This window comes from Setaria viridis, chromosome 4 (assembly GCF_005286985.2).
Source record: "Setaria viridis chromosome 4, Setaria_viridis_v4.0, whole genome shotgun sequence".
Classification (NCBI taxonomy): domain Eukaryota; kingdom Viridiplantae; phylum Streptophyta; class Magnoliopsida; order Poales; family Poaceae; genus Setaria; species Setaria viridis.
The window spans coordinates 36220560-36349957 of record NC_048266.2 but is presented as its reverse complement, the minus strand read 5'-3'; the positions used below and the strand labels follow the sequence as shown (position 1 = coordinate 36349957).

Sequence of the window (129398 nt, the reverse complement as noted above, 5' to 3'; positions counted from 1 at the left end):
CGTATGTAGCTGCTCTCCAGGCAGGATTTTTTTTTTCACTTTTGGATGGAGGAACTGCTGCACCATTCCAAATTCCAGCTGACAAATTACATGTGCACGCTATACCTTCTTTTGTTTGATCTTATCGCCGAGCCTACATATTTGATCGCCTTCCAGTTGGACTTACTAACCGAATACTCCCTAAAATGGGCAACGCGTTTGTGCACATATTTGTGCGCGGCCACATGCATGCACTGCTCCTGTGCGTGTGACCGACCGCACCAAGCAACACGGTAGCCGCCTGATTAAAATGACAAGACGATTACTACACATGCGACGTGTTAACAAGTTTCAATCTTTTCCCTCCACCACATATATTCACAAGTACTGTGTAGTTTAAATTTGAGACATGGATCATTTAGTTCAAACAAAAAAGAAAGAAAGAAAGAAAAAAGAGGATCGATAGTCACGGAAGCACGAGTCACGAAGAATTGAGCATCTCCAGATGGAAGAAGAGCCCCCTGATGCTGGCCCTGCTCCGGCACGTCGCAGCGGCCGGTCCTCCTGGCGCTCCCCCGGCCCTGTACGTGATTAACGCGCGCGGGCGGCGCGGTCACGCCCAGCCCCAGAAGGGCGGAGCCATGGGTGCCGCCGCCGCCGCCGCGCGGCGCCGGCGGGGACAGGATGGCGGGCAGGCATGTCGTCGACATGGTCTTGCGCGTGCAGTGGGTCAGACAGTGTGGTGGATTTTTTTTAAAGAGGGTACAACAAGCACGCACACAACCAACGCACTCCACACTCACACCACACGCACACATACGCGGGCGTGTCCTTACACATATTTATGAAAGATATTAGAAGGTTTAGACCTTCAGTGCACGAGTACATACAGTATCACTTACACACGCGTGTATTACCTAGCAAACTCAGAACGTACTTGGAAAATATCCTAGTGAAACCACTTAGATCCGATCGAACCCGGACGGACTGGGCGAACACTCTCGCCAGCAGCCACAGCTCGGTCTTTGTGGTGGGTTAGCGAGCAGAGAGTGGGGACGCAGCGTGCTTTTTATATATACACACCGAGCCGGAAGCGAGGAAATAAGATGGGCCACTGATGGCCGCTGACGGGCCTTCACCGCCCGCAAGATGAACTTTGTGGCCTGCAGTAGCATGACATATTGACATATCTGGTTATTATAAACAGTCTTCGGACGACGAAAAGAAGATAGTAGGACGACAAGGACGACGCCAAGATCAATAGAAAGGCACAAATTTTACAAAAATACCCCCTTAGTAAATTTAGTATAAAGACTAAAAAACTAGAAAAAAACACAAAATTACTTCCCTGCCCAGATCTCGAGGCAGTAATTTTATAACTATTTTTTAGTTATCGTAATTTTACAACTAACTGAAAATAAAATAAAAATTCCTTTCACCAGCCCACACGGCATTGGGCCTCCGCATCTCTCTCTTACACACACACAAACGGCCATTCGATTCTATCGGTCCACTGAAGCCCAAGTAGCGAATTGTGCCGGCGTGCCGTTGTGAACTTTTATGCCTATACATTCATTCGAAAGTTGTCATTTCTGTATAAATTAAATCAGAACGAGATTGAACCTATAATTTTGCGACAAAATATATCAATTCATGAACTATGGATGTGCCAAGTTTCAAGTTTTTACCAAAAAAATAATGTATATATTCATGATGAATTTTCACCATTTTAAAAATCTTTGCACCAGATGTAGAACCATACAACCGCAAGTTCGCAACTAATATCAAAATCAGCATATCAAGTGCCTTTACCCCCATCTACTTTAGTTCCAATATGCTAAGATAGAATGCAACATGAAAACGTTCACTTTCAAAAATGTTTCATTCATCATTTTTATAATAAATTTTTTAGAGTTCCAGCGATGATTTTTCATAATTACATAGTTTTAAATTAAAACGTAATAAGTGATGTGTCAATTTCAATGCTTTTTAGCTAGTGCAAAAGTTTTATAAGATACCGATAATTTTTAAACGTAACAACCACTTTGGGAGGAAAAAAGGGTGGAGGTTTGGTCTGGTAAACCTCCCACCAGAAAAGTTCAGAAGTGCTATAAAGGAGAGACAACAACATTTCTGAACTATGTAATTATGAGAATTACATGATTACGAGGCTATATGCATCCACATCCCGTGTCATCTTCTGGTTGGAAGCAGGAAAGAATGTACAAATTACTATCTTTGTTTTTGTACAAGTCACAGTTGCTGTGTCGTAGGTCAGATTTATCAACTTTGACCAATTTATAGGAAAAAATATTTAACATCTACAATACCAAATTTGTTTCATTGAATCCACCATGGTATATATCTCGATTGTGCATATATTTGGTAGTATAGATATTGTTATATTTTTCCATAAACTTGGTCAAAATTGAATAATTTTGACTTAGGACAAAACAAATGTGAAATGTTAAAAAAAAGGAGAGAGGAATATGTCGATGTTTAGTAGCGTCAACTAGTGAAGACTTGCCGCGTGAATCCTTGGATGGGTTAGCTCGCAAGACACAGGAGATTTATACTGGTTTGGGCGATCCGCCCTACGTCCAGTTCGTGGCACAAGTTCTTTATTCCTGTGCTCGAGGGCTCAACTTTGTAGTAGGAGGTTACAAACGGTGCGTGTATGCGTATGTGTTCTACTGAGGATCGACTCCCCTTCTTGTTCCCCCTAGGCACATAATACGGTGCGCCCGACTGGCCAGTCCGCATTTCCTTGCCTCGGCTCACGTGAGCACCGGTGTGGTTGTCATATCAGACAGACCTAGCCATACCCTAAGGATGTGGTAGGCCTGGCCTATCGTTGCGCCTCGGCCTTTGCTTGGTAACTTGAGCCAGGCTAGCAGCCTGTTTATCTCGGTTCCCGAGCCTCCTTCTGGGGCACCGCCGGCCAGCCGGGCAATGATGACAATGATTTTTCTTTCGGCCCAATCGGTATCTTCTTCCTAATCTCACCCTCTTCTGGATTTGTCGATAGATTAAGGTATCCCTAATCTAGATACCCGTCAGTAGCTCCCGAGTCCTTCTTGGAGTAGAAGTCGGGGAAGGATTGTGTCCCGTTAGTGGTCCCTCTTTCGTCACTCTTGCCAGTCCGGCGTGTGTCCTTTATTTTTACTGTAATTGAGTTGCGACAGGACGGTTTTCTACTCCACGTCCCATCAGGATGACTTGTCTCATCGCGTCCAATTACTCCTCTCACCTAGCCAGTCAAGAGGGGGTGCCTTTTCCATATGCGGGCGCCCCGAGGACCGCGCCTTTGGGAAGGGCCTTCTATCATCTGCGCATAGCTGTGGTTGGCTATAAATAGGGGGAGCGACGTCCTCCTCCTCTCATCCATCTTAGCACTTCAGAGGAGATGGTTTTCTTCCTTTCCTTCGATGAATGGAGGCCTCCCGATGGGACCTCTGGCCTCGAACCATGCGTGTGGTTTTGCCTCAGGTGCTAGGAGAATGTCGGTAAGCAGAGGGCTGTGATGAAGGCATGTGGAGGCAGCGGGGCAGCCGGTATCAGGACAGCTTCCATGTTGCCCCTGATACTGTTGGCCATCTCGTCAGTACTATTGGCCATTTCATCGGTGAGATGGTTCGTTGTGTTGATGTCCATGGTTGATCTAGGGACGCTTGGTCAACCGTGGGCATCATCCTGGTGGACGCTAGCGTTCGTCTGGGTACCATTGCAGATGGCTCCCCATCTTCATCCGGCGCTTCCCACCGGGGGCCCGGTTGAGCGATGGGCCCTTATCCCAGCTCTCCTCCTAGCCTTCGATCAGCCCCCTTTGCAGTGGCTAGGGTAAAGGCTTCCTTTCGAGCCTGTTCGAAACGAGCTTCCCCGGCCCTTTTTGGCAGGCTACTGATGCTAGCAAAAGGTCGGCGAGGAGCTTTGCTACCTCATTCCGCCGCAGTTGTAGCACCAGCACCTGTTTTCCTGCCTTGTCATCCTAACGGGCGGCGGCAACCATGTTTGGTAAATGGCATCGGTCTTTGATGAAGTGGATGTATTTTTTAGGTGTCTTTATTTTTCATTATGTGGATGATTCGGGTTTTACCCCTCATTTTGTTTCTTGATCGACCCGTGCTCCCCTCGGTGGGGGTAGGTTTTTTTGAGCTCAAACGACAAATTCCTCGATGGTTGCAAGCTGTGCTCATTTCGAGCCTCAACAGGTTTGTCCAGGCGAGATCTAGTTTTCGCTCGATAGGAACCCTAGATTGGCTCTTCTTGGAGCATCTCACGCCGCCTCGGTCCCCTTCCTATTTTGGCTCCCAAGTCATTCAACCGACTCAAGGGACATCGCTGTCCTCCCCTCATGGGGTCAGCCCGTGGGTGGAGTCGTAACCGTGGCTTTCGAACGCAGTCAAGGATTTCCTTCAGTCGGGGGCTGTCCCGACTCATTTAGGCCATCCTGAGGCCTATCCCTTACTACCCTTCGCTCTCCTGGCATGTGGTGGCCTCGGAGCCCCTTGTGGGGCCGGCCTTTGATCCATGCGCCTGTTTCGTGGGCTGGCGGTTTCTTTCGTTCCTTTGGCCCAATGGGCTAACAACCCTTTGGCAGGGTGGCGTCCTGCCATGTGATGCGCTAGCACCGCTCGCATCAACTTCTGTCAGAAGTTGAAGGGTCACCCCGCGACTTCACACTGTTGGGGCCTACCCCATCCTTACGCTGGCGGTTCCGCTTTCCTCACTCCGGCGCCGGTAGTAGCGGGCCCTGTTGCACCTATGCGTGTCCCGTCGGTTCCTCTCTCCCTTCTTTATAAGCCGTCTTGGGGGCGATAGGGCTCGGTTCCTTCTCCCCTTCTTCCTCGTCTCGCATCCGCACGCCGCTCGCTCCTTGCCACCGTGCGCGTCGTTGACTCCGCAGCTGTTGCGCCATGGGTTCCTAGCACCTCTTGGAGATCACCGCTGCCCGGATCCGTGGCCTCATCAACAAGGGATTCCCTAGAGGGAATCTTTCCCTGAGCCTCAACTGGGCGAGACTGTGGTCTTCGCTCTGTTCTACTAGCGGGAGCTCAGCTTGCCAGAGCATCCATTTCTCTAGACGCTCCTCCACCATTACAAGCTAGACCTGCAACACCTTAACCCTAACGGGTTGCTCCACATCACCACCTTCATTACCTTCTTCGAGTGCTTCCTCGGCGTGCAGGCGAACTTCCTATTGTGGTTGTATTTCTTCAATGTGCGCGTCGAGTCTTTCCCCAACCTTGGTGGCGAGGGCGGCGCTCCCATCGGTGGTGCTGGCATCTGGCTGTGACTCGGGAAGGGGAGGGACTACTTTGACCTTCCCTCCATCACCTGCAACAAAGGGTGGACAGGGAGTGTTTTTACGTCCGCAACCCCTCCCTGGGTCTCCCCCCGTTCACCGGTGGCATCCCCGTTATTCAGGACTCCTGGACATGGGGCGAGACGACTCCTAACAAGAAGAGATTGGATCGCATTCTTCCGGTCTTCCGTCAATGCGTCTCACAAGGTATCACTGGATCTGGGCTACTTTGGGAATTATTCAGTCGGCGTATCCAACCCGCGAAGCAACAGGCCCACAGCATGTTTGAGTAATCAGGTCCTCAAGGCCCGACAAGGGAGAGGTCCGAGGAGCTCGCCGACTCGGAGGTCCGTGCTCGCATCTGATCTTGCTTGTCGGGGAACGCTGACATCGCACCAGTGGGCCACCCGGCAGCTTTTCACGCCGATAATCGGCCCGACCTGGTGAGTCTCCCGACTGGATTTCCTGGTTTCATTGTGGCCTTTTGCCCCTTCCATGTTTTCTTCCGATGCTCTCACGTGGTTGACGTTGCCTCTTCTTCACCCCAGGGTCTGCTAAACCTCGCCCCTGAGTGGTGGCTCCCAGAGGACTAGGAGAAACGGGCTGCCAAGGCTGCGGTCGTGGAGGAAGACAAAAGGAAGAAGGACGCGAGGAAGAGGAAGAAGAGCGACTTTGAGGCGTTGCGTCAGAGATTGTCGTCCATAAATCTATGGACCCACCAGAAGGTTTGGACAGTGCTAGATACGGGGCAGTACACCAAGATGTGTCATACATGGAGACTATGTTGCAGGATAACGTGGTCTATGTGGAGGACAAGAATTAGTTGAGGATTAGTAAACTACTCATAGCAAATAGAGTAGGACACACTAGTCAAATCCGACTAGTATTCTTGTAAACAACCGACCTGTAACCTTGCCCCCAGCAATATAAGGCAAGGCAGGGACCCCCTCCAAACAGGTTCAATCCAATACAATATAACCAACACACAAGACGTAGGGTATTACGCTATTCAGCCGCATGAACCTGTCTAAATCGTGTGTTTGAGTTCACCTTCGAGTTCCTGATCTTAGTGAGCCCCACGCATAAAATACTACCTCAAGCACCCCCTTGATAGGTTGCCGGTTCTAAACACCGACACAGATGCCTCGCCGTAGGTGAGGAGGAGCCCGAGGAGCCTGATTTCTCCTCTAACGATGAGTCATCGTTGCCTCCGGGAGGCATGGCTGATGGTGCTCACTTTCCTTCCGAGTCCTCCACCCGGAAGTATGGGTCGGGGATCGTGATCGACGATAATGCCTCGAAGCGGGCGCACGTGGAGGACCTGCCGGTGGATGCCATCCTCAATGCCGCAACTCCTCCCGAGGGCTCTATCCCTACATCGGCTGGATTTCTTGGGATGTCGCGTATGTTTTTTCCCAGGTTAGCATCCGATCCTGTGTTTCTAGTTGATGTTGGGGAGTCAGGTTTGGTGGGGTCATAATAGTTTCCCTTTTCTTGTGTGACAAGGGTCCCGCCTAGCCGTTATCCAAGAGGGGCAAGACCGCCATCTCAACCGCGCTCGTCGCCTCCTCGCAAGCTCCACCTGTGTCTGACACTCCTTCGGGTGAGGCGACTCTCCGCCAAGGCATTGGCTCTGTTCCTCGAGGTGAGGCTGTTGTGGTTCAGTCAGCGCAGGTGGTCGTGCAGTCGGGTCCTCAGCCCGACATCATGGTGAGTGAGGATTCCCTAAATGCGGTTGCCGTTGGTGACATTTCCTCGAGCCGCCGGATCCCACTGCTTGAGGGCGGTCCAGCTACTCCTCCCATGGAGCGTTCGGTGTCCATGAAGACGCCATCGTCTCCTCCTCCATTGGTGATTGAGGCGGTTGACTTCCCACTTTTCCCATTGCTTCATGACGCAGATGGCACATCCTCCTCCTCGACTGCGATTGTCCTGCCAGCGGTCACTTCTTCTCCCTTCGTCATTCATCAAGAAGAGGAGCCGGCGGATCGGACCGTGACTAGAGGTGGCGTGGTGGCTGCTTAGCCATCCTTGGCGGCATTGTGGTTGGGCCCTGTTGTAGATGCAGGCTCTGAGGGCTCATCCTCAACTCGCCTGATTGCAACACTGGTTGTGTGGTCCAACTGCCAGTTCCTGAATAGGGAGGTGTTCCAGCTGGATGATGAGGCGGAGCAGCGGGAGTGGGAGCAGTCGAGGTGCGTCGCGTCCCAGGTAGAGTTGGGACTGGAGAACATTCTCCGTCTTCTGCAGAGTGACCTGCTTCCATGTGGTGAGGTAACTTCTTCCTTGACTCTTTCTACTATTTCTCAGGTACCAATCGCTTACTCTCTACTGCCTTCAGCGGATATTTGCTCGTTCCCAAGACAAGTATGTCTTCCTTCGTCGCGTGGTCCTTCCATCGGGGGCCGCAGGGGAAGAACGCTACAGTCATGAGGAAGTTGAGTCTCGGCTTGTTGCAGTGTGGGAGGAGCTCGAACACCTGTCCATCAAGAACCGACAGCTCCGGGAGGATGTGTTCAACTCGGAGTCGCAGATGTTCGACTTGGTGGAGAACACGAAGAAGTATGTCGTGTCTTGGCAGACATCTCTCCTCCAGGTGCAGTCGGCCCGCGATGAGGCATTGTCGGAGGTTCAGGTCCTTCGGTCGGAGAGGGACGCTGCTCGGGTTGAGGCTTAGCGTGTCCAAGGTTGGCTGCTTCTTTTGGCCGACTGTTTTTATCACTTTGGTTCTCCTTTTGTTATCTTCACTCTTCTCTCTACTGGGCAAGGCTGGTTGCTGCGGTGGAGGAGAAGACTCGTGCGGTGGAGGATCAGTGCGATCGCTTGGAGCAGCGCGTGAAGGTGTTGGAAGAGGTGCGCGACCATGAGCAGGCCAATCGTGCATCGGTGGAGCGAGCCAAGGAGCTCTTGGAGCAGGACCTCCAGTAGAGGGTCACCGTAGATCATTGTGAGTACCCTGCATGCGCTGATCTCGTGATAGGTTTCTTCTTGATCCTCATTTTGAGGGTCTCTCTTTTCTTGCAGACGCTCAGATGGTGGCGGCGACATTGCTAGCAGATAGGGATCGGGTGCGCGAAGACCTTGCAACGGAGGTCGGAGAGCTCGAGTAGTTTCGTAACATTGCCATGGCGGTGTGCGAGGTGCTTCAGCCCTCGAGTGGAAGTAGTGACATCCTCGGTCATCTTGCCGATCTTCCTGATTGCGTTCGGTTGGCGATCTATTCCGCGTACATCTTCGGGGTGCATACGGCACTCTTCAAGGCTGCTTCCCATTACGTGCATCTGGCTGCCTTGGCGGGTGGTTTTGCCCCTCTCCCCGAGGTAGAGCTGCAGCAGATCGAGTCGGAGGTGACCCCCTTCACCCAGGCTTTGACTGAGAAGATCCCGCTGGAGCACGCACTAGGAAGGAAGTGAAGAAGAATTACTTGTGCCTTTGTTGTCATCCAGTTGTTGCCCGTACGAGGGTGTTTATGAACAATTTGTGCGTGTTTTATTTCTTGTTTTGTGAACTTGATGTGGTGAACCCCTTCAGTTGTTTTCTGTTTATCCGTCGTACTCTAGTTTTCGCCTTTTCTGAGTTGATAAAATCTTTTTGCCGTGGCCCTTGAACACCGGGGTCGTCCCATCATGGTTTTTGAGCGCCTGGCCATGTTATCTTGAGTGCAAATCGGGGCTTAACAAAAAGTTTCAAATGATATGAAGGGGTAAACCCAATGCTTTTCGAAGGGTTGAGTTATCACAGATCCGGTAGCCCCCAAGTGACCTGTGGTTACCGACTGGTAGGTTGGCACGGGTCGCTCAGTCGGGAGTAGTGGGTGTTTTTACATCGGGTGATTCATTTCGAGCTGGGTACATCTCAGGGGTAAAAGCGACATAGCTGCTCAATGTTCCAAGCGTTGGTGATGGTATTGCCTACGGCATATTTAAGGCGATACGCGCCCAGGCGCAGCACTTCGGCGACGATGAATGGCCCTTCCCATGGTGGCGATAGTTTGTGCTTGTCCTTGGAGGATTGCACCCTTCGGAGGATGAGATTGCTGACATTGAAGGAACACGCTTTGATGCGTCTGCTGTGGTACTGTTGAAGGTTTGGTTAGTACTTTGCCGACCGGATCAGGGTGACATCTCGATCTTTGTCTACCATGTTGAGGTTGTCTTGGCGCGCCTGCTTGGATTGTTCCTCCTGGTATGCGCGGACCCTTAGCGAGCCATCGTCTAGCTCAGTCAGCAGCACCGCCTTGACACCATAGGTCATGAAGAATGGAGTGAAGCCCGTCAACCTATTGGGTGTGGTTCGCATGCTCCAGAGCACGGAGGGGAGTTCAGCCACCCATCGTCCTGCGAATTTCATAAGCTTGTCGTAGATGCGGGACTTGAGGCCTTGCAAGATCATACCGTTGGACTGCTCTACCTGGCCATTGGTTCGTGGGTGGGCTACGGACACCTAATCGACCTGAATGGCATAGCTGTCGCAGAACTCCAGGAATTTTTCTTGGTGAAGTTGCTGCCGTTGTGGGTGATGATGCAGATGGAGACCCCGAATCGATGGACTATGTCCAGCATGAACTTCACTGCTTGTTCTGACTTGAGCGATGTTATTGGCTTGGCTTCTATCCACTTGGTAAACTTGTCGACTGTGACTAGGAGGTGATCATAGCCCTCGGGTTCTATCTTAAGAGGTCGTATCATGTCGAGCCCCCAGACCACGAAAGGCCACATCATGGGGATCGTTTGTAATTCTTGCGTTGGGAGGTGCGTTTGCCTTGCGTAGAATTGACACCCTTAGCAGGTGCGCACCAAGTGTTCGGCATCAGCCACGATAGTCGGCCAGTAAAAGCCCTGGTGGAAAGCTTTGCCAACGAGTGCTCTTGGGGCCGTGTGGTGTTCGCAGACCCCTTCATGGGTGTCGCAGAGAATCCGCCTGCCCTGCCAGCGAGGGATGCAGCGCATGCGGATTCCACTTGAGCTTCGCTTGTAAAGCTTGTCTCCAATTATTACAAAGGTTTTTGATCATCGGGAGAAGCGTCTTGCCTCCGCTTTGTCGGCAAGGAGCGTGTCCCGTAGTAGGTAGTCGAGGAAGGGGATCCTCCAGTCGGGTTCCCCAGGCTCAGCCTCGCCCACCGTGAACACTGCTTCGGTCGCGGCGGTTCGAATGTTGTCATCCGCTAGGGGCATGGTGGGCTCCCGCGTCTTTTCTCCCGGGGTGTCGTCAGGCGCTGCCCTGTCAGTCAGCTCGTGTCGGACGGGTGGCTCGTGGAGACCGTTGACGAAAACACCATCGGGGGTGAGCCTTCTAGTTGATGCGAGTTTGGCCAGGCCGTCGGCCGCCTAATTGTCCTCTCGGAGGATGTGGTGGAGCTTGAGCCCCTCAAATTTATCTTCCAGCTTCCTAACCTCTTGATAGTATGCCTCCATCTTCGGATTTTGGTAGGCGGCGTCCATCATGACTTGGTCGACGACCAGTTTGGAGTCACCCAATATGTAGAGTCGTTGCACTCTCAGTCCAGAAGCTATCCGGAGTCCATTGACCAACCCTTCGTACTCCACAACATTGTTCGACACTTTGAAGTGCAATCTGACCGCATATCGAAGCCTGTTTCCGCGCGGCGAGATCGGCACCGCGCCTTCCTTCAGGACTGACCCATCGAAGTACATGGTCCAGCACTCATGTACTCGAGGATCAGTTGGGATCTGGACCTCGGTCCATTCGGCGACGAAGTTGGCTAGCACCTGTGAATTGATCGCGGTTTGTGGGATGTACGAGATTTCGCATCCCATGAGCTCGATTGCCCATTCACGATCTGCCCGGTCACGTCTTGGTCAATCTGCCCGGTCACATCTTGGTTGCGTACCATTTTCCCTTCACTTCAATAGATGCAAGTGTGTACCATCTTCGCGTTTCACCTTCAAGAGAGTATGGAAAAATATTCCACTTAAACCAAGCAGTCGGAACTCCTTCTTATTGCACCATGTTGCATCGCTCCATGTGTCTATATGGGTTGTCATCCTCCAATCCTCTGAAAGGGTTTGTCGCCACCAACATGATGATTCCATGATTCAGTTCATAGTGGGTCGTAGCAAGCTCCAAATCTGCTTTTTGCATCTCAAAGTCCTCTGAGGATGCCATTGCTAATTCCCTTAGTGGCATTTCTTCATTTTCTAATGGCAAGATGAGCAGATCCATCTAGGCACTAAAAAGAAAAATAAAAACAAAAAGATTCTACCCAAGAGTTAGGTATTAGCGGGTTAGCAAAATCAATGCAAAGATCAAATACAACAAACTGACTTGTTCCCCGGGAATGGCTCCAGAATAGCTTGTTGACGGTAGTTAGCACGCCAATTCGTGAATCGCAAGCGCATGGATCAATTGTAGCTTTTCTCTTAGAGTATTCCTCCAAGGTTTTCTCAATCCATGGAACAAGTGGATTGTTGGCTCTCACTTTATACCAATCTTGTTAACGAAACTGAGTGTATGTATTGTGTAGAAAGGCAAACTAAACTAATAACAGAGAATGAGGCAATATCGCAAAGGTTGACACAAGATAGGAGATTGAAATAGATATAAGCGTTCCCTTCCTAGGATCTAGGTTCACAAGAATATGTATCTACTACACAGATGGATGCTGCCCTCACTAGTTATCACAGCGGTTACATGCTCGCTTGACCTTTTCCCCACTGCATATTGTCACTACGCAAGGATAATCAATCACCTCGCTCTCACACACTAAATTGAAACATCCGCAGAGTTAAACTAATCACCACGATTACCAAAAACTCTACTAAGAACATATGTTGTACAGGATAGAGATCTCACATATGTAAATGAAGCATTGCAACGACATAGACCATGATACATTAATAGGTATAAAGAACCTGTAGCAGTTACATATCAAGGACCATATCAACCCTAGGGATGAATAGAGGCTTTACCCGATGATCTTACACATGTTGACGAATAAAGGGGATAGGAGCACCTGGAGAATACTCTCACCGAAGACGAAGATGAGGGGAGGCGCGAGGAACTTAGGCCGATCGGCTTGAGCCACCCTAGGCCGATCGGGCTAGGGGTTTCCTCCCTCCTCTGGAGGTCCCCTTCGACGACGAAGCTCCTGATCAGATCTAAATCGATTTTTCTTCTCTTGTGGCGGCGGCAGCTAGGTCTAAACTCATCGGGATTATCCTCCTTGTTGGATGTCTTGGGTATTTATAGTTGGCGGCGTCGGTTGAGGTGCCTTCGAAGCCAAGTTTCTGGAAAATAACCCTAGGAACGTCGTGGGATTCCTCCTGGTGAAAGGGTGTGACGATCGGGGCTAGAAACGGGCTAGGCCGATCGGCCTGAACCCCTCTGGGCCAATCGACACACCCTCTATTGGCCTTCAATGTCCGAGCGCTTCATAAGAAAGTTGTAGATCTCATTGAGCCATGTAATTTTCCTAGTAAATTCGCCCCAATCAGAGTTTGGATGAGGAAGGTATGGCTCGTGCAAGTTTCAGTTCCTCCTGCGGGCCTGTAGTTCAATGTTCGTGTTTGGACCTTCCAATATCCAAAGTTCGGGCCCAAGTTCAACTTGTAGAAAAATCCTTCATTTATGTCGTATTTCCTGTGATTTTACAATATGGTCCAAAACACAACACATATGCGAATATGGGGTTATTTCAGATGCCAAGTGGTGGGTCAGTATAAGAATATGCCTAAAAATACTAGTTAAATGGCACTAAAAGTGTGTTAATAACGAGCGTCCATAGTCGTCGAGAAGGTCGTGGATGGATGCCAGGGCGCAGTCCATCACACCGACGAAGATGGGCGCACGGGGGCCCTGGAGTGTGACCTCTCCTAGCATCCGTGAGTAGGCTTTGCTGGTGTTCTCCAGCCCGAAGGGGAAGCTTGTATTGACTTCCCAACTGGGTTCCTTTGCACGCTCTGGGCCTTCTGTCGTCAACTAAGAGAAGATGTTGATCAGCGCGTAGAGGGTGGACTCGACCTCCTCCCGGGGTGGGTTCAGCCCAAGGTAGTTGTTGATGCGGCGGGCGATCATGTCCGCTTCTGCGTCGAGGGGGGCGTGGCCGGCCGTGACGTCCGTGTTAACAATGCATGGGGCCGTCGGACCGCTGAGCTCGAGGTTGCCGTTCGCGTTGGTTATGAAGGTGAGGCTGCCAAAGGGCAGCCTCTGTCCCGGTGCAGGCGACGTGATGACCTGAAGGTCCCCCGTAGCGGTGGCCACAAAGTCAAGGCTCCCGAAGCGGATGCTGCTCCCGGGGACGAAGGTGCGGCCGTTGTGGGCAAGGGGGAAAGACATCTGAGGGAGGATGATGATCACGCAACAGGCCCTACCTGATGCACCAATTGTCGACGTTTAATAGCGTCAACTAATGAAGATTTGCCGCGTGAGTCGTCGGATGGGTCAGCTCGCAAGACACAGGAGGTTTATACTGGTTCGGGCGATCCGCCCTACGTCCAGTTCGTGGCACGAGTTCTTTATTCCTGTGCTCGAGGGCTCAAGTTTGTAGTAGGAGGTTACAAACGGTGTGTGTATGCGTATGTGTTCTACTGAGGATTGACTCCCCTTCTCGTTCCCCTATACCCTTATATACACGGCTCATGGAAGGGGTTACATTGTCAGTCACGTCCTCTTATTCAGTCGGGCATCTCCCTCCGACCGGTGGTCGTGGGCCCCATCCCTCTGTCGTGGCTTCTCCTCGCTTGACTTCCGTTGAAACCTTCGTCCGGTCGTCTTGGTCACCGAACCCGGCCCTTACAGGTATTCGAGGGCGGCACCTGTCATCAGTCTTATCACCTGGTGTCATCATGACGAAGGACGCAAACCGGGCGGGCACGACCAGGTACAGCGTTGCGACGCCGTCCCCGATTGGGGATCTTTGTCTTGAAGCGGTTGTCGTGCCCTTCGAGGTACAAAATCCGGTGCGGCCGACTGGCCAACCCGCATTTCCTCGCCTCGGCCCATGTAAGCGCCGGTGAGGTTCTCATATTAGGCAGACCTAGCCACGCCCTAGGGACATTGTGGGACGTTGTAGGCCTGGCCTATCATTGTGCCTCGGCCTTTGCTTGGTAACTTGGGCCAGGCTAGCGGCCTGTTTATCTCGGTTCCCGAGCCTCCTTCTAGGACACCGCTGGTCAGCCGGGCAATGATGACATCCCAATCGATGTCTTCTTCCTAATCTCACCCTCTTCCGAATTTGTCGATAGATTAAGGTATCCCTAATCTAGATACCCGTCAAAATAATACGCTAAACTCACAAATGTTTCTACTGCATTGTCCCCTGTATTTCACCCATGCTATCATACACAATGGTTCACGCCACTAACTTCGCTCAATCCTTAACTTGCTAAGAGCAACCCCAAGAGCTCCCTTTTATTGACCCTTATTGTCCCAAATACCTGTATTAGGGAGATAAAGCAAAAAAAGCCTCCAACAACTCCCTCAAACAGTTTGCAAAAATACAACGACGCGAAACCAGCCTCCGTCACCCCGCATATACTGGCGAGTTCGCTCTTCCCCAATCCCGCATTCCCACGAGGAAATTGCGAGGGGAAGGTGGATCGTGAGGTGGAGGTGAGGGCGGCGCTATTGGAAGGGCCCGCTTGTGCTTAACATGGCATGATCTCAAATATTGGGGAGGCTAGTTATTGGGGATTTGATGTGGATGATATGATTTTAGGGAAAGAAAATTTAGAATAGACCCCAATATATAGTTTTGGGAAGAATTTTTTGAGAGATTTTTGGAGTTGCCCTGAAGCCAAATTTTCCATATCTATTTGATTGGGAATTTTCCGATTTAATATCCTTGCTCCTTGGCTTTATTACAGTAAAATAAGGATCTGCCCTTAACAACGGAGAAGTTAATTTTTTTTGCTTCGGGATCTTTGAAGTTTTCACTGCCATGATCCTCGCCGTATGTGTGCACACTGCTCCTTTATCACATACTCCATCCAAAAAAAACATGTCATGCTAGGAATTTTAGGACAGATTAACAAAAGGTAAAATGACCTCGATTGTCCCTATTTATTAGCCATATTTGGTGCTAATTAACTGCTGTTTGTGCACGTGCACATGCACACATATCAAATTGAGTACAAGGACTTATTTTTGGACAAATTTTGAATCGCAGAATGACATATTTTTTTGGGATGGAGGGAGTACCGCGTATCCATGCCACTTTAACGTTGGGGAAAAGGAAATCGAAGGGAATATCTGTAATAATAAATAGAAAACTATAGCCGTATGGGAACAAATATTGCTCAAGATCTCTCAAGTTGGACTATATGTATGGTCTTGGACTCTTGGTAGCACATGCCCCACCACAATCACCATTCACCAGTTCACCACGAGTGAGATGGATCGGAGGATCCTTACGGTTGCCGTGGCTCTGCCCCTGCTACTCGTAGCCTCCGTAACCGATGCATCCCGATCCTCTGCGTGGAGCCAGGTTTTTTATCAAAGGCTAGCTGCGCCCGCCAACGAGACCAACCTGATTCGAGCACTGATCGGTCACGTTTCACCAAACGGGGTTTCTGGTGCCGACCCGACCTACGTGAGTTCATGATCATTCCCTCTGTGCTTGTCCTGTTTTCGTGTCGATTTCGATCCCCTTAATTTTTCTTCAGTTTCACCGCATTGTTATTTCTGGGACGATCATGTGTGTTCTTTCTTTCCCCCAATCCTAGCTTTAACATTGATGTCCGACTTTACTCTCTATAACTTTCTAGTTCGCACACCATGGCACCGAGACTTCACCGGATGGTTACTACGGGTTCATTGCAACATTGGATGTCTATGGCTTCACGTTGAAACTTGGACAAGGCACCGCGGGCGCGGTTTGGGTCGTAGGTTCAGGAGATGGCACGCAATCAAGTGCCAAAACCATCATCATTGGTTGGAACGTAAGTAATATTACTATATATATCAGCATATACTCCCTCCATCCCAAAAAGAATACAACTTTTGCTTCCCAAGAAGTCAACCAATTTTATATTTGAACAAATTTATACGAAATAGTACTGACATTTATGGTACAAAATAAATATCAATAAATTAATCATATAACATATTTCATACTAAATCTATTTTGAGACGTGTGCTAGTACTTTTTTTTATATAAATTTGGTCAAACTTGAAACTGTTTGACTCTTCGAGAAGCGAGAGTTGCATTTTTTTAGGACGGAGGGAATACTATCTATGATGCATCCATAAATATAAGATATTTAGGAAAAGCAAATTAGTCCAAACATAATATAATGGGTAACAAATTAGATTGTCCGAAACATCATATATTTAAGAATGGAGGAGTATATACCTAATATAATGCATGAATTGGCGTATTATACAAAAATAAATAACATTTTTTATGCTCCCTTTATGTTCCTTTGACAGGTTCTGCCAGCCGAGTATGGTGATTCGCGCGCACATTTCTTCACTGCCTGGACAGTAAGTGCTTTGTAATTTCAGTGTCTGCTAGTGGCAGCAGCACCTCCCATTTTGCAGTTGCAGGGCGATATCAGGAGCATGTGTATTGGTCTTGCCGAATCATCTTGCTTGCTTGCAGGATGACGGGTTCATAAAAACGGGCTGCCTCAACACCAAGTGTCCTGGGTTCCAGCCGGAGAAGGGAGCACCCATAGCTCCTGGAGACGCCATTGAGCATGTCTCCTCCCCCAAGGGCGACAAGCAGAACCTCAACCTTAGAATTGTCAAGGTCTGAATTTGTCTTTCCTCACGCGTACAAGAACTCATCAAGGCAGCTCGTCTGATGGGCACACACGCATCGCATGCATGCAGGACGGTGCATCGGGAGACTGGCTGGTGCACCTGGGCCTCAACATGGACCCCGAGCTGATCGGCCGCTTCCCCAGGTCGCTCTTCACCGGAAGCTTCGCGGAGAAAGCGGCCGCGATACGGTTCGGCGGCATGGTGACGGCGCCCGCCGCGGATCCGGCGCCGATGGGGAGCGGCTACCTTCCGGCGGCGGGGGACGCGGCGGCGTCCGTCAGCAACATCCAGCTCGTCGGCCGGGACGGGCGTGCCTCACCGGTGACGCGGGACCTGCCCAAGCTGGAGAGCAAGCCGGACGCCTACGCCGTGAGCCCCATCGAGAACGGCAAGTTCTTCTACGGAGGTCCTCAACGAGCCTAATGACCTTGGATTGTGATTTTAAGATGCGATGAACCCAATAATCATGTCGAAATACTGGATGTTCTATGTTGCATTTCGCATATGGGCATGTTTGATTGGTTGCTGTCCTCGTGCTTGTCAGGTAGCCTACGTGTTTCTGAATGGGTAACCCCTCATCCATGGTGGTCGATCACCTATTCATTCGGTGCTTGGCGGGGGCTAGTGATTGCATCTGGCGAGGGAGCACAAGGCACGAGAGACGAACGAGAATGCGACTGCGAGATAATTCTTTTTCGGAGGAAAAAACTGCAAGACGAGACGAGAAGAGAGGGAGAGAGAGGTCTTTTTTTTCTTTTCCTTATGAGGACTGGCCTGAATTACGCGGCACTCTATGCTGTACCCAAAGTTTTTTTTTGAAAATTAGTACTCTCAAAGTTTTGAGTACTCTTCTATTTTATTTAGCCTAGTCATGCACCCTCCATCTTAAATAACTTTTGCTTTATATCTAGACATAGACATAGTATATATATATAAGTGCGTATTAAAAGTTACATACTTAAAAAAAACCAAAGTGAATTGAAATTTGGGATGGAGGGAATATTATGCATAACCTATCCACTTTGTCACATTTCCTATGATAAATTGTTGATTTCATCATCCTATATATTATGGCCTATTTATTAGTCAATCATGAATTCTTTTAGTACAAGTCTTATTCATTAATTGTTGCCATTATTTAATATTTTAGGTTGTGTACCTTCTAACTTAGGAATAGGTGTATTAACCCCTCTTAAAGTACTACCCACATGTCTATGCAACCCTATGGAGTGTTAAGAATTGTTTAGAACCTCCACAAGTATAAATGAGCCATTGAACTCTCTAAACACTTTAATATGATCTAAATAGCGCTTAGGGTGTATTTGGAATTGATTTTTCCATAGGGGAAACTGATGGCAAATGTGTGACTTAGCGAAGAAATGATATAGAATGAATAAACATTTATTATTTTACTAAAAGTTCAAAATAAAATTTGAATATTTCAATATGAAAGTAAACTCATGTTATTAAATTCAAAAATGGAAGCTCAAATTTTAGCATTCTAACTATTGATCTTTGCGTTTTTGATATTACAATTTTATAACGCTGAAATAAAAATATACAAAATTCAAAACCACATAATTTGAATACTCTCTTGAGAAGCAAATTTGGTGTTTTATGCCTTCACGGGAGTGAGTGAGCGTGTGCACGTGTATGTAGTGTCTGCGTCATGTGATATTAATCAAACCTAAGTCGTGAGTTGCAGAATTAATCACATTTTAACACACATCACAAATTGCAGGCGTATAAATTTAGAAGGGCTTCAAGCAATGACATTCAGCTGCTATAAGAGAAGAAGTAGGTGGCTGTGAAAATAGGGGAGAGGTGGGGAAGTTGGGTTCTAGGAGGGTTCACCGTTGCCAGGCTTAGGCGGAGGCCAAGGTGGTGGCCGCACCGGCAGCGGGTAGGGGATGGATGGTGCGGTGAGATTAAAACAGCGCTTGCAACGCCTTGGCTACCAGAAAGGTAGTGCAGCCACTCAAAAAAAAGAAAGGTAGTGCAGGAGTCCGAAAATGAATTGGTTAGCGTCTTAGCGACAGCGCATAGGGCTGGAAAGGCATATATGGGAGCTGGATATACAGAGCCGCTGTTAAGCAGTTGCGCGGAGCAGTTGTGAGCACGAAGAAGTTGAACTAGAGGTAGAAGAAGACAACAGATGTGTTAGACTAAAACCGAATAGCATGCAGCCATATAATTCAGCTAGATGCACTCAAATTTCGGAGCGACAGAACTCACACAACAGGCATGGCAAAGGAAAAGAGCACAGCAGAACATTTGATTCTAAACAACATAGCCAAATCCTCACATGAACCGGGAACACAGGGGGGTCGCTTGTAACAATTTAAGAACACAGTTTTTCAGGTTCACAAGCCACTGGCTCGTGCCAGACAGGACAGCAAAATTAACTACCACAATAGGACCAAACCACCACTTATAAGAGCTGGATAGCATTCTAGTCGAACAGGGAGAAACCCATGTCATCATCGCTCTCTTCCTTCTCCTCTTCCTTCTTCTCCTCCTTGGGGGCATCGGCCGCACCACCACCAGAGGAAGCGGCACCACCAGCAACAGCACCTCCACTGATCATTGCACCACCACCAACAGCACCCACGATAACCTGCATTAGATTCAAACAAACATAAGGATTGAGGATCCACCAACATGGCATTAGTTATTGCACTAAGCAACTCGCAGCAGCGAGCAAACAACATCTCCAGGCTAGAAGATCCAGAATTATCACTAATTTAACAGGTAATCAACAAGCAGTAGAACTACAAATACACAAGCAATGCTGCTAGCAACCAAAAGCTTTAAGGTCATGGAGCTTTAAAATCATAGCAATGTCGCATCAATATGAACCAAGGCATAACAATGTACACGGTTTAGTAAATAACAAAACATATTATCAACTAAAACATAGCTACAAGCTAGGACCCCATCTGCTGGTGAACACTTTACTATCCTAAATCCGGTGTATACAAATCAGGAATAACTTGTCACGGCACAACTTCAACGACAAACAGCAGACAATAAACACTTCCCAGGCAACGCAATAACTAAACAGAGTAGAAAATCTAGCTATAGGAAGCAGCTACGCAACAATCAGTTTCGACCGAAAGCAATCGACAACCTATTATTCATCAGATGCGACGAGAAACAGCGACACACCCGGACCCTAGCAAGTTCAGATCCTTAACTACCAAACAGTTCGCATCTATATTCCACATAGCTGGATCCGGGGGTCTGGGAGGGCGGCGTCGTATGACCAGACCTGGAAGACGGCGGAGCTGGGGGTGACCATGGAGAAGGAGGACTGGACGCCGGACGCGGAATCGGCGGCGGAGGCGGCGGCGACGAGCTGGCGCTGGAGCTCGTAGGGGGTGGCGGCGGAGGCCTCGATCTCGCCGGACTGCTGCTTGGCCGTCCACGCGCCGCCGGAGTTGCGGCACACGAAGGTGTACACGCCCATGCCTGCGGGTCGCTGGTCGTCTGCGCGCGCGGCGGCGGAGGGTGGGAGGAGAGGCAGGCTTTGCGAATCGGGAGGCTGGTGGGGGGAAACCCTAGCCGCGGGGCGGGTTTATGTAGTTGTTTCATGGGCCCGTGCTGGAGCGGGAAGAGCCCATGAGCTGCGTTTTTTTGGGTCGGTTGCCGCATGGGTGGGCCGGAACAAGTCTAATGGGCCTTCGCCGTTTAACACTTTGTCCCGATATTTGGGAGCGATTCAGCTGCACAGACGAGGCCGAAGGAAACAATACAAGGACACAACACAAGCATGCACAACTTTGTAGTATCACCATTTTTCTTTTAAAAAACAATATCATCTATTTATACACTCTACAAAAACTTCAAAAAACCTACGGAAACTTACTCTGTTATTTTTTTGTATTTATCCTTCTTCCGATCGCTTTTCGTTCTGAAATGTTTTGCATTTTCATGCACTTGGAGTTTCAAGTTTGACCCCCCGGACCACTCGCACAGTCATACTCAGGGCATTGCCTTTGATCAGCTCCTGCGTTGCTTCCTGTGGAACCCTTTGAGCCTTCCGTAGAGCATGAGGAGAACAAGGACGAGCTTCCCCTGGTCGCTCCACCACCCGGAGAAGCTGTACGGCTTGTCATGGCAGGCGCTCGACTCCTCCGGCCGGAGCAGCCTCGAGCAGCTGTAGCCAGTGGACAGACCCACGTTCCCATAAGCACTGCATGCCGAAAAGAAAACCACGTCTCAGTAGTGCCCCATCGATCGCCACATTAATCATGGAAATGATGGATGCGAAGAGCATTTTCCAGAAAATTCTCATGCAATTTGTGATCTGTGTGTTCGGTGAAATGCATCGCGCAACTCACCTGACCACCTCGAAGATCATGTTGAACGTGGAGAAGTTGAGAGGGTCGCCGGAGATCGACCGCCTCTCGGTGACGCAGACGAGCATCACCACGGCAGCGTTACCGGCTAGTGGTGACAGGAGCATCCTGTTCAGCGTCAATCTCCTCCTCTTTGCCGCCCCATCCTTGCGTTCTGGTTCTCCGCCGCTTGGTTCCCCCACTGAGCCGCCGTCGTGTACAGAGAAGAATGTCGCCGTGGCCGGAATGCACCTGAAAAGTGTTTGCCAGATTTGTCACGACCAGTTCTCGTCTCGGTTGACATCTGCCCGAACACAAGGACACGAGGGGACGTGACTGACATCATGGCGAGGAACAGCACAAGCACCGCCGGCGCGAGGAGCGAGCAGTCGATGGAGTTCTCCCCGGCCTGCCGCACGTTCACCGCCATGAACAGCGCGTTGGTGACCTTCTCGCCGGCGGTGATCCCGGCGAACACGGCGGAGTCCCAGTTCAGGCAGCAGAGGAGCGTCGCCGTCGCGGCGGCCACAGCGACGACCGTGACGGCGAGGAACACCGTCTGCAACCCAGGCAGCAGGAGGTGGCCGAAGCCTGCCGCCACGGCGTCCTTCGTCATGGACTCGAGCCCTTCTTCTTCTGACCCATGCCGACCGGCGAACACCCTCTCAAGTCTTCTCGTGGCCCATATCGCTGGCCTGAGGATCACCGGGAGCAGCGTGTTGCCGGCGAGGATCTGGCCGGCGAGCAACAGGAGGAGGCCCCGGTTCGCGGCGAACACCGCCATGCTCTCGTTGGTCGGGAGCAGCCCGCCGTTGGTGAAGGACGACACGGTTACCACCGCCGAGAAGAGCGCCGCGCTGATGCCCTTCCTCGCCAGCACATCTCGCGCGCTCGGAACGCCGGCGACGTACACGAACACCAGCACAGAGCCGAGCACGAGGACCATGGCCATGTAGACCAGCATCACAAGCGCCAAGCTCCCGAGGCAGCTCTCCTTGTGATCGCCTGAACTCGCAGACGGATTCGCCGCTTCGAGGTTCGACTCGTCGGAGACGGTGACGACCGATCTCACCCTGCCGCCATGATCAGGATCACGCCCACGCCGCCTTCGCTTGCGCGACTCGAGGACAAGACCGAGCAAGGAGACGAACATCTCGCTGCCCAGGAGCATGAGGATGGTCAGGACCACGACCTGGGAGCTGGAGAGGTCCTCCATCTTGACGGTGGCTAATCCGGTGACCGTCGCCGCAGACGTCGACATGAAGAACACGTCGACGTAACGAGGACGGTAACCGGGGCTGCTCGGCTTGAGGAGCACCAGCGCAAGGAAGCCGAGCAGATCAATGGCGAGGAAGTAGGAGAGGTGGAGCAGGAGCGGGCTGAGGTGGAAGACGACGAGCCGGCAGAGGAACACCGATGAACTGACGACGTGTCTGGCTGAGCTGACGAAGACATGCAGTCTGACTATTGGTATTGGATGCAGAGACTTAGAGAAGACAGTTAACAGTGCCATTAAATCTAGTACAAGTGACAAGAGATCCCTCAATGTGTGTATTTATACAACTTGTTGATAGAGCAGTGATCATATGGAACTGTTTCAGTCAGCCCATTGGCTAAAGAGATTAGTGGTGTGGAGGATGACATGTGTGTGTGCAATTGTGTAACATGGCTGATCGAGGCAGCTTTCAGAACTTAATGACATGACTGCAGATGAGCATGCTGTAAGCGAGATGCTAGTCGAAAACTCGAAACTACGTGCAGAGAATGCTGGAGGAAATCGTCAAGAGCCTTCTCCATGCGTGGAAGGTCTTTGCCCAACGGCCTGCCATGCTGCCGAGGGCAGCTACGGCCGGAACAGGCAAGTGTAAAGGGCAGGAGGCCTCACCTGCCTGACCTGACTGTTGATGCAGGATTGCAGACGAACCCCAACCACTAGTAACCGAAAGCCATCCAGCGCTGGTGATAGCGAGGGCGCGAGGCTGCTGGAAAGATGCTGCGGAATCATCATCTCCATGGACGGGAAGAACAAGCTGGGGTTTTGGGGTGATTGATCTCGGTGCCTCCAATTGGTACCGTATCGAGGCATGCGAGGTAGATCCTCTGCATTTGGCAACAGATCTGTCGACATGCCTTTGAAGACGTCTTGCGTCGATCGCGACCCCGAAAGCGATCGCGGCTGCTGCAGTGGGGGAGGATAGCTCAGGCAGCAGCTCCGGAGCACGCTCAGATCAGATTCATGTCCAGGAATGAACTGAGGGAAGGTTTCTGCAATTCTGCTTATGGTCGATGCCATGCCCCGAGGGACATGCGCGCACACACAAAAAAAAAAGGAAAAGAAAAAAAAAACCCGAAGAAAAGAGTAGTGGCACTGTGGCAGGGAGCTCGAAATGCCGGCCGATTCCTCCGTGGGCTCAATCACAGGGACAGGACCGGCCCGACAAGGCTTTCCTGACAAGCCGAAACTGCGTCTATATTGGGCTTGGTATCCGCACAAATTTTAGCCAATTAAGAATTTGAGGCCAGTCCAGTCGACCTTATTCTTCGTGCTCTCCCTCTCTCTCTCTCTCCGACTGCGACTACTATTCTGATCTTCTACTGATCCGGCGCCTCCCGACTCCGGCGAGCCTCCGCCTTGTCCGTGCCCGGCTTCACGGTGCCCCGGTGCACGGAGACCGCGCCTTCCTCGACCACCGCGTGGAGGAGAACCGTGGGCGATGATGTGACAGGGGCGCGGCCGGTGGCCGCGGCAGCGGCCCCGAGGGTAAGCAGGCGGACCGCCCCCTACGGCAGAGTGGGGCGCTCCCAGCTATCCGGAGGCTGATTCAGTGGCGGGTGGTTGCGGCTCAACGGCGGCCGCCGGCGCCAACAAGGCCGTGGTAAATTCTGCCGCATTTAAAAGTTTTCGCCACAATTAAGCTGATCTCTGATGCTAATTGGTGTGCTGATTTCAGAAGTAAAACGGTCTGCGCGCCTGAATCACCATGCATCATATGCACGTTATATAACTTAGCAGGTAATGCACGAGCAAACCGTCTGAACTCACGTTTCCCTAAACCGATTTTACTGTCGGTCACAGTGTCTTTGCATATTTGTTTATGACCGACCTTCTGACCTTAATCTGATACGCAATCCGAATACTTTCAGTTCCAAGTCTATGCGCAATGTAAACTGTGCTGGCTGTCAGATTCGGATGGATGATTCTCTAAAGCATCATGTGATGGCCACCAATGCATAGGATGATTGGTACTGTCAGTTAATTGTCTGCGCGCATCATATCTTCTGAAAATACTTGTCATGTTATCATGTTCTGGATGGCGAATAGAAATCCATTTTGCTCATGCTGCCAATGTGCTCCCTGCTGGTTTTTTCTGCCTGGATTTGAACTGGCCACTGGAGAATCTCGGGCCTTTTACTGATTTTCAGTTTGAGTTTTGGACCAATTAGTCGGCGACAATTCAGTGTTTCGGTGGTAACCAGTATTCCTTGATTCCTGAAAAACAGAGTGCGTTCGAATGTTAAGGTGATGTCTTCTGGCTTTATGGTTGGGTAAACACTCATATGGTGGGAGCTAGACGGTGGCGACTATTTTGTCATGACTCATTAACAGAAGGAGTTGCTCCAACTAAAGCTCAAGCAACCTTTGGCCACTGCTGATTGGAGGATGGCCATGAATCTAGCGTATGTTGGAAGTAGTAAATAGACGAGTAAGTACTCATTAAGTAGGCGTAGTAAGTTCAGTCACTAACAATTCTTGATTTAGTGCCTAGTCACGAGGACCGTCTCGTCTTCTTGTTTAGTGCATTATTGGTACCCTTGATGGTAACTGATAATATAATGCAAAAGAGACTTGGTAAAAAGAAAATAATTCTGCATTGCACTTGTGGAACATTCCGGAGCACATACTTTTCTTTTGTGAAACATGTTCCAATTTGAAACCTAAACTATCAGGAAGCACAGTACTGACAGATACACTAAATCTGATATGCTTGCCTTTGCAAACATTCTTGTTCAGCATTGTGCGTTTAATCTAACTTCCAGGCTTTGCCTGTCCCCGTACTGAAGGCCTTGAGCCTTCCATAGAGCATGATCAAGACAATCAGCAACTTCCCTTCATCGCTCCACCATCCAGAGAAGCTGTATGGCTTGTCCTGGCATATGCTTTCTGGGTGCAGCTGTTGCAGCCTCGAACAACTGTAACCAGTGGACATTCCTACGTTGCCATATGCACTGCATAGATATAATATTTCCCTTACTCAGAACATCATAAGTATTTTATCTTCGAAACCTTCACTAAGTTACTTTATTTGATGTGCAGGTCTTATAACATGAGCTGTTTGTAGTACAGTCTTTTATGCAAGGATACTAGCAGGGTAATGGAAGAACATTATATTGATCACATGAGAAGGGAGAACGTACCTGATGACCTCAAATATCATATTCAACGTGGAGAAGTTGAGTGGATCATTTCTGAGCCTTCTCCTCTCAGTGATGCAGGCAACTATGACAAAGATGACATTACACCCGAGCTGCGAAAATGCTAAGGTCAGCACCACAGATCATGTTTGGGCACCATCTTCTCATCCTTGGTTTTATCATCTCCATTTGGCAGGTGATATGAGCGAGCAGTCAATGGAATTCTCCCCTGAGTGCCTCGCGTTCACTGCTGTGAACAATGCACTGACAATCTTCTGGTAGGAGCTGAGCACATCGAACACTGGAGAATTCCAGTCGATGGCACCGAACAGAGTGACAGCCACTGCTAAAAGGCCAACAACCGCGAGGAGAGAAAGGCTGTTGGCAACTTGGGAAGCAGATAAGAATACTGCAGTTCCTTGGAGTCCCTGATCATGAGCTTCAGCCTTTCCAGCTTGGTCACTCTCCCCAGGAACCATACAAATAGCCTCAGGAAGAGAGGAAACAGCAAGTTGCCTGCAAGAATCTGGCCAGTGAGGAGAAGCAGGAGGCCTGCGTTCTTGGAGAAGATGGCCATGTTCTCGTTAGTTGGAATAAGCCCTCCGTTGGCAAAGGATGAGACGGTGATCGATGCCGAGAAGAGAGCAACGTTGATCCCTTTCTTGGTCAGTATTGCTCTTGCAGATGGCACATGGGTTATGTATAACTAGCAGAAAGCCAAGGACATGGATAGCAGCAAGGTAGCCAAACACTACAAATCCTAATTATCTTACGCTACTATTGTTCTTCAGATCACTACTACTTGATGATCTGCTACTTAAAGTTGGAGCTCCATGTGTGGCTTCTTCAAGCTGCAACTCTTCGCCGATGTTGGCGACGACGCTTGCAGGCTCTACCATGTCGAGCTCGATAGCAACGACCTTGTTGCCTGTGGGATCAGTTGGATTGGCTTGGTGGTTGGGCGGCCTAAGCATGAGACCTAAGAAAGAGACAAAGACTTCACCCCCTGCAAACATGAGCAGCGTCAGGACCACGATCTGAGAACTCGAGAGGTCCTCCATTGTCACGGTACTGAGGCCAGAAACGGTCAATGCAGAGGTTGACAGGAACAGCATGTCAAGGTATTGAGGGCTGAACTCAGGGTTGCTCGGTTTCAGCGATATCAAGAGTACCGAACCGAGCATGGCAATGGTAAGGAAGTAGCCTAGTTGGATGAAGACTGGGTGAACATGTGATGCAACGAATCGGTAAACAAACACGAAGGAATCAAGAACGTATCTTCCTAGGCGGATGAAGCTACGCATCTTGCTGTGGATGAACTCATGATGAAATAAGCTCTCCATCTGACCTATGGCGCTATACTGCTAAATGTGGGACAAGAACTAATGCACGCGTCCTTGACAAGATCGTGCTGCCGGGCATGCTATTTATATGGGCGTTGGCTGTACTAATATGACTGAAGAATGATTTTCAGTTTAAAAAACTCAATCATTGGACATGAAGCAGATGAACGGAACCAAGTGGTTTGTATTCATACAAAAAGGGCAATCATGCAGTTGACCGATCGAAGCACGTTAGCCTGTGAGGTCTGGTGAACATTGTTTATTCTCTCATCACCGGCTTCCTGCCTTATGCTTGCAGGCTCTCGTGAAGGACACAATCCAGGATAATCCTCCCCTCACTCACAAGCAGACAGGTATCACAAGTTCGCATTTCTGTTTCAGAATTATGTTGCCAAAGCAATTAAGTCATGAACTAGTAACCAACTAGGGCAAACTCCTTATGTGCCACTGTGATAAACATAAACTCTATTTCTAATCCACCACTTCTAAAACCAATATAATTTGTAAACCCTTAAAATTTAAAATGAACTTAATGGTATTGAATGGATTTATCGGTTTTAGCAGTGGCAGACTAGAGTTATCCCGGTGGCATATAAGGAAGCAATCCGACCATGTAATGTTCACAAATTAAGGGGGTAAATAAACATGAGCATAAGCTTGGGCCACTTTGAAACTATAGACAAGACAACGGATGGACAATAATCATAAAATATTAGAAAGAGTCTTCGTCTTATGTATGAATATTGACCATTTAACAAGCCTGATCATTGCACAAGCATTAATCTTAAGTGTGATCATTTGCATTAACATGTGGATTAGGCTGAGAGTACTAGGGCCTGTTTAGTTCCCCAAAATCCCAACTTTGGCACTATGAAAAAAAAGATTCTCCATCACATCAAACTTGCGGTATATACATGGAGTATTAAATGTAGACGAAATCAAAAACTAATTGCCCAGTTTTGTTTGCACAGTTTTGTTGTACTTTGCGAGATGAATCTTTTGAGCCTAATTAGTCAATATTTGGACAATAATTCCCAAATACAAACGAAATGCTACAGTTACGCATTTATGGCAAAATGCCAATTTTGCTACTCCCAAATTGGGAACTAAATAAGACCCTACCTTTTTATACGAGTTGTCCTGATCTTTTGGTTGCACAGGTGGTAGTTGGTGCATGTGCAAGTGCAACGGTAGGGAGTTCGCACTGGCCGTATCAGTATGGGTGACTAGCCGACTGGTGGGCCCTCAATCATCGTAAAGGGTTGTGGCAGCGAGAGACACTGCACGTCGAGATGACACGAAGGCATGTTCAGTGCAGTGATGGAGCCCATGTTATCTAAACAAAATGTTTTTCTTCCTTCCTTTTTTTCTATTAAACGGGCATGTATGAACGAAGCATATTCTATTGTTCAGGTCAAGATACGAAGTACGAACTGGATCAGGGCCCAGCATTTGGTTTGGTATTCACTGTTCAGTTGAGCTCAGCTCTGATCTGGTCAGGTCGGGTCAGCCACATGTTGCATTTCCTTTTCGCTGGCGTGAATCGCAGCATGCAAGGTAATCACGTAAGTTACCGTGGTCCAAATCTGTGGTCCAACTTTTAAGATCGTACTCTATATGGGAGATTTTTTCTTTTTCAAATATTAGGATTGCAGTGAAAGCTAAGGATGGATGGAGGGAGTACGCGAGGAAGGTAATGCTCGGCCGGGTGGTGGGTCGATCATAAGAGAGCTAGAGAGATCTATCGCATGCAGCAGCTGGATATCGGAGCTGCTGCATGCTGGCTAGCCATGCTTGGCTCGATCAGGGGAGGAGCACTTGCACTTGCATGTGGGTGCAGGGCACGCAGTGGTGCTTAATTACTTTGCCGGTCGAAGGTGAAAACATACGCCTCACCGGGGAGCGAGAGGACGCATGGGCATGGCCGAGGACCGAGCTTGGAAACGCCTCCGATATCATCCTCCAGGGAGAAGGTAAAAACGCCTTGCCAATTGCCATCGCGGGGGTATCAAAATCAAACGCATCAAAATACTCTCACCGTACTGACTCTCTACTCACCATATCTAGCAGCAGCAGGTTGATTATATTGCGCGGAATACAAATCGCGCATTATTGGAGACCGACATGAGAGGGAGGTAAGTGCCCGGGGAGGTGTCGTCTGCCTTCTGCACCGGCCGTCCGCCGCCAAGAAAGAAAAATGGCACATGCATTGTTTTCATTTGTTGCGCGCGGTCAGGCCTCCGCCGCGGGCCACACATCTCGCTCTCACATTTTCCGACCAGATGGCCCAAAACGATCCCTTAAAATTATCCTAAAACTTTATTTAGGGGGAAACAAAATCCATCGTCCCGTATCCGACCTCCCTCGCCCCACATTTTTGCATGTCGCTCCTTTTCCCCAATCACCCCCTCCACCGGCTCCTTTCCGCGCAATGAGTTGTTCCCGTGAATAAATTCGTCCACGCGCGCCTGTTTGTGGGAGGAAGCAAGCCGTGCGAGGTGTTGCCGGCGGCTGCGGTGTTGGCGGCAGGCCAGCGGCGGCGGCGGCAGCGTGAGGAGCTTTCCGATGCAGCCAGGACGGGCGACTGCTCCCATCCGGCAGGGGCAAGGCTGGCGTGGCGACCCTAGGATGCGCCAGGGGCTTGCCGCCGGCAGCCACAACCCCCAACGAGATTTGCAGAGTGCCAGGGGTAAAGACCATGGCCTGGCCGGCAGTGGTGACTAGCGAGGTGGATTTCAAGGTATAGTACCACCCGTCCTCCGATTGCTGCACCTGCCGTCGACGATTCGAATCCCCTTGCATCAATGGTGGACCCTTGCAGCGACAATCCATCTGCACTTGTGAATGGTACGATTCAGCACTTCATTCATCTATGTAAAGTTCAGATGTTGGTTGAAATTTATGTCTTGATTTCGATAATCTGTTGTCACTGAGATGAGATGGATCGTTGGTTTTATTCTGTCCTGATCAATTGTTGGCCGTGTTACCATACACCCTGAACATGTGCACATAGTTGAATTGGACCTGTTTTGTGCTTCTAGTGTTTTTCTGTAGTAGTACCACTTCAAAAATTGATGTGCAGCTTGTTTGCAATGGTGTCGCCAACAGTTATCATGCCTCACATTTTCTGGAAAAGGTTATATGCCCTCAAGATTATTTTTGGCATGGGTACAGGCCTAATTTGCAATATTTGGTCTACTGATTCAGAGTAGCTAATGCACAAGCATCATAGACTGTCCTGTGATGGAGCTACTGCTCTTACTGTTATCGTACTGCCATATTTCAGTAGAGGATGAGCTCTGATTGCCCTACATGATGTTCTGCAGAAGATTACACCAATTTCCTAATTCCTGCTGTCATTGTGGTTCTCTAATCTGATAGCCCCAACAAACTGTTGACCTCTAACGAAAAAACCAGCACCGGTTGTTGTTATCTACTGCCACTATAGTAAAGCTTGGTGTTATATTTCCTTTGTTCTTCAAAATAATTGAACCTTTGCCTATTGATTAAGTTAAAATAATATATCCAGCTATGTTCATCAGCTTGGTAGAATTACTACTGCTCTATGTGTTCTGTCGCAGGGCCATATCTGTTTATGGAGCTTTGACAGAAAACTTGGTTGTTGTTATCTACTGCCACTACAGTAAAGCTTGGTGTTATATTTTCTTTGTTCTCCAAAATAATTGAACCTTTGCCTATTGATCAAGTTAAAATAATATATCTAGCTGTGTTTGTAAGCTTGGTAGAATTACTACTGCTCTATGTGTTCCGTCACAGGGTCATATCTGTTCATGGAGCTTTGACAGAAAACTTACCAGTGATTAATGCTTGCAAGAAATGGATATTTTTCCAACACGATGATGGATGAAACCAATCAAGGGGATTTTGATAATTATAGCAACGCATATACTGACCAACAGTCACATGCAATTGAAGTCGGTCCAACAGCCCCCTCTGTGAGGTCAAACCATAATAGATTCAAGAATTTCAGTAACCACAAATATGAGGTTTTGGTTTTAGGGTGGCTGAATGTAAGTTTGGATCTGGTCGTAGGCAAAGATCAAAAAGGTGGCAAGTATTGGTCTCATATATGTGAGTACTTCCATGAATACAAGACGTGCCCCTCAACGCGTACCATGAATTCTCTCATGCATCGGTGGGAGACCATACCAAAATGTGTGAATAAGTTTTGTGGATGTCTAGCACGGATTGAGTTAAGACGTCAGAGTGGTACTACAATGCAAGATAAGCTGCTTACTATGCAATATCATGATTTGTTTCAACTATTTTATTTTTATATATCCTCCGTGCGCACAGGGGCTGATGGCGTGAGCTCCTAGCGGCGACGTGACTCCTGGCGACGTGAGCTCTACCGGCGTGAAAATCCCTTCGGCGAGGAAAATTCCTCCGTGTATGGGCTGGCACGCGTGAGGGCAAGTGAGCAGCCTAATTAGGTCCAATTATGATGATGTGGTCTGTTTTAAAATATTGGAGGCTAGTTATTAGCGATCTGCTGTGGGTTGATATATTTTTAGCAAAATTTTTTTTGAAAGAACCCTCATAATTTTAGGGAAGAATTTTTTAGGAAACTCTTGAACTTCTCTAATCCCACCTCACTCTCGCTCGCTGCGCGCAATCCGAATAACTAGGTTGGGTTCGATACCTTTGTCATTTGTATATTGCATCCATCCATACTGTGCCATAGACCATTTGTTTCGAGATACATGTAACTAATTGGTTTGACTAGGTGTTCTCTAATTTGTTACACTTTTTTATTATGGTTGACTTATCCTATGTTATCAACAGTGCAATCATGGCAGTAATAATAATGGCTAATAATAAGAAAGAGAGAATGACGATAACCCAACCCATACATAGACAATGCAATGAGCTCGAAAGAATTGGAGATGGTTCCTTTTCCTATACTAAAAATAAAAGAAAAGCTCGAAAAGTTGAGAATTACCACCACTTTCTTGTGCTTGTGCGTGCATAATCGAGGAAGGTAATATTCTACCGGGTGGGTGGTGGCCGGGTCGATTCATCGTCAGGGTAGATACATGGGCCGAGGAAGCGACTGACGTATGGATCGAGAGGTGGAAGAGGAGAGTCATCTCCATCAAAAAGGAAGAAATAGAGTAGCAAATTGGCAATAGAAATGGCGTATTATTGTGGGCCGGGGGAGGGACTTGGTACGAACTTGTGATTCGAAAAAAAGTTTAATTTGGCGCATTATTATCGAGGCGACGATGATGCTGAGAGAAGAGCTTTCAGATTCGATTAAAGTAGATGGCGCCTATATAGAGGGATGATGGCATGCATGAGCGAGCGAGGTGGTGGACCGTGCAGTGGACGTCGTCGTAACAGGGCCCAGACTGGTTCATTCATGCATGCGGATGGTGGGCTGCATGTACACTACTGCATACAGGCACAGTGTCATTGGACAACTGTGGAACCATCTTCACACGACACTGACAGTGACAGTGCTAGCTAGGTAAACTAGGTTGATTTTCTTTTTAGTAAAGTATAACCAGGTTGATAGCCCAAGTGCCAATACAAAACGAGCATTATTGGAGAGGGCACGGGGAGGTACGTGCCGGGGAGGTGTCGCCTGCTGCGTCCGCCGCGTAGAAAGAGTGGCGCGTCACTATCTAATCTGCAGTATGTTAATTTCCGTGTGAAGCGTCATCACGGGGATCTATTCAATATATAGGCACCTAATAATAATGTAAACATTTAGCAAATACAATTATCACTGAAAGTTAAAATTTTCATATATTTTGGTACTTAAAAGGGAGTCAACCTCACCAAAGGCAGCTCAACTAAAAGGAATTGGAACGGGAGAAAACAGTATATCTTATAGCTTTCGTAGTTCCAAGGAAACCATTATTACTCGATCACCTTCTTCTTCGAATATGAATAATATGTTAGCTACCTTGTAATCTCGCCCTGGTATGCCAGGAGATTTCTGCACTTGAGCTTCTGCTCTCTCAATCAATATATAAAGTAGGTGGGGATCTTCGCCCGATGTTGTTCGGAAAAAAATACGAATAATATTTTTACTCAACATGTAAAATAAGGATACAAGCTAAACATTAGGTTGCTGACGGTGCAACAACGTCTTCGTGGCTGGTGTTGTTCTTTTATATAGAAGTTAATTAATAAAAAAAACATTTTGCAAATCTCTTCCATCTGTTGTGCGATTTCGAGAGCGAGCTTAGAGAGAGAGAGAGGAGGCCGGCCGTGTTGGGTGGGCTGGCTTGACGTAGTGCTACGGCCCGTATGGCCCACGCACGAGCAAGCTCTCGGCCCGTGACTAACTAGGACAGAGGATCGGCGATACCGTCTAAAACTGCGCGCGCGCGCGTAACGGCCGGGCATGCACGTACGACGTCGGCCATGCATCTATCTATCTATCGATCGCTCACGAACGATGGATCGATCGAGACGCATGGGCGCGATTCCATCACAATTCAATGATACTACTCATCATCCACAAATTAAATCACAACCGCCCTAGTACGTGTGCCACTAGTAGCTAGCGTGGTACCTGCAGTATAAGTAGTAGCACGTACCTTGCCGTCCTTACTCGAGACGCGTGCAGCTATATACGCACCCTAGTAGCTAGAATTTCCCCATCTCTTCACGAGTCCATCGATTGATTAGGCCGTTCTCAGCGGATTATTTTTAAGACTGCCATATCATCTTTAAAGATTTAAGTTGGCGAACGAAATGACCACTTACGACACACACATGGTCTCATTCCGTGATTCCTAGATAGAATGATCGATATACTACTATGTATATCTATCGGTAGGAATCTAGCTACTGCCGATTCCTTAGATATATATCCCGTAGACACGTGTCCGCCGCCGTCATCCTACCTCTTGGTCATCTATCGGAGCTCCGATCCTTGGCCGCACGTGACACTAGTGTGAACGGCCAGACGGTTTTGCGGGCGGGGGTAATCTAGCTAGCCCGGCCTCTCTCTCAGACAGCAGTCGGTCGGTTAATTAGCTACTCCCTCCGTTTCGTAAATTGTTTTAGCGTTCATATATAGACAGTATTTATTTTATATGTAGATATCCATTATATACACCTTATATTCATGGTATGTATCTAGAAAAATCAAAACGATCTACAATTTGGAATAACGGAGGGAGTACTCCGTAGTTCATTCTCGTTCCGAATCAGTTACTTTTGTTGAAATAATGGGTCTAGCCCATAATAATTTCAGAATTCCAAATAAATCTCAAAGGCCCATGTGGACAAGAGGTGGAATGGTGCAAGTCTTTAGTCCCACATTGCTAGTGGAGGAGAGGGATGACCAACTTAAATATGAAAGTTATCTCCACTCCTCCAAGCTATGTGTGTGGGGAGAGAAGGAGAGCTCCACACGCGCATGCTCGCTCGCCACGCCCCCCCTCGCCTCGCGAAGGGCGCGGGCACGCGGCACCTGCGTGAATGGTCCGTCAAAATCCGGCCCCTCGTCTTGCGGGGGTGCGGTTTCCTTTTGCCATTTTATTTTTTGGTTACTTGGTCCTTAAGTCAACGAGATATATGGAATCCTAATCGGTTTAGATCACGATCGCGACGTGAGAATCGTGGGCTCTCCTATATATGCGCCCGATTGTCGGCGTGCACCGGTGATTGGGAGAGCAGGTCTCCGGAACCGTCGTCTTCAGCGATCCTGCACCGGGAGAGGGCGAATAAGGTTTTTGGGAAGCGCTTTGCGCGACTGCTCGATCGCTTCCTCCGCTTCGTCAACTTCTTCGTCGACTCCTTCACCACGGCTCGTCTACCTCTTCGTCACTCGGGCGTCACTCGCCATCGCGAACAACGTCAGGCTGCTGATCGTCGTCGCCGGCTGTACCCGGTAGTCGTCCAGGAGCCGATCTTCATCAAGAAAGAAACGTACGATCTCTTATCTCAAATTATATCTTCCATACTAGCTATTATGATCTGTTGCAGTCTGATAGCATCGGATAGTATGGTAGAATGTGTGATTCTATTTGCAATGATAGACTTGTCTAGATCTTGCGTAGACATGTCTAGTTTAATCTGCTATCTGTTCATCGTATTCATGATTTATTTCTGGATTAAATTAAAACTAAAAGTGCTTATATATCCAACAACTTTTCGTGTGGAACTCACAACTTATTTCTACATACTCCCTCCATCTATTTTTATAAGGTATGATATAACTTGGCACGGTCTTCCAAGTAACACTTTGACCATTCATTTATCTTATCTTATATTGTTTATGGTTATAAATTTATAATCATTGTAGAGCATATTTGATTACGAATCCAACCATATAAAGTTGACATTATAAAAATAAAAAATATTAATTAAATTATTGATCAAAGATTGCATAGTTTGAATCTTGACATGCGTGTGGACCTTATGAATAAAAACGAGAGGGCGTACGTACTTGCATGTGAAATAATTAATCTCCCAAGAGGAAGAGTTTGAAGCACTCTGTACGTGTGGCGCGCTTAGCCCAGTGTCTCTGACGTGTACACCGGCTTCGTTCGGATGATTGGGAGTCGTCAACCAGCTGCAAGCATGATTGGCTTCCAGCGTCTGACCAGAATTATGTTGCTACACTCCCCGGTTTCCCGGATCTCGTCGTTGAAGAACTAAACCGGTAAATGATCTTCGTGTTGAATCACTAAGGTGATTGGAGCTAGCTAGTTGTGGTCGATCGTCAATGGCAAAGCTGTTGTCATGGTGGTGGTGATGTGGGTCATGAAGAGTGGTTCCGCCGGTTTCTCCCTCTAAAAACCGTGCGTGGAGGTTCTTCAACACGGTTGCAAGTCGTCGGAGGTGCTTGGTCGTGAGTGCGACAAGCTCGGCCACGATGATCAATTATATTTAGCCACGTAGAGAGTAGTTGTAGCCTTGTTGTAGGTAGTGTAGTTGCATGGAGTGTAGTTGCATGGAGTGTTCTAGCTACTAGTATATAGCTTAGGCATACAAGTTGCACGCATCGGGAATCCGGGAAGAAACAGATGTACAGCAGGCGATAAAAAATAGCAGCAAGTAGTACTTGCGCCGCGCTCTGCATGCATGCATGCATGCCGCTGCACGTGCAGTCGTCGTGCGTGGTGATCGACCAGCAGGCGAGCTGCTCTGCTAGCTCTCAGTACTACGCAGCTGACAGCGTCGCCAGATCTGGGGCAAGGGCTTGCATTGCATGTGGCTCCATGCATTATCGTGCAGCTCAGCAGCAGGGGCCAGTTAGTCAGACGGCGCACGCACTGTGCCATATTGCCATATTGCCATGCATGCATCTCCACCACTACTACAACATAATGCCCGGCCTCTTGTATACATACAAATACTGTATTGTTTATTTTTTTTCACAGCTCAAACTAAGAGGAGAGGGTCAGTATATACATATACATATCCTGATGCTACATACAAATGATTTGGATATTTGTTTATAGCAGCTTAATTGGGCTCTCTCTAGGCTCTAGACCTCTGGTGTCCATGTGCAACGGCATTGGCCCACTTGCATCGGCACACAATGCAAGGCATGCATCCATGCATGAACGTAACAGCAACGAAACGAGAGCGGTTATGGCAGTTATGCAGTGAACACCATTGGCTGGCCTGCCGATATATAACAAACCCTAACCGATCGGAGACAGTTGATTCAGAACGCACGCAGTGCAGGCACCCCCTGGCCATATCTCTGCACCAAAACTGTGGGTGCCTCAGGAATGGTCGCCGTTCAACTAATCACCACACTGTACACGGCTACCTACGCACAGTGGCATGCAGGTACGCGTACGTGTCTCGAGTCCAGAGGGGAGCTACATGCTGCAGTACACACTCACTACACGTGTCACGACCTCATAAGCGCTAGCTGCTGCAGGGGATGAACAGTGGCCTGCACAAGCATCGACACTAGCTTACGCCTCGGTTCCTGCGATCTCTGAATAACGCGCGTCCAAAATCTCGAGTTGCATGGTCCCCTGTCGGCTTCCTCCCTGCTCTGCTCTCGACCGATCGCCGAATCATGGTGCAGAGAGAGCTCTACAGCAGGCCGTTATAGGCCGGCAGCATACTTGCTCGTACCTAGTAGACGACGACGTAGAGGTAGAGACGACGTAGCAGCTTATCTGCAATCCCGTGAAGGCACGCCGCAGGGCTAGACGACGACGATCGATATATGCCTCTCGCTAACATCTCTGAAGAAAACGCGGCTGCAGGGATTAGCATATATGGTGGTCCTGACACTGCAAGTACACTTATTGACTCTTGTTTAAGAGATTAGCTTCAAGATCGGACAGAGGAGATGTCCTGTGCCGTACCTGATCATCATACCCCCAGACATACAGAAAAGCCATCGATCACAAGAACAAAAAGGATTGTACGTACAGCGTAGTAGTATATACGAGAGAGCAGGGTAAGCAGATCGATGAGCTCCATCGCTAAACTCCATGATCACTTCACATGCGTGCAACCGTTAATCAGGGGTTGCCCAGCTTGAAAAATCTAAGCTAAACAAATTAAGGCGCCAGATCGATCAGAGATTAAAAAAAAAATCAGGGCTCGTGATCTGCCTCGGTATCCGCGCGGCGAGAGGAGGAATCTATCCCGTTGATCGTACGACAGCAATCCCCCGTACGCCGATCTAGTGTAAATTCGTCAAGCATGCATTTGACTTATTGGCGAGTAGATCGAGCTTGCTTTGGGCGAATCTCTCCAGTTTGCTTGCTGATCTTTCCGGACTTCTAGGCCTAGAACCAAAAAATATTTGTCATGCATTCTTCTGGAAAATTTAGTTCGTGTTTAGCTCTCTGTTGACCGGTCGAGATTCGACGACTATTCGACTAGCTAATGTTCAGTTAGATTAGATATAACCGCTTCTACCTAGCACAAAGAAAAGGAAGGAAGATACAACTGCTTTTGTGCACTAGGATATTTGCAAATTATTTTGTGTTCCATGGTCTGATCATATACAGTTTGTTAGTATATATAACTCTTGTTCAGGAGCCAAACTGAACATTATATTTATCAAGACTGAAGGATTATACTCTGATGATGATCCAACCTACTAACTGCCATCAAATGTGAACAGAGAGCAGAAGGGTGAAGTGCAGAAACATGAAAATTAGGTAGAATGTCAACACGGCTAATATAATTGTGCTAGCTAATAAAGCCAGTACTGGATGCAACCTTGCATCTATCTCACATTCATGGGCAGTTGATCCAATCCATGCATGATCTGCCCATCTGCTTGCAATTGCATTGCATTTGCAATGATTAGAGACCGATGGGAATCATCATGCAAATGGTGGTTCAGGATAAACTAATTGGGCCTTGGGTGCTGGCAATTGCCTATTTGGGTCCTCTGGCTCATGATTAGCATATGCGTGGTGGAGGAAAGGAATCTAGATCGTCTACTTGGACTGTACTTGCAATCTTCAGGAAATGGTCAAGTGCTGCATTCACATGATCTGGAATAATATCAGGGGAAATGCAAGTCTAATACTATTAAGGAATCTTGCATTAATGGTTTTCGCGCTTCATCAACCCATTTTGTTCAATTATTCAACGCACTTTGCCTTTTCCTTTTCTTTTAAATATAAAAAGGGGGAATGAATTCTACCAGGATCAGAACTAATATATGCTAATCATATGCATTAGAGGCATCTTACTGGTGACACGTATTTATTTTTTCATTGCTTAGGAGTAAAGCTTGATGATGATCCCGTATGCATGTGAATAAACCTCCTCACATGCAGATGCAGGCATGCACTCCCCTAGCTAGTCAGTCCCCTCTCTTCATCAGACCCTGCAGCCATGTTCTCCCATGCACACAGTTTGAAAAAGGAGAGAGAAAGAGTCTTGAAGTAGATGAGGAAGATAAAAGAAATGCAGTCAGAGCAAAAGTACAACAACTTTTTATACGTATCCATCTGTGGATGCATCCATATGGCAAGTTGGGGGTCCTCAAAATTTTGTTTGCGTTTGTTCAGTGGAGGCCACCTGATTAAGAATAATCCTTGATCCAGCGGTTTGTTTGTTTTGGCTCCCGTTGTTTTCATCTTGCCTCGGCAGTTTGTTTTGGCGATGCTGCACTACACTTAGTTGGATACACGTAAGGCAAATGATTCTCTGAATCCAAGTCATAATTTTTCCACTCCGTACCTCAAACTTCTGTCAGAGAGCGGGGTGTTTCAGAAGTGAGAATCATGTAGTATATGACCTCTCATTAGCCAGTAGGGGCAAATGTGTTCTGCTCTTTTTCTTTCTGAAAAATGAAGCACATTTAATGGCTCAAATCCAAACGAGATCGACCTAGTTTGTGACATTTTGCATTACAATGATTGCATCATTTGCAGATGCAGTTTGAGTGTCTTCTTTGCACACTGAATGAAGCAGCCAAGGGTTCAAGATCCTTTCACCGAACTGCAGGCATGGATGCAGCATGAGCTGGAAGATGCTGGTGTAGAATTCAGTGTGACAAGAACAGCAGCGGAGTTCTCTACACTTTTAGCATGCTTGACCGGTGACCCATAACATCCCTGAAATCAAGGGGGAAACCCAGCATGTATTCACATTTTCCACATCAGTGACATCACAACCAGCAGATCTAGGAGAGCTGGAGAGGAGACCAAGTTGGTAGTTCAGGGGACCATCAATCTCCATACTCACAACATGGACTGATTGACCATGCAAGTTCAGTACCATTGCAGTGAAGTCACTCAATCCTTGCCTACTAAACTGTGGGGTGTGGCTTTGCATTGTTAGAACCGTATCTTCTAGATAGGTTATTCAACAATTTTTACCACACAATTTCTAAAAATGAATGGCACATAATGAGTGCAAAAAATGGAAAGACATATTTACGCATAATCAAATAATTTATGAATAAAAAAAGCAGGGCTCCCTTACCGAAAACTAATCATTAAAACAACCTCCATCGATTTGAACACATAAACTAACGTGAAGAGGCTCAGAAGTCACGAGCAGCCTACTCTGCGGCTCACACCCAGAGGCAATCGCCAATCCCTCCTCCTCCTCCTATATATTCTCGCCCTCCGTCCTTCTCCGTCCTCCATCACCTCTACCAGAGCCAGAACGCATCGAGCAATCACCAGCCACTGCATCTCGTCGGCAATGGAGGATTACCAGCAGGTGCAGCAGCAGCAGGGTGGCCGGGCGAGCAACAAGATCCGGGACATCGTGCGGCTTCAGCAGCTGCTCAAGAAGTGGAAGAAGCTGGCCACGGTGACGCCGTCGGCGTCCGGCAGCGGCGGCAAGGGCGGCGGCCGGAGCAGCGTGCCGAGGGGCTCCTTCGCGGTGTACGTCGGCGAGGAGATGCGGCGGTTCGTGATCCCCACCGAGTACCTCGGCCACTGGGCGTTCGCGGAGCTGCTCCGGGAGGCCGAGGAGGAGTTCGGGTTCCAGCACGAGGGCGCGCTCCGGATCCCCTGCGACGTCGAGGTCTTCGAGGGCATCCTCCGCCTCGTGCAGGGGAGGAAGAAGGACGCCGCCGCCGCCATGTGCGACTGCTCCTGCTCCTCCGAGACGGAGATCCTCTGCAGATGACGAGGCCGCTCGCCTGCTCTGATTCTCTGCACTTTCTTCTTTTTTTTCCTCTCTCCTTTCTCGGGTTGGTTCTTTCTTTCTTCTTGGTTTTTTGCTGAAGAAAGGAGAAGAGGTTGCGTTGCACCGATGATGAGATCTGTAATCTGTACAACGATGGGAGGAGATGAAGGATTTTTTTTCTAGATCTGAACAAAGATCTTTTCATATGTAAGACAAACTAAAAGAAAAGCTTTGATCTTGCAGTTCCTGATGATTTCTGTCACAGCTCGTTCTATTCTTAGCTGCATTGTATTTTTCTTGACAAACTGAAGCGAAGCAGATGAAAAATGCAGAAACTGAATCTAAGATAATGTCCTGTGCTCAGGTTCCTTTGCTTAGTATGCAAGTCTGTGCAGGTGGTAGATCAGCCGCTTAAAAGATTAACCGTACTTCCTCCGATAAAAAAAATTAAGTTTTCACAGTCTTTGAGGTGAGTTATCATGGTGTTCAAGTGAGAACTTTGCCATTCAAATCTGCATATATGGTTTTTATGTCCGCAAACTACATGTTTTAAAATATATCGATAGCCAAGTTTTAAAAAGTTTGACGGGATATTAGTCAAAACATCATTTATTTGTGATCGGAGGGTGGTAAAAATATACTGCTTTAAACTTTTGGGAATGTAGGGCATCTACTGTTTCAGTCCGGAAGTAGGAATCAGAAGAAAAAAAAAGAAACCTCTATTGTTTACTTGGTTCATGAGATACGCATGTACTCTGCATATTGCACTGCATTCTTAATTTCTGATTCTGTTGGCATATTCTTAACCACCATACTTCATATACTGTCGAGATTTGCAGGAAAAATAAAGATATTTCGTACTTATTCACATGGCAATTTGCCAAGCGCACCTGGCTTCACATCGGCGACACATGAGAGGGGATACTCTGCATCTGCACCTGAATCTTCAGAAACCAAACCAGCATAATCTCTGCGTTTATCGCTTCATTTTGTTTTAAGTGCCTGAATTTACATCTGAAAACAACCTATCTTAACGATAAGCGACAGAGTGAATGTGCACTTGCTATGTGCTACTGATCGTATCGTAGGGTTCAGTGTATCTGTTCTGCCAGGACAATCAGGTAGGGCCTGAAACTGAAGCATGTTTCTGCAGAAGACACCGTGGAACAAAGAACCAGGCGAAACTCTCTCCGAGTGTGAGGAAGCACAATGATTGGTCTACTCTGAGATGGGTGATTGGTCTGTTCTGACATGGACGTGTGTTTGTTCTATCTTGCAGCAGGGTACCTGGAATCCTGAACCAAACATTCCCCAACAAGCAATCTACAGGGAGCGAGATGCAGAGACAGTACCAGTTGCTGTCCTTGTAAGTTCATGACATACCAACTACAGTTTGAAATGTTAGCGCAGTTCTGAGAGGGACGTGCTTTACCTGAATTTGGTGTTTCCCAATGCTGAGAGCTGAAGTCAATCTGCAGAAAAGAGACTTAACATGGTGACCTTCCGTACATTGCTCAATGCTACATTCCAGGATGAAGTAATGAACATTTCAGATCCAGATCCAGAGCCTCTACCAGTAGTTGTTCAATTTATAGATCAAAGTCTTATTTTCTTGCAGTTTTTGAGTGAGCAATTTTCATTAACTAGTGATGCCTCAAGCCTTCAAGTGCAGAGTCCATATTCTGTTTTAGTGGAGGTATGGAACTAAGGTCATGAGTTCGTGCATCACTTAGAAATGATGAATGTGAATATGGAGACGCACTGCCCCATCATCACAGATCTCCAACCAACCAAATAAAATCAAGTTCGGGTGATGGGAAACATGTATAATCCACAAAATCTTTCCTTTTATTTTTTTTAGTATAAGAACAACATGACCAGAATTCATCCCCTGACAGAGGAATCAGAAGTGATCCAAAATGCTTAGGAATCCACTGTCAGTAATCAGAGAAAGAAAAACAAGAACTGCAGAAACCCCATCGTCTTACTAAATGTTTCTCCTTGATCAACAAAACAAAAAGTCTCCTACGGCCTGTTTGGACGTAGAAATTTGTCTCAAATCTTACAAGTTTTAAACATTAAATAGCTTAATTCCCAGGAATTTTCTATATAATCCACGTTTCACGGAACAATCAACACACCATGCATTCACCTATGCTACGCTTGCATGCATGTGGCTGCTTGCTTGCACTCTGTAGTCTGTACACGAACTTCACCCTCACCTGAACTGAGCTGAGCTCATCTCATCATCTACACGTCAAGCAAATTGTACAAGAAGAAACCTAGCTACTAGGCCTTCGATCTCCTCACGTCTACCGGATGGCGGCCTTCTTGCCCTTGCCGCCGGCGGCGCCGTTCTTGCGCTGGAGGCGGCGGAGGAGGTCCTCGAAGTCCTCCTCGGCGCACGGCACGCGGAGGCCGCCGGCCTGCGCGAAGCCGAACTCGTCGGCGGCGCGCTCCATGAGGTCCCGGAACGCCGGCTCCTGGAGGTACCCCGTGGGCACGACGAACCGCCGGGACTCCTCCCCGGCGTACACCGCGAAGTAGCCCTTGGGCACGCCGCCCTCCGCCGCGGCCGCCGCCGGCTGCTCCAGCAGCGACTCCCGGAGGCCCGCGTCGTCCCTCTTCGCCTTCTTCTTGGCCGTCGGCGACGTCGCGGCGGCCTTGCTTGACCGGAAGTAGCCCATCACCATCATCGTCGATCGCCGGCGACGGTGAGTACGTACGTGTGTGTTTCTTGATCGCCGGTGAGGGCGGCGCGCGGCTGGAGGAGGGTTTAGTAGGAAGTGGCCGTGGCACCTGGTCGTGGGTTGGTGGCCGCCATGGCTGCTGGATGCTGCCTCCCGCGAGCTCTTCTTGGAGTTGGTGGCGGCCAACCACTGCAAAGGCACAGGACGTGGTCTCCTCTCCTCTCCTCTTGTTCGTGAATGATTAGGGGGTTGGGGAATGAGGGGAGAGGCGGTCTTTTATACTGGTGGTGAATGGTGATGGTGATAATCTCTCGCTATAAAAAGAAAAGGAAGGGTGACGGTGATAAGTTTAATTAAATTTAATAAGGGTCTGATTGAGGTTTGATAATGTCCTGGATGAACTTTCCTGTTGTTTTTTTCTCCAACAAATAAAGAAGGAACTTCCCTCAGTTTGTTTTGTGAACAAAATCTGCTGGGAAACTAAAATACAAGCCACTCAGTTGCTGGTGCTCATGACCAGCGGTTGTACTTGTACGCCGTGGAATTGTATTTTTTTTGATGAAATGCAATATCTGTAGAGGTCAAACTAGTTGATGTGCATATTTGTTTTCTAAATCTTTTCCGCGAGTAATATATTTGTGTTTTCTGACCACGGATTACATAAGAGGATGAGTAAATTTCATAATTCTATAAACAATTTTAGTATATCACAAAATCAGAGCAAATATAATTTTTTTGTGTGAAGTTACTTATATCAACTATCAAAGTTGCGTAACAACAACGACGACGACAACAATGCTTTGTTAGAGACGGGCTCCCTAATTCCCATCCTAATGGGATAATTAAACTTACACCCAACACTATACCGCACGCAGCCGTCGCCAAGGAATAGCTAAACTTAATAGAAACTGTGAACGCAAGCAAAATCCAAACGAATGCACATTCATTCGTTGATATATTCATCCGAGAGGTGAAAAACAGGATTGAGAAGTATGAAACCGGCAAGCCGAGCTTCAGGCGAAAGCGTCTAAGTTGACTCGAGACCAAGATGATGATGATGATGATGATAAGCGGCCAAATGGAACGAGGAGGAGGAAGAGGAGAGGTCTCATTTCACCACGACCGTTTCTTTTATATAAGTACGGTTCAGATGCACTAGTCATTGCTGCTACCTTGGAGCAGTCGCAATCTGCTCTAAACAAATGGGTGTTCGGATTAATTTGCCAATTTGCGTCGATGATTGCCCCCTAATTAACTCTTGCACGCAATTGCCTTGCGGCCACCGATAGATGCGGATATTCCAGAGCTAGCCATGCATGATCCCAATGAATTGAATTCGCCTTTTCTTTGCGTGTGAATTGCTGTGAGCAAAGTCTTTTGACGCGTAGCACCCTACAGTTTGGAGGCCGTATCCAGCAAGTACACAGGGCTGGTACTTCCCAGTACGAATGCATGGCACGTGGCGCCCTCGTATTGGCGGTAGATAGCCGCCTAAACGACCGTGCCGGGCCATAAGTTTGCCGTCCTTGTGTGCGGAAGCGTGCCGACCGTGCCGGGCAATAAATAAATAGAGTGCTAGGTCCTTTATGTAGGTTCCTCGAAAAATAAATAAAATTATAATGAAGTTTGTGCCGAAAGTGGCGAAAGCTAGAGTAAATTGAAGGGGAGGATGCGCTTGACTCCGCGAGTGCATAGAGTTAAGATATACGGTGAAAATTTGATCTTTAATTACTGTTTTTGCATTTTTGTAGTTGGTGCATCCGTACCCCCTAATCATAGTATTTGTTTCGCCCTTCGCCAAATAAGCCACTTATTTGGTTTGTATGTCCTTAACTTTCAAAGTTATGCCAAACATTCTTGCCTAACAATTGCATAATTTTGCCCCTAGCAATGGCCTTAAAAAAAAGAGGAGTACAATTAATAAATCAGCTAGCTAGAGGGGACTTGGACGCAAGAAGCACACCAATACCCCAATTACAAAAAGTTTCAAGGCGAGGACGCGCAGGACAACAAGGTACGAAACCGGGGAGGAGAAGAGTACGGCCGGATATTTGGTGGCCTGCCGCTTTCAACCCTTCATTAGTCAGTCGTCTACAGATTTCCTTGGTGTCTCCGTCGTCAGCACGTCCCGGCCGGCGTGGAATGCACGTTAATTCGCCGGTCAACCGGCCCTGCCAAATGTTAAGCGCAACCCACGTCATCATATCTAAACGCGTCTTTCCGGGGGAGATCGATTCTTCAGAACACATGCGAATGAATTTTCGACCTGATGTCATGCGGACTTTTGTATATGCAAAACTGTTGAGATCATATTTGACTTGAATTTGATTTCCAAACGAGGGGTTTGAATTTTGATGTACGGTGGTAGAGTGATGTGGTTTTTGGAATTCTAGTGTGTGGAAAGAATTCAAAGCGTCAAAGCTAGCTAGCTAGCTGCTTGGCTGGCCAGCTTTGCAATCGCAAAAAGAGGAGTGCTGTATCGGGACTTCGAGTTGAGAGGTGGACACGACGCCTTCCATTGGATTGTATCGCGCCGACTGCCGAAGAATCTAGCTAGTTGATGAGGGCGATATGTCAAGCGCAGTATTGGAATTGTGTGGAAATGTGGCGATCTTGGGCTTGAAACGTCGACGGTGCGAATTGGAATCGAGGTGTCGAATTCGAAGAGAAACTTTGTGCCATTGACTTGGACCTTGATCCCGGCAGGCGTGTGATGGATGAGCTGTGCCCGTGCAATTCAGCATCGGTTTCGTACTTATGGTGTCGTCCAATCCACTCATCTGAATATGACGCTCATGGATGCAATTTCTAGTTTTTTTTTTAAGAACACGATAGATCTTTGTTTATATTGATGAATTCGTTCATAAATATGCAGCTTTCGGCGCGTCGTCCACTGACGTTCTACGCAATAGAATTAGAATATGAAGCACTAGTACGATTATCTTGCAGGTCTCAAATTAAATGGAGCTGGAATTGATCATGCGTGTGCAGTATATCCTGCATTGCTCACTCGAAACGAAGAAGACAAGAGACCCGTGACCCTGAATTTGGGCAGGGAGAAGAACTGGAGATGAGAGACGACGACAAGCTGAGATCCGATCCCTGTTTTTCCTCGTCAGCAAGTAGGTGAACTGGCACACACTGACACCCCAATGATTGATCTCTTCTTTTCTGCTCCTCTCTTTGGCTCTTCCTAGCTTGTGTACGATAAGATAACAGCCATGTCAGTTAACTGCCTGCTTATCCTATGCATGATTCTACCTCCAACAGCACACCACTATGCTAATGCTTCATCAGCTCGTCACCATTTAGTTGGGTTCTCGTCTCACATGACAAGATACAAATAGTGCTTCCGGAAGGAATATGCTGTGGACCCATGAGTACGGAATATTTCTACCTTATCACCTTTTTTTCTTCTTCTTCTAGAAGCCGGCCACGAACTGTATACATCAGGATCAGGCAAAGAGGAGGCCGGCACGTTTTTTTTCTCTCTCAATTTTAATGGAGTGGCACACTCCAGTCCAGCAGCTAGCTCCATCGTATCAGTCCACCTTTTTAGCAAACCGGAGTGTGAAAGATGACCATCGACGACACCGTCATTTCAAAAAGAGAATCGAGGGCACAAAAACGTGCCCAGCAATTAATCCCCTCTTTTCCGAATCGGCTAAATTTATGATCAAAAGTTGCGAAATTTTATAAATCAAGTTGTAATTTTTTTGGTTTAGAGAGATGGAAGTCGTGGGGCACGTGAGTTTTGCAAGAGTTTCGGAGGTCAACGTGTATTGAGCTGGTGAGTAGTCCAGCACATCCTCCACTTCCCGTTGAGCCTCTCTTTCCTAATCACAAGCCTAAAAATTCCACTTTCCATGCCTTTTTTTTTCCCCACCTGATCTCTTGCAAAATGGAGTAGTAAACCCCTTTGCAAGAAAAAAACAGAAGTAATTGTTGTAGTGGTCTGGCGTCAAAAAGTTTAGCGTGGGAGCTCGATTTTTATACACGTCTCTCCACATGTGAGTGCTGGCGAGTCATCTTCACACCACAAAAATCAAAGTGTAGTCGAGGAAAAGTAAAAACCAGTCAAAACAAAAAAAAAAGGTGGCAAGTTGCCTTCTGATTATTCGGTGTCCGTACGCAGTACGATTAGTGCGTGGAGACCGGCCTGAACTGGTCAGAAAAATCGGTGCCTGCAGATTATTCCACAAGACTGAAACGACCCATGGCAGATAGCCACGGATTACGCTTAACTGGCGCCATGACCCCCCCCCCCCCCCCCCTCTCCATCTCAGAGAGAAAAAAAGAAAGAAAAAAAACTGGCCCCATGAAGTCAACAAGGGACACGAGACAGAGACAGGCAGGCAGGCAGGCGTATACATGAAGTCAAACCATGGTGCATGATGCAGAGAAATGCTAGAAACTTAGAATACCAAATCCATGGATTGTCAGTTGATAAGTGATAACAAGCTAAGTTTTTAAAGCGAGAGGAAACAAATTAAACTGACCTGCAAGCTTGCAATCACGTCTTCTTCTTGGTGCCTCATCGCAGCTCTTCGTGCATACCAAAACTGGGGGCAGCCGATGCCAAGAACAATTCGTCCTCGAGCTACAGGACATTCAATGGATTGGGTGCCAGGTCATCACGTTCGGATCTCCGTGATTACCGATGCGATCGATCACAATATAATGGAGAACTCCGCGACGACGTCGATCAAGTTGGTGATCGACAGCGAGATAAACAAAGGATGCTGCCGTCCGTGCGTGCATGATTTCGTGAACACGACGGCGCTACCTCCTGCTCACAGTCACAAGAAGCGACTGCAAGTTCGTCGTGACGTGGGGAACTTACCGTGCATGCCGTACAGGGTACAGCGATGCCTTTCGTTTTTCGAACACGTCATTTTCTTTTTTTTTTATAATGTTTAATTTTTTCTGCAACATGTTAACATGTACAGCAGTCTGCGACAGAAGGCACTGCTCCCCCACACAGCCCCTCTACACACGTCGCATTGGCAAAAAAAAAGGGACACAAGGAACCAACCTATACGCGTGTACGTATATACAGCTGTACGTACGTAAAGAATGGGTGTCGAATCCGGTCGAGCCTCTAAGGCCTCAGACGCGGACATACCTTTTTTTTTTCCTTTTCTTCTGCAAAAATGGAAGAAACTGATCGACACACCTTCCTCTGGGACTATCTTGAGATCATCATCACCGTCATCCATGGATGTAAATGATGGTCTTCATCACCGTCATCCATGGATGTAAATGATGGTCTTCTGGCTGCTGCAGGATGGACCTCTAACAGCCAGCAGCACGGAGGAAGTTGTCGTACGGGCTCGCCGCCGGCAGCTTGAGGAAATCTTGCTGGAAGTCCTGGGCCGGCGGCGGGTGCGGGTTCTCGCCGTTGGGCGCGTTCGTGAGCTGCGGGAAGCCCTGCAGGTTGTCGTCGGCGAACGGGTTCGTGCTCCGCGCCGCGGTCTGCTCAGAGTTGGAATCATTGATGTCAAGACCTTGTTTTGGGTTATGTTCTGTTCCAAATGAATTGTTGAGGAGGGTAAAGGAATGGTTTTGAGAGAATGGGAGGTGCACTCTACCTGAGGCAACTGTGGGCCTTGGAAAAGAGCCAGCTCCATCTCGTTGGGCTGGCTGCTTGGCAGGCCAGCCGCCTGCACGCTCTGCTGGAAGCTCATGAAGGCGGACATCTTCTGCTGTTTCCCGATCGTCAGGGCTTCGCAATGGCTGGTCATATCCTTGAACGCCATGTCTGTTGACAACGGAGCTGCTCCTGCCTGAGGTGCTGCGTCCGCGCCAACCTGAAACACATCACAATCTTCACAAAGTTACCATGCCAAGCGACCACAACCTGTAACTTCGTGCAAAGGCTATATATATCAACATGACAGTACCACCCCAATGTCAGATAAAAATATGAAGGGGATGAAGACCATACCGTTTCAAGAAGCTGATCGATACTCAGAAGATCTGATGCAGGTACAGAAGATGCGCAAGCTTCTGTGCTTTCTGAAGCTTCCCCAAAAGCATCATGGTCATTCCCCAGGTCAATCAGCATAGCCTGTTGAGAAAACATACATGTTTAGCATGGAAGGTAAGAGACCGATACACGAGCCAGATGTATGTACCTCTTGGTGGTGGCCAGTCTCATGAGACCCTGATGAAGGATTATCAGTATGTGCTTCAAAGAACTGAGTGCTCATAGGACACATGTCATCAGGAGTGAAGTCACTTAGCAATTGGCTTCTCACATTATGCAACTCGGCCTGCAGAACTAGTGAAGTCATTAGCAGCTGCATGGAAATCGGTCAAACTGTGGAAACAGGATACAATTGTGAAGCTCAACATTACATCCATCATATTTGCAATGTTGTTCATGATTGTCGAGACTATGCATTCTCGAGATTGACTTTCTGATACTTCTATTTCTGAAAGGGACCTCAGTGCATTCGCATTGTCCTCTGGTGATCCATATATTTTTGACGGGTCATCTGAGGAATCTTTAACGGCCATAAGTTTGCTCTCATCCACCAAATGAAGGAACGGATCGGCCTAAACAAAATAGCAAACAAACGTTGAATATAAGGGCCACACCATACGTGACGAGTGAATATAAGGGCCTAAACAAACGTTTGCTCTCAAGACGCAGCAGAAGTGCTTCAAAAACTTAGTATATTAACAAAATAAATTGGATGGTTGTCAAACCAATGCATCATTATTGAGATCAAAAGATTTAAACCACATTCATCAATTAAACTCTAAACCATAATGAACTGAAGGATATCAAGGGGCCATAAGATGGAAGGATGAAGAATCGATTCATGGGTACACAGTTGCTAGACTGTCACTACGAAACTCAGTACTCACTATGAGGTAAACAAAATTTCCAGGAACGATTAATATAGAAAGCTCATGATTTACAAACAAATATTAGGGTACATACAAGAGAAACAATGCAGCATAGCAAGTTTTGTTGCTTATAGGTTAATTTTAATTCAGACTCTCAGCTTGGATGTGTTCTTACCACTTTCCAACTAATATTCTATGCCATCATTCTGAATACAGTCTTGTTTAAGGAGTTAAACTACCATAGTCAAAAGAAATGCAGAAGAATAAAACTGTTCAAAATTTGTTCTTACATACCGCACGGTCATTGATCATTTGTTTACAGATTGGAATTAGTGGCAACACATTGTAAGCTCTTGACGAGAAAATAATCATGGTTGTGGACAGAGTAAACAAGGAGCGGCGCCGAGATGGTGCTAACGAATCTACAAGATAAAAAACAGGCAGTTAGAAAGGAACCAAAACCCCATTTAAGTATACATAACTACTGTGCCATCGTGTATAACATGAAGATAAACCTTACGTGGAACATTGAATTTCTATCTTGTAATGCTGCAAAGGGAATTTGACTATATTACCTGCTTCGGTGAGTGAATGGCTCCTCAAAGCAAATGCAACCTGAAAACTCTGAGTAAGAGCCTCAAAAGTTGATGCCTGGAAGAGGAAAGGGGAGAAACCATCAGCACATAGGACTTACGAAGGATCAGGTTGGACTTAGCGACAATTGAATGATTATCAGGTTCCTCTTACAAGCAGGGATTCATGTCGGAAAAGAACAACGCATAGAAAGTAGGCTTACCTTGGATCCAGAGAACAACAGAAGCAAACTGTAAGTATGAGCAATGGCTTCATAGTTTGCAGGAGTGTTTTCAGGAGATATTGCTTGAGCCCAAATGGACGACAGCAAAAGTGTGATCTGACGAGTGCTCAGCTTTACCAACACTGATTCCTGAATGCATTCAGCACAGTGCACAAACAGTTATTCATGATAAGAAATATTTTGCTCAAATATAGCTCATTGTTACTTCATACATCCAGGTTAGAATCAGTTATACCGTTTCCTCATCTGACTTGCTTGAGGAACTTTGGTCTTCCTTTACAGACATAGAAGGTGCTCTTAAAGACATTGAAGGACCTCTTAAAGATATTGATGGAGCTCTGATTGATACGGAAGGAGCTCTAATGGCCATTGAAGGGCCTCTTTTCATGGAAAAATTAGGAACTTTCATGCTACGCTTACGGCTTTGAGACACGGGCAGGATTTGACTCTTGTGTTGTCCTGTCCCTTCACCAATGTTATGCAAACTACTGTCCTTGCTTTCTCCTTGTGAATTGTCTGAGAACTTGTCCTTTTTCAACTTTTCAAAGATAGCAGCCGAAGAAGAAAATACGGACACAGCCCTAGAGAGTGTCCTCTGCATGTCATGCTTCTTTGCCTGCCCAGAGGGACTGGCTTGAATTGAAGGTGAAACAGAAGATGGAACTAAGACTATAGCAAATATGCGGTGTGCAGCAATACGAGCTTCATGATCAGGGTGGATCATTGTTAACAACAACTGATGAAACAGAGCTTCAGGAAACACCTGGCATCAAGTATAGAAGATAAATTTCAACCAGAAGAAAGTAGTGTTGCCTGAGATTAATTTTAACACTTAAGTTCATTAGTATAACAGTATACCTTATTCTGATACTGCAAATTTGGCACGGAAGCAATTATTTGAGCTGTGCGATAAACAGCAGCTGCAGTTGATCTAGCTACAACAGCAGTGCTCGCAATATTTTCCAGCATCACAGCCATCATGTCAAGAACTGGCCCAGCATCAGATACCTGATCAACACAACAGTCTTGATAAGCCTTATATGCATTGTGCATGGATGTTCATATGAGACTAATCAACATATTACACAAACCAGACTGCCAGTGGGGGATTAGTTAAAAAATCACACTTACGGAAGTAGCACCCTTATATTGTAACAAGAAGGAAGCATAAAACTTTAGATGGAGAGAAAGGAAAAGGCACCTTCTTTGACAGCTGAACTAGGCATTCATCTATGGCCTTCCGGAATTTTTCGTTCCATTTGACTAATTCCAAATCTTTACTGCCAAGAGTAATATGGAATGTCCTTTTCAAATGCCTCACAAGATCACTTATGGCACCTATTGTTGCTGCTGAAGCCATAGCACTGGATTGCTCTGCAAGGGTAGTTGCCACCTCCACGAGGCTAAGCTGCATGTCTGGCTGCTTCACCATCGCCTTGTGCTCAATATGCTTTATCAGTAGTGACAGCATTAAGTGCATATTCTGGCCTGCAGAAATCGTTTAAACAACATAAGTAACCATATTGCCCATATGCAGTATACTTAGTCTCAGAGACCACCATGGAAAGGGAGCACCTGAGCTTTCCACTAGAAGTTGCATGTCCAACAAGACACATAGAGCAAGTCCATTTTCTGACAACCATGAACTATTGTTACCAAAGTACCGAAACAAACATTCCAAGATGCGACGGAATGTGGTCGCCTCCCTAGAAAGCTTGGCCATATTGTGCACACAGATTCTGGACCAAAACTTAGGATCCCTAGCGTCTTCCCTGCAGCACGGGGATATGTTTAGGAACTACTTACTGTATAAGCAGCGAAGTAAATAAAAAGGAGCAAAAATAAGATTAATTACTCTGGCAGTTTTACTCCTCCCTTAACATTAACTATGTTCTCCCAAGAGGGGACCGTAGAGATGACAAAAGGGGAAGGAGGTTGCTCATCCTTTTGGTCTTCTTGCACCGATTGGTTATCGGCATCATTGGTACTTTGACCATCATTTTGCATCTTGTGAGGTGTGTAGTTTTCCAGTACAACTTGAACAACCTAGAAAATAAAATAGAAAACAAGAGCTGTGATGAAACATGTGTGTCTGCAATCTGCTTGCAAAAGTGATGGTATGGTAGTAACCAAATGAACATAAGCAAGGAACCTTCCTTGCAGTACCAAATAATGTTTCTTCTTTAGATGTAATCACAAGATTGGCATGTACATAGTAAACAGGAAAGTCAGGCAAGAAAAAGAACTCGCTTTAATACTTACATTGTCAAACTCTGATGAGATGTGAGAAAGCTCTCCCATAAACCAGATCTGCTCAACGAAAGAAACTACATGATATTATGACTGTCGAAGATATTTTCATTTGAAAATTTTAGATGCTAAGAGTGGTTTTGTGTTTATGGAATGTTAGAAGAATGAGAAGCAGTAATCTTTAAGAGGATGCCATTTGCATAATTCATTTGAGTTTTATGATGGAGCATACATTGAAATCTTTTTGAACAGAGATTGAAGTCCTAAAGAGCTACTCCTTCCAGTCACAAAAAAAATGCCGTGACCCTGCTGATATCCAAAGTGACATGTCTGCATGACTGGAGGGACTATATATTTGCAGAAATATCTGGATCTGTCTATAGATAGTGACGGGAAGTTACAATAATACATCAGAGGAACTACATGTTTAGTTATAAAGAAGAAGCAGGAGCCCAAATTTGCATGAAATGGGATTTGAACTTGGGTGATCCAGGCATACATCCACACCCTCAAAAAATTGAGCTAGGTTTAGTTCGAAAGTTCAAGTAATATGAAGTTAGTCGCAGGTACTTATCGCATATGAGCTTTCTTTGATCACATGATAAGAAATGTATTAAACTGTAAATTAGACTTGTTATTGCTGGAAGTGTGCCAACATTCTTTTGGAATATGATATCTGTTTGATATGGTCTGATCACAGAACTTACCATAGCTGAAAGGGATTGCAGGGCTGCCGCTCTCAGGGACTTTGCCCTCTCATCTTCTCCTACTTCTTGGGCTATTTCACATAATCTTGGGACCAGCCCTTCCAAATTGAACTGATATGTACCATCCACCTGGAATATAAAGACAAGAAATCACTGATAATGAGATATGCCTATATATATACTGAATATTGCTAATGGACAATGGCATCCACCCTGATAGGAATACCTGATTGACAGCAAAATCAAACAAGGTTTCACACCCAATGATGCGCATATCGTCCTGTCTCTTTTGGTCTAAAAGAGTGTGTACAATGCTTAATAGGCTACTTGCAAACAGTGGCCTGCATTAAGAAAATAACAATTATAATTTTAACCACCAAGGCACCAAAAGCAATAATAAAGTGTAAGAAGTATATCAATTGCAAACCAAATGAAAATATAACATATGATTATTGGCATTAGGGTGCTGCTAGATTAACACACATAACTTCACAGAATCCAGTGCGATGAGAGCAAGAGAAACTTCAAAGGAAGACTCACATCTGTTCTTTACAAGAAACCAACAGCCTGCGATATATCAACATCACCACTTTTGCAAAGCCATATTGCTCACTTCTTAAGTCCCGGTAAATACGTTGCTCCAAGTAAACTGTGATCTGCTCAAATATCAATGTGCAAAAAGACCACAAGCTTACTGAGAATCTGAATTTGTTAGAACAGACTGAGAGTCAGTCATGTCTGGTAATATATCTAATAAGAATTACTCTGAAACAAGAGCACCACAGAGAAATGGCACTATTGCTACAGTGTCCCATTGCATTTATAATTTGTACTACAGTAGCTATAATACTGGCAAATTGTATTCTGAAGGTTCGTTTGGCAGCAAGAATAACTCGCTCAAAAAGTCGGCTAATCCTGGCATCAAACAACTAGTTCCAATGAGGAAGCAACGGACGGTTTGCTTGCTCACACTCTTAATAGAATGGGAAATTGAATCTAATGCGAGGGTTTTCGACAGCCGGCACTCACGACGACTAAGACACTACTTGTCTGCTTGCAAGAATCAAGGAGGAGGCTGCACTCTGGTGCAAAACGCCTCAGAGAGATCATCCTAACTGCTTAGAGCTCTCTTGGGGTGTCTCCTTTTTTCTTTGTTGCCTCATTTTTGACCTGCTGTAGTTTTCCTTCTGTTTCTTGCTTCTTCTATGTCAATACAAGCCTGAGAGAATCTTGCTGGGCCTTTTCCAGAAAGAAAAAAGAAGATCAAGGGACGAACCTTTGGCATCCGAAGAGGGTTTTTCGAAGCATACTCGCACAACTTCCCAATCCTTCTTTCATTAGGTTCTTCATCCTGCAGCAGAAAAATAACATGGTCACATTTGACAAAAATAAAAGCGATGCAGCAAGTCCAAACCTGTGTTCTGGGAAAGATCTCTGCAAGGATCTTCTTGTACCGCTTCACGGGCATCCTGGACCGTGTGGTCAGCCCAGGGCAGAAATAGCACAGGCTCCCGCACGCCATCCTAGACTTCTATGTTAACAGCTGATAATTGTGCATGTTAGTGCCAACGCCAACCATAACAAACACCGTTTCGCAAAAAAAAAAAAAAAACCATAACAAACACCTCATGATCCAGATTCCAACAATGAAATGATATAAGTTGACCCAAAGGGGGAAATTTTTTTTGAAAGCATCTCAGTTGAATTTATAAAATGTGAACCAAAAACAGATGATCAATCAGACGGATAATTCAACTTTGATGATAAGCACGCAAAGTGACACCAAAATTGAAATAGTGTAGAAATTTGTTTAAAAAAAGAAATGAAAATGAACCAGCAGGAACAGATGATCAATCCGCAACACACCATTAAAAAAAGAAGCGATTTTCGACAAATTGTGGACCAAAAATGAAGTGCAACACAGGCCGATCAGTCGATCACCCTCGAACCCCAGCGATCCTGATCATTAGCACAACCAGAATGGACACGGCGGATGAAAAAGCATGGGATGAGAACGAGGCCATTACATAACTACGTGGCGCCCGCCGGCCGGCAAGTTGGTCGGTCGGATCGAGCTGCCGCGGCAACGGGGTGGGGCGGAACCGGATCGGGGGAATGCGGGACGCCGGTGCGTCGGCGCCGGTGATGGTCGTCCTCCGCTCCTCCGCCTCCGACCGGGAGAGACGCGACGCGCGCCGGGGATGAGGGTGGGGGCGGTGGTGGCGGTGCGGGCGGGCGGGCGGGCGGGGAGGGAGGGAGAGAGGCACGCACGCGCGCACGCCCCCACGGTTATTCGCGACGCGGCTTTGCCCTCGGTGGCGCGGTGACAGGGGGGCGGGCGGGTGGTGGTTGGTGGGGGCGAGGGAGGAGGGGTGGTGGCGTCCCGCCGTTCGTGCGCCGGAGCTCCAGGACCTCCGCCATCCTCGGCGGCACGCGGCGCCAGGCTCTCCAGATTTAGGTAGCATCCCCCCTCCCGTGCGTCTGCTACTGCAACTCTGCAACTGTGCGAGCGCGCGCCCCAGCTGCCTTTGCTAACACTTTGAACGTCGACAGATAGAAGACCAAGATACGGTGAAGGACTTGCAACTTTGCAAGCAACCATGGAGGATTTTGGGAAGAAAATAAGTGTGGAGGACAAGGGCATTTATGTCAATATGGAAATACCATAGCGGGAAGGTGGATCCAAAAGTATCAAAGACCTATACAATGGCATATTTTTTAATCAAGGGAAACTGTAATAACAAGTTTATGAATAGATGAATTGTAATGAAAAAAAAAATTCAAAGTTCGAACTGTACTTGCACCAATCCAATTAACCCTAAACAAAATGGAAGATCCATGCCACACCGCGGTACCAAACACATTGCTTGTAACGTCAAGGATCAAATGCACTGGGAGTCGGGCATCGTAATCGTACTTGTGGAAACCATGCATATTTTGATGAATATGAACTTCCACTGACTCTGAATTGAGAACTAAAATTCAGGTGCGGTAGTAATTTCTAAACTTTCCAACATTAATCAACGGGTAGGCTATACACGATACTAGATGTAAAATCTAGAAAAGAGGGAAGAGGATGGAGCAGCCACAATGGTTGCACGAAGGTATAGCGTGCATGATAGCGATGTTCATAGCACTCAAACACCAAGCCACGGAGAGCTTCAACACAAGGTTAGCTGCTTCAACAGCTCAAGCATTGTCTCACGAAGTACGTCTTCACTATTCCCCATTTTGAGAAATAGGTGTTGAAATTTGGTCAATAGATCACATCTTTTATTATGCATGAAAAACAGAAAATATATGTTGCTTCCTATTCCCATGAATGTTTCCTCAATTGGAAGAAAAACAATAAATATCGACTCAATTTCAGTACATAGATTGACCTCAACTAGCACTCGAGTCAAAACACAGTCCAAGATGGGGTAGTTCATTTCTCAATTCCACTACATGTTGGATTGCATCTCAACCCGGCCAAATTCAGGCCAACCTGCAATGTCAAGTCTAAACAACAAGAAAGGGACATCTTCCTCGATGCCAAAGTTCACCACACATACTGCATGGCTAATCCTAACCTTCGCATCGCTTATCTCCTTGTCTCGCAATGGACGTATATGGATGAATCTATAAACAACACCGTTCTTCATACAGTCATCATAGTTTGCACTGATCCAGAATACAGCCACCATAGGGCCATGCTTCAAGTGTCTCTCCAGCGCAGCTCGGATATGCATAGGCTTGGACACATCATATTTTTTGTATCCAGAGATCTTATGCATAGGACAAACAGGGCACTGCCTCTGCAATTGACAAATAAATAGTAATTGTCTGATTCACAAAGTAAGCCATGTGGCGTTGGCCATATCAAAAGCAACCGTAGAAAAACCAACTACAAAACTACTTGGGTGCTTTATATTGTTAAAGAGTTGTTTAGATTGTTTATACTTTAACTAACGTAAAACATATGCAAACTCCTAATTCATGCATTTATTTATATTCTAAGATTTTAACAAAAATCGGGTGCATATAAACAAGGCTTGGTAGTAGTATTAAATTAAAAGTTGCTTTCTCATGTGCTAAAAATGCTTGACCTTGTATGATTTTATTTTAACTTTAGTTGAGCACACAAAACTTAGATCGGAATTTGAATTGCACAATATATTAGTGTGTATGAATCACTTGTAACAAGAAATAAGAAAATATGTTACCTGAAGAATCAGGTTATAGATATGCTCCGATGGTACTCCTATCTCTTTCAACATCTTCAACAATTGCTCTACTTTCGCGAACTTCGTCATCTCGACATCAGCACACAAAACCTTTTTGTGCTTTTGCTTCAAGTACTTTATAGATAGATTGTCTACAAAGCCTCGCTGGAGTATAAAAGCTGCATTCATCTGCATATGAATTTGTAGAAGTTAAACGAACAAATGATATATCATGTGATAGTAATGGACCTTTTTCTAATAGAAAGCAAAACTAAATGTAGAAAAATTACCTTTGGGAGTATTCCGCCTCCTGGTCAGAACAGGTGCACCATTAGCGGTCCTGTTCGTCCAAGTGAAACGCCGGTAGTTCCTCTTGTACTTCTGTACTGGTCGCATATCTATGAAAAAAATCAAAATTAAAACTTGCACACCTTGCAATTAGACAAACTTACACAAACTACATTATTTACATCAATTCAAATAAAAACTGCTTAAAAACAAATGCTGGTGAGTTAGAAAAGTTAGAGGACAACCGTGGAAAAGGAGCATATATGATGAGCAGCAGGATATGTTCAATCCAGTTCAGAAGAATTTAACTATTATGGGCTAAAAGACGCCAAGGATTCAATTTATGAAACAACATGCTTACTTTCTGAAACTGAAATGGATCTGTTACCATCTTCAGATTGTTTGCCTAAAACAATAACTCACAATCATGATCAGGCACAGCTGCTCTCAGTTGGGGATGTTAAATTAAAGTTCAATGTTAGACTAATACAAACATCAAAAGGTGATGGTGAGTTAAGTGAAGGGACACAGGATAAAAATGAAAAGGGATAGGTCCTGAAGGGAGGACATGTTCCTCCCTTTAACCTCATATACAAACCAGCAGCAAGGAGCTAAAAGATGGCGAAGATTCAGCGTATAGAACAGCAGGTCTACTGCTAGAGGTTGAAATGGATAAGTTGCCAACGTGTAACAGATCCACAGATTATAGAAGAGTATGTAGATAAGCAAGAATTCATTATTGTGAAGAATACAAATAGAAATGAAATGGAAATGGGAGTCAGTTTAATGAGGATTAGCAAGCAATGGAGATGGATGGGCAGGTGGAGAAGCCTACTGATACTATAGCAAAGGAGCTGATGCAACAGCAACAACAAAGCCATTTAGTCCCAAGCAAGTTGGGGTATGGTAATCAACACTGAATGTGTGATGTGTAGGTAGCTTCACATTGTGGGGTGTGATGTAGCATCTCAACCACAACTTTTGTGCATCATTTTATTCAAAAGGTGATAGGGGTGTTTCCCTTGGTTGAAAATAGAAAATCAATCTGAAAAGGTAAGTACATAAATTGATCTATTACATATGTTGCAAGATTATCACTTATCACTGTCCTGAACTTCTAAGAGCAGATGCGAATGATGTTCCTCAAACAATCGTTGCTTGCCGGAGGAAACAAATGAAGTAAATTGGGATCATAGCAGGATGTAGCTGAGAAGCATACCTCTTTAACGGTAGTAGCAGATAACTCAAAGATGGGTGATTGATCTACAGCGCCTACTGCCAAGGAAAACAACATATTAATTTAAAGACTTCCAGATGATTTAATTCAGATTCTAAGAGACGAAATCCCCAAACTACACGCAAATCAGTGATAAAACATGATTGGAAAGAAAATGAAAACTAGTTCAATCACAAGCCCCACAACTGTGAGCAGTATTACGGGTTTCCATTGAAATTTGAATTTGAATGGAGATAACTCCATATGAAACAACAAAAACTAGGCTAAGGTTGATATGTTGATGAGACAGCTCCGATATGCAAAAAATTCACTGCAGTTCCATAGCAACCTAGGTTGCTTTTCCGGTTTTCCCAATCACCCACTGCTTGTATTCTTCCCGGTATCACCGAATTCATGTTGTCATGGTTCAGTGCCCTCGAAATAACTAAATAATCTAGCATAAAACTGAAGGTACGAGGAAATGGATATTACAGATTCAGATAACACTGGTGTTCAAAAGTGCTTGGGCACAAATGTTCCCAAATTAACTCCAGGAAATTGCATCAGGTGAAGAGAAAGCGTCACCTCAGGGGTTTGACTCCACGAAATGGCTGCCCAACCTGCGGTCGACCGCGATGAGATATACCGAGCTCTGTAAGCGACAGCAACAGACCACTGAATCGTCATCACGCAACGTCTCCGGCCATCAGTGGGTTTTGGGAGGACGGACATTCCAGAATCCAGAGAGTGTTTTACCTTGGAGTTCGGACTCGGTGGCTGCGGCGGCGGGAGTCCGACGGTAGGCTGCCGTGAGCCGCTCAGCCTGTGTGGGCGGGAACCGGGAGGACCGGAGGAGGCGAGGGCCGAGGAGCCCGCAGATCAGCAGCGAAACACGCGTCGCGGCCGCCTCCGCTCCGAGCCGGAGCAAGAGGCCGGATGAGCAGATGCGACGGCAAATGTGGGGTACGGCCGTACTGGGGTCCGAATGGCGGCGGCGGGGAGGACAAGGCTGCGATGATTCGGGAGCTCGGCCTGGGAGAGGAGGGTTTTGCGGTGCCAGCTGCCACCCACGCCTGCTGCGACGGCGTTGTGATGAAAGTGCCACTGTTCTGCGGGCCCGGCCACGGTGAAAATGCAGTATGCCTATCGGAAGCTAATTCCAAAAACAGAGAGTATTACTGGCCGGGTACTATGCGTGGTAAGTTAGGGGATGTTTGGATACAGGATACAAAACTTTAAACTTTAGGAGAGGTCATATCGGATGTTCGGACGCTAATTAGGAGGATTAAACATGAGCTAATTATAAAACTAACTGCAGAACCCCTATACTAATTCGCAATCTATTAAGCCTAATTAATCCATCATTAGCAAATGGTTACTAAAGCACCACTGATAGTTTAGCAATCCTTGTCATATGACTCCGTTTCAGCTGCAGTCACGGATCCATGGCTTTTGGGTCGCCATCTCAGATATTCACGAACGCCAGAGTCACCATCTCACTGATCATGGTGGAAGGGCCGTACCACATGTATCTCCTTAAGAAAGTTTGTAGTCAATGTGATCAAAGTTTATGGTATACACGTCTTATACATGGCCAATAATGTAATTCTTGCTAATCTTTCATTTTAAATGCATTGTGTTTTGAATATAGCATGTGACAAACAACAGATGCACATCATCGAATAAAAGGAAGGCATCACGCGAACCAAATAGTTTATTGCATTGTATATCATACATACATCCCCAGCTCTAAAATTCACATTTATGTGCACATCTTGATGTACCAGACTACCAGAGTCCGGAAGACAAGACGTCACATCTCATCACAAAGGGGCGCATGGCCACCTAGAAAATCGTACATATACACAAACATTGACCAGCCAGGAGAACATTTGAGAAACTGTATGTTTAATAATTAAATAATTCGGTGCATTTACGTTCAAATAGCTGCCTAGTTGTTATGATAATAACAAATGCTAGCAAAATGACCAGCCTTGTAGCACGACCCATCTGGATGCTTAATTCTGTCGCTACACGCATAACAGTGACCCTTATCCTGATCTTGAATCATATGACAGCTCCGAATTTGATCGCGGCGTCCACCTGCAAAGTTAATGACGAGTTATCTAAGCAATTCTACAATGAAAAAAAAGAACTAAACATGAATTGAGATCCAAATATACGTACACAATTGGTTGTTCTCATCCAACAAGCGAAAGCAGGTAAGAGCCATAGCATTGGGGCGATAGCCAATCTGATGCAACTCTGCGAACACAAGTACTTTCCCGTCATTCTTCTTTGGGCCATTCTTGGCCTTGGCATAGAAATTCACATGGCGATAGAGTCCAGAGTCCTCAAACATCACGGCATCAGCAATTGCCTCAATAAGAGCATACTTAACCTAAACAAACAAATTTACAATAAAGAATTTAGTCCAAGTAACCTGAACAGTATGGTAAATGAAAAATGAGATCAGAGACTACTATAGCGCATTACAAGTCTTAGTATCTACAGCAGTACAATAATGAAGAATTATTGATCATTTGGTTCCGGTTCCTTATGTTCCGCCAAAAGGCCTACTTTTGTCCTTGAGGTTTTAAAAGCTGCCTGACTTGGTCTCACCATGTAAGCATGCTGACTGAGCAAACCTTTCCTGTGACCTCCTTTGCCCTGGCACTCTACACAGAATATATCTAGCCCTATTCCTCTATGACAGTTTGTTACAAGTGAGGAGAAAATGACCTAAAGCTATGATGACAAAGATAACATATTAAGCAATCAGGAATTCCTAATACCAATATTAGCATTCCCAATCAAATGCCAATGTCTAGCTTGTTAGTCCAACTTTAACAACAAAGATAATACATTGAGCAGTCAGGGATCAAAGTGCTCATTATCACAATAGAGATAACAAAAAACAACGATTTGTGTGTTACATAACTAGCACAACACGAAGCTTTGCTTGTATGCATGGTGCTTTACAAGTTGTTTGGTTATTAGCAATTGACAAAGAAAATGGTGGATTGAGAATGCAACGGTGCCTAGTGCAACAATAGCCTGTTAACTAGGGATAGAGATATTCAGTGCAATTTGCAAACTTCACAGAAATAAGACGACAAGCTAACCATTCAAACTAAGTTGTGCTAACAAATCACCAGGCACCAGCCTCCATGCTGTTTGAAATTTGTAAACTTTCTTTCTAAGGAAGCACTAAGGAAGACATCATCTTCATTTAGCTGGTTTTAACTTGCTCAAGTCAGCCTCTCTTGCAGGAAAGAACATGGAAAAATTAATTACCTTGTTGTTTTTGTTTTTGTTGTAACGCTTCAGAGCCAGTTCAGCAAACCTGCTATCTGCTAGATTTTGGTCAGCTTCTTTATCCACTCTTATATTAGGATTAGGATCACGCCAACTTTTCATCACAGCATCCATAAAATCATCAACCGATTCAGTATATGCAGAATCTTCTTTTGTCTTGAGAACAGGATCTTCAATTTTGAAGTTGGAATCCCTGTTTGAATAATTCTTTCAGAATAACATGACTAGGATGGATGAAAAAACAACATGAGACTATTCATCAGAAGTATAACAATGACAAAACAAACGAAGCTTTTTGTGTGTGTGTGTTCGAGAGGGGGTAAAACAACTAGCTGGTCACACAACGATGGTAAGAATGGACCTCATATTGATTCCAATGTATCCAACAACCCAACACAAGTTCCCAAAGGTAGATACCTTGCAGAAATCCCTGAAGCATCATAGTCTGAATCAAGCCAACCTGGAAACCATATTACAACAGTTAAAAAGATGCACACCTGTTTATATCACAATTGGAACAAATCTGCACCTAAATCTAGAACTGCGAAGTGATACCTGGAGTCTCATTCTTATCTTCATCACGTGAACCTTGTTCTACATCCTCGCAGCGGTATCTGCATGTATGCAAAAGCATATGAACTTAGAACATGGACGCAAACAAGAGATAAGACCCAAAAGAGAAGTAGGGCTCTACGTTGGACTTGTCGGGCTCTTATAGCCATCATCCCATGGAGACATTTCCATTGGCATTGGCGATGGTGGATTCACTCTTAGCGACAAGTGGTGCTGGACACTTTCGCCATGGTCGTGCGGGCTGAGATTCCTCTTGCTATCACCAAGATTGTGGAGCCCTTGGTCACAGCTTGATGGGTAGGCCATCTCTGGAGACCACAGTAACAATTGATAGTCAAAACGCGCTCGTGCCAATTGTGAGGGAGGGGGGAGGGAATTGATAAATGAAGATCACCTTGGGTGTGCCGGCCATCAGCATATCTGCCTCTGCTTCCACATCGCTCCTCATCATCATACCAGTGCCTGCCTCCCAAAACACAGGAACCATTAGAACACTGAGACCAAGCTGATCAAGGTACAATGAGTCACACACATCATATCAGCACAGCCTTACCTGCCGCTTGGAGAGCCCTTGCGTCCATCTTCGAACCGGTACCGCTTGGCAGACGGCAGTGACTTGGATCCCTTGCGTCCGTCTTCCGACCGATGCCGCTCGGGCAACAGCACTGACTTGGATCCCCTGAGCGGCGAGTGGAAGCGGGGGCTGTGGCCGCTCTCATCACGGGCGCGGTGGCGCTGGTGCTCGCGGTACCCCTCCCCTTGCGTGGATCGGGTAAGCGCTGACGGCACGGGCGAAATGTCAGACTCTCGCCGTGGCCGGAGGTGGCGCCCAGAGGAGGCTCCGCTGCTTATCATGTGACGATCGGGCGCCGGCACGACGCTGGGAGAGTCCACGTCGTATCCCGCAGGGCGATGGGCCGGAGGAGGAGGCATGGACGCCGAGAAGCCGCCGGCGCCACGGGCGCGGTCCCGGTGATCTGGTGGGTGCCCGTCGAATGGGGGTGGCCGGTGATCGAGCGGGTCGTAGGCGCCGTGGCACTCGCGTTGATTGAGCGAGTACGCGTGATACGGAGGCCAGTGACGGCCGCCGCTGGAGCCAGCGGCGCGACCGACCGGGTGAACGGCCGCGGATAAGGACGTCGGGTAGCCGCCGGGGCCGCGAGTGCCGATCGAGAGGTGGTCGAGCGCCACCGGGTGGGAGCACAGGTGGCCTTGCCCGTGCGGATCGAGGCCACCGGCCGCGTGCGGGGGATCGGCGGTGCGCACCATGGTGATGAGGTCTAGCCGTCTAGGTTTTCAATTGCGGTGGGAGACGGAGGGGAGGGGAAACTTTTTCCGGGCGTGTTCGGCGGTGCTGGTGGCTGGCTTGAGGAGAGGACCGTAACTACAGCCTGGCGCATCGACTTGATTTCGTGTGGCGATGATCCCGTAAATAAAGTACCAAAATATTACGCGGAACCGGATCGGACAGGGAGTTCTACTGCTTGATCCAAATAGGCTACTCCCTCCACCTGTATTCGTTTTGATATTTTTAAATATATAATTTTTAATATGCTACTCGTATCAAAAGGTAGAGATGCAGCAGTTTCATCCTCCTATATCTAATAGGTCTCCTGAGCGTGTCGCCCCTGCGGCAGCTCGGGCGAACCCCCGCCGCCCCGCACCTCCAGCCCCAACCCGCGCCCCACTCGCCTCGCCGCCACCCGAACGGGCTCCTGGAAGCCCGTGCAGCCGCAATGACGGTGGCGGTGGGCTTCTTTCCGCCTGCTCGCAAGCCCCTCAAACCCTAGCCCGCTGGCCGCCACCACCACCTCCACGCGGTGGCGCTGGCAGCTCGTAGTGGCCGGATCTGCACGTCACCAGCATGGATCCATCACCCTTCGGTGCCCTGCATGGTCGCCTCCTCCCGTTGCTCGTCTCAACAATCATACGGTCGCTTGCTCGTCGGCGTCGACTGGGAGGGGCCGTCGGTGGTCGTCGCATCGGGGCCAGGAGGCGCATCGTCGTCGTCGTCCCACGCCTCGCCGCACGGCTCTGGGCCGCTAGTCCCTGCGGAGCTGCTCCTGGCGCTGCTGCGGCCTGCAGCTCCTTGGCGCTAGGGCGGTGGGTCTGCCGCGGCCACGAGCACGGCGCAAGGTGGCCTGCGGCGGCGGCAGCATGGTCCGTAGCGGCCGCGTGTGCCTTGGTGTCTGGGCGAGCGAGGCGGGGGCCGCGGGATGGTGGTGAGGAGCGAAACGACGTTGTATGGTGGCTACGCGCCGGCGGCCGCCGAGCGCGACGCGTCGGATCTGAGCAGGCCGGCTAGGGCCGACGATGGCATGGAGGCAGTGACACGCAACCGTAGCAGCTCTGTGCGCGGGAGAGGAGGAGGTCACGGAAGCAGGTGGCGATGGCGGAAGAAGGCTTGCGCGCTAGAACTAGGGCACGGTGGCTCGTAGCGAGCAGTGGAGGCTGCACGCGGAGGCACTGCACGTGTGCAGCGGTGGTTGGATGGCGGGCTTGCGGAGTAGAGGAGGCTTGGTGGCGCGGTGGTGCGACACCCCGAGGAGATGCCGGCGACCTTGGGGTGGTGGTCGCGTGCGAGTGGCGGAGGTCGAGGGTGGTGCCTCTGGGTGGCAACCGCAGCGGAGGTGGAGGTATGGTGGCATGGCGCATGGAGGCGCAGCGGCAGCACTGCCCCGGCTGGGCTGCTGTGGCTGTGGTCCAGGAGTGCCGAGCCGTGAGTGTGCAGTGAGGGATTAGGATGCTCCGGGTGAAAGCCCTCGCCGGCCTTCGTTCTAGTAGGAGATGACGGCGGCGCCCTAGGGTGTTGTTTTCCCCATTGGGGGCGTCATGTTGGAGCTAAAACCCTACTGCATGGGGTTTCTCTAAGTGAAAATCCTGCCCAAATCCTGGACGAGCGATGGCGGTGCCATTGGCGTCGTGCCCTCCTTGGAGGCGTCGGCTCTAGAGACCCAACTCGGCTTGGCATTGCTGGTCCATTGTTCATGGGTGGCAAAAGTCGGTGGCGGCAATCCCGCCACGTTGCAAGCTAGTGCTGCCAACGGTTAGTGCTGCATGGGACTATGTCAGAGGACGGCACTTGCTGCAACGGCATCGTGGGACGACTAGGCTTGCAGCGGACCATGACGGGTTCCTCAGCTTGGCTGAGCCATCCGGTGCGATGCATCATCAGAAGACGGTGCAAGCGACTTCTCTAGCACGCTGACACGGCGGTGGAGGCTATGTGTGTGGGTGAAGCAATGAGGAGAGGCTAACTTGGTGGTGGCCCGGCTGATTGATGGAGATCTGGTGAAGCAGGGCAACATTGCTCACCACCCTAACGGCGACAAAAGAAACAGATCCGTGACGTGGAGTACCGTGGTGGGCGTGGCGAGGCCTGCGCGTGCGGTATTTTCTTCGAGGCGACGAGATCGAGGTGGAGTCCAACAGCGGATGTGGCGAGACCCCCGCGCGTTGTGTTATCGTGGTGGCGACCGCGAGGCAGCCTGCGAGAGGTCCGAATTCAGTGGTATCACTCTGTCAGGTGGAGTGTGGTGTTTGCAGCGGCACGTCGGCGGAGGGTCCCGTCAGGTTCCATGTCGATGTAGGGTCACGACGGAGGTTTCGGCGACTACATGAGGGTGAATGTTGGTGGGTGCCGCAGTAAGCTTTGTTGATGCTGCCGTTGGAAGGCGGAGTCAAATCCTAACTGCAGGCGGAGTCAAATCCTAACTGCAGGCGGAGTCAAATCCGCTTGAGATGTGTTTGAGTTCGGCGCGTGTTGATGTCCCAATTCAACCGACCGATGTGTTGTTTAGTTGAGTTGAGTACTATTACGTGGTACGATACATGTTGATGACCCATTGATGACCCAAACCAACCTGTCAGTATTTATCGTTGTTTTTTTTCATTTTGTTGTATTTGCTCAGTCTGCGATTTATTTTTTTTTAATATAATCGACAACTATCCTATCTGGTTCGTTTTAAAAAATATCAAAAGTTATGTAAATTTTAAAATCAAAAAGATTTCGTAGCTTTTCACGTAGGGAGTAGATTGTACGTGAGGAGCTAGGTTATGCCTCAAATGTTTATAATTGTGGGTAAATTTTTAGCGTAGAAAATGCTTCCATATGTGGAGACTGCCGTACCCGTACGTCTAGTCCTCCCTGATCTGACATTTTCGACCAAATTTGCCATTAGATTAGGAGGTGTTTAGATCTTTAGTCCAGACTAAAATTCATGTCACATCGAATATTCAGAGATTGATTAGGAGAACTAAACATGAGCTAATTATAAAACTAATTACACAGACGGAGGCTAATTCGCGACATTAATCCATCATTAGCACATGTTTACTGTAGCATCACATTGTCAAATCATGAACTAATTAGGCTTAATAGATTCATCTCGCAAATTAGCATACATCTGTGCAATTAATTTTGTAATTAGTCTATGTTTAATAGTCCTAATTAGTATCTAAACATTCGATGTGAGTGATAGGAATTTTAGGAGGTTCCGAAGAATCAAACACCCCCTTAGCATGACGCTGAAACACCCCCTTAGGCTCCGTTTGGATAGTTCCTGGTAAAGTTTAGCACCTATCACATCAGATATTTGGATACTAATTAGAAGTATTAAATATAAGCTAATTACAAAACTAATTGCACTGGAGTCTAATTCGCGAGACGAATCTTTTAAGCCTAATTAGTCCATGATTTGATAATGTGGTGCTGCAGTAACTATTTACTAATGATGGATTAATTAGACTTAATAGATTCGTCTCGCGAATTAGCATAGGGTTCTGCAATTAATTTTATAATTAGTCCATGTTTATAATTAGCAGTCGACGTGAACGAGACGTGTGGGTCTCCCCTCTTCGTTTTTAACACAAATGTAATTCTTTCCATGCTATCCTCTGCTTAATCTCCAAGGCAAACGAGGCACAGAATCATGTAACTCATCTAGAAGATGTGTTCTGCTTTCTTGTCTCCGAGAGACATCAGCTGGCTGCTGGCATGACTCCAGGAACGCAACAAAATAACATAGGCCGGAGTTTGGTGCAAAAATGGATAAGGTCTAGCATCGGATTCAAGCATCAAGCGTCAGAAATTGTCTATTTCTGAAGCATCAATCTATGAAGGCATAATACCTAGATAATGCAGGACAGACACAATAAACTTATATTTAACACAATCTTACATATCATGCGACATATGAGTGGATATTCTTTTTTCATTACTTTTCAATGTGGATGTAACATCAGATGTGCCTCCTGCATATCCAAACAGCAGATGCCACTCCTGTGAGCAAAGAACCAGTCAAGCAAAAAAATCCTCAGGGGATTGCAGTGAAAAGTTAAATGCAAATTTGATTGAGTAGAATATATTTTTATCAGTAAAAATGCCAACATGATAGTGTGCAGTCATCATGTATGAGATTATGCAGAATCAGGCATTGCTTGTGCCAACCAAAAGATGCTCTGATGGCTAATAAACAACATTTGCCAAGACCTTGTATCTAAAGTAAATGACTAAAAGACAACGAGATCAGACCATATTTAGAGGCAATTGTAGTAGTCCCATGACACATTCACCTAACAAATCAATAAAATACTTGCAGAGATGTGGATATAACTTTGAAATTGCAACTGCAGAGGTTAAGAAGTCAGGGAGTCCACAAACAAATGGAAATGTAACACAAAATAAATGAAAATATGATTTTGCCAAAAAGAAAAGACACTGCAGAATGTAATTCTGACTATTGATTCAAGCTGCATAACTGAAGATAGTAGTGTGGTACCAAACTGTAACAAACTTCATGTGTTTTTAGTTGCATCATACAAGTACGAAAGCACACCATTTTTCTTCAAAAATCTGTGTCCAGGATAAACATGATACGGCATCTTAATATGATGGAATAAGATTGATTTTTACGGTAAGGTTACAGAGCTTTATCCTAACTTGAACAATTCTGATGGATCTCTGCATATCAATTATCACAGAAACATTGTTGTCAAGCTGTTTAAGGCGAGGTGAGCACATAAAACTAAACATAGGGTGGATCAAATAATTAACTTTCTTAATCATTGTTAGATGTATATGTACTGTTGATATTTTACCTTTTCTATTAGGGGGTTTTGTGTATATTTACCCCTCCATGTACCTGTATATATATGGGCCTGCTAGTGCCCCTATTATGAATACAAGTGCTATTCCTAACAATCATCACCGCAATATGGTAGGATAAAAACTAAACTGAGAGCTCTAAGTTCTATTGTACTCAACATATTTTAAGGTGCCAGCAATAGAACCTTACCAAACTCATTACAAAACAAAAGATGGGTTTCATCAAACTTAAAACGTATGATCCACTTGTGCACAAAGTCTAGGCCAATCTGTAAATGGGTCAAAAGCAAAAGTAAAAAAAAATACCTTAAATACACTGTTGTAGGACTGAGATATCATTTATTCCGTTTGCGGGGATGCATACAACCAATAAAATTGTTGGCTGGATGAGTTATACCCGTACAGAAGTCACAGTTTTTAAGATCCCCTGCATATGAATTCCAAAGAAACAATGTGATATCAGATGAACACCATTATAAAATGGGAAAAGAAAAAGGAAAGTGCAACAAAAAAAACTGCAAGAGTAGCAACTGAGTATGAATATACACAAATACTCCTTTTTTTAAGAAAACATAAGGAGCACGCCCCTGCTGGTTACAAATTAAATTAGAGAAAAACTGAACAGGAAGAACAATAAAAGAACATGAAAATGAAAGTACTCAGAACATTAGTTTGAATCTAAACAAATAGGTTGTTGTGTGGGGACACACTTATCGGAGGCAAGCGTTCCAAGTTGGAGTCATCGGCTATAGAGGAAGTTGCAAGCAGCGGGGGTATTTATTCTTTCTTGAAGTGAGATGTTCTACACACATGGGAGAAAATATTCACTCTAAAACATCCCATAATTCCAATTTTTTATATATTCATAAATAGTAATACCTTGCATGGAAGCGATTAACATGTGAAAGGCCAGGTGCCCAGATTAGTAGGATGCCCCAATCGATCTGCAAGTTCAACCTCAATGAGGACGAATCAAGTGATAAACTCAAGAATCAAGAGGTAGGGATTAACTCATGAATAATGAATCGAGATGGGCCAAACGGTACGCCACCCTGCCGCCGCCACTGCCGGTCTAGGGAGGACGGAAGGGAAGGGGTGGGTAGAGCGTGATGCTGCGATCATCCCAACCAAGCATCACCACACGTAGTACGCGATGCGTAGCGTCGCGGATCGCGATGAGTTTCGAAGGTGGTTGCGTGGTGGTGTAGTAGGACTTTTTTTGCGTTTGCCTGGCAGCCTAGCGCACTGGCCGAACTGGGCCGTAGACACAGCACTGCTGGGTGGGCTGAGCTCGGAGATTTCTTTTTTGTTTACCTTATATTACCCTAGCCCGTCACACCTACTAGCTTGTACTGTGTTTGTGTAACATTTTGGGACTTTCTAGCGCCCGGACGTCTGATGGGAGACGTTCCCTTCGAACGGTGGGCCCAACAAAAGCACGAACCATCTGCCACTAATAGATTCCCATCTGATGCTCTAATGGTCTGTCGCAATAGGAATCGATAATGTCTGCAACATCATAGATGGAAATGTGCAACATCAAAAATATTCTAAAAATATTCTAAAGTAGTTCATTGCATTGAACCAATTTTAAAGAAAAATCCCACCAAAACATTGAAATATGCTTGATGTAATAGTGATCAAAATAATCTACAACACTCAAAATATCTCATCGCAACATTCATAAATCAAAGATGCAACACCTTCAAACAACAAGTGCAACATCACCGTCAATTCTCCCATTGCAACATCACAGATTGTCCTTACAACATCTCAAAACATCTTTTGTAGCATGAGAAATCATCAGTTGAAACATTCGAAATCAGCTAATCAATCATCTCAAAATCTCGTATTGCAACACGAAGAAACAATAAATGCAACATCTTAAATCTGTTGGTGCAACATCCAAATAATTCACCATCCATAAATCACATGTTGCAAACAAAGCACTTGAAAATCCCTCATCCTCCTTGCTACCCATCGACGGCACCGAGGACCGTAGTGAGGCGATCATCATCGCTTCCATTACTTCCTGCCCCACCGCATCGCTGCTGCTCCCCACCACAATACTGCCTCGCTTGCAACAGTAGAGAAGGATGCCTCACAGATGTGGTAGACACATGGTCCTCAATGACCAAGACCACCTCGCGCGTCGATTGAGATGTACATGGAGCATGGGGCCTAGAGACAATGCTCCACCGTATGTGCCCATCAACGGTGACTAGCTGGAGATGAGGAATAGGGCAACATCATCAGTGGGTGGGAGAGGAGGAGGACGTGGGTTGGGTGGAACAGCAGGAAGTGGAGCAGGCTGGGAAGGAGCTGAGTGGTGATGAGGAGCACAAGTGGAGCAGGCTAGGGAGGAGCCGAGCGATGGCGAGGAGCCGTGCGTCGGCGAGGCACCATGTCCTTCGTCTCCAGGTGGAAGAAGAGCAGAGATAAGATGGGATGAGAGAATGAGTGGTCAAACGCTGGGGAAAATATCTACTGGGCAGATGTGGATGGGATACGGCCACATAGACGTCCGATTTTACTGATCGGATCGGACGCACGATGCTGAGCATTACTATAACATTTTTTATACCTGCTCTAAAGATGGTTTCTATAGTACAGTAGTGACCATTGACCAATTCCTAGGGCCCCGTTTGAATCCAATTGTGGATTCTAAAAATCTATATTTTGGATGGATTCTTAGAATCTATATTCTAAGCAAAATCTGGATGGTGTTGTTTGGATCCCTGAATTCTAGAAGCTGATTTTGTGGTTGTTGTTGGCTAGATACCTTTAATGCCCTCACTGTCATTTGTTCCTCAACATGGGAGGGTCAAGTAATTACCTGGAAGGACAAGGGCAAAATGGTAAATTGTACAAATAGAATCTGGCAAAATCAACTCATGGCCAGCTTCTGGGATTCTCAAAATCCAGAATTTTAGCTTCTAGAATCTGAGCAATCTGCTCTGTTTGGAGCCATCCTAGATTTTAGCTTCTGGATTCCGAGAATCTATCACAATCCAAACGAGGCCTAGATTGTATTTTGTAACATTCTCCCATCTTTCACGAAGCTTCTCAAGATCTCATCCATCTATACGATACACTCTCCGGCTCCAAATAAACCTCTTGCTACCGTATACATGCATGCATTCGTCATTGCTTGTGTCAGAGATAGTCCAAGTGGTGGGAAAAGAAAAGATGACATCGGCGGAACCCAAAATGCTACTTGGTGGGCAGCCTTTGCTGACGGCTTGGCGCTGGCTGCATCCTTGCAGAGATGCGGAAGAAGCGGAGGCGCTAGCATGCCTGGAAGGAGTTAGGGGGTGTTTGGATACGAGGTGTTAAACTTTAACACTGTCACATCAAATGTTCGGATGCTAATTAGGAGAACTAAATATGAGCTAATTATAAAACTAATTGCAGAACCCTATGCTAATTCGCGAGACGAATCTATTAAGCCTAATTAATCCATCATTAGCAAATGGTTACTGTAGCACCACATTGTCAAATCATGTACTAATTAGGCTTAATAGATTCGTCTCGCGAATTACACTCCATCTGTGCAATTAGTTTTGTAATTAACCTATGTTTAATACTCCTAATTAGCATTCAAACATCCGATGTGACGGGTGTTAAACTTTAACACCGGTGAGCCAAACAGGCCCTTAGACTAGCAGCAAGATGGCTGTATAGGATATGATCATGAAAGCTGATTGTTCGACAGTTATTGATAAATTAGGAGCACCTGGTGTTGACAGGTCGCTGATTGCACCAATCATCCTTGATATTAGGCGGGATAGTATACAGCTGCATAGTCTACGTTTTGCTAGGATTTAGGAGAGAGCAAAATAAAATTGCGCATGAGCTAGCTCATCTAGCCATTCGCTTGGGAGAGTATCGTGTTTCTTTTATTTCAGTTCCTGAGTGTATTAACACTCTAGTATGTAATGAATCGCCGTAAGCAATAAAGCTCTTCCTTTTCGGAAAAAAAAATGTTGCTGTCGTCGGCCCAGCAAATGAAACAAATTAAACAGGGCATCATATGTTGACGTCATTGCTTAGGCCAGTTGTAGATATATGCAATATATATACTACGGAGTATTAAATAACCTGATCATCATCTATCGATTTGATATCCTACGAGTCTCACTTGAGTTGTACCATTCGATTCTAACTGTGTAACATTCTCCCATCTCTCACGAAGCTTCTCAAGATCTGATCCGTCCAACAACAATCCTATCTCTCCGGCTCCAAGCCTCTTGCATTTCACATATGCTCGCAATTGCATTCGTCGTTGCTTATGTCAGAGGTCAGTCTAACTAGTGTGAAAAAGAGAAGACAACGACAGATCCTTTCCTTTCCTTGGAGAAGACGCAGCACACCAACTCTGACCATGCACAGAGACCCACTCTAGCTTGCTCAACCAAACGTCCCCTATAAATCCACCAGCAGCAGCTAGCTAGCAGCTAACTCACTCATCTGTTTCGCTCTCGCCAAGCTTAAGACACAAAACCCCACGACGAGCTATCGAGGCAGCAAATAAGACATCTGATCAGGAGATGTCGTCGTCGTCGCAGAAGCCAGCACAGGAGGCGGCGCCGGTGAAGCTCATCACGGCGTTCGGAAGCCCGTTCGCGCACCGCGTGGAGGTGGCGCTCGCGCTCAAGGGCGTGCCGTACGAGCTGGTCGTTGAGGACCTGGCCAACAAGAGCGCGCTGCTGCTCGCGCACAACCCCGTCCACCGCTCGGTCCCCGTCCTCATCCACGGCGGCCGCGCGGTCTGCGAGTCCCTCGTCATCGTCGAGTACGTCGACGAGGCGTTCCACGGCGGGGCGGCTCCGCGGATCCTCCCCACCGACCCCTACGACCGCGCCACCGCCCGCTTCTGGGCCCAGTTCATCGCCGACAAGGTGCCTAATCTTCTTTATTTCAGTAATCATCCCACATCAAGCACGCATGCGAATCCAGAATCCTAATAAAGACCTGAACATTTTTTTCTGCGCAGTGCTTGAAGCCGCTGTGGCTGTCGATGTGGGCGGACGGCGAGGCGCAGGCGCGGTTCACGAGGGAGACGAAGGAGAGCCTGGCGATCCTTGACGCGCGGCTCGATGGCAAGAGGTTCTTCGGCGGCGACGCCCTCGGCTTCGTCGACCTCGCCGCCTGCACACTGGCGCACTGGCTCGACGTGCTGGAGGAGGTGGCCGGGGTGCGCCTCGTCGGGGATGGCGAGTACCCGGCTCTCCGCCGGTGGGCCAAGGAGTACACCTCCGACGAGACAGTGAAGAGGTTCCTGCCGGACAGGGAGGAGCTCGTCGCCTTCTTCGCCGCCAACAAGGAGAGGTACACGTCCATGGTCAGGGCAGCGCTGCAGCAGCAGTAGCTCTACCTCCACTCCATCCTGCTCGTTGGATACTTGTATTCACGGATCGTATTGCATACGTGTGATGTATCAATTTCCAGTACTCCACTTTGTTTCTTTTTTCGAACAATTACTCCACTTTGTTATGCTGAATTTTGTTTTTGTTGTATGGAGAGTCAGGTTTGAGCCTTTTGTATTGTGTGTGGAGAATGGTTGGGACACTAAACGCTTACGAATAGTGCACTGATTAGTGATTGGGCAGAAATAAACGCATTTTACCATCTCCCCCAATTATCAATGGCAGATTTCATTTTTGTTTAAGTAGTTCGCGCAGAACCAATGTTTTAAATAGCGGGCGAAGGAATTTAGCGGTAAAACTCTAAAACAGCTGATAGCGTGATATAGCGGAGTTAAATGGGACTATAGCGGAATATAGCGGCTAAAGGGTAAATAGCGGTACCATACCTTAAATAACCATAGCGGGCTACTATAGCTCTGCAGCTATAGCTGTAGCGGGAGATTTAAAACGTTGCGCAGAACTAGTATCACTGCCGCAAGCACGATGCAAACCCGACTGCCCGAGCCGGCATTAACGCTGCTTGGGCAGTGGGCACGTCCGCCCACGTCTCCAACGCGCCTCCATCGCCTCCGCCACGCACTCGTCGGAAACCCAGCCGCGCGCGACGCCCAGCGCCGGACGGCCGCGCCGCCGCGAACGTCACTCCGATCCGGCGGCGTCGTCGGCGGACGCCTCCCGGCCGTAGTTCCAAGTTCCGTTGCCATCCTCGCAGAGCTCGAGCGTCCCTCACCGGGCGTCGGCGGCGCGCCACGCCGGGCGGCATGACCCCGGCAGTTAAGCGGGCAGGGATTCCCCGGCGACGTCACCGGCACGCCGTACCGGCGGGGCGAGTGCGGGAACGTGTAGGTCCGGCCGCCGGTGATGCGTAACGGAACCGGCGCTCCCGGACGACGCCATGAGCTGCGCGGCGACGAGGAACGCCGGACTCGGAGGTTGACGCCTTGACGGTATTCCATTTACCGTCCGGGGGTGGACGGTAAATGAAATACCGTCCACCCCTTGGCTTGTTCCGGTCGTTGGATCAGCCTCGTGGGGCCAGGATCGGTCGTTCTGAATAGTTGCGGGCACCAGTCAACGAGAAGTTCCCGCGGTCCTCGCGCGCTGACCGCCGGGCTGCCGCTCCCCTGAGCGATGCGCCGCGCCGAGCTTCATCCTGTGAGCTCCGGCGCCGCCGAGGAAGCAGACGGCGGCGAGGTGCGGGAGCACGGAGAACTCGGCGTCCGAGGCCGCCGAAGCGGAAGCCATCAGGGACGGATGACATGGGGTCGATCGGCGGCGTGTAAGACTTGGCGGCACAAGCGGGGCGGTTCAGAAGCAGTTGGCACGCAGCCTCGTGCACGCCTGGGGCACGAGCTGCTTGTTGCTTCGTCCGGCAGCGGATGTCCTCCTCCGCCGATACGGCGCCGCCCTCCCATGAACAGCACGCCGACGTGCGCGCGTGTGTAGCTGGCCATTCGAGCCTTGGAGGTGCCGAGTGCGCGCACTTTGTAGCATGCAGCTGCGGCGGAGGTCAGGTTTAGCCGTTTGGGTGGTTCTCTTCCACGATGCCGGCGACTCGTGGGGACTCCTGGCGCGGTTCGTCGCCATGTGCACGCTGCACGCGGATGGAGACCTCTGCAGCCAAAGGACAAAAGCAGGGAAGGGAAGGATTGCTCCTCTTCAAGCCAGCAACGGGCAACGGCCAGCCCTGTTAATTGTTCGACCCTAGGACGCGGGCTAGCTGCAAGTCCATTCCAAGAGAACACAACAATGCTTTTTCTTGAAATAAGTTTTCCTTGAAATAAACAACCCAACAATCCTTGTTCAGTTTATTAATAATGCTTTTTTTTGTTGTACTGATTAGCCATGGCTTTGGCTTGGAACTGAGGGTGCGTTTAGCAGAGCTCCCAGAGCTGATTCTCTACTGATTCCAGCAGGAGCTCTGCCAAATAATTTTTCAATTTTTCAGAAAAAAGTGATTCTCTGCTGATTCTGTGGAGTGATTCTCTGAAATGAACTAAGAGGCTGGGAGCTGAAAAAAAAATAGCTTCTCCTGATTCCGTGAAGTGATTCTTCATCATGATTTTAAGAGTTTATGCTAAAGAATCAAAGAGAATTACTTTCAGCCACAGAATCAGAGAATCAGCTCCCATAAAGAATCAGAATGAGATGGAGCTTTACCAAACAGACCCTGAATAAAGCCAACGACGTCAACACTTACTACTAACTGAACTAACCACACAATTGAAAAAAAAAGAAAAAAAACACGCTTTCTACAATGGCAGCATACAGCAAGTGCTAACCAGTGGCGAAGCTAGGAATTATACATAGGGGTACCAAACATGTTCGGCAAAATATTACATGCGTAGGCACTAAATTTAGAGCAAGGAACTTCTTTTTTATAGTGCTTCTCATGTATTTATTGCTTACAAGTCATTAATAAGTATATTTGTTTATCTATGCAGCTGCTAATTCATGCTTTAACCTAGCATCCACCAAAGCTAATGAGGGGTTTAAAAAATTACTAACATTAGGGGGTGGAGGGGGGGGGGGCAATGGCCCCTACCAGCCCCCGACTCCGCCACTTGTGCTAACATGGAAGTGCCTGGCAGACAATCGTTTTGTTCAACGTAACTCCCTTTTCATGTTCATTCATCCATCATGGAGATGCACAGTTATTCATCTTCAATATGATCATCAGTCTTCTCTTTGAAAACAAACTATCCACTCCTCAGCCCTGCCAGTCATCGTCGCCGCCTCTCCTCACTATGACCATTGAGCTGTGAGGGGCACGCCGGAGGGGGAGGAGAGGAGAGGTGAGATTTTCTGTAGAGGGAAAGTGAAGGAGAGAAAAGAGAGAGGGCTGGGAACGCACACCACATAGGATAAAGAGAGGAGCGAGAGGAGAGATTGAGGAGGCCATCTGCGTCTCTGCGCCTTTGCGGATAATGTATGGACGACGCACTTCAAGCTCAGCTCAACTCCAGCTCCGGATGCCAACCCCCCCACCCACCCGCGCCTTGAACGCCTCCACCATCTACGCCAGACCGCCACGCCCTCCTCGCTCATCGGCACCCACCCACCCGCGGGTGACACCCTGCACCGGACGGACAAACAAAATAAATTGCATATGTATAGATTGCTCTAACACCAATAAAAGATCTGTGGATCATGATGATGCTCAATTACTGCGGTAAAGTTGGCATCCTTATTACATGGGTGCTAATACCTGATGGTATATCTAACAATGTGCATGAAAACACATATTTACAGAACAATCCATGGTTAAAACATAAACATGCAGAACAAAATATTCTAAACATGTAAATAAAGGTAAGCTCGAGGGCTATCTTGTAAAAAGGAAGAGGTAAGGTGGCCTGGTTCGGCCTAGGCTCGGCCCATGGCAGCCCACCAGCCTGCGGGCTATGCAGGCCACACCACCGGTCTGGCCTGCGGACCGGCTCCAGCCTTGTGGTAGCCCAGGCGGCCCAAGTGGCCCATTCGGGTGCAACCCGTATAAAAAGGGTGGAGGAACCGGTTAGGGTTCCCAATCCCTAACCGCACTTCCCCTGAGCCGTCGCCGGCTAGTCGTTCATCTCTCGGAGGAGAGCCCCAGCGTGACGGGGCTCCAGGTGCCGCGTCGGATGCCCAGGCGGCGGTCAATGGCCGCGATGCGGCCGAGGGGGCTTGGTGCGGTGGGCGCCACTGCCTAGCTCGTCGTAGAGGACGCGGGCGAGGGGCCACTGTCGTCTTTGAAGAACAGCGGCACACCCCGGCGAGCCGCCATGGTCCTGACGTTGAAGCTCGGGTGGGCGGCCATGGTACTCCTGGCAAGGCTGGAGGTTATGGTGGCAGCGGTGAAGGAGGTAATGGTGGCGTGACGGCCACCGTTGGTGGAGGGACCGGCGTGAGGACCGAAGCCGGCGATTCCAGCCGCCACCATTGTCGCCTCTGCTTGTGAGTTGAGGTCAGGGATGACCCCGATGCCTTCCAAGGTGCTTCCTGGGCGACGGATGCGCAACACCAGGGGACGACGAGGTGGCTCCTCTGGTGGTGTGGGTGTTGGCAGATGAGGTGTCGCCGATGGTGAGCCTCGTCTAGTGGATGCAATGCCGGCGGTGTATGGTGGTGTAGCCGTACGTGTGCGCTCGGAGGAGGCACTGGTGGAACTGCTTATGGCCGTCGGTGCCTGACGTGTTGTAGGCTGTGAAGGGCTAGGCCGCTGGCCTGGACTTAGTGGTGGAGTGCGGCGAGGACTGCGTCGCTGAGGTGACCAGCGTCCCCGTCCAATGAAGTCACGGCGGCCTTGGCTACCACGAAACGACGACCACGGCATCTCGGCCTTGGCCACCACAAAACGATGACCACGGCATCTTGCAGGACGACGGCCATGGTGTGCAAAGAAGTTGCTGCCTCTATTGCAAAAGCAAAACCTTGGACATCTACCTCGTTCCAGCACCGGCCATCGATAGGAAGAACAAGGAAGACATTTTCTATGGCAATGAAGCGTAAGTGTCCAAAATCCATCTTACCCTCTGGTGGTAAGGCCCTCTGGCTTCTGTTCTTCTTCTTGCGCTCAAACCAAGTGTATGATAACGTGTTGAAGAGTGAAAATGTTGAATAGATTGAATTGATTGAACAAGGGTACTGTTATACATATATACAAGCCCAAAGGTAAGGATGGCAACGGATCGAGTTCGGGGTGGATTTCGGGTCCACGGGTTTCGGTTTCGATTCCTAGTTTTCATCCACGGTTTTTGGGTTCGGATACCCGAAATACTTCGAGTTTGGGGCGGATTCTTAAATCCACCCGTGGAGCTCCATCAGGCCCCGAAACATTGAGCCCCATAAAGCCCACCTAGCGAACCCCAGCTATATAACGCCTCCGTCCCGCACCCGGCACCCACGCACCCCCGGTCCCCCGCACCTCGCGTCCCCGCCGCCCCGCGACCGCGGGGCCGCGACTCCTGGTCTCCCGCACCCGCCGTCACCCCCGCGCCTATCGCCGCCTCATCCTCGTCTATCGTCCCCACGCCCATCACCTCCCTCATGCTCAACCTAGCGCCACCGTCCCATCGAGGGCTTCCGTTGCCCTCATCCTCCTCTTGCCCCGCCGCCGCCCCCTTCCCTCGACGGTAGCCACCCCCTTTCCTAGATGGTCGCCGCTACCCTCGACGACCACCACCCCCTTCCCTCGATGGGCACTGCTCCGCCCCTTCCCTCAATGGCTGCCGCTCCAACCCTTCCCTCGATGGCCGCCGCCTTCACTTGATGACCGCCGCCCCCTTCCCCTGATGGCCGCCCCCCCTTCCCTCAACGGCCGCCGCTCCACTCCTTCCCCCGATGACCGCCGCCCCTTCCCTTGATGTCCACCACCCCCTTCCCTCAACGGACGCCGTGTCGCCCCTTCCCTTGACGCCGCCCACTCCTCCGCCTCCTGCTCCTCCGCCGTCCGGCAGTTTGATTCAATGGGGGAGGAGGTTTCTAAGTTGTGGAATCGTGATGAGCAACTTAAGTTCAACGCACTTGAGCAGTTGAGCATGTGTGTTTTATTCAGACCCTCGTTGACGTACCATTGCTCCAAGTGATCTGATTTTTGCCGATTTTGCATTAGGGGACTATATTCACTTAGGTTCAAGCTTGCCGATTTTGCAATATTCTCGGGTTTCGGTTAATCCGTCGGGTTCGGGTATCCATGGATTTCGGTTTTGGGGATGGATTTTCACCCGAATTAGTGTTTGGGGCGGATTTGGGTTTTAGGTTTGGGTTTTAATTTTGGGTGCCCAGACACTCCACCCAATCCGAACCCGCCCTATTGCCATCCTTACCCAAAGGGCATGCAGGTGTCCGTTCGGGAAGGACATGCCCCTTCCCAAATGGCCCCTTCGATAACTTGTCATTAGCAGTTGCTAATGATGTTATTAACTAATAATTTAGTAATTAGAGTAATTCATCACTAATTCTAGTGTTTCACAACAAGCCCTTCGCACTTCACGTCACACACTTGTTTTCTTTCAAAACTACATCACAAGTGTGAAGCCCATTTCGTTCCACACAGTTACGACACAAGTGTACATGGATTTCCATATTGTTCCTCACATATGGATTACTTCAATCTGACAGCTCAACTAAAACCCACACGACGACCATGACTTACAGCACAAGAGCGCACAAACGTTTAGTTAAACTAAAGATGCAAACCCCCTAATGATGTTTACTCCTTGGAGTTCTTTGATCAACGACTTGTGAAGTGTAGAATGACACCTCTGCTTGGTGCCCTTAATGAGAGTGTCAAGCTCATCATCTCCTAGGGTGGCTGTGGCGAGGGGTGATTCGGTTCAACTTCGTATCCGTGGTAACGTTCTCAGCACGCTCCGGAACCTCAATAGTCCAGCACCAGAGTAGACGCGGCTGCAGTGGCACCAACATGGCCAATTCCCTGAGTCATTTGCTTTGGCCACGTTGGATATATCCAAAAGGGGAATTGGAAATGTGACGTAGGAGTAATAAACACCATCCAATCCCTTTTAAGTCCCCATTAACATTGGACAAGTGACTAAAATAGCTTTAGTCCGGAGTCAAAAATGTACCCCCGAAGACCACCGGGGAGAGGAGCTTTAGTCCCGGTTGTAAATACTAACCGGGACTAAAGACCCCTTTAGTCCCGGTTGTAGCGGCTAGAAAATATCGCACCGACGTCCCCCTTTTATCCTGGTTGGGAATTCCAACTTCTGTCCCAGTTGGAATTTCCAACTAGGACAAAAGGAAGGCACACACACGCTCCTCCTCTCTCTTTCTTATCTTTTCCACCTTATCTCCTCCTCCCTTTCTCTTTCTTTTATCTCTCATGCACAGGCAGCTCTCCTCCTCTCCCTTTCTTCCTCCTCCTCCTCATCTCCCTTTCTTTTCCAGGTGGGCGAGCGGTGACTCCAGCGTGCGCGGGCGAGTGCCGGCCGGGTGGGCGGCCTGGGCGGCGCGGGCGGGTGGCGCGGATGGCGTAGGCGGGTGGCTGGCGGGCGGGCGGTCGGCGGGCATAGGGCACGGTGGGATTTTTTTAATTTTTTTTTCAAAACTTTCCAACCAGGACTAAGGGAGTCATTCACCCGGGACTAAAGAACCCCCTTTCATCTTGAAATTTTATTCTGGTTGGACATTGGAGAGATATGACCCTTACCAACCGAGACTAATGCTCACTTTTACGCTAGTGAAAGTTTAGAAAACCCATATAATAACTAATGAATCTGCATATAAGACAAAAAAGTATCAACATCCATCGTTGAACCTTATTTTCTTGCACAAGTTATTCCACTATTCCCTAGACATGTAAGTGATCCAATGCCATAACTATGATTTGTAAAACTTTCTTAATTAGCCCATGGCGCTACATGTCACACACTTATTTTCTTGTAAAACTATATCACAAGTGTGAAGTTCATTTTTATTTCACATAGTTCTTATGGCAGATACACTTACAACGCAAGTGTTTGTTACATTTTGTTCTACAAGGATGGATCACTTCAACCTGATACATGACGACGAGGACTTACAGCACAGTAGTGCACAAAGGTTCAATTTGAACTAAACATGCAACTCCTAATCTTTACTCCTTGAGGACTTGCCGCTAAAAGTTTTTTTTTGAAAAAAAGAAGATATGTAAAGGTTCAATTTGTCGATAAATGATCTGCAAACGGTGCAGGATGACATTTCAACTTGTGAGGGTGCTCTTGAGGAGGGTGTTTCCTCATCTCCCAGCATGACTAGCTGTAGGTTGCGGTGGTTAGACGACGGCTCAATTTGCTTCTCCCTCTTCATTAATCACAGTTCACGTCAGCTCAATTTGCTTACGTGGCAGTATAAAGATCGCACCATCCTTATTGTACATGCCTTTTGCCGGTTGAAAGTATGAAATTTAGTAAACACATACCACCCTATAAACCGGCAACAAAACGTTCGAGAGTTTAGAATTTGAGGTTAATTCAAGGAAAACATTTATTATTGTTAGTAATTTTGGGAAATTGTTTTTAAGTGGGAAAGCAATAGATAGATATGTTTATTATGATTTATGAGTGGTGTGGTGTCAGTATCTTCCAACCAAAAACACTATTACAGGACACGCCTTTAATTTTTTTGGGGCTCAAGTCATGTCGTGACTCGCCTTCACCGAATCCGACGGCGCACACACACACTGACCGCCTGACGCAGAGCCCAAGCGGGGCACAGCGCAGCGCGCGCACCGCCTCGCCCTCGCCCTCGCCGCCTCCGCCTCCCCACCCCACCGGCCACCGCTCCTCCCCTCCGTTGGAGCCCGCTGGAATCCCAGGAGGCGGCGCATCCTCGGCGAAATCGCCGTCGCGCCGGTCGCCCCTTTCTCCCCCACCATCCCTCCCTCCTCTGCTTCAATCCACTGATTTTTACTTTAGTTTCGTTTCCTTCGTCCACGATCGCGGCGGGTTACTGCGGGAGGGGACGGGTGTCTTCCTAGGACGAAGCGGCGGGCGGGCGACCCTAGCTCCCCTCGCCGGTTTCTGTTGCGCGTGCGCGCCGCTTGTTCCTGCAGATTCGCTTGGCGTTGGCGGTTGCTATTTTTGGCGATTCTGTGTTAGTTCGCCTCCTTTTGTGTTGCGGAGCTGGGGTAATCTTCTTGCAATGTGGGTTTTGGGGGTTCGTTGCTGCTGCTCCTTTTGCGGCAAGATGGATTTGCGGTGTGAGCTTTTGGTTGTGGTGCGCTCACTTGTTACCGATCTTCCGGCAGCCTGGTCCCAGCTACAGCAGCAACTTTTGGGGGTGGGGGAAGCTCGCTAGAGATCTAGTTGGAGTGTTATCTACTCCCTCCGTCCCAAATTACTATTTGTTTTGACTTTTCTAGATACATTGCTTTTGCTACGGATCTAGATATACGTGCGTCTAGATATGTTTCTAGCAAAAGCTATGTATCTAAAAAAGATAAAGCGAATAGTAATTTAAGATGGAGGGAGTAGTGTTTATCGCAATTACAAGCTTGTGTATACTTTGGCCCTCTAGTGTTTATTCGGGTTCAGCTGTGATCTGATTGTCAGCCAACACCGATGGTCTTTATATATGCAACAAGGACAATGAGGGGGACCAGCATGGATGGGCCGGTCTTCATGTGGGGAACGTTCTTGTTGTCTGGTGGTGGTGGGTTACATGTGGGGCTATCTGGATGTGGGGTGCACCAATCACTAATTTGTTCAATGCTTGGGAATCAAGGGACATAATTGGTCCTAATGTGGTGCTTAATTTTTGTTCAGTTGCTGCACACATGAGGGGTTTGGTGCGAATCGCCACTCTATGAGCTTAAATTTGGTGCTGGCCTTTCAGTTTTACGATGTAAACATTACCCAGTTCAGGATTACACTGGTACTGAACCACACGTTTTCGAAGTTGCTATGACACGTTGTTAGTAGAAATGCAATGTCTTGTGTGTTTGTGTGCTTATGTTTATGACACATTGTTAGTAGTAGTGCAATGTATTATGTGTTTGCAGTGTCAATACTTGCCAATTTTAATGTTTGCATTCTCAAACTGTACTGATTTCAAGCCATTTGTTGAATTGCTAGTATTCTTGCAATTTCTTAGTGGGGCAGAATCCTACTGAAGAAATGCTAATGTTTACTGAACCTTGTGTAATCTATGATGCAGGTAAAACACTATTCTGTCATGAGGACTTTTCAGGGTCAAAACCCTGAGAATAGGGGAGACCATACTTGCAAGTCTTTGCCTTCCAAAAAGAAGCTTTGCAAGGTACCTGAATCGGTTGAAGGGCATATTATTGATGACGATGATGATGACAGCAGCAAGGATTACTCTGTGCGAGACGCATCAAAGCAGGTTGTCCTTTACAATCCTGAGATCACACATGATAAGCAAAGTGACACGGATTACTATACTTCACCGCGCCAAAGTTCCAAGAAGCCAAGATATGGATATGGCACGGTTCTACCTTCTATTGGTGCTTATACTGTGCAGTGTGCCACCTGCTACAAATGGAGGATCGTTCCAACAAAAGAAAAATATGAAGAGCTGCGGGAGAGTATTTCTCAGGAGCTTTTTGTATGCACAAGGGCTAGTGAGTGGAACCGTGCATTATCATGTGACGAACCGGAAGATATGTCACAAGATGGAAGTAGGGTGTGGGCGCTTGATAAGCCAAACATTGCCCAACCCCCACCTGGCTGGGACAGGGAGGTCAGAATCAGAGGGGCTTCCACCAAGTTTGCAGATGTGTATGTCACATTTTCCTCCTTTCTTTAACTTGAGTTGCAGCAAGACTTGTGGTTTGCCATAATCAGCTGCTTAGCTTAGGAAAACTTGCTAAAGGACTGACATGATATTTATTATTACTGCAGTTAGCTAGTAACTGTTTCTACTTAGCGCTCAAGCCATAAGTAATACTAGTCTCTTATAGCATGTCAGTGTGAACAGCACAAGCAGCCATTATTATATTATCAATCGGCAATGATGCTCATTGAAATCTATTATTTTTAAAACTTATTCTCTGAAGTTTTCATTTTGATAGTCCAAACATCAACTATTGATACATGCTTGTAGGACATGCGGGGTACCTTTCAGAGCATATCACACGCAGTATACTTGATATTAACATATATATGTATTATGCTTAATTTCAGGTATTACACTTCTCCATCTGGGAAAAAGTTGAGGTCATTGGTTGAAATCGGAAGGTGTGTTTATCCATTGATACTTTGTTCTAACTACTGTGTATGCTTATGTAACCGACTCACCTAGTTTGTCTAGTAGTACAAAGGACTATGGCATGTTTTGAAATTTTGCCATGATGTGATACATCATTATTTTGATATCCAGGTACTTGAAAGAGAACCCACACTACATCAGGGAAGGGGTTAACTTATCTCAGTTCTCATTTGCTACTCCTAAACCCCTGCAAGAAGACTATGTTCGAAAGCATACACTAAGAGATGCTCATGAGCTGCTAGAGTTTCCTGAGATAGCTCAAGGTGTGTTAACTCAGCCCAGCATTTGTTGAATGGTTGGCTATGTGCAATTTATTGTTTATTTCTTGTCATCCCCCACATTTGTTTGATAGAGAATGCTGCAAATCAGGATGCAACGGTAAGGAGTTTCAAAACTTGATCAAATACTGCTTTCAAAAAAAAAAAAAAAACTTGATCAAATACAGCAATCACCATACAACCAATAGTGTTTGCTAAAACCTGGGTATGAGAAAAATGTAGTATTCCATATGTAATTCATGTAGGAATTAGGATATTGGTATTCAATACCACAGGGGGAGCCAGAAATCAGCCATGCCCCTCTATGTCTCTTCGATTGTGTTTTCTTAATAGGACATTAGTGGTATTTTCGTTCTAGGCTGAGGTCTGAATCTCTGTCAGCACTGGGCCTTTGTCCATACCTGTTATGTGCTATGGTGCATAAATGCTGAATTCAGCACTGGTAACATTCCTAGGGGCATACCCTTCATTGTAAATATTTACTCTCTCTACATATTATGAGGAGCCCTTTGCACTTAAACCTGTCAATAGCCCCCAATGAAACTTGATAAGTTCTTCATGCTACAGTTTAGCTGCAGATAATTGACCTTACTAGCTCCCTTGTTCAATGGATTATAATCATCAAGGAATGCATTCAAATGAGTGATCAAAACTCAAAAGTCATGACACTATCTGGATTAGGATATATATTGTGGTTTCTATTTGCTATTTTGGATTCTTAACATCTAAATTTTTGTTTGGTATTGTTTATTTGCTGTATATATTTTCTTTTCCTAGTTAACAGCATTTCCTGTTGAACGTAGCTGTTCTTGGGGCATGCTGAATGATGTTTTCTAACTGTTTTATATCGCTGTTACTTGTGCAGTTGATCCACTGTGTTGGGCAGCACCTCCTACTCGCAGAGAACTGCTCACTGGACCTAGCTCTTCAACTTCAGATCCTGCTAGCATCAACCAACCTGAGATGTCGGACCGCGTCGACCTTCACCAGCCTGAGGCATCTGAACCACCATCTCGGTACCGCAATATGAGAGCCCTGAAGCAATTGTCCTCGAGGAAGTGACAAAGGACTTTGCCAGCAGCGAGCAGTCCACTCGGAGAGCAATCTGGTGGGCACTTCATTGACATTGACTATGTGCCGCTGTGAACTCCAGACACAGTAGCCTCCTTGCTGCGGGCCTGCTCTTGTTTTGGTATCATTTGCTGCACCTGTTCCGAGAGGGGGCATTAACCTATAAGCAGCCTAGGGTCTTTGCAGTCTAAGGGCGCGGTTGAGCAGATGAATCGAATTTTGGTAATGTATATATGCCGGACATGGTCGTACTGACCACCAAACTAGGCAGCTGGTATCAGATACCTTGCAGAATGTTTGGTGTATGTATGCATTTTCGTGCTAAACCGGTATTGTAGGGCTACTGATACCAGTGTAACATGAAGGCTTAGAGCAAAATGAACATGTTGGATCTCCCAAAGCTTCTGGACGATCTGATTCCTGTTCTGAATGTATGAGCTGCCAAAGCTTCTAGATGTTCTGGTTACAATGCCCCTATCACAGTTAGGGGTGCCAGCAGAAACTCCGTCCGTTTGTGTGAATTGACTCCGAGTTCCAGGCTCAGAAATGCTAAACTGTGATGATACTTCCGTTTAGTGTTTATTAAAAGAAAACAGAAGATAATCTCCACAAAGATATTCCTAAATCTCACAATTATTTTCAGTACACTACAGGATCACGTGGCTGGTGTAGCAAATACACTGGGTTGAACCCAATGGGGCGCTTCTGTGACGATTGACGCTGGCATGACCATCTCAACGGACCCATCATCCAAGTCATAGGCATACACATTCGTGATGGCCTTCGGCGGCGTTCCCTGCCCCAACGAGCCAGCAGCAACAGAGGCCTCCTCCGCCGTCGAGCCACCGCCGCCGCCGCCGCCGCATTGCTCCGGGCCACTGAACGACTGGCCCCTCGGAGGAACCAGCTGGTGTCCTCCAGCTCCCGGCGCTCCAGCGGCGTCCGTCGTCCGGGAACACGGAGCTGCTCACTCCGCGGATCTTCCTGCTCGACAGCTTCTTGGAACTTCGCTCCACGGCGAACATGGCCATGGGCAGCTTCGCCTCTTCGGAACCGTCGCTCTCGTCACGTCATTGGGTTCCACAGCAAAATTTACCATGAGTCCTCTCTGATATTGGTTTTAAGTCAAAGTTAGTGTCTTTAAGTCAAATTAAGCTTTACCCTGAATAACGATGTTTATTTTTCTCTCACTATTGTTTACATGAACAACAGTTTTGCAATATAATAATGTTTCTATTTAAAACAATATACTTTGAAGAAATTCACGGTCAAAGTTGACTCTTGTAGTCTGTGTTGATATCAAATTTCTTATATTTATGATGGTAGGGAGTATACGCCTTTCTCTTGGAAATTATACGAATTATCTTGGTGAATATGTCTCAACCCTTGTTTACTTCCCTCCAAAATCCCAACTTTGGCACTATTCAAAAAGAAGATTCCCCATCACATCAAATTTGCGGTACATGCATGGAGTACTAAATGTAGATGAAATCAAAAACTAATTGCACAGTTTTGTTGTACTTTGCGAGACGAATCTTTTGAGCCTAATTAGTCAATGTTTGGACAATAATTCATAAATATAAACGAAATCCTACAGTTGCGCATTTATGGCAAAATGCTAATTTTGCCACTTCCAAATTAGGAACTAAACAAGGCCTCAGTTGGAGTCAATAGGAGAGGAGGGGAATACCTGAAGTCAAAGCTGTCATGCCGAAGCTTCTTCCATGGCCGCTGGTAGTTCTTCACGTGGTATGTCTCTTCAACGAACTAAAGTGTTCATTCACACGCCACGTACAACCAGATAGTTACTCGTTGTTTAAACTTTAAATGCAGCCCAGCCAACTGAGCTACACCCACTATAATCTGGATTTTTTTTTCAATAGCATAGATAGCTTCTTAACACGGGTGACATTTCCTAGAGAAAACAACGATAGATGTGATATTTCCTAAAAGACCATTACCCTCATATGTAGGTTCCCTTTATGGACTGACACAAGATGAACACAAAGAACTGTTGGAATCAGTAAAATCGTTTTCTGAAAGTGCTGTGAGGATCATCAGACTAGAGGAGGGGGAACTTGATTCAACCGGCAGCACTTTTCTTCTGTACAGCAGTGACAGCAAGAGTTTGTATCTGACATGTGACCATAATTTTGGGGAAGTTGCAGGCGAGGCTTTTATTAGGTTGTATAATGGAGAAGAAGATAAAAATTACCTGGTTGCAGAGATCCTTCGGTGAAGTGACAAACATGATCTTTTGTTATTTTCGGTAAATTCGGTGCCTAAACGTAAATGTTTGGAGTTCTCTACTGATAAAGTAAAGGAAAAGGACAGGGTTGTGATACTTGGGTATGTCAGTCCAAGAGTACCTATCGAAGGTGAATCCGTGCAACCAGTACTTCTGACAGAACCAACACCTGCGTAAGTAGAAATAGTTAGAGGACCGTTTAATTGTTAATTTTATATTACTTTCCTCACTTAGTTTTTCTATGAAAAAAATGACCGTTGCTTCTTTTGTTCTTTTCATGAATAGTGTTGAACCATACCAAGATAAAGCCAACGAGGACCATGAGAAGGTCTTCGTTACCTGCGAGGCCACAAGTGGTGTATCGGGATCCCCTTTGTTCAAGAATGGTAAAGTTATTGGAGTGCATCTAGCAACTGATAAGGAATGGAGAGAATCTGTTTCAGCTAACACAGTGTTGCAAGTGCTGCGAGGATGGCATGGAGTGGGAAATGTAAGTTTGAATATTTTCCTTTTCTAGTTTGTCAATGTGAACCTTGTGCCCTTAGTAACTTTTGTGCTTTATTCTAATTCTGGCATTGAAAAAAATGATCACTTGTGAGCTCCAGGAAAATATGTGCATGTATATGAGCAGTCAAATTCGTTCTCTTGTGTATTTTGCCTACTAGGTTCCAATATCTACTAGTGTTTCGTTCAAGCTGTTGCATATGTGCATATGTTTTTTTTCCCAAACATCTGGCAACAACAATTTTTTTGTTTTAGTTCACCTTTTCTTTTTTTTCAATTTTTGTAGGATAACATGGATACCTTTGAGACGTTGTTTGAAATGGCCTATAAAGATTTCAAGCCATGTGCCTAATGGTATGTCAATATTTTATCATAATAATGTTTCTCCATTTTTTTTGCCTTTTACACATCAATCATCTCATTATCTAATATTGTGCAGCTGAGTTGTCAACGTTCCAAGAAGAAGAGTAACCAAGACTGGTTTCCGAATGCTCACTTCTTATTCTATCATAAGAAATGATAAAAAAGATTGGTTTCAGAATGTTCACTTTTTATTCTATCGTAAGGAACGGTCGAAGTAGTCAGAAGATAACTAAGATTTGCAATGATGTCAAATTAACCATTACAATGTTCGATTTTAGGATACAATTATGTGTGGTGTTGTATATTTTTTAGAGGACTCAAATTCCATTGAGCTGAAGATGTGGAAATATTACTGCAGTCGCAACAAACAATCACTAGTAGAGAATTCACCTTCCATGCATCCCATTTTGTCCCGGTTTAAAGTTGGTCCGGGATAAAAAGTTCACCAACCGGGACTAAAGCTCGGTCAGTGGTGGGGGGCTCACCAACCGGGACCTTTTATCCCGGTTGCAAAGGCTAGTGGAAAAAAAGACCCTGAGAGGCCTTTTATTCCGGTTTGAAACACCAACCGGGATAAAAGACCCCGCCCCCTTTTTTCCCGGTTTGTAACACCAACCGGGATAAAAGGATCGAGAGCCTTTTATCCCGGTTTGTAATACCAACCGGGATAAAAGGGGGTCTTTTATCCCGGTTGGTGTTTCAAACCGGGATAAAAGAGTCCCTAACAGGGTGGCTGAAAGAGGAGTAAATTCCCCGAACCCTTCTATCCCGGTTTGTAATACCAACCGGGATAAAAGGGGGTCTTTTATCCCGGTTGGTGTTTCCAACCGGGATAAAAGGGTCCCCCACGAGTTAATACAAAAGGATTGCATCCCCGATATAGTCAGAAGTGTTGTGTAGGTGGGATGGCAAGGAAGCTACGCGCGAGGCTGGAGGTTGTGGGTTCAAATCCCACGCAGCACGCACGCGCATATTTCGCATGAAAAATCGCGTGACTTGTGACTTTCTCTTTGAAATTATATGAATTATCTTGGTGAATATGTCTCAGTTGGAGTCAATAGGAGGGGAGGGGAATACCTGAAGTCAAAGCTGTCGTGCCGAAGCTTCTTCCATGGCCGCTGGTAGTTCTTCACGTGGTATGTCTCTTCAACGAACTAAAGTGTTCATTCACATGCCACGTCCAACCAGATAGTTACTCATTGTTTAAACTTTAAATGCAGCCCAGCCAACTGAGCTACACCCACTATAATCTGGATTTTTTTTCAATAGAATAGATAGCTTCTGAACACCGGTGATATTTCCTAGAGAAAACAACGATAGATGTGATATTTTCTAAAAGACCATTACCCTCATATGTAGGTTCCCTTTATGGACTGACAAAAGATGAACACAAAGAACTGTTGGAATCAGTAAAACCGTTTTCTGAAAGTGTTGTGAGGATCATCAGACTAGAGGAGGGGGAACTTGATTCAACCAGCAGCGCTTTTCTTCTGTACAGCGGTGACAGCAAGAGTTTGTATCTAACATGTGACCATAATTTTGGGGAAGTTACAGGCGAGGCTTTTATTAGGTTGTATAATGGAGAAGAACATAAAAATTACCCGGTTGCAGAGATCCTTCGGTGAAGTGACAAACACGATCTTTTGTTATTTTCGGAAAATTCGGTGCCTAAACGTAAATGTTTGGAGTTCTCTACTGATAAAGTAAAGGAAAAGGATAGGGTTGTGATACTTGGGTATGTCAGTCCAAGAGTACCTATCGAAGGTGAATCCGTGCAACCAGTACTTCTGACAGAACCAACACCTGCGTAAGTAGAAATAGTTAGAGGACCGTTTAATTGTTAATTTTATATTACTTTCCTCACTTAGTTTTTCTATGAAAAAAATGACCGTTGCTTCTTTTGTTCTTTTCATGAATAGTGTTGAACCATACCAAGATAAAGCCAACGAGGACCATGAGAAGGTCTTCGTTACCCGCGAGGCTACAAGTGGTGTATCGGGATCCCCTTTGTTCAAGAATGGTAAAGTTATTGGAGTGCATCTAGCAACTGATAAGGAATGGAGAGAATCTGTTTCATCTAACACAATGTTGCAAGTGCTGCGAGGATGGCATGGAGTGGGAAATGTAAGTTTGAATATTTTTTTCTAGTTTGTCAATGTGAATCTTGTGCCATTAGTAACTTTTGTGCTTTATTCTAATTCTGGCATTGAAAAAAATGATCACTTGTGAGCTCCAGGAAAATATGTGCATGTATATGAGCAGTCAAATTCGTTCTCTTGTGTATTTTGCCTACTAGGTTCCAATATCTACTAGTGTTTCGTTCAAGGTGTTGCATATGTGCATATGTTTTTTTTCCCAAACATTTAGCAACAACATTTTTGTTGTTTTAGTTCACCTTTTCTTTTTTTTTCAATTTTTGTAGGATAACATGGATACCTTTGAGACATTGTTTGAAATGGCCTATAAAAATTTTCAAGCCATGTCCCTATTGGTAGGTCAATATTTTATCATAATATTGTTTCTCCATTTTTTTTGCCTTTATACATCAATCATCATATTATCTAATATTGTGCAGCTGAGTTGTCAAAGTTCCAAGAAGAAGAGTAACCAAGACTAGTTTCCGAATGCTCACTTCTTATTCTGTCATAAGAAATGATAAAAAAGATTGGTTTCAGAATGTTCACTTTTTATTCTATCGTAAGGAACAGTCGAAGTAGTCAGAAGATAACTATGATTTGCAATGATGTCAAATTAACCATTACAATGTTCGATTTTAGGATACAATTATGTGCGGTGTTGTATATTTTTTAGAGGACTCAAATTCCATTGAGCTGAAGATGTGGAAATATTACTGCACTGGCAACCATCACTAGTAGAGAATTCACCTTCCATGCGCCCCATTTTATCCCGGTTTAAAGTTGACCTGGGACAAAAGGTTCACCAACCGGGACTAAAGCTCGGTCACTGGTGGGGGGCTCACCAACCAGGACCTTTTATCCCGGTTGCAAAGGCTAGTGGAAAAAAAGACCCTGAGAGGCCTTTTATCCCGGTTTGAAACACCAACCGGCATAAAAGACCCCCCCCCCCCTTTTATCCCGGTTGGTAACACCAACCGGTTACCAACCGGGATAAAAGGGTCGAGAGCCTTTTATCCCAGTTTGTAATACCAACCGGGATAAAAGGGGGTCTTTTATCCCGGTTGGTGTTTCAAACTGGGATAAAAGAGTCCCCAACGGGGTGGCTAAAAGAGGAGTAAATCCTCCGAACCCTTTTATCCTGGTTTGTAATACCAAACGGGATAAAAGGGGGTCTTTTATCCTGGTTGGTGTTTCGAACCGGGATAAAAGGGTCCCCCACGAGTTAATACAAAAAGATTGCATCCTCTATATAGTCAGATGTGCTGTCTTGGTGGAATGGCAAGGAAGCTATGTGTGAGGCTGGAGGTTGTGGGTTCGAATCCCACGCAGCGCGCACGTGCATATTTCACGTGAAAAATCGCGTGACTTGTGACTTTATCTTGGAAATTATACTGAATTATCTTGGTGAATATGTCTCAGTTGGAGTCAATAGGAGGGGAGGGGAATACCTGAAGTCAAAGCTGTCGTGCCGAAGCTTCTTCCATGGCCGCTGGTAGTTCTTCACGTGGTATGTCTCTTCAATGAACTAAAGTGTTCATTCACACGCCACGTACAACCAGATAGTTACTCGTTGTTTAAACTTTAAATGCAGCCCAGCCAACTGAGCTACACCCACTATAATCTGGATTTTTTTTTCAATAGAATAGATAGCTTCTTAACACTGGTGATATTTCCTAGAGAAAACAACGATAGATGTGATATTTCCTAAAAGACCGTTACCCTCATATGTAGGATGAACACAAAGAACTGTTGGAATCAGTAAAACCGTTTTCTGAAAGTGTTGTGAGGATCATCAAACTAGAGGAGGGGGAACTTGATTCAACCAGCAGCGCTTTTCTTCTGTACAGCGGTGACAGCAAGAGTTTGTATCTGACATGTGACCATAATTTTGGGGAAGTTACAGGCGAGGCTTTTATTAGGTTGTATAATGGAGAAGAAGATAAAAATTACCCAGTTGCAGAGATCCTTCGGCGAAGTGACAAACATGATCTTTTGTTATTTTCGGTAAATTCGGTGCCTAAACGTAAATGTTTGGAGTTCTCTACTGATAAAGTAAAGGAAAAGGATAGGGTTGTGATACTTGGGTATGTTAGTCCAAGAGTACCTATCGAAGGTGAATCCGTGCAACCAGTACTTCTGACATAACCAACACCTGCGTAAGTAGACATAGTTAGAGGACCGTCTAATTGTTAATTTTATATTACTTTCCTCACTTAGTTTTTCTATGAAAAAAATGACCGTTGCTTCTTTTGTTCTTTTCATGAATAGTGTTGAACCATACCAAGATAAAGCCAACGAGGACCATGAGAAGGTCTTCGTTACCTGCGAGGCTACAAGTGGTGTATCAGGATCCCCTTTGTTCAAGAATGGTAAAGTTATTGGAGTGCATCTAGCAACTGATAAGGAATGGAGAGAATCTGTTTCAGCTAACACAATGTTGCAAGTGCTGCGAGGATGGCATGGAGTGGGAAATGTAAGTTTGAATATATTTTTTCTAGTTTGTCAATGTGAATCTTGTGCCATTAGGAACTTTTGTGCTTTATTCTAATTCTGGCATTGAAAAAAATAATCACTTGTGAGCTCCAGGAAAATATGTGCATGTATATGAGCAGTCAAATTCATTCTCTTGTGTATTTTGCCTACTAGGTTCCAATATCTACTAGTGTTTCGTTCATGGTGTTGCATATGTGCATATGTTTTTTTTCCCAAACATCTGGCAACAGCGTTTTTTTTTTGTTTTAGTTCACCTTTTCTTTTTTTAAATTTTTGTAGGATAACACGGATACCTTTGAGACGTTGTTTGAAATGGCCTATAAAAATTTTCAAGCCATGTGCCTACTGGTATGTCAATATTTTATCATAATATTGTTTCTCCATTTTTTTTTGCCTTTTACACATCAATAATCTCATTATCTAATATTGTGCAGTTGAGTTATCAACGTTCCAAGAAGAAGAGTAACCAAGATTGGTTTCCGAATGCTCACTTCTTATTCTATCATAAGAAATGATAAAAAAGATTGGTTTGAGAATGTTCACTTTTCATTCTATCGTAAGGAATGGTCGAAGTAGTCAGAAGATAACTATAATTTGGAATGATGTCAAATTAACCATTACAATGTTCGATTTTAGGATACAATTATGTGCGGTGTTGTATATTTTTTAGAGGACTCAAATTCCATTGAGCTAAAGATGTGGAAATATTACTGCAGAATTCACCTTCCATGCGCCCCATTTTGTCCCGGTTTAAATTTTGCCCAGGACAAAAGGTTCACCAACCGGGACTAAAGCTCGGTCACTGGTAGGGGGGCTCACCAACCAGGACCTTTTATCCCGGTTGCAAAGGCTAGTGGAAAAAAAAAAGACCCTGAGAGGCCTTTTATCCCGGTTGGTAACGGTCGAGAGCCTTTTATCCCGGTTTGTAATACCAACCGGGATAAAAGGGGGTCTTTTATCCCGGTTGGTATTTCTAACCGGGATAAAAGGGTCCCCCACAAGTTAATACAAAAGGATTGCATCCCCTATATAATTAGATGTGCTGTGTAGGTGGGATGGCAAGGAAGCTACGCGTGAGGCTGAAAGTTGTGGGTTCGAATCCCACATAGCGCGCAAGCGCATACTCTGCGTGAAAAATCGCTTGAGGGGGCCTCGTGAGAGGCTGGAATTTCTTTTTTTTTTTTAACAGCGCCCGCCGTGGTGACCGGTGCATGCATAGCCTCAACACCCAAGAGTATGCTACCGTAAATAAGGTCAGCAAGTTGAGGACAATCGCATCCGAGCGTTGCTATGTTACAACCACATGGGCAATGATTAATTATTATTTGTTAGTATTTGTGGATTAATGCTGGTCTTTAGGTATGTGTAGTTTTCGTGGATTGAAATGCCAATGAGGGATTTAGGGCGTGCTTGATCATATCCACAACTCATCGCGCTAACTTTTGGCATCCCGCAACGATGTAGTTAGAGCTGAATCAAAAGCTTGTGGCTCATTAGCTCGCTCGGCTCGTTATGCTAACGAGCTCAAAGTATAACGAGCGAGTTCGAGTTGGCTCGCCAGCTTAACAAACCGAGCAGGCAAGCAGGCCGAGCAATGCAGTAGCAAGCCAGCGACCGGCCCATGAGCACTTTAAGCCCAACACAAGAAAACCCGGGCGCGGCGTTGCCGCCCGCGCCACCCTTAGCTGACCAGTGCAAGAATGTAATGCGCCTGCCAACGAGTACAACCCGCAGTCCCGTTCGCCCCCGCCGCCACCCTTCCACGAGATATGCCCGCCGGCGGCGGGAATAGCCCCCGCGCACGAGGAGTCCTCCCCCTGCCTCCACCCTTCCTGGTATAGCCCCCCCCCCACCCCCCACCCCCACCCCCACCAAAGCAACGGAGGGGATTGAGCGTGGGCGGCGGCCAGAGCAGGGCGCCCCGCCACGGCCGCGCCGCCGGCCCGCCCGGTCGCGGTCGAGGCGGCTCGGTCGGCCATGCCGCCCGCCCGCTTGGAGCTTCCCATCCGCAGCCGCCCGGATCTTCCCGCTGCGGCCGCCGCTCGGAGCTTGCTGACTGGAGCTCCCCATCCACAGCCGCTCGGATCTCCCCCGCCGCGGGAGCTTCAGATTTCAGAACACGATCGTTAGGAACAAAAATCCCACCATGCTCTTCCTCACGCCAGCGCAGCTGCCGTCGGCGGCGGCGTACCCTCTGGTGCTGTATCCACTGCTCGAGCGTGCACGATCTAGAGAGGTCCCCTGCCCCTCGCCCAGGATCGTCGCTCCCGCCGCTGCGGGCGGCGAAGCGGGTGGTGCTAGTGCGGCATGGGCAGAGCACGTGAAACGCAGAGGACCGCATCCAGGGGAGCTCCGACATATCCATGCTCACGCCGAAGGGCGAGTACCAGGCCGAGACCTCCCGCCAGATGCTTCTCTCCAACTCCTTCGACGCCTGCTTCACCAGCCTATGTGTACCTAGAGAGTAAATCGAGGGGTTAGCCAGTGTAAGGATCGGACATCACAGAAGTTTGGGCCTTATTGGACTATAAGCCCAGCAGGTAGACAAGGCCCGAAAAGAGTCCATATATCTCCCCCACCCCTCCAACCCAGAAGCACGGAGCAGTAGCTCAATTTCCCATCGTCGTCGGGTCACACAAGCACAAGCCCTAAACCTTCTCGGCATCTCGCGGGCGGTGTTGTTACGGTTGGCGGCGAATTCGGCCTGTGCAACCACCAGCAGTGGCGACGCATCTCGCAGATCTCGGAGTGTTCGGAGACGCATCTCACTGCTGGCAATTCCCCTCGACCCTAGATCCAATCTATCTCCGATTCCTCTGCTTCATCGGGGACAAGTTGCGCGATGTAAGTATCTGTTTACTTGCTGCTTACTGTTCAATAGTTTTGTTTAGGTTTGCATACTTTCTGGCAGTCTTCACCAGCTGCTAGGAACTGGCTGCTAATATTTTCACCACTTGCTGATTTGCCATACAGAACTAGGGTTTGAATTGGAGCCTTTTTTACATATTATGTAAAAAAATGAGTTTTTGTATACTAGTTTTGAGCACTTCTTATATAATTTTGGCCAAATTGCTCTCATAGCACTCAAATGGAACGGTTTTTGCACCTCCATTGTTTTTTTAACTCAGCATCATATTTGACTCAAAATCTTCTTCATGTAGCACTGCGCTGTCAGATTATATAACAATGGCCCATATTAGCCATGGACTGTATCCCGCCATTAACTCCGCTAACTCCCATCTCGTCAAAACCCAGATTGTACGCTAACAGCCCAGATTAGCCATCGATCCTTTTCACCATTAACTTTGTTAATGAACTACCATCACGTAAGATCCTTTCACCTTCATGACTGCCCCAATCATGCGGCCCTTCTCCTTCCATGCTCTCTCACTCCACTAAGGTGCCCACACCGAGTCGCTGTTGCTGCCGCTCCTCCACAGGCGGTGCGGCTTGGGAGGGAAGGGGACAGGAGCCGTGCAGTGATACATGTAGGGAAACCAGATGCTGTGGTGGTGATGTCCATCTGGCTTGGAGAAGAGGAAGAAGCTTGGTGGTTGGCATCTAGAGCGGTCTGTAGGAAGAAGGTGCTAATAACTTGACAGAGTGTTAGGTTGGGAGACAGTCAGACAGTGGGTTGGATTCTAGTGGTAACTTTGCATGGGGCAAAAAAATAATTGTTTGTAAGAAAATCTTCTCCATTCTAGTGTTATGAGATTCCCTATATTTTCCCTGTCAAAGTACACACTGTTTAAGTGAGCCTGTGAAGATAAAAATTAGCAAAGGTTTCCAATTTATGTTGGGGCATTATGATTAATCATGCAATGAGGCCTAAGTAGCTTTACTAAACTTTTGCATTTACTCTCTGCTTCAGGACTACAAAGAATCTTAAAAACAAGAGGGGGGCTGAGAGAGGCGTGACTCGGGAACGGAGAACCAGAACTAGAAGGGACAAACTCCAGCTTTCAAGTGGCAGTGATGGCCCAAAACACTCACCCCCAAAAAGATTGTGCCGGGCCATTAGAAGAATGTTGAGATGTGAGTATTGCTTTTGAATTTGCTGCTGCTTCCTTTTCTGTGCACATATTGCTCTAATAGAACACTAACAGTTTTAGAGTATCATATCTGTTAACTAGTACAAGCGAGTCGGGCAGCGTTGGCTGAATTTGATGATAAACTATGTGCTATTGAGGAGGAACGATTTGGCACCACGTTTCCTGATCGGGAAGTCTCAAACATCTGCTTTAAAGAGAAACCATTTGGTGATGAAGTTAAAAGTGACGAAGAACTTTGTGAATCCGATGTTGTTTCGCTTGCTTTGTTTGATGGCGATTGTGCTGGTATGCTTACTAATATTCCTAATTTGTATTTTGTTATTTTGCTGTTACTGTTAATGATTTAAATTATGATCTTGTGCAGAAGAAAACATGTTATTTGCATGCTCTGGTATAACTCTACCACCTGGAAGCGCTATACTAGAGCTAACAAGATTTGTCACTTCAGCATGTTTGGTTAGGGAATTCAATGACAAAAGAAATAGAAATGATGACTTGAGGGTTGGTGCTGCTGATCATTATGTCCTTCATTTCGATTTGTTTGTTCAATGTCCATTATGTGCTGATCTACTGCTTTATCAATAGATTCAAGTGCGCCTTCCTGATAACACAACTACTGATGGATTCTTGGGACTATATGATAAAGATATTGCTATTGTTACATCCATCGACTACCTAGAGGACGATCCTGTAGATCTCGATCTTCAGGAATCACCTGACTGCCCTGATGGTCATGTACTAGCTGCTGGGCGTGCCTTCAATTCAGGCAGTTTAATGGCCATGCGTGGGTCTCTGTCTAATGAATCCCCCAACATCTTCCTTTCTGATAGTCAAGGTTTAACAGAGGTATGTTGTTGATATATTTTTACTTTTGGCATTACGGAAAGCTTGAAACTAATATTTGCATTACAGTATCTTTGGTCTAGTGTATCACTACATGCACCAATGTGAAAAATGCATTTTTCCTTCATAAACCATGCCACTTTGCTTTTGTTCTAGGCTGCACTTGGAGGGCCAATTGTAGGAAATGACAAGAGGTTTCATGGGATGATTGTTGATCTTTGTCATCATGGTAGTGAGAATAAGAAATGTGCCAAGTTCCTATCACCGAAATCACTTCGTGAGCGCTTGGAGTTGTTTCAGATACTAAAGTACGTATTTGGCAGTTCCAGTATCTGTGAACTATATCTTCCCCAGTTAGTTTATTTATATTGTTACCCTTTTCTGGTGATATAAGCACTTGTAGCCTTGTGGGTTTTCACTCTGTAATTTGTGGGTTGGAAACAAATTGGTTCTTGTTACCTCTCCTGCATTAGTGCTGTCTCCTATTGCTAAATTAGGACCCTTGCTTAATTTTGAAGCTAGTGTGTCTAAATTAGAAAGTGCTAAAACAGTTCATTCGGATGATATGGCAATACTTATATTTGTGGCATATGAATCTGCTCACTCCTGTCACGTCTTTCGCTAAATATGTACGAGTTTGATTGCCTAATTTTGTCATACCTTGAGTCAGATGTCTTTTTGCTGTTCTATTGCAGTCCTAGAGAACTCCACTTCCGTAATTATTCATTGCCTGAAGGTGTATCAAGCGTAGTCCCTTCAGGTGTGAATTATCTTGCAAACCATCATTGTAAATGTTACCGACAATTGACTGCAGAATATTTTGTGTCGTCATTCGGAGTACTAATACTAATCACCTTGTTGCATCAGGATTCATGAAAACTATTTACCGGTTAAAATCCTTGGGCTATCCAATGCCACCACCACTTGTGCTTGAATGTAAGTTCTTTGGTTTTTATATTTCTGATGTCCCTTGTGCTCTTCTTTATAATTAACTTCTGATCTTGTTTTTTTAACCAGTCAATGGGGAGTTGCTTCATCAATTTGAAGACCGATTTGGTGAATTACTTGCTTGGAAAGGGTATCCTTTTGGTGATCCACCCAATGATACTTTGGAGTCTGTCTGGGGGGAGCTTGAAAAGGAAGTTGTGACAAATATATCCCGTAGTGTTGTCTCACTTGCTTCTTTCAACAGAGATCACTCGAGGTCTTTTGCTTGCACAGGGTTGCTTATAAAGTGGCAGGGAAGAGCCAAACGCAAACGCACTGTTGTCCTGACTTCTGCCAGTCTTGTTAGAAGCCGTGATAATGAAGACAACATTGATAAAAACTTGAGGGTTGGTGCTCCTATCACTCTTGGTCTTTTAAGTTATATGCAGGTTAGCTTAGCTCTCTTAATGAATGCAGATTGAGGTGTTCCTCCCACCGAATCAACGCTGCGATGGAACATTGGAATTGTATAACTTGCAATATAATATTGCTATTGTCAGTATCAAGGAACGTTTCAATGCCATTCGACCTGCAGACATTCTCGATAAAGAAATGGAAGTGTCACCTGAAAAGGTAGTGGCTATAGGGCGTGACACTATACATGGACTATTGATGGGCACAATTGGTGAAGTGAAAAGTAGTAACGAGGATTGCAAACTTAATTGCAAAGAGCTTCAGTGTTCCACTTGTCACATCACGAAGGTAGCATGTTGAAATTTTCATACTGTTTCTTTACATGGTAGCCTGTATTAAATAATTGCATTAGAATCCGAGTTCTCTCTTTAATCACAATTCTTCCATTGAATCAGGAATTAGAAGTTTAACAGTAACATTTGGCTTTTTGGTACTAGGCTGGGATCGGTGGCCCTCTTATTGGTTTTGATGGAAGTTTTGTTGGCATGAACTTTTATGATGGAAGTGATGTAACTCCTTTCCTTCCAAGGGTTGTGATCTTCAATCTTTTAAGAAGAGTGGTTAATTCCGGATTACCAGCAGAAAGGTATTTTTTTCTGTTATTTCAGTTGTAACTGGGTAAGCATAATAGTGTGAACTTACAATGGAAAAATATGTTGGATGACAGCGGAGAGTATCCTATGCCCATACTTGATCATTTCATGGTGGGGGAGAAATACAGGTAATATTTGTTCTGCTTTCTCGTTGCCACTTGTTTGTGACTTGAACTATTTTATTCAACAATCAACCTACATTGGATCAAAAAAATATTTTGGATGACAGGTGGCCAGTGCCAGAACCATATTGGTATCATGGTGAACTTGACGTGGATATGGACGACGATGATTTCCCTGGGCTCATTGGAAGGACACTCAATTAGGCGGCCGTGCTATTAACACATCGAAATATATTAGTATCATGGTGCACCATGTGGATAGATATGATGAAGACTACCAATCGGATGTCAAGCCTGTTCTGCACATCTTGCTAGTATTTAAGTAATCAGTTATCATTGCCCTTCTGTCTAAAATGTATGTAACTGCAGGATCATATGACTGACAGTTGCCACTTTCAACTTTGCTAAAATATTTGACTTGAACAAAATGCGCTTAGGTTTTGCCATGCTTATTTCATTTGGAATTGTGGGTGGGGGTATTTATGCACTCAACTCACCACATGAAGTAAATCAAAACGTGGATCTGCTCTTTGCGATCGCCGGAATTTGAAATCGCTTTTTAATCATTTATTTATGCCCAAGACCCAGATTTTTTTTGAAACGGAAACATATGCTTCCAGAGTTGAAGAGGCAACCACCGTCTCTGACGCATGCCGTCCACCTAGTACCTAGTTTAGATAATGCGTATGCTATTATAAAAGATCCAGATTTTGTATTTGTCACTTTTTTTAGACCGATTTTGTGTTTGTCACTTTTTTTAGACCGATTTTGTGTTTGTCACTTCTTCGGACCCTAGTGCCGGCCGAAAATTAATATTTTTTGGAGACACGGCATGGCGCCGGGAGGTAGAAAAAGAATGGATTGGGATCGTAAGTTTTTTTGTGACCGATATAGAATCTGATCTTTCAAAATGATATGTGCGTAATTCACCCTTTTTGCTAAGGCAGGTTGACCTGTGGACAAGTAGCATTGTGATATGGAACAAGAGCGAACGTTCAGATACCGTCTGAGAGTACCGAGTATAAGGCTCACATAATAACACACCGTTCGTTAGAATTCAAGAACAAAAAATGAATAGTGAAATGCATAGACAATACTGTCGTGGAGTGTTATTTTGGTCTATAAATTGATCAACTTAATTAAAAGAGAATAATTCCAATCATCCTCGGTTATTCTTGAGATGTGTCATAAGCAATGCCCAGGATTTAAACACATCTCACAACTATTTAACATCACTACACACAAAGTGTATCCATACATAGTTCATCGCATTTCATAGAGTTTCAAGTTTACATACATTAAGTCTTTGAGTTTTGCAGCGAAAAGTCTAGTTATCGTGCTCATACGTACAACCAAGATGAAAAGGTTAACACTATATGCAAATAGTGCCACTCTCATATCCACCCACCGTCACTTCTCACTGGCACCTCCGTCCATGAGGTAGAAGTACCCAAAGACGACCTTCGGCTGCGGATCACCTGCAACAAATTAACAGCATCTTTGTCCAAATATAGTATATACTTGCCCGACTCTCAAGGAGAATGCATTTAGTTAAGTAGCAAGGAAATTGGTATAGGAAAATAAGTTGCATAAAAACATTTATATTTGATCAAGTTGTGATAAGCAAAAGACACGATATTCTGTCATCTCTAAGTTAAGCATCAAGCAATGGTATTAAATAATCATGATCATGTGAACATGAGCTCAATCTTCCATGAACTCCATTCGATAACTCTGCGAGAGTGTGCTCTTTGACCGGGAGTGCGGTTATTGCAATAGATTAAAATCCTGCATGAGTGTACAACTTTTCCCACTCGAGACGCAAGACCAACGACCATACCCATAGCTCAAGATAAGTGTTGATTCAAACCCCCAACCATTCACATACCCACACCCAATTATGAATGAACGATCGGAACGGATAGATGTACCGAACACAGCCGATCACACCTCATCCCATCCCGCGCCGAATCCGGTCAAGGCAAGGTGTGACTTATGCTACCTGGCTTGCTATTCCCATATTAAACATGTGGTTTATACGATATTGTGCTCAAGCAATAACAATAAGGGCTTAACCACTTAAACAAGACTAAATTAAGTGAGCTCCGATCTCAAAATGACCTACCATTCTTACTCAAGTTCGATTCATCATTCAAGCAGTTCAACTTATCTACTTGAATAGGAAATTAAGCAAACATGCTTATAACTCACGAGTGTCACCTCTACCCTTCTATCGAAGTTAAGCACTGATAAGAAATTAAATTCTTGACACCTATACAATCATACTCACCTAAAAGGATTTGTTCTACATCAAGGATGGTGATGCATTGAGTAGGAGCTAAGCAAACATACACGTAATATTAACTCATGTACATACAAGACACATATGATTCATTGATCCAAAATAAAGTTAAAGAATGCTTAGGTGCCTGCCTTGGGGGTTCAAAGGAAGCATAGTCAACGATGGGCTACAGCTTGGGATCACCCACCTCCTGCTCATGCGTTTGTTTCTACACAAATGTAATGGTACATAATTAATAACATGCATGGAGATTGTTCAAATGATGAATGAGATGCATGAAAAAGTATGTAAACTATTTTTACCATACTAGTACATCAAATCTAAGCAAATAGTACATGATAGAACATAGAACACATAAATCTTACACAAAATATGGTTTTACACAGAACCATGAATAACTCATCAAGTTCCCAAAAATAGCATTGCTGGTGGTTTCGGCGACCGATTGTAGTGGGATTTGATTCTACAGCTTCCTTAGATAATGGAGACTTCATTTTGGCTCATAATAACAGCATGCATAAAGGTTTGGATAACATGCAACATCAATGGAGATGAGCTTCCATAGAGGTTAATGGAGGTGCTTCGAAAGGAGGAGAGAGAAGGGGCAAACCATAGGAGAACCTCAACTATGATGGAGAAGGACGATTTAAAGGGCCACATGTTGGAGTAGAGTGGCGCTGAAGGATATCAGTGACAAGCTTGCTTCACCGAAGGTGGGTGAGAAGCACATAAAAAATAGTCAGCTGCTTGATCTTTAGCTTGGGGGAGATGGAGGGCAACGTGGGGGGAGGAGGAGGAGCTCGTCCTTGGCCTGGCTAGAGGGCACGGCCAGGGGCGCTCCCAGGCGACAGCGAGCAGGGAGCCAACATGCTCGAGGCTCATAAAAAGAACGAGAGAAAGAGAGAGGGAGAAAGATCCGGAGGGGAGGGGGTTCGGGGAGAAAGGGGAGGGTCGAGAGGTGCTCCTATATGTTTTCCGAAAGGTAGATAAGCAACTTATCTTTAAAGTCCATGTAACATTTTTTTAACATCCATCAACATTTTTTGATATTTATCAACTTTTTTTAAAAAAACCTGACTTAATTGTTACCAACATTTTTCTTTAATTTTTTACACTCACCAACATTATTGCTCAACTATTTTTGCGTGCACTATTTTTTTGCATTCACCAACATTTTTTGGCTCAATATTTTTTTAACATTCACCAACTTTTTATCCAAAAAATGTTGAGATAGGTCATCTAAAATATGATATTATGATGTTGCAACCATTAATTTCTAGTTACACTTGTAGAGAAACGACCTTCCATCCGGAACAAAAATCTTGGTTGTTTTTGGACCCGGGACTAAAGAGGTGTTAGTCCCGGGTCTAAATTTCGTAACCCGTGGGGGATCCTTTAATCCTGATCAGTAACACCAACTGGGGGTCCACAGGTGAATATGAAAGGATAGCATCCCCTACTCATTTAGATATGTTGTGTAGGTAAGATCGTAAGGAAGCTATGCGCGAGGAAAGAGGATGCGGGTTCAAAACCCACGCACCACGCACGAGCATATTTCACGTGTGTGGGAGCCTCCCACGCCTAATTAGTTAGTCCTAGTTGGGAAAATCGAGATCTATGAGGTTTTCCAACTGGAACTACTGCTTGTTTTTCTAGTAGTTTTAGTTCATCCTTTTTGTTTAATGCACCTTTTGTTTCACTGTGAGATGTTACTAAGTTTTTTTTTCTCTTTGTTGCACCAATATTTTCTATTTATTTCAGTGGTATGTTGCATATGGTAGTTACTTGAAGATGGCTACCTGCATGAGGAGCTTTCCTGTTATTGCAGGGAAGTAACTAGCATGTTGGAGTATGACAATTCAAATGTTGCAAGATCTTATATTGTTGTAGTTGTGATTTTAATCTGTTGCACAAGAACATAATTCGTGTTGCAGTAAATATTTTGCTTCGTTTTGGTTCTAATCAACGAAACCATGGTCACGAGCTTGATCTGCGTCTTTTTCACCGATTTGTGCTAAAGAGAGCCTACACCGGTGGCCGCGCATGCCTCTCTGCGCTGCGCAACTGGCCACCAATCTGCTTGTCACTCCACTCCTTCCCCGACCCATGGGATTGTGGGATCGATGGAGAAGCTTAGCTGCTCGGGGTTGAAGCTATATGAATGACGGATCCTGCTGCATTCGATACTAGCCTCAGACGGGGCGCTAGTAGCACCCTAGTTTTTACTATATATTTAAAAGTAATCGTATGTCCATGTACATAACATAACTTGTAAGAAAAATGGACCTAGCATAAACCATTAGTGATTTTGATAATGTGTGATGACAACACTAACCTATGGAACTAATACCATTTGGCAGGATATAAGGGTTTAGTCGCATGGATACAAAGGTGACAGACTTGTGTGGTCAAACACCTCAAAATAAGGTCAATAGAACTGTACAAGACCTAAGATATCATAGAAGAGAAGTCGAGATAAATATACACAAAGAGGGGCTCAAGTATAGAGGGGCGTTTTCTGGTGAAAAGTATAAGCTATAGAGGGGCTCCTGTCACGCCGTGACTTCACTAAATCCGACTCCCAGAGTTTAGCTGCATTTGGACCGCAAGACTCCTCTGCAGTAGCTGCACTTGCAGTTGAGTCACTGACTCCTCTCCATTTGGAGACAGGGCAGTGACTGCTGGTCTGATTCAACACTACATCACTACATAACCTCCGACCTATAAAACCAGATGTTTTATCCCACCTTTGCAAAAGCATTTACTTAACCCCCTCTTCTACCTTTACATAGTGGTTTTGCCATGTTACTCAGCTAATGTGGACTAGGATGTTGATATGGAATGGTTGACACATAGGCCCCGCTCGTAGGTGAGCAGGTCCAATTCCACCTCGGCTCCTTCCTCCCCCAACTCAACCGCAGTCCGCAGAGCTCGCTCGACCCTTGGCCACCCACCCCATCAGCTTCCGACGCCACCATTCCCTGAGGCCGCCATGGTCCTCAACCTCAAGCCCTGTGGATCGCAGCCATCCACTCCTGCCGGCGTGACAACAATGGCTTGTCACACCAGCCACAATGGCATAACAAGCTCTCACCTTAGAAAAATAATATCCTTTTTATATGAACTTGGATAGAGATATTTTTACATGAAAACTGTAGTTCTCGATGAGACCTACAACTTTGTAGTTTTGAATTTTTTTAATTTAAAGTCATTAAGATGCTTAAAGTTTAGGCAGCATATTAAGCACTTGAGCCTTTGTCAGGTCATCTGGAACTTAACTTTGCTCATCATGGTTCCACGAAAGAAGTTCTATATCATAATTGATCTATCATACGATAGGAAATAGCTAATACTAATATGACAAAAACTAATGCAATGAAAATAAGAAATATGTAATTATCAAGTATGGATCATAAATATAAATCTTCAATATGAAATCTTATTGACGATCAATATGAATTTTATGGTGTTGAATTGTCATGGTATAACCTAAAATGAGACAGCTTAAGAAATCTACACATGCATCATCTCATAGTTTTGAACCGTCCATTGATGAACTGATTTCAACAAATTCAGATATCAATCCATGTGGACCCTTACCAAAATTTAGAAATGATACTTAGGGCTATATTTCTTAAACAGTTGTGTTCGCGCAAAAATCGTGATACGACCTTCGCGTCGGACACATGACCCGGCGTGCCAGTCAATCTGACCTGTTGATTGACAAGGAAAAATAAACGTTAAATTCAAGAGCCAATCGGCTGGTGTTCCGATCTGCTCTGAGGGATATATCGGCAGGGTAGCCGATAGGGTAAGAGGACGATCGGCTAAAGTCAGCCGATGTACACGTAGTAGATGTAAAGGAAACGATTAAAGAAACCTAAACAATACTACAGGAGAAACACTTGAAATAGATCTAATCGGCTATGGAACAGTGAATTGATATGAAAACAAGGTAAAAAGCCGATCAAACGTGCTTCAAGCTGGAAACAACAAGTAAACTTGCAATTCTAGCAAATATCGATAACTGTTGAATAAATCTAGATGAAACGACAGTGATGCGCCCAAAGTCAAAGCCTAGAAATTACTCGGTAGACGTGGAACTTACAATCTAGCCGGAGGTCAAGTTGATGCAGTCCTGCTAGCCTGGAAGAACTCGTAAAGAAAAAAGAATAATGGCGAAGTTGCCGAAAAGTAGATTGCAAGTAAAAGTAGATTTGTTTGATTTTGGTGTGTACATCCTTCTTAGACCATGCAGGGCCTTTATTTATATCCTGAACAACAAGACTCCTAGTCGATTATGACTTGATACGCTATCTCTAATTTAAAGAAACAAATATATACAAACGTGACCCACATAGGAGTCGGACACAATCCGAGCCTTTATGAGCTGACCTTATCTCTACCTTCCTAGCAATCGTCTTGGCCCATCTAGATCTATTTCCAAGTATCGGCGAAGCTTCATTGGTTCCTCATCGGCCAGACCCCATCATCCTCATCGGCCATCTTCATCGGCTAGACTTCCGCCATCATCGACCGGGCCTCCATTATCTCCCATCGGCCAAGCTTTATCAGCCCAACATTGTCACCTTTACCGGCCGATCGGCTAAACTGCGACCCATCGCCCGATCCACTAGCCGTTGCTTCCTTTATTACTGCATCGGCTTCCTTGTACCCCTTTGACGCCGACTTTGACATATGTCAAAAAACGGTGTCAACACATGCCCCCCAGTTTCGGAGTGGAACATATCTTTTGCTCCGAAATTATCTCAACCCCGATTTTCTTTCCGGGAGAAACACCAACGAATCAGTAACCATGGAGCAGAATATCTCTTGTGTTCCGAAATCTTCTCAATCATGATCTCTCTCGCCAAAAAAAGCGCCTGCAGGCAACAACCCTTCTCAAAATTTATGCGGACGGCGTGGATGAAATGCCACATTTACCCTTCACAAGCCACACTATAAGTATCTGCTTTTTCACCCTTCCTCTTCACCAGTCCTTCTTACACCCAGGAACACTTTACTTTCTTCTTCTCCCAAGTGAAAAAGGTGATCTCCGGTGGACTCCGGCGGACTGCTCATGCTGACTTCCGGTGCACTCCGACGGCTTGCTCGCGCACTCTGACGACTGCTTCAGGTCCCAAACTCCAAGCGACTGCATCCATGGCCAACCTCACCACCGTTCCTGAGGTATGTCTCTCAGCCTTCGTCCCCTTTCTATGACTCCTGATTTCTCCTTATTCAGCCCCTCGCGTATTTATCAGGAGCTTAGGAATAGAATCACCATCCCCATGTCCAACAATCTTGGATTCATCGGCCTAGGCCCCATGGGAAATCCTAACCCCATGGATTTGATCAACTTAGAAACCAACAGGATTCCTTTCAAACTGGCCACCATGGATTTGGAAGAATGGGATGGTGCTTTTAGATCTTGGCCGAGTCATACACCAGGGTGGAGAGATTGGTTCCTTAAGATGTCGGCTTCTAAGAAAACCCTCTGGGATGAGCAGAAAATCTACCAATGTATAACCCTCTCCTTATCAAGCATGGAGAGAAATGAGTCCATGCTCGTCGCCGCATCCTATTTTTGGTCAGATGCATTAAATGCCTTCCTCTTCGGCCATGGCCGATGCCCCCTGCTCTAGCCGATGTCCTGATGCTAACTGGCTTAGACATCACTTCCCCTGATTCGCCCTACCATTTCTTGGTCAAAACCTCTCATCGGCTGGATACAAAATCCATCGGTGGGTGGAAGGGTTACATTCACCACTATGATAGAACCAGAACCATCGGCGATAGAGAATACACAGCCTTCTTGACCATGTGGCTGGAAAAGTTTTTCTTCTGTGGTAAATCAGCCGGTCCGACCACCAATACACAGGCTTTAGCCGAAGCGTTGGCGACAGGCAGCTCAGTTCCCTTGGGGAAGCACCTGCTTGGATCAATTTACAATCTGCTGCATCAAGTTGCTGCAAAACTATCGACCAAAGAACCTATCGGCAACCCAGGTGGCTCCTGGTAGTTTGTCAATCTCTGGCTCAACTTGTATATGAAAGATGTTTTGGGGCAAAGTATCCAGAAGTTGAAGTTCCCCAATGATCAGCCAGAGGGCGCACCATCGGACACACGCTGATGTACTTCTTATGGTGAGGCTGCTTCCGCTTTTCCTGGTAATAAGTTGACTCCTTCCAGAGTGGCCGAGCACTTCAGATGCTTTTACAACGGTTTCACTGAGGCCTCTACGATCTGGTACCCATATTACGGAGAGGATCCAATCTTCAGAGTACCCGATATGCTTTGATTCGGCCACCAATACATTCGACAGAGAAATCCTGGAAATTCTCATCAAGCCCGGGATCCTCCCAACGAATTTGTTTGCCGGAAAGACTCCCCCAACATATGAATTCTACAACCCATCAACGGTGGCTCGTCAACTTGGTTTTGGACAGCTGCCGATAGGAGTATATTTTGCCGATCGGGTGTGGCCTCGGGAGAAACTTTCCAATGGATTGGAATATGACAGGCTGCAACTTAGCCCCAGACTCCAGCACGATTGACTTGGAAACATGGACAGTGGCCTCTTTCTCCACCCAACAATTCAAACTGTGGTGGGCCGAATGGAAGCGGCACCTCTTTTGCACAGCTCCAAGGGTATGTTGCAATAAACTCGAGCCCGGCTTTGCTGACCTTGACGCAGAGGTAACATCACTGTCTCACTAACTCCCTTTATTTTTGTTGCAAAATCTCTTCTCATTGTTGCCTTCTTCTCTGTGCAGGCCGCCAGCCAAGTGCCCCCAACAATTAGTCGGAGTAATAGACCGATCGCTTATGCACCAAATTCGCCGAATCCCCTCATTGGCTACAATGCTCCGTCTTTACAAGACATAGCCACCGGCTGACTGAAACGCAAATCCAAGTTCTCCGCCTCCAAGAAAACATCTCGTAAGCTACGGATCCGTACCGAATCGGCATCGGTTCAGGCGGCTTATAGATCGGCAGCAACATCAGCCGAACCGGCAACATCATTGGCCCAGGCAGGCAATCCATCGGCAGCCCCAGACCAGGACATCGACCCCCTAGTGGCATCGGCAGTAGGATCAGCGGCTGCATCACTCCTGGTGGAGGCTGTACAGGTAATTCCCTTGTTCTGATTTTCCCATATACTTTGCCGATGCTGACTTTGCCTCCTTTTAGCAGACTGCACAGTTTGGTCAAGAGCAACCCGCTTCCCAATCGGCTGATCCTCAAGCCGAAGCTATCCCAACGTCTGCAGCAACCACAAGCCTTCAGACCGAGGTAAAGAATGCCCTTTTACCTTAATCCCTTTAGCCTTATTATTAAAATTGGCCGGTTCTTGATACATGCCACTCCAGATACATCGGCCATCCTCCCCGGACCGTCATCGGTGGTGCATGTTCCAGAGGTAAGGAGTCAATTGTTATACTTAGTCTTAGTACGCCTTATGCTTATCGATCTCCTCTTTTTCCAGGAAGCCGGCCCAAGCACCTCATCGGCTGTTCCACGAGAGCCGATTATGATAGAGGACTCCAACATTTGTTTCGGATTGCAAGCCATAGGAACATTTTGCACTTGGGGGGAGCCTAAGTTTTCCATAAATGCCGCCATGGCTCAAAACTGATCGAACCACAAAAGAATGCTCTGTACGTGGGCTTGGATGAGAATGTCCCACTTGCTTCATGCTTCCAAAGGTGCCGATCATTTTCCTGAGATAAGGCTACTTCCTCGAGGGCATTCCAAAGTCGCAAATATTGATTCGATCCTTCAACAGAAAGACTGCCCTGAATATCTGTTGCCCATGCTCAGTCATTGAGCGCTTGTGCCACTTTCTATGATTCAATACATCTCTTTGATATGCAATTCACTACTACTGGTGCAAGCTCCACCAATGAGCAACCATGTAGCCATCGATCTGAATATCTGTTGCCCATGCTCAGTCATTGAGCGCTTGTGCCACTGTCCGTGATTCAATACATCTCTTTGATATGCAATTCAGTACTTCTGGTGCAAGCTTCACCAATGAGCAACCATGTAGTCATCGATCTGACCAGAAAAGAGTATTTGTCTCGTCCCCCACTTGTGTGACAATTGAAATGGCAAACATAGCTCGCACTTGGGGGTGTATTGGAATGTCTAACCCCTGCCAAGGACTGTCATTTCTGGTTTTATTCCACTATAGTCATCTCATCTGTAGTGCCCAGCCCATTATCTGCAGGTTGGGCATCCCCAGTCCTCCAAAATCAATTGGGCGAGCAACCTTTTCCCAAGCAACTAAGAAGCAACCCCCATTAACTTCCTTTCCATAAAAAGGATCTCCTGATTTTGTCAATTGCCTCAAGCACCCATTTTGATACATTCGTGGCAATCAGTAGATAGACCGGGACGGCTGATAGCACAAAGGAATCATGACCTATCTGCCCGTCAAATTCATAAGGGTTGCCTTCCAACCTGGAAGTCGATCTGCTATTTTATCTATCCAAGGCATCAAATCTCGTTTCCTCAATTTCCTGTCTGACATAGGCAAGCCCAAATAACTGCATGGAAATTCAGATGTTGGACAGCTTAGAGTCTTTTTAATCACCTCAAGTGCTGCTTCTTCACATCTAATAGGTATCACATGGCTTTTCAGTAAGTTGGTTTGCAAACATGAGGCCTCTCCGAAACAGCTCTTCTTCAACTGGCCGGACAAATAATGCTACATCATTCTGCATAAATGGACACACGCTGCCTTGCAGAGCGGTTAGCAAGGGCTGCAGCAGTCCCTCATCTCCAGCCTTGACGAATAAACTGTTAAGAACACCGATGACAAGAATGAAAAGCATTGGCAATAATGGTCCCCTTGGCGGAGACCACGCAGGTGTCTGATAGGCTCGCCGGGTTCTCAATTGAGAAGAATTCTGGTTGAAGAGGTGCTGAGCAGGTTTGAAATGAGCTTACACCATAATTTCCCAAAACCCAAATGTGCCAACACTTCTAATAAGAAAGCCTAACAACAACAACAACGCCTTTTGTCCCAAACAAGTTGAGGTAGGATAGAGATGAAACCCAAAAAGGCACAAGATAGAAGGTAGAATTAGGGGTAACCAGAAAAGAAACAAAGGTCATCCTCTCATGGTGGCAACGGCGGCAGGACCAACAACAGTACCCACTGCGGAGCTCCAGCCAGCGCAGCGCTATCCTGGGGGCTGGGGCAGCACACGACTGAGGAGCGAGGACCGGCACACGGACACGGTGAGGACGGGTCGCGCAGCCGAGGCCCACGCTGCTGGCGGCACGCACGGCCGGTCGCGAGGCGCCTGGAGCCACGCAGCTAGCGGGGCGCATGGTTGGGATTGCGAGACACTGCGCGACGGCACTTGCCTGCCTTGACACCGGCCGGCCCCAATTCGCTCGCCAATAGTCGAGCTCCGGCCGGCGCTTCACTGGCCGGGGGCACCACGCTGTCTAGGGCTAGCGCGCGGTGAGTAGGGGTCACACGGACGGGGACCAAGGGTAGATTATGTGTCACCGAAGGTGACAGATGTGCCGTCGTCGACTTCGATCTCGCGTCTGCCTGCACGCCAGGATTGATGGACTGTTTTTTCGCCCAAACAACGACGTGTGTCTATGCTTTGATGGTGCATGCCACAATTAGTGAAAAAATATACACGTGCATTCTTTTTTTATGCGTTTTTCCTATCTTCTGTTTTCACACAACACACCTATCGCATTCGTTTTTTTCCCTTTCCTCTATTTTACATTTCTTTGATCCAAACATACCCTAATGCTTGTATTAATGAATGGACTGACCTTGATAAAAAAAAACCTGGGTTCACCAGGCGCCCGACGGCATGCACACCAAAGATTCCGGCAATTCTTTTACTACGCAACTTACATTGTTTGATATGTGTGCCTTCAGTCTCTCCAGTTGGATGCATGACATCTCCCTCAACCCTACGCTACCGGAAAGCTAAAAACTGCCGAGTGTTTTTTCTTTGCCGAGTGTTTTTTCGAACACTCGGCAAACAAGCTCTTTGACGAGTGCCAAGCTAAAAACACTCGGCAAATCGAATCTTTGCCGAGTGTCAAGAAAAAAACACTCGACAAACCCGTCTCTTTGCCGAGTGTCAAAAAAACACTCGGCAAAGAGGGGGCTTTGCCGAGTGTCAAAAAAGACACTCAGCAAAGGGGGGGTTTGCCGAGTGTTTTTTTTGACACTCCGCAAAATAATAAGTTTTTTTCCTCTTCTCACCTTAAAATTTTTTCTACTCCGCACATACAACATCTGGTACTTCATATTAAAATTTGGTATGTTTTTGGATTTTTTTTGCTATATTTAATTAATTAATTGCATTTCAAGGGAATTTTTGGTATAAGTCAAATTTGAACTGCAAGTGATTCAAATTATAGAATAAAATGAGTAGAAAAATAATATTTATGTTATTTAGCCCAGTTTGAGGCCTTACCCATGAAATGAAAAGAAATTTCAAACATCTTGTTCAGGAAACATAACCACAAACATGTGATCGAATGATTTTTAAATTCTAAAAAAAGGCAAACAAAGTCGGAAAATTATGAGATTTGTCATGATGTGATGATATCATACGTGGAGGTTGTGGTAAAAAAATTGAGAAGGTTTTGCACATTTTGTCACGTACGATGTTTACAAACCGAAGCATCTCCAAAAAAGAATAGTAGCGTTGAGAAGAATTCGATTAGATTTAGAGTCAAAGTGACGGTCGACATTTGATTTGACCACAAAACTTTTTTTATATGCAATAGAGAACATATATTGTTTCATGTGTCATTTTGCTAATTTTTTTGGAACTGTTGGATATTTTTAATAATGTATTAAAGGTAATTATAGAATGTTTGTCGAGTGTTTTTCTTTTCACACTCGGTAATTTTTTTTCCTTTTTCTTTGCCATGTGGGACACTCGGCAAACGTCAAAAACAACTATTTTACCCCATCCCCCCGGCCCCCCAACCCCAGCACCCCCTCCAGCGCCCCTCCCCCCTCCCCGACGCCCCTCTCCTCTTCCTCCGCGCAACACCGCCCCCCACCTCCCTCTCCCCGCCACCGGCTAGCCGCCGCCGCTGCCCCTTCCCTCCCTCCCTCCCCCTCCTCTCCCCTCCTCCCTCCCCGGCGACGGCGCGGCCCGCCCCTCCCGATCGGATCCGGCTGCGGCGCGGCCCCTCCCGGCCGGATCCGGCGGCGGCGCGGCCGTCCCTCCTTCCCCCGGCGAGGCCCCCTCCCCTTCCCCCGTCGAGGCCCCCTCCCCTTCTCTCCGGCAGCGGCGCGGCCGCCCCTCCTTCCCCCATCGAGGCCCCCTTCCCTTCTCTCCGGCGGTGGCCCCTCCCCTCCCGGCCGGATGTGGCGGCGTGGCGGGTGGCAGCAGGAGGCGAGGCGGCTTGGTGGCGGGCGGCAGCGGGCGAGGTGGCGTGGGGGCAGAGGCGAGGCGGCGTGGTGGCGGGCGGCAGCGGGCGAGGCGGCGTGGGGGCAACAGGCGAGGCGGCATGGTGGCGGGCGGCGGCGGGCGAGGCGGCGTGGTGGCAGTGGGCGAGGCGGCGTGGTGGCAGGCGGCAGCGGGCGAGGCGGCGTGGTGGCCAACGTGGCGGCCGGTGGCGGCGTGGTGGCCGTGGCCGGCGGCCGGTGTTTTTGTTTTTTTTATTTTTTCCGAAATATTTGCCGAGTGCTTTTTGACACTCGGCAAACCATTTGCCGAGTGCCCGACGTTCGACACTCGGCAACTCCACTGTTTGCCGAGGGGAAGTTTGCCGAGTCCAGTTCGCCGAGTGTTACACTCGGCAAACTCTTTGCCGAGTATTTTTGGGCCTTCGCTGAGTGCCTGGGGCACTCGGCAAACTTCGTGTTTCCGGTAGTGCTGGCTCCGACCCACAGCTTGTCGGCGCCGCTGCCACCAGCCTCACCATGCTTGCGGGTTGCTGCCGCCAGCCTTGCCGCGTGCTCCGCGCCCCGCACCATCTGACGCACAGCATTGGAGCCTGCAGGCTCGCCGGCCACCACGTGCCAGGCCAATCGCACAGCCCGTGGCGCCTCCCCGTGCAGGTGCGCCGGCCTCCCGCCGGCCGTGGAAGTCGGCTGCCGCGTCGTGCGCGCCCGGAGGTTGAAGAAGAAGAAGAAGAAAATAAATCTTGAAAATGTTGATTCTTCTTAAAAAGATGTTGAATCCAGTTTGCCAAAATGTTGAAGTAGGTAGTTAAAAATGTTGAATGTAGCATTTTTTTTCTACAAAATACTGATCTATATTTTAAAAATGTTGAATCCGTAAATTTGGATGTTGATTCAGCTATTAAAAAATGTTGAAGCTATTTGTTAAAACTAGTGGAAGCGCACATGCGCCACGCATGTGATATAAAAAGAGACTACATACAAGATGTTTATGTAGCTATAATATATTTCCATATTTAATTAAATTGGAATCACATGCTAAAAAAATCTAGCAACACTAATTTGTGATCTAAACAAATAGTCATCTACCAATTGTCAACAAATTTGAGGAACGCACTCTAGCACAAAAAGATGTAGCTTGTAGTTCACTGTTTTACAGGAGGTGTCGATATGGGAAACTGAATCTATGATGATTATGATAAGGAAACCTGTCATAATCATGACTATTCTGTAGCAAAGACAGCTCCTAACATGATTATGAATCTATGACATAACAGAGATGAAGCTACAGCTGCATTCTTGAGAAATCAGAATGACCTAAACCTAATACAATTACTGAAGACCCTGTAGGAGATAAATAAAACAGATATAGTATTCCAGAAATATGGAATACTATACACTACTCCGCAAAGGTATATCACCGCCAGCTCCAAAACCCCCACACCGCCAGTTTGGAACTGGTAGTGATACCTATTAAAAAAATAAAAAATCACCCGGCAGCCCCAGCACGCAGCACCCTGCCACTGCCCCAGCTGGTAGCACCCCCGCCGCAGCCACGGCCGGCCGCAACCCCAGGGTGGAGAGAGAGGAGGGGAGGGAGAGGGCAGAAGGCACCTGCGCCGCAACCGCTGGATCCCACCGCTCGTCGTTGTTCGTCGCCGCTGCTCCATCCCACCCCCGCTACTCCACTCCATGCAGTTGTTGCTCCACCCCGTGCTGCAGCACCAGACCCCCCACGGGCCACGCTGCTCACCCCATGCGCTGCCACCGCTTCTCGCCCTGTCGCCGCTCCTCACTGCCGCGAATGAGGAGCGAGAGAAGGGGGAGGAGAGGAGCAGCTAAGGGAGGGAGGGAGGTGGCCGGCGGAGGGAGAGGAAGGAGGCGGGAGAGAGGGAGGGAGGGAGCCGGCGGGAGAGGTAGAGAGGGAGAAGGCTGGAGAGGGAGTCCGAAGAAAAGGGGAGGTGGAGGAGAAGCTGGGGAAGGAGAGGCCGGAGCCTTATCCGCGGGTCTAGGCGTGCGGGGGTGGGGGTGGGGGTGGGGTGCGGACGTGAAGTTTCCAAAATTGAATCACACCAAAATTTCAGGTCCGGCTCCCCCCTTCATCGCCGGTTTGTTATACAAGTTGGTGGTGATAGCTATGGATTTTTTACCGCCGATTTTGATGTCCTACAGGTTCATTTGCTGTAGAATTGCTATATGACCACCGATTTACCTGAAACTGGCGGTGATAAGCCAGCAATGATGATGATTTCTGTAGTAGTGATATATGTTTCAGTAATCATCCAACTTGGCAGTAGATAGATGCCAATAAATCTTTTTGTTTCCTGAAATCATAATAACATCAATATTAAAGCAATTTGAATCGCCAGTCACCAAAAAAAAGATTCTACATAAGGAGCTCAGCAAAATTATTTATTTAGGGCACCAAACAAAAAGATTCTACATAAGGAGCTCAACAAAAGTTTTTATTTAGGGGGCAACCTGTGAGGACAAATTAATCCAAAAAATCGAAAGATCTTTGGAGAGAGAAGTACATGTAGCTTGTCTATCAGGTGCAGGTTGCATCCCCAGCACGAACACTGGTGCCCTAAACTGCAACATACAAATTTTACAACAAAAATCAAAATGATGCTTGAAACATTGCTAAAACTGTGAAAAAAAAGAGGAAAAATGTATCCAAAGAACAAGGAGAATGTCAACACGGATGGAGAACAGTAAGTTGGATAGAATACCTACATACATCAATAAAATTACCACCTGCAGATGAGGCCCAAGATACTGATAGTAATAGTAAGCTAGTAACATGCAAAGGAAAAATTGTGAGTGATGGAGATGCCTGAGCACTGGAACCCTTTTGGCAATTATGAATAATTAAGAAGCAAATAACTTTATGCTGCGGATCAATGGAGAACTTGCTCAGATCAAACCAATGTTGGCAAAACATGAACCATCGATGAAACCAACAGTTAGACTATTGTGATGACAGGGCTATGTAACATGCAAAAATAGTACCCTATGAAAATTAGTCAATAAGTAATCCAATGATGCTTCAGAATTTCAGCTAGCACGTTACCAGTTTGGCAGAACAACAAATTTGCTAGGAGGAGAGTACTGTAGAAGCACGTTACATGGTACTCTCCTCCTAGCAAAATGGAAACAGAACAACAAAGAGTGAGGCCTGTTTGGCAGCACTCCTTCCGCTCCGCTCCTCGCCAAATTCGCGGAGCACTGCCAAATGCCAAAAAGGACGCCCTGTCCTCCCCGAATCGATAAAAAGCCACAGATTTATTGAGGACCATTGAATTGATGGGAATAATTATTTGGTTCCTTTTCTGTTATTATTATAATTTTACTTTTAGTTTCATGCTTGGGTTCAAACTTCACTTTATATATGACAGCTTGATGTTTCCATAGATTGTAAGGACAATATGTATCAAGCGTAAAATATCTTCCTTGGAACCTCCTATGTAGTTTCTTTTTAGAGATTGGAGAGGGTCATTTGCATTCTGCACTAACATAGATGCGGAAAGAACAGGGTCATATACATTGGAACCTTGTGTATACGTGGAAATAAATATAAAGCATGTGGGATGATAAATAATTTAAGTGTGAGTGCACATTTGTAGTTTCCCATCTTAAAAATAGTGCTGCTCTTTTCTCTACTTGTGCATTTCATGCAGCCTTTCCAAAGTTTCAAGGGCATATAATCCATATCTGTACTGTAAAGGAGAGAATTGATGTCAATTGTTATCCAAATTTAGATCTCCTTACCTTTCAGAGGGTCCACTTGACAGGCCAAATGTGTGACGAAAGAGGCTCCGGATCGGGGAAAAACCCCCATGCTAGAAAATGATTCCGCCAATTTTGGTCCTTTTTTGTCATCGCGTGATAGGCTTACCCGCCCTAATTCGCCACCTCACTCTCGCGTCCTCTCTCGTCCGTGATTGGTGATCATCCCATAAATCGCGCTCGCATCAATCACGCATGCAGCCACGCACCTTTCCTTTCTCCTGACCCCCTCCGGTCTATATCCAGCAATAGACACCCGCGTCCTTGCCCATCGGGGACAAGCAGTGGTTGCCACATTTCTTCATCACAAGCCTGGTTGCTTGTTGTTCCATTGTAAGGTCAGTTTTGGGTCTGCTTGCTATCCTGTTAGTTTGCCAACTCTGCTATAGATTTTAAGCTGTCAACATTGCTTTCCTTCCCTCTTCCTTGGCGGTGCACTTTCTGCTGCATTGGGGTTGCAAGGATCGTGCTGGGGATTGACTTTGTTAGGGGTGTTTCCCGCACTGCATCGCATTGCTGACCTGCAATTGTTCCGACAACCGGGGCCTCACATTGCTGCATCTCAACCGGGCCATGGGCCTCAAAGGCCGGAGCCCCACCGTCCAATGGGCTGTCATCTGGCTTGCGGCGTGCCATTTTGTTTAGTTTTGTCCAGCCCATCAGCCACCTTGGCCTCTAGCTTGCTAGGCGTAGGTGCAGGCCCATGTTGGTCATTTCCTTCAGCTAGCACTTCGGCGCCTCCAGTGTTTGCTGCCTTCTGCCGCTCTGAAGTTCTGCACTGCCAAGTCCTCAGGGGCAGCAATCACCAATCAGGTCGGCGTGCACTGCCTCAGCTCTTGTGATCCAAGCTCCTGTAGTTGCACTGTTGCTGCTGCCCCTGTCTGTGTCTCTGCACCGTTTGCTCTGCCCCCTGCATGCTGTCCCCTGTTTGCTCAGCTTCATCTCTCATTGGGTCTGAACACTGCCCCTACTATCAGGCTTTCACCACAATGGGGGAGGCGTTGAGACTTGAGAGGGGCGTGATCTTAGAGTCCTTTTTTATTTTTTTCTCTCTATCTAAATCTCTATTTGAGTCACCCCTCTATTTCCCACTCTTTAAATCCTAGCGACTACCTTCGACTCTCCCTCTTCACACACTGATGCGTGGGTCCCACGCGTCATCCCCTTCCTTCCCCTTCCTTTCCACGCCCGGCCTCACCCTCTCCTCATCTCTCCACCCTCTCCCTCTCCACTCTGCTCACACCGGCCACAGCGGCCAGCCCCTCCCTCCCATTCTCTCCCTCCCCGATGGCGCGAGGAGCGCCAGCCCCTCCCTCCCCGGCCTCCCCTCCTCTCCCTCTCCTGTCACATTGAATGTTTAGATACTAATTAAGAGTATTAAACATAGATTAATTACAAAATCAATTGTACATATGGAGACTAATTTGCGAGACGAATCTATTAAGCCTAATTAGTTCGTGATTTGACAATGTGATGCTACATTAAACATGTGCTAATCATAAATTAACTAGGCTTAATAAATTCGTCTCGCGAATTAGCCTCCATCCGTGTAATTAGTTTTATAATTAACTCATTCGATGTGATATGAACTAAACTTTAGCTCAAGGATCCAAACACCCCATAACCAAGAGTAGCCACTCGTAACACGTGATCAATTAAATTAGTACTAAGTACTGAGAACATTGACAGTCTAAAGTATGGGTTCAGTTTCTGACGAGCTTGCGCATCTTCATGGGGCGAGGGGTGTAAAACAAATCAATAGTTCAGTTTAGCTCATGCACTTGTAATAACGAGTGCAACGATTTCGATTCGACTTTATGGTTGTATCAGTTTAGCTCAGTTTGCAATCCCGTGAGCGAGTGCCAAAAGACCCATGTGGTAAAACTCTATCTTTTTCTTAATACAAAGATACACTCTCCTGTGTGTTCTTGAAAAAGATTTCGATGATTTCGATTCGGCAGGGAATTGATCAGAGAAAAAAGAAAAAAGCTCATCAAATAATTGATGGAGGAATTGTATCTCTAGTTGCGGAAACTGGAAAGGAATTGATTAGAACGGGAGATTTGGACTCGATTGCTCAAGAGAATGAAACGGATCTCCCTGGGAAAAAAGAAGAGGGGATCCACTAATTGTTACAACAAAAAATTAGAAGGGCATCGAGGCAAGTTACGGTTGCTTACCAGTCTTACCAGGCCGGTTCGTGTCCACGGCTGTGAGTAGACAACGAGGCCGAATCAACCCATGGTTTGATTTAAAAGTGGGATCAACATTCAGATTTTGGTCGAGTCGGATACGGATTTTGACTTACTTGTCAGATGAGAACTGCAACATGTGTTGATTAACTTCGTGGACCCGGTGAAAAGCTTCCGTGAACTCGTGACTGCTGGGGGTGTTTGATCTCCAGGTTAAATTTTAGTCCCTATCATATCGAATGTTTAGATACTAATTAGGAGTATTAAATATAGACTATTTACAAAACTCATTGCATAGATGGATTAATTAGGTTTAATAGATTTACCGTTTAGCCTCCTAATTAGTTTTATAATTAACTTATATTTAGACCTCCTAATTAGCCTTCAAATATTCGATGTGACATGAATTGAGTTACTTTAACTCAGGATAAAAACACCCCTTATTAAAAAAACAGAAAGAAAGAAAACTACCGTGCCGTAGCTTCATGAGGATAATAAAGCTTTACTAGAAATTTGAGCTGTGTCAGTAGGGATAAAGTTGTAAGATATACAGCTAAGTGAAGCAATAACTTTTAGAGCGGTAGTTTCTTTAAAAACATAGGTGTAGTTTAGCTATTTTATTTCAATTTCACAGGGTTTGTATTTTATTCCGCATTTTCCGCATCCTTGGCTTTAGTTAACGGTTAGTAGTTAAAATAAGAAAAACACTTGTACATCTGTACAAATTTTTTTTGAGACATTGTATAGCAATGCAGTTGAACGGAAAGGATTATTAAAATCCACTAATCTACTCTTAGTTGAAATAAGAAAGTCACAAATATTTCACATCAATAATTTTACTTGTTTCTTGTAAAAAATAATGAGTATACAGGATTGACCCGAATAAACTGCAGTGGGAGTGGTGTGGACCTGCTACTTGGATCAGTCATCAGTCGTGTAGTACTAGTCAACTAACCCCGGGTCCCACCAAAAAGTTACTACGGCCCAACCGCCGCGACGCCATCGTCTCGTCTCATTTGGATCCCAAGCCAAGCTCCCCCCATTTCGTCCTCGCGTCGGCCATGGCATCCGCCGGTGGCGCCGACCGCTCCCCGCCGCCGCGTCGCCTGGTCTTCGCCTTCTACCTCACGGGCCACGGCTTCGGCCACGCCACCCGCGCCATCGAGGTCAGTCCCGCTCGCCACGCGCATTCCGGCTACGACCCCCACCGGCCGCTCGTTCGTTTCGCTGCTCAAGTGAGTCTCAGTCCGATTTCTGTGGCTCCGCGGATCGCAGGTGGTGCGGCACCTGGTCGATGCGGGGCACGAGGTGCACGTGGCGACGGCCGTGCCGGAGTTCGTCTTCACCGCCGAGGTGCGGTCCCCGCGCCTCCGCATCCGCAGGGTCCTACTCGACTGCGGCGCCGTCCAGGCCGATCCGCTCACCGTCGACCCCCTCGCCACGCTAGAGAAGGTATATCCCGATCCTCCATTCCGGCATTGTCTCGTGTCGGCTGTTGTCTGATACTCTGATTACGGAATGCAGTATCGTGAGGCGGCCGTGGTGCCCCGCGAGTCGATCGTGAGGGCCGAGTCCGAGTGGCTGAGCTCCATCAAGGCAGACCTAGTGGTACATTCTGCTGCCGTTTTGTGATTCGGTCCATGTTGAATCGATGCATATAAAGCGATGTTATTACAAGGGAATACTAGGCGTCGTGTTTGCAATGCCTGAAGTGAACTGGGTCATGGTGTGCTTCTGGTGCAGGTATCGGATGTTGTTCCTGTGGTGTGCAGGGTGGCTGCAGATATGGGCGTTCGCTCTGTATGCATTGGGAATTTTAGGTGAGCTTTACTATATTCCCCACCAGCTGTTAAGTCTTAGGATTGGAGCATTTTTCCACCTTGCCTTGGTTAGTTTGATGTCTTTCCGATCCGGGGGAGATTTCAATAGATGATAATAGCATTGAGATGTACTTTATCCCGTCAGAATTGTGTAATTTTCTAGTCTCTGTTGATATTGCGATGTCATCTGACCAAATATTGATATATTTAAGGATACCCTACTTGCAGTTTCACTTAAGAATAACGTATATTTATCAGCTTAAAGTTCACCTTTTGTTTGACTGTTTGCATTTTGCAGCTGGGACTTCATATATTCTGAATATATCATGGATGCTGGATATCATCACCGATCTATTGTTTGGCAGGTAATGTTTTCACTAACGTCAGGATAGTTTACCCTTTTCTGAATGAGTCCAAATACTGATCTGTAGATTATTTGCAAATATGCTCTGACTCACTAGAACTTTTCTTCTTTAATAATGTATAATTATGCGCATATTATGGCAATAGACATTTTTTCCCATTCAATAATCAGTTAGCTCATCTATATTTACAGATAGCAGAAGATTATTCCTATTGTGACATCTTACTTCGATTACCTGGATATGGCCCAAGTATGTCAACTATATTTATCTTCTCTTTTTCCTTAAAATTTCTGTTCCCATTTTCTCAGCTTTCATGAAAATAGAGTGCTGTTTCATTCCCTAGTGCCGGCTTTCCGCAATGTCATTGATGTGCCTCTCATTGTAAGAGGATTGCGCAAATCTAGATCTGAGGTTTGTGTTCTGCTGGAGAACAATATTCTGCATCATTTATTGTTTCCTAGTTACATGTTTCAATTCTGATCTATTAGGTGAGGAAGGAACTTGGACTTGAGGAGAATGCTAAGGTGCTCGTTTTTAATTTTGGGGGGCAGGTGGGTCACTTATTATATAGGTAATTTGATAAGCTTAGGGCATATGTTTCTTTTTTTTTTCTCATGTGGTAATGTTTTATGCGGTTAATTTGAAGTGCCTACATTCACTAATTTAGCGTGTTCATCTGATTCCTCAGAATCGAGCTTTCATATCTTCTGCGCCAGTATCTGTTGATCACTTTTTTTATTATGATTCCTTCGATAGTTTTTTTAGGGTGCTCATTACCTGTTATGTAAATCAAGGAGCGATGCCTTTTTAGTTACTTGTAAACATTATGATTAGCTATTACCTGAACCTCACCATTTTGTAATGAAGCCCCTTGCAATACTTGAATCATTATCAAATTACTTCTTTCTAATTTTTAGCAGAACACATCATCATTAAGTATATGTAACATGCTTCTTCAAAAGCTTTGATCCATTCTTCTATTATGTGGCTCAAAGTTTTTATGTGAACTACACAATACTTATCACTAACATAATGAAATATTTGGTGTGCTGTTGCCCCCAGCCAGCAGGATGGAAACTGAAGCAAGAATGGCTCCCTGATGGTTGGATCTGTTTGGTATGTTTATTTTTTTAGAGTACAGCTATATATATCTCCTGAAAAGTGGCTAACTGATGTGATTGGCTAAACTTAGCTCCCTCTTCATGTAAGGTTTGTGGTGCTTCTGATTCTCAAGAGGTTCCACCGAACTTCATTAAGCTTGCGAAAGATGCTTACACACCTGATGTTATAGCGGCATCTGACTGCATGCTTGGTACATCACAATCTTATATGTTGCACCGCTGATTGCCTGGTTACTAGTTTTCTACTTTTTGGGTTTTCTTGCTAGATGCATATACTTACTCTCATTGTTTATAGGAAAAATTGGATATGGAGCTGCAAGTGAGGTTTTAGCTTATAAGCTACCACTTGTGTTTGTTCACAGAGATTACTTTAATGAAGAACCATTTTTGCGAAATTTACTTGAGGTTGAAACATATCTTATCATTTAACCATGCTAGGAGTAACTTATGTATAGCTCTGTTAAAAATGCCTTCATGCTCTGCCCCATCTCGTTCTATTTCAGCACTACCAAAACAGCATTGAGATGATCAGAAGTGATTTTCTTGCTGGACACTGGAAACCTTACTTACTTCATGCTCTCACACTTCAACCATGCTACAATGGCCCAATAAACGGCGGCGAGGTAATTTTTTTTCTACACATGCCCAATATCTTATTGATGTTTTTATGTCTGAATTAGCTTGAAGTCAAACTATTTCTGTAGTCACTTGTATTATAACATTTGCATTTATGCAAAATCAGCCACCTAAGTCGACCTCGGGATAACGCTGTAATACTGGACTTCCATCATAATAATGAGCTCTGCATACCAATCATCTGTATCCTATGGAAGTTATATAATTTTGTGGGATAGGCTAATACTTTATCCATTCAGGTGGTTGCCCAGATCCTCCAGGACACTGCTATTGGAAAGGAATGTATTTCTGATAAAGTGAGTGACTCTGCATGATCATTGAGCGGTCAATTTATTTCCATACCTACCATTTCCATCTATGTAACTTTATGTTTTTTATCCTGAAGTTTTATAGATTTTGTTGCTCATGTGAAAAAAGAAATCCTAATGGAAGATCTTTAGCTTTTTTCTTTTGAAAAATAACCTCTTCGAAAATTTCTAATGCTATGCCAAGTGAAATTATCATATATTTAACATGGACGCCCATAGAAATTAGAGGTGGAAGCAATATGTTAAAAATCTACTTTAAGATAGTAACATGAGACAACTTGTCTATCTTTAATTACAGTTTAATGGTGCAAGAAGACTGCAAGATGCCATAGTGTCAGGGTATAAACTTCAAAGGGCTACTGGGAGAGATGTAAGCATTCCTGACTGGTACTCTCTGTCGGAGACAGAAACAAGTGCTGGTCTGACCTCAAAAAATGTTGCAACAAAGGAAACTGCAGCATTGTGAGTATCTGCTCTTGCTTGTTTGTCACACATCTCTAGTTATCCAATGAAATATTTTTCAACTGAAATTGCAAATTTGATTCAGCAGATGTTTTGAAGACTTTGAGATACTCCATGGGGACCTGCAAGGATTAACAGATACGATGGAATTTTTGAAGAGCTTATCTGAACTTGATGGAAATAATTTGGAGAGCCCTGAGAAGCAACAGCAAGAGAGAACTGCTGCATCTGTTCTCTTTGACTGGCAGGTACTAATCTGGCAGTTCTTTGTATTCGTTTTAGTGAATTGTAGGACCTCCCCGTGGAGCAACATTAATGCTTCTGGTCATGCATCATATCTAGAATGTAGGATAGCAAGGCCTTATAAGTTGCAATGCTGTACAATGAGGTGATACCTTCCCAATTTGTGTAAGTGGACCAGCTTTCTTATGCTGTAAAGTTTCATTTTCAACTGCTGATCCCTTTCGAGCAAAACCAATATATATTAGAACGTCCTTTACTTGCTGGAGCACGTCTTGGATCTGTCAATTATGTTATGGGCAGAGTCCCACTCATGGGGATCTGGTTGAATTGGGGAAGCTATAGGTGTTATTGCAGGTTAATCATTTGGGGAACCAGGGACTCAACTAACACTAAAAACTTTTCATACTGGTGGAGTATTTACAGGAGAGTTCATTTTGTTGTATTTTGCAGGCTATATGAATTCGCCAATTCACGTGACAATCTACCATTTTAGGCTTCAGATTTTATCATAAAACACAGCATAGTGGTATTTTAATAAGATAAGATGGATTACATAGCTCTTCATGTTTCAACTTGTATCACAATTTCTATTACATAAACTTAAGAACCAGTTCATTTTCAAGGAACATGTTTCTTTTATCAATCTCTCTTTTGCACAATAACTGATTACTTTAATTTGTTTTTTGTTAGAGTGTTGCTATGTACATGGATAACTTAAGTAAATCACTCGAAGTGCTGAATATTGAATGGTGTGTTATAATGGTTTTCCACTTGGTTCCTTTGCAGAAGGAAATATATATAGCAAGGGCACCTGGACGTTTAGATGTCATGGGTGGCATTGCTGATTATTCAGGAAGTCTTGTTTTGCAGGTATGCTCAATAGCTGGTGAAACAGGTTCCTGTTTCATTGCAGTACTATAAGTTTAGCTAATAGTTGGATACTCTACTCACAAATATTTGGTCATCTGTTATTCACATCTTTTATGACATAAGTATGCCACTGTTAAATATGTATGTAGCGTGCAAGAACCTGGAATTTGGTTGAATTTGTGCTATATTTTCTGTAAGTCTTGAATTTTTGGAATTCTCTTTGATGCCAAAGATAAATAAATAAATAAACTGCTGCGAAGAACTATAGATGTAGTATGTATATATTTATTTGAATCATGTGTTGCGCAGTTGTGGTTGAAATTTTGGATGTAATTACTAGATGCCCCTTCGGGAAGCTTGCCATGTTGCTGTTCAGAGAAACCACCCCAGTAACCAGAAGCTTTGGAAACACACACAAGCAAGACAGCTCGAGAATGCAGGCCTGGCACCAGTGATACAAATTGTATGTTCAACTTAATTGTTCAGTTAATTTATGATATATCATCTATTCAAAAAAAATTTGCACCTCCATTTCCAGGAAGTATTCCATGGGCCAGGGTATGTAGGTACTGCATATTAGATACATGATAATAGTGCTTATGTTGGCTAATTTGAAATTTAGTATAATTGCATTTTACCAAGTGGTTGTTCTTTTGATCTGGCTGTTTTGCATTACATTTGAATTAACTCTCATGATTTGTCAATGCTGGACCTATTACAAACATGGTTACCTCACAGGTATCATTTGGTTCTGAGTTGAGTAACCGTGCACCGACTTTCGATATGGACCTGTCAGATTTTTTGGATGGTGAAAAACCAATATCCTATGAGAAAGCCAGAGAGTTTTTCTGTCAGAATCCATCCCAAAAGTAAGCCAAAAACTTTTAGTTCGCTTCAGAGTTTCAACTACTCAATTATATTTGCAAGCTCAACTATCCTATGTCAGATGGGCTGCCTATGTTGCTGGAACAATTCTAGTTTTGATGACTGAGCTTGGTGTCCAGTTCACTGACAGCATGAGCATTCTGGTAATCACCCAAGTTTTGATTAGCGTGCAATTGCTCATGTTAAATTTTGAATCACTCAATCAGTCCCTCATCTTCTTTCTACTCTAAAACTCTAGGTTTCATCCGCTGTACCAGAAGGCAAAGGTGTTTCTTCTTCTGCATCAGTGGAGGTTGCTACAATGTCTGCTATTGCCGCTGCCTATGGTTTGTAGATTTACAATGGCTATTTACCCTATCATGAACTCAGGGTAACATGTCGTCTCTAAATAGCATCTTTGATGTTTTCCTTTTTACTTGTCCATAGGTTTAAACATCACCCCAAGGGATCTTGCTTTGCTTTGTCAGAAGGTATGATGTTTAACTGAAATTTGGTGGTATAATGTAATCACAAGTCTTTTACGGATCTAATGTTTTCTCAGGTTGAGAATCATGTTGTTGGAGCTCCTTGTGGGGTAATGGATCAAATGGCATCCGCGTGTGGAGAAGCTAACAAACTCCTTGCCATGGTTTGCCAGGTTAGTGTTGTTTATTAGTCCCAGCATACAGAAGCTGATAGATCCTACCTTTCCTCCTGTCAAAAACAATGCTGCTTTTGTATTTGTTTTATCACAGTTTTTCTGCAGCCTGCAGAAGTGAAGGAATTGGTTAGCATACCAACTCATCTGCGATTCTGGGGTCTAGATTCAGGGATACGGCATAGGTAGGAAGCCTTTGCTGACTGGCTTGTGTTGTGGAGACATTACTTGTGTTATTGGACAAATTGGAGCTAATTGCAGAATTAATCTCTTGAACTATTAGTGTTGGAGGGGGAGATTACGGATCTGTAAGGGTAGGCACTTACATGGGACGAAAGATGATCAAGTGTGCAGCATCAGATTTAGTTTCAGAATCCTCAACTTCAGAGGCCCCTGTTCAGTCTGATTGTTA

At 46.2% G+C, this 129398-nt stretch overlaps 11 protein-coding genes, 1 long non-coding RNA gene and 1 pseudogene across 14 annotated transcripts in view; 7 read left to right on the top strand and 6 right to left on the bottom strand.

Annotated features, from left to right (window-relative positions):
- Positions 1-14088: 14088 nt before the first annotated feature.
- On the top strand, positions 14089-17431 carry LOC140222665 (protein neprosin-like). Its single transcript, XM_072293489.1, has 5 exons — positions 14089-14190; positions 16009-16182; positions 16673-16726; positions 16845-16994; positions 17078-17431. The coding sequence occupies exons 1-5, from the start codon at positions 14089-14091 to the stop codon at positions 17429-17431; spliced, it is 834 nt and encodes a 277-aa protein (XP_072149590.1).
- Positions 17432-19253: 1822 nt separating this feature from the next.
- Positions 19254-20566, bottom strand: LOC117853839 (large ribosomal subunit protein P3). The gene is made up of 2 exons (XM_034736124.2): positions 20280-20566; positions 19254-19625 (listed from the first exon to the last, which is right to left on the bottom strand). The coding sequence occupies exons 1-2, from the start codon at positions 20475-20477 to the stop codon at positions 19461-19463; spliced, it is 363 nt and encodes a 120-aa protein (XP_034592015.1). The 5' UTR covers positions 20478-20566; the 3' UTR covers positions 19254-19460.
- A 215-nt stretch (positions 20567-20781) lies between these two features.
- LOC117853838 (cation transporter HKT2;4) lies at positions 20782-22921 on the bottom strand. The gene is made up of 3 exons (XM_034736123.2): positions 21690-22921; positions 21352-21600; positions 20782-21203 (listed from the first exon to the last, which is right to left on the bottom strand). Exons 1-3 carry the CDS (start codon positions 22859-22861, stop codon positions 21011-21013), a joined length of 1614 nt encoding a protein of 537 aa, XP_034592014.1. The 5' UTR covers positions 22862-22921; the 3' UTR covers positions 20782-21010.
- Positions 22922-25195: 2274 nt separating this feature from the next.
- On the bottom strand, positions 25196-27219 carry LOC117851821 (cation transporter HKT2;2-like; annotated as a pseudogene).
- Positions 27220-29083: 1864 nt separating this feature from the next.
- On the top strand, positions 29084-31879 carry LOC117851822 (uncharacterized). The gene is made up of 2 exons (XR_004639653.2): positions 29084-31065; positions 31158-31879. It is a non-coding gene; the product is annotated as an uncharacterized lncRNA (long non-coding RNA).
- An 8207-nt stretch (positions 31880-40086) lies between these two features.
- Positions 40087-40920, top strand: LOC117853265 (protein SMALL AUXIN UP-REGULATED RNA 51). Its single transcript, XM_034735650.2, has one exon. The coding sequence runs from the start codon at positions 40239-40241 to the stop codon at positions 40668-40670; it is 432 nt and encodes a 143-aa protein (XP_034591541.1). The 5' UTR covers positions 40087-40238; the 3' UTR covers positions 40671-40920.
- Positions 40921-42636: 1716 nt separating this feature from the next.
- Positions 42637-43629, bottom strand: LOC117853135 (auxin-induced protein 6B). Its single transcript, XM_034735508.2, has one exon. The coding sequence runs from the start codon at positions 43364-43366 to the stop codon at positions 42983-42985; it is 384 nt and encodes a 127-aa protein (XP_034591399.1). The 5' UTR covers positions 43367-43629; the 3' UTR covers positions 42637-42982.
- A 4690-nt stretch (positions 43630-48319) lies between these two features.
- Positions 48320-55514, bottom strand: LOC117853322 (protein SEMI-ROLLED LEAF 2). Its single transcript, XM_034735715.2, has 19 exons — positions 55407-55514; positions 55269-55343; positions 54533-54648; positions 54219-54333; positions 53993-54121; positions 53298-53345; positions 52891-53081; positions 52611-52807; positions 52237-52523; positions 51894-52043; positions 51271-51798; positions 51015-51164; positions 50794-50869; positions 50513-50640; positions 49721-49921; positions 49498-49635; positions 49308-49430; positions 48952-49170; positions 48320-48835 (listed from the first exon to the last, which is right to left on the bottom strand). The coding sequence occupies exons 1-19, from the start codon at positions 55512-55514 to the stop codon at positions 48656-48658; spliced, it is 3159 nt and encodes a 1052-aa protein (XP_034591606.1). The 3' UTR covers positions 48320-48655.
- A 5892-nt stretch (positions 55515-61406) lies between these two features.
- Positions 61407-65176, bottom strand: LOC117853914 (uncharacterized). The gene is made up of 8 exons (XM_034736193.2): positions 64146-65176; positions 63987-64054; positions 63714-63900; positions 63575-63633; positions 63437-63479; positions 62999-63212; positions 61889-62102; positions 61407-61804 (listed from the first exon to the last, which is right to left on the bottom strand). The coding sequence occupies exons 1-8, from the start codon at positions 64859-64861 to the stop codon at positions 61653-61655; spliced, it is 1653 nt and encodes a 550-aa protein (XP_034592084.1). The 5' UTR covers positions 64862-65176; the 3' UTR covers positions 61407-61652.
- Positions 65177-73953: 8777 nt separating this feature from the next.
- LOC117851925 (glutathione transferase GST 23) lies at positions 73954-75339 on the top strand. Its single transcript, XM_034733837.2, has 2 exons — positions 73954-74599; positions 74695-75339. The coding sequence occupies exons 1-2, from the start codon at positions 74249-74251 to the stop codon at positions 75067-75069; spliced, it is 726 nt and encodes a 241-aa protein (XP_034589728.1). The 5' UTR covers positions 73954-74248; the 3' UTR covers positions 75070-75339.
- Positions 75340-83138: 7799 nt separating this feature from the next.
- On the top strand, positions 83139-87644 carry LOC117851738 (methyl-CpG-binding domain-containing protein 2). Of its 2 annotated transcripts, XM_034733616.2 has the most exons (5): positions 83139-83463; positions 84767-85350; positions 85756-85809; positions 85952-86103; positions 86984-87644. In XM_034733616.2, exons 2-5 carry the CDS (start codon positions 84785-84787, stop codon positions 87178-87180), a joined length of 969 nt encoding a protein of 322 aa, XP_034589507.1. In that variant the 5' UTR covers positions 83139-83463; positions 84767-84784; the 3' UTR covers positions 87181-87644. The 2 variants fall into 2 exon arrangements, with proteins under 2 accessions (XP_034589507.1, XP_034589505.1); XM_034733614.2 differs by lacking the exon at positions 83139-83463 and having other exon boundaries at positions 83487-85350.
- Positions 87645-97231: 9587 nt separating this feature from the next.
- On the top strand, positions 97232-102398 carry LOC117853926 (uncharacterized). The gene is made up of 13 exons (XM_034736207.2): positions 97232-97779; positions 98807-98970; positions 99069-99272; positions 99352-99488; positions 99573-99833; positions 99987-100138; positions 100526-100590; positions 100698-100766; positions 100848-101164; positions 101235-101519; positions 101669-101817; positions 101899-101952; positions 102054-102398. Coding segments are annotated over exons 1-13 (1956 nt in total). The 5' UTR covers positions 97232-97777; the 3' UTR covers positions 102151-102398.
- Positions 102399-122646: 20248 nt separating this feature from the next.
- LOC117853033 (L-arabinokinase) overlaps positions 122647-129398 on the top strand; it is an 8230-nt gene continuing 1478 nt past the window's right edge. The window contains exons 1-24 of one of the 2 annotated variants that reach the window (XM_034735380.2): positions 122647-122805; positions 122915-123091; positions 123164-123247; positions 123383-123459; positions 123758-123824; positions 124016-124073; positions 124168-124235; positions 124313-124375; positions 124887-124940; positions 125034-125136; positions 125241-125350; positions 125449-125568; positions 125821-125877; positions 126188-126351; positions 126440-126599; positions 127381-127464; positions 127805-127927; positions 128203-128333; positions 128411-128492; positions 128588-128675; positions 128776-128819; positions 128891-128986; positions 129095-129171; positions 129270-129398. The exon at positions 129270-129398 is cut by the window's right edge and continues 72 nt beyond it. In XM_034735380.2, coding sequence (XP_034591271.1) covers positions 122701-122805; positions 122915-123091; positions 123164-123247; positions 123383-123459; positions 123758-123824; positions 124016-124073; positions 124168-124235; positions 124313-124375; positions 124887-124940; positions 125034-125136; positions 125241-125350; positions 125449-125568; positions 125821-125877; positions 126188-126351; positions 126440-126599; positions 127381-127464; positions 127805-127927; positions 128203-128333; positions 128411-128492; positions 128588-128675; positions 128776-128819; positions 128891-128986; positions 129095-129171; positions 129270-129398 — 2321 coding nt within the window. In that variant the 5' untranslated portion in view covers positions 122647-122700. Of the gene's footprint in view, positions 122806-122914; positions 123092-123163; positions 123248-123382; positions 123460-123757; positions 123825-124015; positions 124074-124167; positions 124236-124312; positions 124376-124886; positions 124941-125033; positions 125137-125240; positions 125351-125448; positions 125569-125820; positions 125878-126187; positions 126352-126436; positions 126600-127380; positions 127465-127804; positions 127928-128202; positions 128334-128410; positions 128493-128587; positions 128676-128775; positions 128820-128890; positions 128987-129094; positions 129172-129269 lie in introns of both variants that reach the window. The other variant, XM_034735379.2, reaches the window with a different exon arrangement.

Coding starts and splice junctions, on each gene's coding strand:
- LOC140222665 (XM_072293489.1), top strand. CDS start 14,089: ATGACGAAGGACGCAAACCGGGCGGGCACGACCAGGTACAGCGTTGCG. Junction 16,183..16,672: donor CCATCATCATTGGTTGGAAC/GTAAGTAATATT, acceptor TTCCTTTGACAG/GTTCTGCCAGCCGAGTATGG. Junction 16,995..17,077: donor TCAACCTTAGAATTGTCAAG/GTCTGAATTTGT, acceptor GCATGCATGCAG/GACGGTGCATCGGGAGACTG.
- LOC117853839 (XM_034736124.2), bottom strand. CDS start 20,477: ATGGGCGTGTACACCTTCGTGTGCCGCAACTCCGGCGGCGCGTGGACG. Junction 19,626..20,279: donor CCAGCTCCGCCGTCTTCCAG/GTCTGGTCATAC, acceptor AATCTAATGCAG/GTTATCGTGGGTGCTGTTGG.
- LOC117853838 (XM_034736123.2), bottom strand. CDS start 22,861: ATGGCACTGTTAACTGTCTTCTCTAAGTCTCTGCATCCAATACCAATA. Junction 21,601..21,689: donor GTGCTGTTCCTCGCCATGAT/GTCAGTCACGTC, acceptor AACACTTTTCAG/GTGCATTCCGGCCACGGCGA. Junction 21,204..21,351: donor ATGATCTTCGAGGTGGTCAG/GTGAGTTGCGCG, acceptor TTCGGCATGCAG/TGCTTATGGGAACGTGGGTC.
- LOC117853265 (XM_034735650.2), top strand. CDS start 40,239: ATGGAGGATTACCAGCAGGTGCAGCAGCAGCAGGGTGGCCGGGCGAGC.
- LOC117853135 (XM_034735508.2), bottom strand. CDS start 43,366: ATGATGGTGATGGGCTACTTCCGGTCAAGCAAGGCCGCCGCGACGTCG.
- LOC117853322 (XM_034735715.2), bottom strand. CDS start 55,514: ATGGCGTGCGGGAGCCTGTGCTATTTCTGCCCTGGGCTGACCACACGG. Junction 53,082..53,297: donor TCTCATCAGAGTTTGACAAT/GTAAGTATTAAA, acceptor TTTATTTTCTAG/GTTGTTCAAGTTGTACTGGA. Junction 52,808..52,890: donor GGAGGAGTAAAACTGCCAGA/GTAATTAATCTT, acceptor CCCGTGCTGCAG/GGAAGACGCTAGGGATCCTA.
- LOC117853914 (XM_034736193.2), bottom strand. CDS start 64,861: ATGGTGCGCACCGCCGATCCCCCGCACGCGGCCGGTGGCCTCGATCCG. Junction 63,213..63,436: donor GCTTCAGGGATTTCTGCAAG/GTATCTACCTTT, acceptor TTATTCAAACAG/GGATTCCAACTTCAAAATTG. Junction 61,805..61,888: donor GGATGAGAACAACCAATTGT/GTACGTATATTT, acceptor TTAACTTTGCAG/GTGGACGCCGCGATCAAATT.
- LOC117851925 (XM_034733837.2), top strand. CDS start 74,249: ATGTCGTCGTCGTCGCAGAAGCCAGCACAGGAGGCGGCGCCGGTGAAG. Junction 74,600..74,694: donor CCCAGTTCATCGCCGACAAG/GTGCCTAATCTT, acceptor TTTTCTGCGCAG/TGCTTGAAGCCGCTGTGGCT.
- LOC117851738 (XM_034733614.2), top strand. CDS start 84,758: ATGATGCAGGTAAAACACTATTCTGTCATGAGGACTTTTCAGGGTCAA. Junction 85,351..85,755: donor TCCACCAAGTTTGCAGATGT/GTATGTCACATT, acceptor GCTTAATTTCAG/GTATTACACTTCTCCATCTG. Junction 85,810..85,951: donor TCATTGGTTGAAATCGGAAG/GTGTGTTTATCC, acceptor TTTGATATCCAG/GTACTTGAAAGAGAACCCAC.
- LOC117853926 (XM_034736207.2), top strand. Junction 98,971..99,068: donor CATTAGAAGAATGTTGAGAT/GTGAGTATTGCT, acceptor TCTGTTAACTAG/TACAAGCGAGTCGGGCAGCG. Junction 101,165..101,234: donor ACATTGATAAAAACTTGAGG/GTTGGTGCTCCT, acceptor TAATGAATGCAG/ATTGAGGTGTTCCTCCCACC.